The following is a 130,565-nucleotide window of genomic DNA, read 5'->3' as shown; positions in this document are numbered from 1 at the left end:
ACTGTCCCGTCCTCAGCTCACTTTCCTTCAGGTCAGTCTCCAAAAGTGTATGTTCCTCTCAACACCAACCACTGTGGAAGGGGCTACGGTGGAGGGGATGTCAGCATGGAAGCAGACAGCCCTCGCGCTCAGCGTGCGCTTGGTCACGCTTCCCTGCAGCGTGGCACAGGAGGGTAGTTTATGAGTGGCCTGCACAGTGAGGGCCCTGGGGCCTAGCTTCATCAGCATCGCAGTAAACCTGCCTCTGTTTTCTTCGTTTATATTAAAAAAGCCCCCATGACAACTCGTGACATGAATTTCATAATCTGGTGACAAGTCACAACCTACCGTTAGACCCTATACTGTGCCCAGGACTTGGGATGACTGGGTAGCGAGGGTGTCCTCTGTAGGAGGAGGCTGGGGGCGGGGGGCAACTTGTGACTTGCTGGCCGAAGGAGGAACCATGCCTTTTGACCCTCAGTGTTCCTGGTGGCTGGCTGACATGTAGTAAAAATGGCAGGTGCACCAGACCTATTTTTCTCTCTTGTGGTAAAGACATCAGGACGGAGCCTTGATTTTACAGCTCGAAACAGACATCTGGTGTGTAAGGAAGCAGAGATTTGGTCTAATGGTCTCAGTGATGGAAGGTAGGTTTTCACAGACTTTAAACTTGGGTCTCCAAGTTGAGTTCACGGAGCTTATCAAGAACCAGTTTCCATTCACAAAATCAAAGACCAAAGATGGATTATTGAATGGTAGGTAATGTTTAATGTTATTTTTGTCTGATTTTTTTTAGTAACGTAAAAGAACCAGCCAAGGGCAGGAGGCACATTCCAAGTTGGGTGACAGCTCGGGGTGGGCTGTCGGCGCTGCGCAAATCAGGAAGGAAAACAGGGCCCCTGGAGGCACCCCGTCTCAAGGGAGGCCCCACAGAGCTCCCACGGTGACAGCGCCCAGCCCACCAACCGGGGTCAGAACTGGGGCCTCCTGGCCCGTCTCTGAGCGAGGCCGGCAACCCGGGAGAGCGGCCGCCCCATTCTGTTCAGATTCACTTCTGATTCTCTCACCAGTGACAGCAGCCCCCAAACTAAAGACATCCAGCAGGACGGTGGGGCTTGGCAGCCGGGACACCGGCCTCTGTTTGGGTCAGGCCTTCAGGCCTAGACAGGTCAACAGGCTGTTGACAGGCACCGGAGATGGCAGGTGTGACAGCGGGATCTCCGTCTTTGGAGCCAGGCGAGCAGAGTCAGGTGTGTGGGGGAAGCTCTCCCAACCTGGGCCTCCTTCCCGTGACCCCTGGCCTCCTGCAGCCCTTGCGATGCTGCTGCCCGGGGTGAGAAGAGGACCGACCTGCCGGCAGGAAAGAGGCCTGCCCCGGAGCCCTGCCTGCCGGGCGCCTGGCCTACCTGGCCTGGGGCTCGGCTGAAAGACCCCGGCCGAGGGTCCACGTGGCTCCCAGCGCTAATGATGCCAGTCTGCCTCCTTGTTCACTGGTTACTTCACCCCCAACTTATTCAGAACTGCAGGGGGGAAACGGGGTGCTGCTTCAGGGGCCCCACTTGGAGAGCCTAATGTAAGGTGCACCTGAAAGGGGGCGCATAGGTGTCCTGAGCCTTCACAGGGCGGCTCCCAGAAACCTCAGCCTGGTCGGGTTGGCATCGCTCCCTGACAGCATTCCAGACGGATCATTAAGCAGACGATTTACAAAGATTTAGAAAACAGCAGATGCTGAGATCCAGCCAGTTTGCTATGATCTGCTCCCAGTACACATCTCTGGTTTCCAAGTTCCAGAACCGTGGCTGCAGACGCCTAAGATGTAGCAAGCCCATCAGAGAACCCGTGATCCACCCCCCTCTCCCCTCCAAACTGCTCCCAGCCCAGCGTCTCTGTGAGGGCTTACACCCCCACCCACGGATGAGACCAGCAGTCCCCTAGCCCTGGCCCTTCCTCCACCCCGCCCTTTCCTCCACTCCGCCCTCCCAGATTCCTCAGCAGGTGCCCTTGACCCTCCCATCACTCCTGTCTCTCCCCACAGAGCCCCGACAGGGCTCAGGGCCTCACACTCCCCAACTCCCGCCAAAACCATCCACTTCAGAGTGTCCCAGGATGGGACTTCTCAGCTGTAATGTGCACTGAAGTCCCCAGGGCTCTACTTAAAATGCAGGCTTGGATTCCAAGGGGCCGGGTGGGGTTGAAGGGAGGCCTGAGAGGAGGCCTGAGCGTCTGCATTTCCCACAAGCTCACGGGTGATGCAGCTGCCGCTGGTCCCAGCCGCACTTTGCATCGCAAGGCCCCGGGTGACACACTGTACAAACCTGTCACTGCTTCTTCCTTGCTCAGTCCTTGGAGAGTTAGTCCCCTATCCCCTTGGGGATATAACCCAACTGTGGCCAGGCCCTGCCTTCATCTGCAAACCCATCTAACTCAGGTCGAGCCAAACACATTTAACAACAGCGGCTTGGAGCCAGAACCCCCCACACAGGCTGCTCTCACTTCCTAGCCTTTGAACTCCGGCTCTGCCTCTCCCCTCTCTCCGCTTGGCCTTCCCGCCCCCACTTCCTCTTCGGTCTTGTTTATTTCTACTGACACTCAAGACCCGGTTCAGACCTTCCCAGACCCACGGCTGCCCCTATCAGGGTCCGTCTCTCCCTCATCAGTGCCGCCACGCACTTGCCACGCTGTTCCGTAACTAAGGGTTGGGGTCCCTTTGTCCATCCCTCTGAACAGGGAGCTCCTGCGGAGGCCTTCGCCCTGTCTCCCCAAGGAGCAAGAGCCTGCCCCCTGGTGGGTCACTTTTGGAGGTGATTCTAGGGAACAGGCAGCAGCTGGGAAGAAGGCCCCTACCCCCAGAAGGTCTCACATGAAGCTAGTTATGATGTGGGCACCGGGGCCCCCTCCTGCAGGGGGAAGTCCTGCAGCTCCTGTCGCTGCCGGCAGGGCTTGCCCGGAGCGTACTGATGTCCTGTCATTCCAAGATTCACGTGTGTTCCAGAACAGGTGTGTCATCCATGCAGAGGCAGCAGAGAAATCGGGGCAGAGATCCCTGGTGTCACTGAGGCAAAGAGCCACCAGGCTCCACGGACACAGCTGGGTGCCAGGCAGGGCTGAGGCGGGAGGTCGGCCAGGAGGGTAGCAGGCGGGGCCCAATGCACCTGACACGAGGAGTGGGTCGCAGCTCCCCGCAGGCGTGGCCCGGGTGGGGACTGCCGCGCCGGGCACATTGCCGGCTGCGAGGGTGCTGAGTGGATGGATGGGTGGACGGAAGGAAGGGTTAAAACAAATAACCTCGTTTTCTTTGTTGGTCTGGTTGTCAGGTTGATGACCAGGAACTAATCAATGCCTCTCCTGAAGGGCTTGCAGGGCAGATGGGGAACTGTGTCTGAAGCGTACATCCCACACCCCACAGCCATTTGGAGGACCAGCCTCAGGAAGAGAGGCTGTGGCCCGGGGCCATTCTTGACCGACCCTCCTCAGCCAGTGTAGACATCCATCTCTCCTTTGAAGACTTTGAAGTCATACCGACATCGATCCAATCTGCAGATAAACTAAACGCTGGAAGGATATCGCATAGATCACGGGCAAGGCCAACCTTCAAAAGAACAAAGAGAAGACTTAGCGGGAGCAGGGAAAAGCCAGGACTCTACGGAGCCACTTCACGCATGGAGCCCGTTAGCTGAGGTCCTGGAATCCTCTTGCCCCCTCGAGGTGTCAGGGCGTCAGAAATACCAGGGCGTCAGGAAACAGCATTTTGGCCATGTGTGGAGGCAACAGTCTGGGGGCAGCTGGAACAGAACGAGAAGCTGATAGGAAGGCGGTAGGTCTGCTGGTGCTCAGAGGCTGACATAAAAGTAGAGAGGAGTGCAGACGCTGCTTTTCACCTGAACTATGAAGACATGAAATGAAAAATGCATTGAAATCTAAAGTTACTTCCACGCATGTTTCATTTTGGAGCCCGTGGTCCCAGCATCGTCCTCTCCCCCCACCCCACCCCCAGCAGTCCGCGCGGTCCTTCCTCTCCCGGGCCAGGAACCCCCAGCGCCCTGTGGCCCCCGTGCAGGCTGGGAGGGCCCCCAGCACTGCCTGTGCCAGCAAGCGCCCGCTCCCACCCTAACTCTGTTTTCCACGCTAATCCAAAGGCACTGCTTCACGGGTTCCCTTCTCTCTCTGCCCCTCTTGATGTAGGTCCCTTCTTACAAGGGACCTCGGCAAAGTCAACTGAACAGAAACCAGGACTGATCTGGAACCAGCAGGGAGCAGGCCTGTGAAACAGGACAGTGGTTGAATTTCCCTCGGAGTCAAGCAGCCTCTGGGGAGCTGCCGCAGCGTCTGCCTGGTACAGTCTTAGGTCACCCTGAGGGGTGGGCCGGGCTGCTGGCAGAAGGAGGATTTATGACTGAACGAAAGGGTCCTCAGTGAAACTACAAGGTCTTTTGTGTTTTTAAAAGACTAGAAATGTTCTTCAAACAAATCATCTTTATGTCGGACCTTATTAAGAGCAGAAGATACGTCATTAATCTTAGCTCCGGGACATTATTCCCCTGGGGTCTGAAGCAAGGTACTTTTTTCTCACAATTTGATTTAAAACAAAACCAACTTCCGAATCCTGGAAGAACAGCCGCTCAGGACAGCTGTGAGCACCTGATCCTCTGTGAGCCCAGTGCTGACTATCTAGGTGGCCCCCGTGCCCGTGGGTCTCCCTGCATCCGTGGTGACGTTCACTGACCAGGGCCTAGAGGACCAACTTCTCTGGCATTTGCAACCAGTCTGTTGCTGTCACAGTTCAAGGCCCTGACTTGTGTTCTCACCCCAGGGACCAAAGCCCGTCTGTGTCCCCAGAGGGGGGACCACGGGGCGCGTCTCTAGTCTGGTCTGCAGTTATTCGTAGCTCTGTGACGGGAGCCTAGGCTCCACGATGGGCGACTGACAGCTCAGAGACAGCTGTCTCTGCTCAGTGGGGCTCTCCTTAGGGGACAGACACCCCTACAAATTACAAGTGTGGGAAGGATTTCAGAGGGGACAGGCAGGTGGGGACGCTCTGGAGTAAGCTAGACCAAAGACTGAACCCTAGGGGACCCAGGCAAGCCAGCGAGCCAGGAGGAGGTCTCTTGGGGGAGCCACTTAGAAACCTAAGGCTGCCAGGAGAGGCGGGTGGAAAGGAGCCCGTCAGACCCGAGGGTGCAACCCCGCCTGGGCAGGGAGAGGGCGCAGAGGGCGCAGAGGGCGCAGAGGGCCACCGGCGGCCCAGCCCGGGGGAGAGGGGCGGGCCCTCCTGTGCCGGTGAGCTGTGCTCCCGGCGCTCTCGGGGGAGCCTTGCACAGGTCCTTCGGCTGAGGCCCCCCAAGAGAGTTGGGAGGCCAGGTCTCCAGGCCTCCAGGAAGGCGCCCAGGCCCCTGAAGCATATGAGTGCCTAAAAGCTGAGGACTGCAGCCCCAGGGAAAAGCCAGCAAGCTGGCCCACCCCCACCTGTGGGACCTGCTGGCTCTCTCCCCTCCCTTCTCTCCTTCCAGTAAGAACTCCCTCCCCTGCGGTTGCCAAGAGGCTGCGCAGCCAGCCGCAGTTTCTTGATGGTACCTGAGGGTCTCATACTCCGGCCAGCTTGGCTACCTTTGCGTGTCCCTGAGCCCCGGGCCAGGGTGCACCCCGGGGAGGACGACGGAGGCAGGGCTGCCGCGAGCCCCGCACGACACCTCTGTGTGTGTTAGAAAAAGGCGTCCCCTCCTGCAGGCAGAGGCGCCTGGATGCTCGGCAGCCCCAGTCACCCCTCAGCCCAGTGCCCTTGTGCAGTGAGCAGCCTGAGCAACTGAACAGGAAGTCAGGAGTAGTCGTTCGATTCCACTGAGGGGGCTCAGCCTCCAAGGCCGCTGCCGCTGCCCTCTCTGCGCAGTGAAAAGTGGCACGAAGCGGTGCCCAGTGCTGTGGACCCTAGGGCCACCCGGGGAACTCAGAGAAGAAACAGGAGGGAGGAGGGCAGTTCCCACTGAGTGTGTGTGAATCAGCGACAAAGGAGGGGAGACGGCAGGCGAGCGCCTTCCAACAGGTTTCAGGGTTTATAGATGTAAGTAAGTGCAGCGTGTAGAGCTTCGGGTTTTAATGTGTTTATTATCTGCGCTGTGTCAGGATGAATAGCCTCAGACTTCCTCCGATGAGGAGGTGACCCTGCCTGGAGATAGGGCAGTGACCCTCGGTCGTGCTGCCAAGAGCACACTTATTTTAAGTGGGAACTGTTTGAAGCAGGGAGAGCATTCCGACAGCCCAACTCAGGGCGGCCGAGGGACGTGGGCTGTAGACAGGTCACTTGGGCTGCCTTGCGTCTGAGCCCCTGCTCGGAAAGCCCCTGGAACCCTGAGGAGGCGAGGGTGGGGACGGAGGCGCCTGGGTGACCGGAAGTAACGAGAGACAGCACGTGGCCTGTAATTCACGTCCACGTCGGGAGAGCAAGTCCTGGCCTGTGGGCACCGTGTATATTCAGATGTGCAGGATCTTGGCTCTGGTTCTGGCACTGCCCCTTGGGGGTCTGCCCGAGGCCCTACCTCTTCTGCCTAGCCCCTTGGTGCCCAGCGGAGAAGTCCGTGTCCCGCATCAACAGGGTGACTTTACATTCTGGGCCAACAACCAAAATTTCACCTGAAAGCTTGCTTGTTGAGTTTTGTTGCATTCATTCATTCATTCATTCATTCACTCAGCCAACAAACATCCATTGTGCCCAAGCCCTCTGACCTGTTTCCTCTTCTGTGCTGAGCTAAGGCACTGCAGAGGACAGGAATTCCTGGTAGAGGGAGGGGAGGAGACACAGAACATGGGATGACAGCTTTCTGCATATCACAAAGAGAGGTGCTGAGAGGGCTGGACAGAGCCGACCCCAGCAAGGGCCCTGGGAGCTGGGCGGCTGCCAGCACCATGCTTTCACATGTGAGTGTTAGCTGGTCTGGTCCTCTTGGAGCTAATAATAATAACCCCATTTTACAGATGAGGAAACTGAGGCCCAGAGGATGAAATAGCTTGCATAAAATCACGGGAGCCCAAATTTGAACCCAGGCAGTCTCACCTGGGGCCTGAGATCTTAACCCCCATGGGACACTTCCTGTTATGGGGTGACTTTGCTCTGATCCTGGAAGTGGGAGGGATGTTTGCAGGTGGAGAGGGGAAGGATGGGGCTGCAGGCAGAGAATGGCCTGGGTGACAGTTATCATCGGATGGGTCTAGGGTTGGAGGGGGCCCTGAAGGAGGCTGGACATGGCTGGGGAGGGCCCAGTGGGATCATGGGAAAGGGACAGCTTGGCATTTCTTCCAGCTCTACCCTCCTGTCTGCACCACAGGAAGGCAGCCCTGGCCGCAGTGGAAAGGACCGACCCCGAGGGGGGCAAGGCCTCTGGTGCCCAAGAGCAGACCTGGCCCAGCCCTGGAGGGCTTGGCTGGAGCAGGCCCTGGGCGCACCTGGGTTCAGGTACAAACGGCAGCTCTAAACCCAACGTAATTTTCGAGCGTGAGCTACAAACCTTTAATCCAGATCAAGAGATGTTACCTGGAAACCTGCAGACTCCTGCAGAGAGAACTTGGAAGACTGCAAGACGTGGTCTCAGTCTGAAAGGACTTGGAGTCTAGCAGGGTGTCACACACACACACACACACAGAAACATCCGTGAAGAGCCCCGCCACAGGTCAGCACCGCGGCGGAGGCATGACAGTGGAGGGCGTGCAGGCACGGGTCCTGGGCAGCAGTCAGCCGATGGGAGAGACACTGAGGCGGGGAGGACAGGCCAAGGGCCGTAACCGGGGGAGGACCAGTAGGGGACTGGGCTGCAGAGCGGGGCTGAGCATGTGCCTTGAGGGCATGGGGGGCTCTCAACGCCAAGACTTAATCCTCAGGGCCCTGGGGAGCCACAGACAACACCTGACCCTCTCGCCTGCGCCCGGCATGTCCGGGAGCTCTGCACCTGCTGGGGTCGTCAGGCCTCCCAGCAGCCGGGTGGGCCCGGCATCCATGTGCCCGCTTTGCAGAGGGGAGGTGAGCTTGAGCAAAGACAGGTAATGTGTCAAGGTCACCCAGTCTGGAAGATGAATGGTGGGGGCAGTGAGGGGACAGGTAGCCACACCAGGGGGTCAGAAGCGGGATGGCATGGAGGCGAAAGCAACTCAGCTGTGGGAGGACCCGCTGGAGAGCCCTGCAGACAGGGCCCTGAGGGGAGGAAGGAAGCAAGAAGCTGCATCAGATCAAAAAGGACAGGGTTTGGGTTGTAAACCGTCCGTGGGCCGGGGTCAGGGTTGGAGAAACAAGGCTGGGTAAAGATGAATCTGACGTGCCCGTGAGAGAAGGCGGTGCCGCAGGGGCACAGTGAAGTCGGATGGAAGGAGTATTTCTGTTGTTGGGTAAACATTTAAATGTGTTTGCAGGTCGCCTCTCCAACACAGCACGTGCTCGGCGCTATGAGTTGCACCGATGAGTGAACGACTCCTCTGCACTTGCTTCCATGTGTTTAGCAAAGAGGAGCATCACTGGCCGCGGGTGGGTTACTCTGCTCTCCCTGTGACTCACTGATGCCTCTTTAATAAAGGGGAAATTCACACAATGTAAAAGTCAGCATTTTAAGGTGAACAATTTGGTGGCGTTTAGCACATTCACAAGTCTATGCAGCCGTCGCCCTAACTCATTCCAGAATGTCTTGATCATTCCAAAAGGAGCCAGTAACCGTCAGGAGTCAGCCTCCGTCCCTGCCCCCCTGCAGCCCCCCGCCCCCGCTGATACCTGCTTTCTGCCTCTGCCTTTGTCTGTTCGGGGCATTTCAGGGAAATGCTGTCACACTCCACGCGGCCTTTCGTGTCCGGCTTCTTACTTACATAAGGCATCAAGGTTCGTCCACGTGGTCCCACGTGTGACTACTTCACTCCTTTCCATGGCTGAACACTATTGCATGGTGTGGACAGACCCCTCTGTGTATCCATTCACCTGCTGGTGAATTTGGGTCGTTTCTGCGCTCTGGAGACTGTGAGCCGTGCTGCTGTGAACATTCGTGTACAGGTGCTTGTTTGAACCCCGACTCTCAGTTCTTTGGTGTGTGCACCCAGGAGTGGGATCGCGAGGTGGCACAGGATCTGCCCAGCTGCCTCCCTCTGTGTTGTTTTGGTTTGTTTGCTCTGGTATTTATTCATCTGAAGTTAGAAGTGTTTGGCACGGAGGGTGCATTTAAAGCTGCATGAGTTCTTCCCTCTCATCTCTGGTTATGTACGAAGAGCTGTCATTTCCCACGCTGAGGGCCCACCGTGCCAGGCGCCAGGTCTCCAACCCCCATTTTGGTGCTTCCTAGTAGGAGCGACCCCCATTCCACAGATGGGGAGACAGCACCCGTCCCTGCCCGTCTCTGCCTCCCCTACATCTTCTCAGAGTCGTGAGTGGTGACGTGGGGCCCTTTACTGCTGGTGTGTCCTGGGGGACGATGCCTGGCCCTCCTTCCTCGTCCATAAGATCAAGCAGTGGTCCCCTCCAACTGGTCTGGTGATCTCGCCCCCTGTTATAATTCTGCCCTGAGATTACTAATCATGTCCTTTCTCAGTGTGTTGTGACACTCAGTCTGTCAGGCAGTGAATTCACATCTGGGTATCTGCTTCCAGGACCCACACGTATCTGGGCAGCCACACAAGTCCGTCTTCATCACACAGCTTCCTAGGATGGGCAAGGACCTGACCAGCTGCCCCAGCCACTCCCCAGTGGGGCCCTTTCTCTCCTGAATGCCTCTTGCCTTCAGAGTTTCCCAGCCCCTCGCATGGTCCTCTCCTGCCTTTCTTTCTGGGGTAAAGCTCCTCTCGAGCTTTGCCTCATCACCCTTGATACCCACCCCCACCCACCATCTCGGTGCCTCCTCCTCCGAGTCCCCTGTCCTGCCCTCTGAGTGCAGGTGGGGAACCCTGCCCCCCATCCTTGTGAGCTGTGGTTCCCCCCACCCCTCTCCTGCTGGCTCCTCAGGGGCCCCTCTTGGCCAAGTGCAAACAGGTCCCTCCTCTGCCACTCCCTCCTCTTGCTGACGGAACAAAACCCCCGGCTCCTCAGGGGCCACCCCAGCCAGTGTCCCTCGGCCTCCAGCGCCCGGCTGCCCCCGAGCCTGCCAGCTTCCAGGGGTCTGAGAGAGTGTTCCACGGCTGTCTGTCTTCTCCGCCGAGTTCATGCCCCATGAGACTTGTTTGCTTGTTACTGGGCCCCCAGCGTCGAGCCCAGAACCTGGCACGCACAGGTGCTCCATACCTACCTGTTGCATCAGTGAATCAATGAGCGAATGAAGGGACAGGTGAGCAGACCCCCATGCTTGACCCACGCGGACACCAGGCACAGTGCTGGTTCAGTCATTGGCGAATCTCTTTTTAAATGGTGGTAAAATATACATAGCATAAAGTTGACCATTTCAGCCATTTTCACGTGCACAATTCAGTGACACTTTGTGCCCTCAAAATGTTGCACAATCATCTTCACCATCTAGTTCGAGAACATTTCATGGCTCCCGCCACCAAGAGAACGCTAGATCAGCAGCCGTCACTGTCCACCCACCAGGGCCTCAGCTGCTGGGACCACTCATCTGCTTTCTGCCTCCAGGATTCGCCTATTCTGGGCATTTCCTAGAAGTCAAGTCTTATGACAAGTGCCCTTTTGTGTCTGGCTCATTTCACGTCATGTTTCAAGGTTCACCCACGCTGTACATGGGACAGTGCGTGACTCCTTTCCACGGCTGCATGCCATCCCCCCGCGTGGGTGGGCCATGTTGTGTTTATCCATCACCTGCTGAGGGACCTTTGAGTCTCCTCTGTGGTTTCCGCTGCCTCAAGTCCTTGTCCTTGTGTGGCTGGTCCCAGAGCTACAGGATGAAGGAGAGGTTTCCTCTTGGGCTCATCTGGCATCACCTCTCCCCTGGCTCCTCTTCCCTTGGTCTTCGCAGGACAGAGCTCATTAAGTACAATGGATGGACCAGCTCTGCCACTTGGCCTCGCGCACCAGGACAATTCTTCTAACGGCCTCCTTGGATGCCCCACAGTCTAGGCCATTCATCTGTCACATTCCACAGTGGTCAGTCTAGCCGTCCCCAGCAAAAGAGGATGTTCCTTTTGTCACCACCCCCCCCCATTAGAATTTTAAATCTCATAAACCCACCGACAGGCGGCATCTCCCATCATTCATCCCCTACCTTGCTCTGGAAGGGAGGAGAATCGTTGGTGAGGAGACGGCCTCTGAGTCTCTCTCATTCTGGACCTCAGAGCAGGACACAGAGCAGGACAGCCCCCATCGGTCGGCCCCTCGGCAGGGCACGTTTCCACCCTAAACACGCCTCTGGCGGCAAAAGAATATCATGTAGACCACCCGTGTTTTCCTGTTCCTTCAATTCTGCATAACTATTTTTTTAATTGAAGTATAATCAGTTACAATGTGTCAGTTGCTGGCATACAGCATAATGTCCCAGTCATGCATATATACATACATGTATTCATTTTCATATCCTTTTCATTATCTGCATAAATTCTTAGATCGACTATTTTTAAAAAGACAAAAGGTAATCCCCAGTTGAGGTGAATTACTGCATCAGAAGAGCGATGGACAAGCAATCCCACCACCGGGACCCCGCTTGGGCCTGGGAGGCCTGCGCACTGGTGATTTATCACTGCAGAGCAGCTCTGATGATATTTCTTGAATGAATATGTGGGATTTTATAATTGGAGTAAATGCTGCCAGCCAGCCCTTTACAACAGCTCAGGCTGAAGACCAGGGGATCCTAAGGCCGCATCTGAGGGGGCTGATGAGTGAGGTGTGCTGTGCCCCCTCACTCCTCCTCTCCAAGGCTGTTCTCAGGAGCACGGGGAGGGCGTGGGAGCAGCCAGCACCCTGGACACACCTGTGACCCCTCAGCTGTGTTGCTAGTAAACCCTCTGGACTTCAGGCTCCTACCACAAAACGGGAATAATCTTGTCTGCCTTGCCCACATCACAGCATTGTGAGGGCTAAAATCAAAACTGGAGGAGTCTTGTTCCTTGTTCATGGTTTCAATTCCCTTTAAAGCATCCTTGGTCATTCTTACTCTTGGTTAGTCTCCATTCAGTCGTATTGGCTATGATTCTGGGTGGTTTCAGCTGCCAACTTTCCCCAGAGATTCTGTAACTTGGACTCTGTGTTCCATGAAGCACTTAAGCCAAGGGTCTTTGGGGTAACGATGAACGACATCCCCTGCAGAGGGGCTTCTGTGGGTGCCCTGGGTGTTCCCAGATGGCTCCCCCTTTTATAGAAACATTTGCATGGATTTCTGAGATCACACAGTTAATATAAATGCACACTAGCTTCCTTGACATCATCCTTCCCTCCCAGAGCATTCTTTTTCTGGTTTTCTTTTGAAGAGGTCTGTTCAAGGTTGGTGGGGTGGGGGTCTCATTCCCACCAGCTCTTGTTTATGTGCTCCCCGTGGTCTTAAACCCCCAGCACCTTGGTGACAGAGACCTCAGAGCCTGCCCTGCCCTGTCCTGGCCCAGAGCAACTGGCGCCTGCACAGGAAACTGCCCTGGCTTCTTCCCCTTCCTGCGGGGAAGCCTTGGACCCTGGCCGTTTTCCAGTCAAGCTCAGCCATTCATTTGAAAGGCTGCTGGTGTCACTCCCTGCGGCATTCCTCCGCGTGTGGGGGCAGGACGGCTCCCTGGATGTTTTGCATCCCATCTTGCTGGACACAGAAGCATGGAGTTAAAAATATACATGTAAGAAAATGGCCAACAAGCACATGAAAAGATGCTCAACACCTCTAACTACCAGAGAAATGCAAATCAGAACCACAGTGAGGCATCACACCAGTCAGAATGGCCATCTTCAAAAAGCCCATAAATGACAAATGCTGGAGAGGCTGTGGAGAAAAGCAAACCCTCCTACACTGCTGGTGGGGATGTAAATTGGTGCAGCCACTGTTGAGAACAGTGTGGAGATTCCTCGAACAACTAAAAATAGACTTACCCTATGAGCCAGCAATCCCACTCCGGGGCATCTATCCGGAATAAGCTCTGATTCAAAAAGATACATGCACCCCAATGTTCACAGCAGCACTGTCTATAATAAACAACCTAAATGTCCATCGACAGATGACTGGATAAAGAAGATGTGGTGTATATATATACAGTGGAATACTACTCAGCCATAAAAAGAATAAAATACTGCCATTTGCAACAACATGGATGGACTTGAAGATTATCATACAAAGTGAAGTAAGTCAGACAGAGAAAGACAAATATCATATATCATTTATATGTAGAATCTAAAAAAATGACACAAATGAATTTATTTACAAAATAGAACTAGACTCACAGACATAGAAAAGAAACTTATGGTTACCACAGGGGAAAGTGGGGAGAGGGATAAATTAGGAGTTTGGAACTAACAGATGCACACTATTATATATAAAATAGACAAACAACAAGGACCTACTGTAGAGCACAGGGAACTACATGCAATATCCTGTAATAATGTACAATGAAAAAGAATCTGAAAAAGTATATATGTATATATATATATATATATATATATATATATATATATATATATATATCACTTTACTATACACCTGAAACACTGTAAATCAATTTTTAAAAAATATTAAAACATACATGTATGAATAATCAGGAACTGCAGTGCTTCGAACACCCTCGAGGCAGGACTATCCTGTGTTTGAACAAACAGAAAAGGCGGGGCTGAAGCAGGACCATTTTCTCCCCTGGGGCCCCATCAGCTGCCGCCTTCCCATCACCAGGGAAAGAGCCAGAGTACTTCCCTCCCCAGACTTCCTGCTTCATCTCTGTGACCCCCTCCCTCCAGGAGAGTCAGGCTGTTGGGGAGGGAAGCTGGGGTCGTAGGGAGTGTCCCCCTCCTCTGCCGGCTGGCTCCCCCATCCCTGGGCTCAGCCGGGCTCCCTGAGGGGGAGCCAGCAGAGCCTCCAGAAGGTGACTCTGCCAAAAATGATGCACCAGGAGAACGCCCGTGATGACCGCAGGTGCTCACAGGTGCAGTCACATCCCCTACCCTGAGCCACATGGGGTGACGCCGGCACGGTCAGAACTGGTGAAAAATGAGATACTGCAGTAAGTCGGTGGGAAAATTGGTGGGACATTCCACAGGTGTCACAGGAAGGGTCCCATTCGGGACCACCCGGATTCCAGTCCAGCTCCACCACCCTAGCCCACATCGTCCCTGCCCAGCAAGCCGAAGGCACTTGTGTTTTCCTCCTTCATCACTAGATCCATTGCTTCCAGACTCCAGTATTTTCTGGACCAGCAAAATTGTTTACTTTGTCTCATTGGACTCCTTGGCGAGCCACTGGGATAGATAATATCGTTTGTAATTAGCACATTAATTATTTGCAGGTAAACGGGTGTTCTCGGGTGGTTTTTAAAGCCCTTTAATAGTAGTTTCCTTAAAAAGAAGACCCTCATGAACTCATCTGCAGAACAGAAACAGGCTCACAGACACAGTAAACAGGACTGTGGTCACCGGGGAAAGGGAGTAGGGAGGCGTAAACTGGGAGTTCGAAATCTGTGCACATTAACTATAGTGCACATAAAATAGGCAAACAACAGGTTTCTTCCGTGCAGCGCGGGGAACTACATTCAACATCTTGTAATAACCTATAATGAAAAGGCATATGAAAACGAACACACGCATGTGTGTGTATGACTAAAACATGATGCTGTGCACCAGAAGCCACTGGCTACACTTCAATAAAAAATAAAAGTTAAAAAGTAATAGTAGTTTCCTTCAACTCTCAGAGGCCACGTGTCCCTCCAGATACTTAGCTGATTCTATCCTGGTGACCAGGAAGCCTCTTCCAAAAAAAAAAAAAAAAAAAAAAAAGCACATAATGCAAAGGAAAATTTGGGGCCCAAATGAAGGCAGATGTTGATGACATGGAATGCGCCTTGACGGGGTGGGGGAGGAGCTTCCAGGGCTCCCATCCTGGACGCCAGAGCCACAGCCCCCCTCCAGCTCGGGGGCTTGGGACCAGCCATGAGCGTGCCCGGTGCCACCCCATACATCAAATCCAGCTTATTCTGAAGTCAGCACCGGGAATGGCCAGTCAGTGGGACCCAAGAGGCATATCTGGAGGGTTCTGAGAAGCTCAGAGCAGTGCCCAGGAGTCTGTCCCCAACAAGATGGCCCCAAGGCGACCACCCCCAGCTGGAGCCTCTGATGCAGGTCACAGCAAAGTTGCAACAAGGTGGCAGAGGGATGGTCTGTCTTCAGTGCCTTCTCTCCACCCCTCAGTGCGCCCTCCCGCCAGGCCACCACTCCTCTCTATGAACCTGACCTCTCTATGGTGGACACATCTGATTCTCCAGCTGTGTGACTTCAGCTAGCAGTGGACGTTCAGGTCAGCATTGTTTTGAGTCAGGGACAACACACAGTGTGGGTGACTACCTCTTCAGAAGGACTTTTTCAGCATATAAAAAAATATGGTTAAATAGCTTCACTCATATATAGGCCCAGACCTTGGGTGCCAGCAAACGTGCCCAATCACCCTGCTCTCAGGCAGACACACAGGAGGCTTAACTGAGCCACCTGGCTGGGACCGAGCTGCCATCTGGGTCACATTCCTCTGTCCACCTGGTGTGGGCACGGAGTCACAGGGGCAGCGTCATCAAGGTGGCCAGGGCAGGCTCCTGGCAGGTGGGCCGGCCAGCAGCCGGCTGCCAGGCCCTGCGTCTGACCCTGCGTCACCGCGTGAGGTCACCGGGGAGTGACAGCACATCCTGTTGACTGCTCCCCCTTCGGGTGAGAGGTGAGCGGCCTGAAGGCCCTGCAGGGGTGAGGCGGGAGAGGGCTGGGACTCTCCCCCTCCAGCCACCTCCACAGCGGGCACTGGGGCAGGTTCATGTGTCTTCCCCAGAAAGGGCTTGGGACCCAGCAGAAGCTCCAGACAAGTCCCTCTTGTGTGAATGAACCTTAAATGAACTTCCTTCCCCTCTGGGTCTGAAAGAATCCACATCTCCTAGACTTCAGGACACAAAAGCATCTCCTAGACTTCAGGACACAAAAGGCAATTCTTCTTTCGACAGATCTCTGCCTGAGCATGGGAGAAATGGGACCCTTCATTTCTAGCTATTAACATTTTTCTATTTTTAGCAGAATTTGTTTGCTTTATAAAAGTTGATGGAAAGAACTTGGGCTTTGAGGTCTGCACCACTTGGGGTCAAACTCGGACTCTGCTGTTTTCTCCCTGTGTGGCCTTGGGCAAATGACTCAACCTCTCTGAACGCAGCTTCCTCACTTCTAACATGGGGTGATGCCATCCTTCGCGTATTGCCATGAGCGCCTCAAGTGGTACTGATCCGCCGTGTCACTGGCAACACACTGAGTGCGTGTATGGGGACCCCACCCCAAGGACGCCCAGTGACAGCCTCACAGAGGAGGCTCCCAGGATGGTAACTCCGTTTATGCAGAGATGCTGCCTTTCTCCCAGGGAAGCCATCACAAAATCAAGAGCATGACCAGCAGGAGGATCAGAGGCCTCCACTGAGGGGAGGCCCAGTCTGGCTCAGCCCCCCAGCATCCCGCCCCCCCAACCCCCCTACCTCCCACAGGCACGACAGGAAATGGCCCCCAGCTCCATCCCCTCAGCCTCCTACTGTGGAAACAACTAGCCCTCCCAGTGCAGCCAAGGAGACCGGTCAGATATCCCTGCAGGCCCCTCTGCTGAGGGCGGGGAGCCAAACGTTTGCTAGGAAGGAATTCTCGGAATGTCTTCTGTCAAGTGCGGCCAAAGGAAGCCGCACGTTTGTGTCCACAGGTCGCTCACTGCAGCCCCGCTGGGGCCCAGGCTCCGTCCCCGTCCCCGGGGCAGTGGGGACACAGGCTGATAGTTCCAGCAGTAGCCATCGTCATCACCATCATCATGCAAACTGCGGGGTGAGGGGTGATGGAGAAGTGTCCTCGCCGAGTTAGTGACAAACTAGAAACTTCCTGGGCCTCCCCCTTCCCGCTTCTAGAAATTTAAGGTAATTAAGTGGAAATTTAATGAAATTTTTTGTGAGTATTTAAGTATATATCCCACTTTTTTATTAAGTCTTTTAAAAAACCTGTCAATAGATAATTCAATGGTAATGAATGAGTTTCTAGTACTAAGAAGTTAACTTTGTGTATAGTCATGAAACAGAGATGACATTGGGCATATTTAATTAATTTTTGAAAACGTAACTCATCATGGAAACTGCTGGGCGTGGGAGAGGGAGACGTTAATATACTTCCCTGGTGGATGCGGGGATGAGGCACCACATGGAGCAACAGAGCCTTGACTCCCGCTTCCCGCGCGCAGGCTCACAGCCAGCCACTGCAGAGCGCTCCGAAGAGGAACCCGGAGACACAGTTTCTGCTGTTTCTTCTCTGCCGCCACGGGTCCCAGTGGATCCAAGGTTCAGAGCCATGCCTTCCAGAGAATTCCAGGCAGGTGGCTGCCTCTGATGGGTCCCTGATCTGATGATGGTTTCCATTGAACCACAGAATGAAAGCCTGGCTCGGGAACAAAAGCCGGCCCCTGTGTTCCTCTCCCCTGCAACCAGGACCTGAGACCCACCCCCACCCCCCAGCCTGCTCGCAGAAGCAAATCGCTGCTGTACAGTGCGATGGTCCCCGACCTATCACGGCCTGGTGGGTGATGAGTCTTTCCTGTGCAGAGCTGCCGTTGGGCTCCTTGGGTTGAAGGGTTATGGGGTGGAGGAGAGGGCAGCGGGCTGGGAGCAGGAATGCCACCAGGTTGGGGGGAACTGCTGCTCTTCCCGGAGAGCTGAGCCGTCCAGTGTCCTCCACGTGCTGGATGAACGGGGCAGGGGGCCTGCTCTTTCCTGGCTTTACCAGGTGTTTGAGTTCCTCCTGAGGGTTTTGGCCAAGGGCATTTCCCCATAAGCCCTCAATTTTCCCTCAATTTGCTTCTATGCAGAGTAATTCAATACTTAGATGTTTACCGTCCCTTTGAAAAACCTCACAACAGGGTGACAAATTCCAGACGTGGGTGGTTGTTAGTTTACAGTCTGTTACAAGCCTCTAAATGAGCCGGTGGGGTGAGCATGCCAGGGAGACACGGCTGCAGAGGAATGAGACTGGTTCCACCAGTCACACGGGATCAGGAAGGGCTGTCTCCTTCCTGCCAAGGTGGCCACAGCCAGTGCACATGCGCATGTCCCTCGTACTACAACAGGGAGACTGGAGCCCTGGGTATCTAGTTGTCCTGGTTATTCAGGCAGGAGGGCCAGCATGATTCAAATTATTCAGCTGCATAGATCTGGCTACAGATCAGAAAATAATTAATGTTACCTCCAAAGAAGAAGGGACTTCCAAGAAAAGGAGAGCAGTTCCTCCCAACCCTCAGCAGCCTGTGGCCTGGAGGAGAGCTAGCTGTAAGGGACAGATAACAGGCAGGAGGGTGATAAGATCATTCTGTTTCCACGGTCCAACATCAGACCTGTCCAGGAAGGGCTGGGCCTCCACCCCAGCTCACCTGGGAAACCCGAAGAATTCACCTCCCTGCCTCCTTCCCTTTCTGTTTCCCGCTCGGGCTCTTGGTCCCTCTGCCTCCCAACTCCTTCCCTCTCAAAGAAAATCAGGCCCTTGGAGGTCAACTCCTTCTCACTCCCGCTGCTCCCGCAACACCAGACTCACCCACCCTCTTCCTCACCTCCCGTCTCTAAGCCGGGAATAGCCTCTCCTGTCAGGGCCCGTTCTCTCCACGCACTCGGTCTCCTTTAAGTCCTTCTCATGGGCCCTTGGGTCTCCTTCTAGCTGGTCTCTCTGACCCCCTGCCACTTCCTTCCAGCTCAGCCTCCACTTGCTGCTTGGAGTGATGTTTGTAAAACTCAATGTTCTCACTCTGTGTTTAAGACAGGTTGTTGGTTCCCCTTTGCACACTCTACTACCCAGAATTTAGGACCAGCAGCAGCCTCCAGACCACCCACTGACGGCCTCCAACCCTCACAGCACCCCCTCACACTCTATGTCTTGGGGCACTGAGCTGTACGGAGGTCTCAGGGCCTTTGCGCGCGCATGCACGCGCACACACACACTTCTTCATATGCCATTAAACCAACCTCCCCCTTTCTAGCCTGGCACCTCACCCTCATCTTTGATACTTGGTACAGCAGATCCATTACAACATCTGTGGTTCTCCTTGCTCTGCTATTCTCAGGGTATTTGCATAATAGGTGTCAATAAATGCCACCAGCCTCTGAACCAGATCTAGAGCCTAATCTCCATCTGCAAAACTAGCCCGTCTTCTTAGCAATATCCCCTCTGAGCCAGGTCGGAAGGCTTCTCCTTACCCAGTGCAGTGGCAGGGCCAGAATTCCCACTGATGTTACCAACCAGACAGGCAGACCCTAGCTAGGAAAGAGAAGGCTCAGGGCCCCGTCTAGTCAACCCAGTTCAAGGTCGGATCCCCTTCACACAGTGCAGAAGTAAAAGCAAATCACTGTTTTGTGATTCAGGCTTTTCATTAGGTTTTGGAGAATCTCAGGGCCATGTTTTGAGGCATTTTCAAACGATGGGGACTGATTCTGCAAGGGGAGGAGCGCAGGGGCCGTGTCACACAGCGTGCACACATACAAACTTCTTAATGAGCATTTTTCTGAGACCCTTCTTGGACTGGTCGTGGTAGCTCTTAAAGCGTGGCTCCGGGGCCTCCTGACTTCAGGGTGTGAGTTCTGGATTTCTAGGGACTTTCCAAATATGTTAAAGCCAGACACCGTCTTGCCGGTGGGCAGACGGTAATCCTAGAAATCACCCTTCCATACGCACACGCGCGCACACACGCGCGTACACACGCGCACACACGCTACAGAAGCCCAGCCAGCCAGCCCCACTGTAGCCCCTGGGGTCGGGCTGACTAATTGCAAAGTCCTGCGCTTTCGCGTCGCCACGCCCGGGACATGTCAGCTCAGGAGAATGCCGAGCGGGGATCACACCCCGCCGCCCCACCGCCACCGCCCGGGGCAAGACGCTGCGGGGAGCCGGCGGCGGCAGCACGTGGCGGGCGGGGGCCGAGGCCGCGGCGGGGGCGTGGACGACAGAGGAGCCCAGCGCTGGGCCTTTAAGGGGGCGGGAGGGGCGGGCCGCGCTGAGGGAAGCGGCGGGGACGACCCAGGCGCAAGGAAGGTCCAGGCCCCGCCCCGGCCCCGCCCCGCAGGCCGCGCCCCCCTCCCCCGCCCCGCGGCCCGAGCCTCCTCCGGCCACTGCGGGGCCGCGGGCGGGACGTCCCGGGCGGCGCGCGCAGGAGGAAGCGCGCGGGGCCGCGGTCCGAGGAGCTGCCCAGACGCCCGGGTCGGGAACGCAGGCCGCCGCGTCCGCACTAGCCAGGTGTGCTGGGTGGGAGGCGCAGTCCCGGGCCGTGGCCCTCGTGCGCCGGCCGGGCTTTCCTCACCCCGCCCGGCCTCCCGGCGCCCCGGGCCCGCGCCGCCGCGCCTCCCGGTTCCAGCCCGCCGCGCCCCCTCCCTGCCCCCCGCGAGCCCCGGCCGGCCGGGAGCTGATGTCCTGAGCTCGCTGCCCGCGGGCTCTGCGCCCGGTGGGGGGCTGTCTGGGAAGTTGGGGCGAGGCGCGCCGGGTATGCGCCATCACCATGTCCCGCCTGGACTCGTGGCTGGGTGAGGTCCAGTGGCTGGTCTTGGTGGCGCTGTTCGTCGTGGCCCTGGGCACGGTGGGCCTGTACCTGGCGCAGTGGGCGCTGGCCAGGGCGCGACCCCGGTCCCCGCGGCGGGCGGCGGAGCCTGGCGAGGGCCGGCGCCCGGAGTCTGACACGCTGCTCGCCTGGATCCTGACGCTGAACAGCTGGAGGAGCCAGTGGCAGGCCGCCTGGGTGACCGCCCTGAACGATGAGGCCAAACGGAAAGGGGTGAGTTGCTTTGAAGGCGGGGATGGTGCTGCGGGGTCGGGGTGCGGCTGATCCCGGGGTGCCGGTTCAGGGCAGAGCTCTTCTTCCCTGGAGCCTCGCCACAGCCCTTGGCAGATTCAAGCGTCAGAGCATCCTTGAAAGTTAGGAGAAAGACCCTGGAGACCCGGGACCCCTGATGGGGAATCAGACAAAATGATTATAGATTTTATTCACCAAATGCAAGGTGTGCCCGGCCATAGGCTCCACCAGAGGGACAGACTGGCTGTTGGAAAGACTTGTCCAGGGACCCATTCCCCCTTCTAGCTCACCCTGCCCTTCCTGGAGTCCTGGGTGGATTCCCATACTCAGTTTGACACAAGTGCTTTTTGCACCTGATACCTGAGTAACTGTGAGCCAAATATGCTTTCATCTGTAGAGCTGAATTTCACCCAGAATCTATTTCCAAAATTTTGTGTTCCTTGGTGTTTAAAATTAGTGACCGTTGAGGGCCAGCCACTCACCAGGCGTTGTATTGGGGGTTTTCCGTACATATGTCGTCTCTGAATCCTCTCAATGCCTGGGACAGAGGCATTGTCAAATTTTACAGGTGGGGAAACAGAGATTAAGTAACCTGCCCAAGGTCACACAGCTTGTGGGTCGCACAGCTGGGATTTGAACCCAGCTACGCACTCCCTCCAAACTCAGGGGCTTATGACTGAACTCTGCTGCCTGCTGCTCCTGTGATTATGTTCCTTCTCTGGTTAATGACTTGGAGACTTATTTTTAATAAGACATCTTGGTTTAATGACAGGCTCCTGACGTCCTCTATTTCCAGGAATTCTATAGGAGGAATTCGGGCCTGGTGGGCCTGGGGCAGTACCTTGCAGCCTTTGCTGGCCCTCCCTGCTCCCAACTATGCATGTTCCCACACCTGCTTGGGAACTCGGTGGAGAAGCCTGTGACCTTTTGCTTTGGAAATAGCGAATGCTGTGTGTCTGGACCATCAACCTTCAAAATATTCCACGGTGGGCCCTCTGCCTGGTCTTTGTGCCCTGGCCTTGACTCACGTAGCCATGGGTTTTTAAAAGCTCAAAAAGCTTTGAGTGTGAATGAGATAAATCCAACCAAAGACCATGTTCTGCACTCTGAGAAAAATGACCATAACTTTTGGGTGAAAAAAGCCTTCAAGGTCATTTGATGGTGGTCTGTCTTGGCATCTAGAATCGGTGTTCCAGCTGCCAGAAGCGGACCACTCTCCAGAGGACCCACCCCATCTCTCATGGGAGCCCTAAAGCCATGTGACCTCATCCATGTGAGAAAACACAGATTCGTTTCCCCGCGAAGCTCTGTCACTGACCCCGGGTTGATCAGGGGCCTGGGTTCTGGGGCTGAGTGCTGCAGACTGGAGCTGTGAGTGGATGAAAGTCTTGTCCCAGCTGGATGAGACAGGGGACATGATGTGGGCCACCAGTTCTGATTCTCAGGCTTCCATGAGTTGTAAAAGGTGTGTGTGTAGGATGACTGGTCTGGAGGGTGGTGGCTGTCACCCTGGGAATCCTCACAGAGTCAGGCAGACACATGACCCTCTCCCCTATAAGTTTGGGAGAGTCCTGCTTAAACCAGTCTGCCTCATTCCCTGGCCTTTTCTGATTGGCTGAGAACCTGTGATTGCTGTAGACAGAATGCTTGCCGGTTACCCGCGTGCCAGAGGCTGAGAGAGAAAGGAGGAAATCCCTGCTCGGGAATTTGCAGCTGGTCTTAACGATAAGAACAGAAGAAAACACCTGAAGGTTTCTGACGAAAACCTTTCACCCCACGCACTTGAATCTTTGTGTGGGAGAGGGGAGGGGCTCCGCTCAGGGGATGGGGCGAGACTTGGCTTGGTTGCATATTCTCTGTTCTCTGATGTTCACCGTGCACTGCAGAGCCTTACACACCAGTTTTTCCAGAACTCTTGCCCGGAAGGGGCAATAATGTACCGGTTTAAGCACAAAGCAGCCCTGAGTCTTCTCTGACAGTTTTGCAGAGAGTAGATTGGGTCTGATTGTGGTGTCAGGTGGTTTGTGTGTGCGTGTGTGCGTGTGTGTGCGTGCGTGTGCGCGTGTGCGTGTGTGCGTGTGTGTGTGTGTGTGTGTGCGTGTGTGTGTGTGTGTGTGTGTGTGTTGAGGGGGAGGGATGTCACTCCACTCTCCATGGTGCCCGGAAACGTTGCTTGATTTGAATTCAGATGGAAGGTTTTGCAGACTGATAGGATCTGGGTAAATCCTGCTACTGACTTGGGACACACCCTCCCCTGTCCTGGGCGGTCACCACGGTGGCGCTAATGACAGTGTGGGTGGGCAGGCCCCCGTGCTTCATGAGTGGGTGTCCTGACCCGGCAGCCAGCCCTGTGGGAGTCTCCCTCTGCCCTCTCTCCGGCTCAGTTCCCACTAATCCCCGATTAGGGTGGACACTCCAAGCCCGCACTCGGCCCAGACAGCCACAGCTTATGGGCCCCTCCTGCCTCCTCCCGCCCCCTGTCCTGTTAGCCTTCTGCCCTGGCCTGGAAGGAGACCACTGCTCTGCCTGTCACTGGGGGGCTGGGGACCCAATGGCAGTAACCCGGTTGCCTCCCATCTTCTGTGCAAGGTGCAATTCTCTACTGAATGGAGACAGTGACTCCTCCCCCTTCTGTTTTACCCCAGCTCACATTTTAAGGCTGAAAGGAACCCTAAACTCTTCTCAAGGAGACTCTTCCTTCTCCAGAATGGAAGACAGAGGCCATCAGCGGGAGAGACTTGTCGGGGCTGACCTGGACCCTGGGCTGAGGGCCTTCATGCTCCATCCACACCTGTAGCCATGTTCCCTTGTGGGCAACAGATGTGACTTTGAGACCCAGATGTTCCCTTTAGCTGAGGTCCAGCACAACAGGATAAAAGGGTGCAGTTGCTGCACCTAGCATCCCTAACGTTGGGGCTCCTATCTCCCGGGATCTGAGGAATGGTCACCAGCGTGCAGAGTCTCCTTTGACCCCAGGGACCCCAGGTTCTCTGTGTCAGTGGGCCCCCAGGGATTTTGACTCTCACTCGGAATAACTAGGTAGGATGGGGAGTTGGAGAGGAGAGGAGACCATGGCTGCTCTGCCAGCTGGTCAGGCAGGTGCCTGGTGTTTGGGAAACGCTGGCAAATTGCCTAGAGGGCTTTGAAAACATACACATGCAGCCCCCGCCGCCCCCCACTTCAGACTTAGTAAGGTGGGGGTGGGGTGCAGGGAGCTGGCTGGATTTTTCACAGGCTCTCCAAGCTAGCTCCTCACTCCTGAGAAGCTCCTGGATACACAGTGTCCGCAAGCCGACCAGCAGTCAGGCAGCCAGAGCCCCCCGCCCAGCAGCGCCCTCCAGCCTGGCGCTGCGGACACCGCCTTCCCGCTGACCTGAGTGCAGGCCCGTCCCGGAGAGCAGCAAGATCCCAGAACTGGTTCAGTCACTAGACTAGGAACTCGTGTCCGCCACCAGACTGGGAGCTAACACCCTAATACCCAGAGGCAACAGCTCTGTAGTTCTCCTATTTGCAGAGTGGTTTGGGGTGGCAGGCAGTCACCCAGCAAGGCCCATGCCCTCAACACCCACCTGGAAGCCCCGGGGTTGCAGTTTCCACAACAGGGCACCAGCTCTTGAAGCCCGTGTGACCGCAGCCCTGTGACTCCTGCCATGGGGCTGGACAACCCCTCCTTCCCCGGGCCAATGCTGTTGGGGGCATGGGTCCCCCCATGAGGGCCATGTTCTGGGCTGGGCTGGAAATGGGCCATTCGAGCAGGCCCAGGCCCGGCTAGGAGGGTCACTGAAGCTGTTTATTTCTTTAGTCCTTTGCCCCATGATTTTTTCAAAGGAATGTTCTAAATGTGAATGACCAAGACTGTAGGACAATTTGTGGTCTTCATTAAAAAAAAAAGGTGGCTGTGTGAACTTAGAACATGTTATTAATAGCTCTGACTTGTATGTGAGCTTCGGCAATTTAAAAAGTAAACAAAGTGACAAGACTTGAGAGTTTTCTTGTTCTATAATGAGCTTTGTTTGAATGCTGCTCACAAAAACCCAAACTCCTTGACCACCAGTGGCCACTATATAAGAAATCGTCTGGTAAGAACGGGAAGGCAAACTTGGGTCAGGGTCGAGGACCTGCCCCTCCCTGTGCCCTCCACCCTGATCCCCTAGACCAATCTCCTTTCTGTTGCTCAAACATTCAGGGTCCTTTCCTGTGAGAGACCTTCCCATAGGACATTCCGTGTGTCTCCAACACTTACTTCGCTTTTCTTCTGATTTAACTTCTGTCAGTATTTCAGATTTCAGTGCAAAGTTCCCTGATCGCCCCATTCTGTGAAGGATGCTGCCCCAGCCCCACCACAGCGGCACCAAGTGTGCACTGGTGCCCGCATCAGCTCCTGGGATTGTAAGGGAAGCAGAGGCCAGAGTCCTGTCTGTCCAGGCACAGCCCACCCGGGGCCCAGTGCATGGCTGGCTCGGGCCAGGCGGCGGTCGGGGCCTGAATATGGCAGGTTCTGTTAGAAAATCGTCGCTGGAGGGGGAGAAGCACTGGCAATGCGCGTCACCGCGTCTGGACACAGGCCTTCCCTACCTGGGAGCCGGCCAAGCCCGGGCCAAACAAGCTGTTTAATGTGCTTTGTTTTTCGCTTCTAAAGAGTCAACATTAAGGGAGGCTCACTGATGACTTTGCAGATTGTCAATAGAAACCAGGAATGGATGCCAGTTCAGGTTGTTCTTTGCGCTCACCCATTCCCTCAGCGAGACGGGACTTCAGGGGAAGGAAGAGTGGGTGTAGTGTTAACGGCAACTAAAATGCAGCCAAAGCTAGCTTCCACTCCCATTGGCCCTTCGCGGGGTGCTGAGGAGGGAGGGCACCTCTTGAGCCTCTTAGAAGAGCTGTGTGTTCACTGCTTAGGCTGGAAGGCAGCTCTGGGGCTGTGTGACCTTGGGCAGGCTGTGACCTCTCTGTGCTTCATCTGTGGAAAAGAATAACTTTACGTTCCGTCAGGAAGACAGCATCCACTCCAAATAAGATGAGATGAGATCTGTGCAAGGCCTGTAGCCAATGGAGTCAATAAAGGTGGGCTGCTTTCTTGCAAGTCTCCCTTTAAAAAAACAAAAAACTTCTCATGTTTTTACTGCTTTTAGATTTAGAGAAAAGTTGCAAAAACAATTCAGTTTCCATGCTTTCCTCACCCAGCCTTACATAACCATAGCATAATGATCAGAACCAAGAAATTAACATTGGCACAATGTGACTGTAATTCATAGCGCAACGATACTAACATTGTAACAGGATGAGAAATTAACATCGGTACAATGTTACTGTATTTCATAGTACAATGATACTAACATTATAACAGTGTAAGAAATTAGCATCCTGTTACCATATGTCACAGTGCAATGACAGTAACGCTTTAACAGTACAAGAAATTAAGAAAAGTTTTAACTAAACTGAAGACCTTACTTGAATTTCATGGGTTTTCCACCAGTCTCCTTTTATCGTTCCCATTCAGGTTCTACGTGGTATTGTGTTGTTGCTCTGTGTTTGTCTCCTGCGGTCTGTGAAAGTTCCCCAGTCTTTCGTTATTTTTCATGACCTTGAAACCTCTAAAGAGTATTGATTGTTATCTTGCCAAATATCCCTCAATTTGGTGTTTCCACACAGTTGGACTGCAGTTGTATAAACCACAGAAGTGACGTGCCCCCTCCCGTGGCCTGCATCACGGGGTTCGTGATGTCACTGTGGCCGACGGTGGGGGACGGTGGCCTTGACCCCTTGGTGAAGGTGATTTCCGCCAGTTTCTCTTATATCTTACGTCTGCTTTTATACTTTTCCCCAGTAGTTAACACATGTGTGGAGGAGATACTTGAGACTGTTCAAATCCTGTTACTCCTTACACTTTTGCCCACTGATTTTGGCATCCACCTGCATATCTAGTCTGTAACAGTAGACTCCGAGGAGTTTGCCTAATGATGGTTTTTACTTCTCTCTCTCCTTCTACATTTATTCATTGGAATTCTACTGCAAGAAAGAGCTACCACGTCTTCTCCACCTACATTTTTAATTGGGCATATACATCGGTATGGACTCATGGATACTTTATTCCATGGGTTATAATCCAGTACTATCGCTATTTATTTTGTTGCTTCAACTGTTTTTGTTTTGGCCATTAGAAGCTCTTTTGATCGTGGCCTCTTGTGCTCATGTATGTATATTCTCTTTTTTTAGCCCCCCTTGCTTTATGGTTCTACAAGATGTTTGCTCTTGACTCATCTTGTACTTTTCTTCTCCTCTGGCTTTGGATTCGTCCACTTCTGCAAGCCGCCCCGATTCCTTTTCCTGGGAAGTGTTTAGAAACCAAGATCTGGGCATCCAGTGTGCTTATTACTGCTGGAGTCTCATTGCTTCTGGGCCCTGTTAGTGGAGAGACTGAGGAAATATATGTGTGGATGCTAACACATTCATGTGCACACATCTGTCTGTCTGTCTCTTCAAAACCATGACTTTTTACTGATACCCTGGATTCCAGGTCAGCAGCACAGAGTCCATTTTCATCTTCCTCCTTCCTTATCTTTAACTTCCTTCTCCCAGAGTGAGGCCTCTGGGACTTACCCTCTGTAACAGGCTTACGTATTTGATCCGTTCTAGTGTGTGCACAGAGTACTTTCTGAATTGCTAACCTGTGCGCCTGTGAGAAACAGGTTTACTGACTAGATTCTGGCACTTACGTGCAGCCAGGATACTGTTTTCTGTAGTTTCTCAGGTCAGATCTGTTTCCTGGCCCCTGCAGGGTGGTGGTTTCTTGATGTGTTCTTGCTGCTTATGGTGCAGTCATGCTTGTATTCCACCTGGGGTTCCTCTCACATCCACATTAAAAAAAAAAAAATCCCATCTTCACCCAGTGCTTTGGGACGCCACCTTTGTCACGCACTGTTTCTGCCAGTATCGGGGTCTCTTCTGGACGTCCTGGTTTAGTTCACCAGTTGTCTGTGCCGGGACCACACAGTTTAAATTATGGAAGTTCTGTGTGTTTTAATGCCAGGAGAGCTAGTCTCTTATTTTTCTCTCTCAACGTTTTCCTGGTGGTTCCTGCATGTTGCTTTTCCCTGTGCACATCACATCTTACTTCAGTCCACGCGGGGTTGAGTCTGGAATGGGGCCACCTGCCATGGACGGAGTGTGGAGAAGTAGGCGATGGTGGCTGTGCTGAGCCCACACTAGGCTTCCCAAAACTCCAGGATTCGGCAATTGGAAAGGGAAGGGGAGGCTCTGGGTCCTTATTTTGACTTAGTCGTTTATCCCCTTTGTGAGACTGCCCCTTAATGTTGACATTCCCAGCAGAATAGGTTCAGGGCTTTCATTCAGAAGGAGCCGCAGGTAAGAGGGCGTAGACTGCACCTCCTGCTGGGACAGGAGGCGGCATCCACCTGCTTAGGGCCGCGTTGTGTTTTCAGCTGGTGCAGAAGCTACCTTGTTTCACACGCAGTCCCAGCGGCTGTAGCATCTCCTGCCCAGGGGTGATGGGGGGGTTCCCTGCCTGGCAGTGGGCTCTGTGCTGGGCACTGTTACCTCAGCCAGGGGGCCCGGCACAGAGTGGTGTCATCACCAAGCCCCTGGCCAGCAGGTCACACCAACCCAAGTTCCCAGCCGTGAAGAATGTCAGCAGAACAGCCCCTAAACATGACTCCATCACTTGAAAAGTAGGTTTAATTTTCCCCCGGTGATTTTTAGGGGATGAGATAGATGTTGCTAAGACAGGGTGAGGTTTGAAGCATGTCGGTGACAATGCTCTTTGCTGTGGATTTACTGTTCATCACTGGGAATTCTTAAGAAGCAGCCTGTGATGACTTCATTCTTGCTCATCTGCTCTGCACTTGCCAGAAGAGAGCGTCAGTGCTGGTTTGCACCATTTTCGTTCCCTACCCTTGGCGATGCCTGTGGCCGGAACCAGCTCATCACAGCTGAGAGCCTCAGAAATAGATGAGATGTGGTGGGAAGTTGTGGGGCTGAATTCCTTTTTGAAACACCCAATCAGAACTCACCTTCTGACGTGCTTTCCAGAGTGTGTCAGGAAGAGAGTTGAAGGAGAGTTTCATTCCAGGCTTGTCATGCTGGCGTAAGTGTTTGGCCTCGCAAAAGAACTTGTTTTTTTAAAAGGCCAAGACTTGGTTGGCTACCCACGCCCCGATTTGTTCTTTTATAAAGCATCAATCTTGTTCTCTTGTGGTCATATTAATTTAATTGCACACCTCTCACTTGGAGATTTTAATCGCAAAAACCAGAAGGGATGTAGGCTGACAAGCCACGGAGGACTTTTTGGCAGGGCGCGGGAGGATGCTTGGAGCAGAAGGCAGACTTGAAGGAGGAGACCCCGGGGGGCTGGGCAGGAGCCCGGCAGCGCTGGTGTCTGCAAAGCGGGGGCTTGGGCATCCAGTCTGTGAACACAGCCACTGGCTGGCTCATTTCCAGCCAAGGTATCCCAAATTCCAGGGAGAACATCTGACCCCCCAGGGGTTCCCACCCCGGGCAATAGGAGAGGAGAAGGGGGAGCAGCACCCTGAGCAGAGCACCAGCACCCACGTGGAGAAGGGAAAGGCGACTCTCTGAAGCCAGAGAGAGCGCTTTCCCAGCAGAAGGGGCGGACACAGCCCTCAGACCTGCTGTGCTTGGCTGGACACCGGGCTTGACCTGCAGACCCACCGCCCAGCACGAAGCAGCCTGTCTGCACCCCAGGAGCCTGGGCCCCTCCCCTTACACCGTGAACAGGAGCGTTCAGAACACCTTTGCTGCCTTTATTGCAACATCGGTTTTGCTCTAGCGTTTCCTACCGTTATTTGTCCATCGCTGCTGTTTAGAAGCACGGATTTAACTAGAAGTCATATCACAGTTTCTTAGATCTGCAGAGCTTTGTCACAAGTATGTAATTTCCCTTAGAAAGCAGCCCCGCCCCCACCCCAGAGCCCCCGCCTCCTCACTGTGCTTTTCTGTTCCAGGGCCCACTGCTCCTGCGCTTCCAGGAGGACCCACTGCAGCAGCCCCTGGAGCTGGCGGTGCAGCAAGTCTCCAGCGCGGCCAGGTCGGCCCAGGAGAAGGTGAGCAGGCTGGGCGCCGCCGCTGGCCTTTCCTCACGGAGGAAGTGAATCTGAAGCCGGGCTCAGGGGATTGATTCTGTCTGAGAATGACTAAAAATGCCGACATCTTACATCCCCCCACATTTCAAAAAAAAAAAAAAAAAATCTGGCCCATCAACTGATGGGTGGATAAGTAAAATGTGACACCTCCTCATAATGGAGGATGATCTGGCCTCATAAAGGGATGCAGTTCTGACACGTGCTCCCACGAGGATGAGCCTGGAAGACTCGCTACTGAGTGAAAGCAGCCAGACATGAAAGGACATGCTGCACAACTCCTTTTCTGTGAAAGGTCCCGAGCAGAGACACCAGCAGAGGCAGAAGGTGGATTAGTGATGTCTGGGGGGCAGGGACGGGTAATACGGGAGGGGACGTGAGCAGTGACTGCTGGTGGGGACGGGATTTTGTGGGGGAGATGAAAACGCTCTAAGAGTGATGGGGGTGATGTTTGTACAATTCTGTGAAATATATTTGAAAACCATTTAATCTTACAGTTTAAATGGATGGATTATATCTTAATTTATATATATATATGTATAAAATTATGTAAATAGTAGTATGTGAAGAATTCCATGGCATGATATGTAGATTGAAGCCATTTCGATATTACATGAGTTTGTTTTACAGTTGCTAACAGTTCAGGCCGAAATTACTTACTAGACCAGCCCAATGCCACATGTAATTGTAAAGTTTTTTTTTAAATAAGAGGTATCTGTAGAAAGTGAGAAGAAACTCTCAGGTCCGAGGTCTTTTGCCCATGTGTCTCTCCAGAATTTAGCATCAAGTTAAATGCATGCCATTCAGCAGGCAGCGAGGAAGGGGCGTCTGTGTGGCCCCAGACAGAGAAGGAGGTGCCCCAGCCCTGGGGCCCCGCCCACTGTGTGTCCTCCCGGGCTCAGCTGGAGTGTTTGCTGCTTGTGCATTTGTCAGGGTCGCCGTCTTGCGTGCACAGTCTGACAGCAAGCTTTCTCTTTATACATCGTGACGGTTTGGAGGTTCACACAGGTTGATTTGTGCCCTGCTCGCTCATTACCTTGAGATAACATTCAGGACTCTGGGGGATCGGGGCTGCTTCCACAGATGAATAATCGGGTAGCTTTCTTTTTCGCAAGTACAGTAGAGTTGCTGTGAACTGTCTCCTGAGTCCTCAGGCACAAGCACAGGAGTATCTCCAGGCAGGTGTGCGTGGGATTGTGGGGTTGTAGGTATACACGCTTCAGCTCTACCCCAGATTCCAGAATTGGTCCCCAAGGCGCTGGTCCGCCTTCCTCTGTCCTGGCAGTGCAGGACAGCTCTCTTTCTCCATCTCCTGGCCAACGTTAGAGTCACATAGCCCCCTAATCCCTGCAGCAAGCATGGGGAAGTCTCTGGAAGGTATTGGATTGGGGTTGCAGGAGGAAACTGGTGGCAACCATGCAAGATGCTGACGCCGGCACAGCCCAGAAGAGCTGGAAAGGGCCATGAGTGCAGATGGCCCAGTGTCAGAGACTGGGGGGGGCTATGAGCCAGCTTGCTGCAGGCCTGACCTGCCCAGGCCCCTGCCTGGGAAGTGCCTCCCTGCAGTGATGTCCTCCCCGTTATTGACGAACAGCCCCCAAGTCCCTTTGGGGCGGTCAGTTTCTGTTTGCTGTTTTCTGACGCTGTCTGCATTAAGAGAGGAGCAGAGCATTCAGGGGCTGGCCTGGAGGGGACAGGGAGGGAGCAGAGACTGAAATAGCAATAGACCATTTTTAAAGGTCTTAACATATTGTACCAGTAAAGCGACCTTTGGAAGGTGGGCGGTTAAACCATTTTAATACCATTGCAGAAATAGTGCTTGCCCATTAAAAAGTTAAAAATGATGTGAAAGTGCATAAGCTTTTTCTTTTTTTTAAGTCTGCCCCTACCTCCCTCCGCTCTCCTGGGATGGGACCTCAGATCGCCGTCCTCAGTGAATTCTCGGAAGCTCTCTACCCAGCAGACAGCTGGGAAAGTGTACACGGTCTTGTTTTCTTTTACAAGTTTCTCCATAGTTCCTGACTTCTGTGTTTCCTTGGCTAGGGAGGACCTGAGAGCGTGCCAGTGTCTTGTCGTGCTGGGGCCCGGCTGTCCTCTGTCCTCTGTCCTCTCTCAGTGCTTATGGGCTGCTGGCCAGCCCCCTGACCGTGCAGGAACGTAGGCTGAGTGCCATGGTACCCTGGACCAGTCCGGGTCCTGTCCACGCCCTCCAGCGGGGGTGCTGTGGGGATCCACCTGGCTCCTGGGAAGTGGAGAGCAGGACACCCCAGGGTGCTTGGATCCTACACAACCTTTTCCTCTCTTGGCTGAGAACCTTGGCTGATCACAGCCCATTTCAGGGCACCCATTTGCAAAGCAATCAAGCCAGGCTAATCAGTTTCTCTTGTAATTTGTCCCCGTGGGAGGTTCCCTAACATCCTTGCGCTAAATGAAGAAGAAATGTTGTCCCAGGAACTCATGCTCCCAGACTGCCTGCTGGGCAGGACACTGACAAGGGTGCCTAACTCCTTTCAGGAGCTAAACCACCCACCTTGTGTTCGTAACTGAGATTGAGTTCCCAGTTGGCGGCGTCATGTGTTCTTCATGCTCTGCGTAATTCTTGAGAAAGGAAGAGCCGTAGCAGAGCCCGAGGATGTGAATAGGTGGACAAGAGACACAAACAGGGTACTTCAGGGACATCCTGCTCCCCTTCCTAAGCTCCTGCCAGAATGTCAGGTTCTGTTTCTCAGCTTTCTCACTCAGCCCTGACAAGGGTCGTGTGGATGGCATTTGAGGTAGCAATAGGGATGACTCCTTCTGGACCAACGGGTCTGGTAATAGTCACGTCTTTGATCAAGCAGATGAGAGCGGGGCCTGGTCCCCCTCCGTGAGCATCTCCCTGGTTTAGGGCTGGTCTTGCATCTCCCTGTGGGACCCTCGCAGAACAGAAGCAGGCCTTCCCCGCCCTCCGGGTGCCCTGTACTCTGACTTTCTCCTGCAGCCCCTGAAGACCCCCCCAAAGTAACCACCTTTGCAAACATCTGGCTCCTCAGAAAGCTCCTCGCCCCAATGTCCTGCGTAGAGAGCGGGGTCCTGCATACCTTAGAGCATTTGAGTCATCTTTTGGGACCCAAGGTAGGTGCATAGTCCCCTCACCACTCTTCTGGCATCAGAAATGTGCGTGTTTTCCTTCCGCCCGAAGTGATCCTCCAGCTCTCTGGGTGTCCACCGGGCGTCCTACAGTTCCGTTTGATTCTGGCACTGACTACGCGAAGTCAGCGCAGACCCCTGCCCCCCCACTCCCGACGCCGACCCCAAGTCTGGGCTGCCTGGTGGCCATACAGTGGGGGTCACAGCCCCCTCCTCACGCCTCATCATTTGCTAGAACAGCTCACAAAACTCAGGAAAACAGTTTACTTAGTTACTGTGATTATAGTAATACACTCTAGTGTGTCATTACTACTTACCATTACTGTTGCTATTTCTTACCAGCATTAGTTTCTCATAAAGAACGCAGCTCAGAAACAGCCAAAGGGAAGAGATGCCTGGGGCAGGGGAGGGAGAAGGGGTGGAGCTTCTACCCCCACCCACCCCCGCCCCAGGACCTCCTGGGGTCAACAGACCAGAAGCTCTCTGCGCCCCATTGTTTAATAGTTTTTATGGCAATTCCATTACACAGGCACTGGCTGATTAAATCACAGGTCATTGGTGAGTGATTCAGTCTCCAGTCCCTGTCCCTCCCCTGAGGTCCAGGTGGCGACTGAAAGCCTCTAATGGAGCCCCTGTGTCTGTGGCCCCCAGGCCCCCGTACTGATGTTATTCTGCTGTCCCAACCACCAGTCACCCCTCAGCATACAAGAGACATTCTTATCACTGCGGAGAGTCCAAGGGTTTTAGGAGCTGTGTGCTAAGCACCAAGAGCAAAGACCAAATATTTATCCCTAAGACACAGTCCTGGTGCAGGGAGCCTGAGTGCCTCTGGTAGGACACTTTTTCAGGTGGCAGCTGGAAGCACCCTGTCTCCAGGGCTCCGTGTCCGCAGACACACGCTCGGCCTGGCCAGGTGGCAGGACCAGCGAGGGCTGGTGATGCTGAGAGGTGCTTTTCGTGGGGCATTCCCCGCGGAGGAAGGCATCACCCTCAGACTCCTCTCCAGGGGCTGCCACTGCCCTCTCTTCCCACCCCGACACGCCCTGAGTACATCGATTTCTCCCACTCTGTAATTACGCTCTTACACAAGAGCACCTAGTTTGTACCCGTGTTCTCTTTCCTCACATCTGGGAGAGTTTTGCTCCAGAATGTCTGACCCAGAAGATGGACACTTAATTTCTGTGTCACCAGTGGCCCGAGAGTAGCTCCTCCTCCTCGGGCAGCAGCGACAGCCCCTCTGCAGCACATCGTGGGCAGAAGATCTGTGGGGGCGTGAGGGCTGCGCAGGCAGTGGGGAGCTCCTGGAAGTGGAGCAGGGTCTGGAGGGCGGCGCTCACTCAGAAGGCCACGCATTGCCTTAGGAAGCGCGGGGAGCGTCCCTGCGGACAGGATGGATATGTAGCAGGCTTGCCAGGGAAAGCAAGGGTCACACTTGGTGCTGGGGGACCGCAGTGACATTGGCCTTCTTGGTGTGTGTCCTGTCCCATGGAAAGCATTACTTATCTCTGTTTTCAATGTCCTCTGTCAATAACAGAGGCTTCAGATGGTACAGTGATGGCTATAGATTCAAGTTTTAAATAAACATAGCAATCTACCCCGCGGGGAGAAAGTCCGGGAAGCCAGGGAGACTCAGGCCGGAGCTGAGCGCATCTTAGGCACCTCCTCCTCCCTCTGAGCCACAGGCTTTGTCTGTAGAGGAGGGCTCCCCCGGCAGGGCTGTGGGGGAGCGAGGGCCCCAGCCTGCGCAGTCCCTGCAGCGCCCCTGCCGTATCCCATCTCCTGATGCCACAGGCCGGTGGGGGCCGCGTCTGTTCCCATCGGTGCGCAGCTGTCCTCTGCCCAAGGAAGCGTCCTGCCCATTGTACAGAGGAGGAGACCGAGGCAAAGAGGCCGGGGCACTTGGGCAGGGGGACGGAGAGCCTCTAAATAGTAGAGGCTGGAATTGAACCCGAGTCGGCCTCCAGAAAGCAGCTCCCACCGCTGCACGCCGTGATCAATGGCATTACTATTATTCCTTACATTTTTATTATTATCAATTAACTTAAGCTCCCACCCCACCCACCCCAACCACGGAAGAGATACTGAAGATGGGGAAAAAGGAACGAAAGGACACTGGCCAAGCTTTGCTTCTGTAAAACCATGGCAACCAACAGGCCTTGGGCAACTGCATGGAATTTCCCCCAGGATCTTACTCCGCGTTGTCTGTCGGGGAGCCCACAGCCCTCGCCCGGTGTGACCTGTGCACTGTGAGCGCATGGCTTTTGGTTTTGTTTGTTTGTTTCTACTTAAGGCCCTCTGTTACACATTTATACACTAAAATAAATTCTGAGAGGTGCCAGGGTCTCCTGGGCTCTTTCCAGACCTCGGTGGGTGCGTTGGTTTGCAAGGGTGAGTGATGCAAAGCTGTCCACATTTCTCCCTGTGGTGGCAAATAGGAAACTTGGTTGACTTTTTTTTTTTTTTTTTTTTTTCTGGCTTTTCACAACTTGAAATTCCAAGTACCACATTCTCTGGGTATTGACGGCTAAAATACTAACAGGTTGTGCAATTGTTTTGAAGCAGTCTTTCCAAGGGCAGGGGTGAGACGGGAGGCCCGCCCTTTGAGACCTGAGTGGGAGCAGGGCCTCCTGACGGGCCACCTGTTTGTTTGGATGACAGCCTATGGAACTCTGCGCTGTCAGCCCTCAGGTGCTTGGCCTGGAGAAGAGGTGGGGAGAGGCCCCTCGGGCAAGTGAGGCTTTGTGTGTGTGTTGGAACACAGGGCAGCAGCACCAGGTGCGGGTGTGGCAGAGTGACCTGGCCCCGACCTGGGGCGCTAACAGCCAGCCCGGAAGAGCCCTGGTTCCCTCCTGCCCTTCATTTTAAAGGAAGCGTCTCGTATACATTTTTCAGCGCATAGAGTCCATGCAAGAGAGCAGGTGTTTAAGCTGAGGACTGCCTCCACTAAACCACACTGTGCAGTAACAGTACCTCCTATTACTGCAGTGTCCTGTTACTAGAAAGCCTCGTTCATTTTTAAAATATTTTGTTTTATTTATTTATTGGTCTTGTTTGTTTTGAGGGGGGAGGTAATTAGGTTTATTTATTTACTTATTTATTTCCACGAAGGGAGTGGGGATTGAGCTCAGGACCTCGTGCGTGCTGAACATACACTCTACCACGGAACTCTGCCCGCCTCCCCCATTGTGCATTTTAAGGGGTCCCAACAAGAGAAGGGATGGAGAGCATTGCTGGGGGTGGGGTGTCGGAGTCTGTGCGGTCCCAGGCACACCCCTCGAGGGTGATGCTTAGAGTGTCTCCCCAGCATTCCTAGGGGCTGGTTGGCCACCACCTTGTTCCCAGCATTTTTCACCCCAGTCCACTGGGAGAATTTCATATAAAATTGCATCTTCAGCCATGTATTGGAAGTGAGCAGGCAAGCAGGGTGAGCTTTACAGACGCTCTGAGAACATCTAGCTCTGCCCGGGTTCTCTGGAGTAGAAGTGATGTTTTAGATCAGACTCGCGCCGTCTTGATACCTGCGGGGTGGAGACGAGGCTGCAGAGTTGGGGAAGAAATGTGATCAGACACTCGTAGAGGGTCTTTGCGTCCATTTTATTTGGGAGTTCTCTCCTCATGATGTAAAACAGTGCGATTAAAGTGCAAAATATGCAGCGACGTAAACCTTCTAGATACATTTTCTCAGCTGTGTTCCTCGTTCTTAGAGACAAACGTAATTAAATAATTTCTAGTTCTCTAGAGTGTTCTCAGAGAGGGAGAAGCCGAGGCCACTGCACAAGAAATGTAACTGAAAAGGCAAGTGGAAAAGCACAGGGAGACTTGAAGATCAGAGGACTTTCTTGTTGGCAACAAAACTGGGGAGCCCCTAGGCCTAGGGTTCTTTGGGCAAACAAAGGAAGACAGAGTCAAGAAAAGACCTATTTGCATAGGTGTGTGACTACTTGAGTTTAAGGTCTTGAAACTGGAGAGTTGTTGACTGAGGGGGAGGGTGGAGCTCAGTGGCAGGGCGCATGCTCAGCATGCATGAGGTCCTGAGTTCAATCCCCAGTCCCTCCTTAAAATAAATAAGTAAATAAACCTAGTTACTTCACCCCCCAAAAGATTTCTAAAATCAAAAATTGATGACAAATCATACATATGAAACAGATAAAATTGAAAAAAAAAAAAAAAAACCACCTTGACTGAAGGCCTCAGCTCTCCCTCCATGCAGGTTAGAACCAAAATGTGCCCTCTACACCCGGATGATGCTGCCTCCTGTCTTGATCGCTGGGGGTGGACCAGCGACCCTGACCCCTCACCTGTGACCCCTCACCTGTCAGCCCAGGCCCACCTCTGGGACCCTCGCCACGTGGAGCCCACCCCCGACAGGCGCTCCTGCGCAGAGAGGAAGGGGGTCTATCTGAGTGCACTGTTGCGTGATTTTGAGGTGGTTTGTGTCATCGACCGTTTCTTTGCTTGCTCTGGGGGAAAAAAAGTCTCAAGAATAAAGCAGGTGGATTTGATACAGGAAAATGGGGTGTGAGAGGACGGCCGTGTCCCAGGCCCCAGGTGAGCCCCTGCAATGAGCCCCACCAAGTGAGGCTCCTGGGGCTTCATGCAGGAAAGAATTCAAGAGCAGGTCGTAGTTGAGTAAAAGTAGATTTATTCAGAGGGGTGCACACTCCGCAGAGGAGTGCGGCGTCTCAAAGGCAAGTGAAAGGCCACGAGGGGCGGGGCCGCTGGTTTTTACGGCCTCGGCCTCGGTAACTTCACATGCTAACAAGTGGGAGGATTGTTCCAGCTGCTTTGGGGAAGGAGCCTCGATTCCCAGGAGCTGGTCCGCCACACCCCTTGAGCTTGTATGGTCGGCCTGAAGGCCGCCCTGGCGCCTGTGGGAGTGTCATTTACCAGGAGCCTATGAGGAAGCTCAGGGTCCACTGGGAGCCAAGTCTCCCGCCGCCCTGGTGCTCACTGCTGTGTCAGACGCCTGATGGCTGCACCTGCCCCCTCCCCTCCTGTCTCCGGTTCGAGGGAGCTCACTTCTTTGCTCCCAGAGCTTGACTTGGTGGAGTCCTGCTCTGGGGCCCACGGCACTTCTGTTCTCAGAGAAGCCCTTGGTCCCACTGCAGAAGCCAGATATCATTTCAATTTAACTTTAAAAATCCAGTACCCGCATCAGACGGTGTCTGTGGGAAGCTCCGCACCAAAGGGTTAGCAGCCGCGTCAAACAGCTCCATGTCACCGGGCGGCTCTGCGGAGGTAACTCGTGGACTTCAGGAGGGGTCCTTGTAAGCACGGCTGTGTTTGGGGTGGGAACCCTCTAGGGTCCAGGTCAGGGTCTCTACCTATTGGTCCGTATTTGGATACAAGTCAACCCTGGATGTTGTGGCCGTAGCTGGAAGGGTGGCCCTGCCTTCTGCAGTTCCGAGAGGGGACCCCTGGGGATGGCGAGGTCCTTGCCACTGTTTGCATGGGCTGAGGGGATTTGACCCCCACTGTGGGTAACACCTTAATGCGCTCAAAGAGATTATTTTTTAAACCTCCTTTCCATTTTGTTCCCGTCCATGTGACAAATGGGACATTACTACTCTCGGGGTGGCAGGGCCGAGGCTGGCCCTGGGGAGGTTCGGGCCCTGATCACTGTCTCTCCGGCTGGACTCGCAGGAGGAGTGGCAGCAGCGCGGCTGTGCTGAACGCTGAGGTGGGATCAGATCGCTGTTTCAGTTGGCGGCTCCAGCTGAACACTGGAGGAGCGGATGGTCTGGATGACAGATGTGACTTAGAGGGCCGGGAAGCCGTGGGGCCGGGGGAGACCCTCGGGGTCTCCATGAAAGGACATTTGGACCTTTAGGTGTCCCATTTCCAGTGAGTGCACTTCCTTTCCCAACGTGATGTGAATGGTAATTGTGACTTTTGGAGGCTTGCACTCTAGAAATTTTATTGCTTTTTGTTTGTTTTTGTTGTTGTTTTGCGGGGGAGGGGTGGGTAGGATTATGTTTTATCTTAATGGAGGTACTGGGGATTGAACCCAGGACCAAGGTAAACATGCGCTCTACCACCGAGCTACACCCTCCCCTCCACATTCCGGTAGTTTTAAAGTCTTTTAAAATCTGCTTGTTTTTGTATTTATTGGCTTTTAACCAGTCACTGCCTGGTTTTTGACTTTAAGCAGTAAAATGGCCCGGCCTGTTGAGACAAAGGACAGAGAATTTTCTCTGTGTCATGTCATTGGTGTGTGTAACTCATCTGGCATTAAAGTACATTCCTCCAAAAAGGACTGTTTATAGAGCATTTATTTTTAAAATGAATAGATGACATTTCTTAGAAAAACATTTTTCTGTTCCAACCTCTGATGCCCTCTGGAGATGCAGCACCACCATGAAGATTTGTAGCTAATCCACATAAACCAGTCCTCCGAGAGCGACCTTAAAGAAAGTATGGGTTGTGCAATTTTTTGCTGGTATCAAGAGAAGGCAAGATTTTCTCTCTAACTCTGCTGTCGAGGTCTTTTATGGTGGACGTTGGAGATGGACCCCTCGCTGGGGGCCTAGTGTGGTGCAGTCAGGTTTCTGTTGGAGGGGCAGGTGGGCCCGAGTGGAGAGATGCGGGCCTCGGTGCAGGTGGGGCTGGGAGGGGTTAGGCAGGGACCACAAGGGGGCGGGGGGGCGAACGCGTTCCAGCCAGACGTGGTGAAGTAGCTGTTACCCTGACAAAGTGACTATTTTGATCATCTTTCTCCCTGCCAGTTTAGATTCTGATAAATCCACTAAGGAATTAAAGAATTTTTTCCTTCCTTCCTTCCTTCTCAAGTGACACCGTCCAGTGCTCGGGAATGCGGGGTCTGTCCTGCCTTACTCTCAGCCTCCTGATTACTCAGCTTTGGCCAGACACCCTGGCCACCTGCCGGGCCCCCTCCCCCGTCCCCCCCCCCGACCCTTCCTCCCAGCCTGGCACCTGGCCTGGAAGTCATCCCACACTGGGCTTGCTTGGCGTCCTGCCAGGAGGGTGGCCGACCCCTCATTCTGTAAGGTCCGCTCCTGTAGAGGGACTCGCCGTGCGGTTACAGCTGTCACAATCGTCCCTCTAAAATGCTTTGCTGCGGGGAGGGTGTAGCTCAGTGGTAGAGCGCGTGCTTAAGATGCATGAGGTCCTGGGTTCAATCCCCAGTGCCTCCTCTGTAAGTAAATACATACATACCTAGTTACCTATCCCTGCCCCGTCTCCTGGGCCGTTAAATGAGCTCCTTTTACACTCTGCTTTTGTGGAGGCTGCATTATTTTGTAAGTGTTTAGTATTTCATATGTCCTTTGAATTATCCCCATCTTTGAAAAACCGAGACAGGTTAAAAATTATTTAGATAGAAACAATTTCTTGTGTTCTAGGTACATTTTTTATTTTCCATTTGTGACAGCCGTAACTTATTTTCTTTTGAAGTCCCATTTTTTTTTTTAGGGAGAGAGGATGGCCAATGGCTTTCACTCCATATGAATATGAAATGTCTGGGGAATTTAAAATCAACTGTGTGGAGAAATAAAGCAAAGAAATATTTAAAGAAAAAAATCTTTATGTGTGGGAAAGACTTTAAGTAGATTTGGGCAAGAAATCCATCTGGAAGAAAAGATTTGAAGTATTGTTTCCAGCTTTCAGACTCCTGCATAATAGGAAAGATGGGAACCCGGATGTTGATCCAAGTTTGAAACTCTAAATTCCTGTCCTGGCTGATGTATGAAGTGCAGGTTATTTTGTTCAGTGAGATGAAGACGTGTGTGGTACCAGCTCTCCTCTCGCTCACGTGAAGTTCCCTCTGTAATCTCCTCCAGGTGGTGTTCTGTCACGTGGTGGGCGAGACCATTCAGTTCCTGGTCAGCGTGGTGCCGGCCTCGTCTGAAGATGCAGGGTGTCAGGTGTACGGCGTGCGGGTGTCCCCGTTTCATCTGCAGGTAATGCTCGGGCGCTTGGGAGAGCCCTAGGAAAACTGTTCCCAGAAAGCTGTAGGGTGAGCGTGGTGCAATCACGGGACTGGGAACACCCGTTTTGTTACCGTTCATTTCATAATTTTCAAGCTGTCACCTTCTGTATTGTATCTGTAGGAAATAAAACAGTGTGCACGTAATAGGTATATGTATATGTACGTGTGTATGGACACATATATGCACACATACACACATACATATACGCACACACATATACACACACATACTCACACATATGCACACATGTACGCACACACATACACGCACACATATGTACAGACATATATGCACACATACACATGCACACATATACGCACACATATATACACACATATATGCACACACATGTACGCATATACACACGTATGTATGTGCATATATAATGAATTCAGGGGTTTCCTACCTATCAAATACGGGGGTGTGGTATTTTTCAAGGCATTGAAATGTATCAAATGTTGGTGACTGTTCAGTTAATGTAAATGGCATTTGAGGTGAGGAAAGCGGTTCTGTTTCAGAGTCAGGTGCTGGACCTCAGAAGTCTGCTGCAGCTTGGAAAACCAGCTTAGGGGCTGGACTTGACGTTCCTCCTTTTAGTTTTTGAAAAAGTCAACTTTAAAAGACCCCTTAAAATGTTTATAAGTTAACAGATGAGTATTACTATTATTTAGTGAATAATAGACATTATTATAATAATTATAATAAACACATGTGACTTATAATTGACGTATATTTTATATATAATATTAATAATTACATATGAGTCGTATATAAAATATATATTAAATAGAGACGTATATAGTAATTATAGTAGACTTACTAGTGAAACTTCTGAATGCTCGAACCATCAGGTAACTGTGTGTCTCACACGTGAAGCTCTCGCTTTTCGGGTGTGTAAAATTTGTGAATTTCTGGGTGTGTTTTAGGGGTCACTGCCAATTCAGGCTGGTGTCTGCTCTCCTCTGTCCTTGTGCTTGGCTGCTGGTTTGGGGGATGAGCCCAAGGCATACAGGATTGTCAGCCACAAGGGAGAATGATATTCTGTAGGCTTTCCTTAAAAAGACACGGGTTTAAATAACCAGTGCAAACGAGAATTTCTGGCTCCCTAAATGGCTTTCTTCTGAAGCCTAGCCTCCCACCCCCACTCCAGTAACACTCCCTTTCTGAGAGTCTAGAATCCAAGAGGTCCAGCTGACCTCGTGGGCTTGTCAGCTGCCAAAGCCGTCCTGCTCCCCCCAGCCTGGGGGGCAGTGTGATTAAAAGCTAATTTTGAAGTGTGGGACACACGTTCCCAACATGACACAGCTTGGGGGGTGGGGTGAGTCCATTCACTGAGGAACTGTCGTTTCTGAGATGCTGTTTGTGTGCCATTTCACGCAGCCCAGATGCAGGTAACACAACTGTATCTTTGGTTTCTTAACACGGTTAAACGCATCCTGGGGATTACCTCTCCAAGCAGAAGCGGCTGCTAGAGGCTGGTAAATTATTGATGCTTCAGGCAGGAGGCAGTCCCCTCTTCTGTTGTTTCTCAGACAAAAGGTGCAAAAAGAAACCAGCAGCTGCCCCTTGTCCCCCACGTGGTGGGCGGGACTTCGGGATGGTGGCAGCGAAATCAAAGAGCCCCGCTGCTGGAGTCGCCCGGAACCACAGGGCAAGGTGCAGCGTCGTTTCCTTTACCCGGTTGTGGGCCTGAGTCGGGCGTCCCGAGGACCCAGAAATCACGCCTGGAGCAGTCTTCCCCTTCTCTTCTCCTGGGCGGTGGTGGAGGGATGGGGGGGTGAAGAGTCGAGATTTGGGCTTTAGAAAGAGTCTCCAGCCAAAGAAAGAAGGGAGGTGTGTTAGTCTGCTCTGGCCGCTGGAGAAAACTTCCGCAAACTTAGCTGAAAAGAGCACACGTTTCTGGAGGTCTGATGTCCAGCACAGGCTGAAACCAAGGGCCGGTGGGCCGCCTTCCTTTCCAGGAGCTCTGGGGGAGAATCTGTTTCTTGCTCCCCCACTGTTGGCAGAACTCAGCTCCTTAGGGTTGTAGGACTGAGGCCCGACTCCTTACAGGCTGTCAGCTGAGGGCGGTTTCCAGCTAGTAGGGGCAACATCACTCCTGGGGTCCTGGTGACCCCCTCCGCCTGCAAGTCACATCTCCCTGGCGGGCTCTTCCTTCTAAAGGCTCATATCCTTCCATGGGGCCCACGGGGATAACCCAGGACTGTCTCCCCACCTCCAGGTCCTCACCCCAATCACATCTTCAAAGTCCCTTTTTCCAGGCAAGGTGACAGGTTCACAGGTTCCAAGGACAGAGGTGCGGACATCACTGGGGGCATGTTACTCTGTCATTGTCATGACAGGTGTGTAGGGCTGGATGGGGCGTTAGGAGGGATCAGAGTCCAGTTGGAAGTTGTCCAGCAGCCCAGGGAAGAGAGTATAGGAGCTGGGGTGCTGTGTCCCCAGCCCTCGGGGACCACAGGAGTCTGAGGCTGAACAGGGCATGCCGGCTCCCCTATGTTTGTCCCTCTGTCTCTGCTCCACCTTGGTGATGCTCTCAGAAGACAGCTGCAAAGCAGAGGGTTCGTCATGTAAGAGGCTGTGGGATTTTGTGGCATCTGGCCCTCAGCCCCGACCCTGAGGTTCCTGCCTGAGTGGTAGGTGGAGGCAGAGGAAGGCGCCGGCAGGGACGGGGTGGGGTCCATGGTGCGGGGCAGGCCAGGGGATTCGGGGCTCTCCTGTCCATTTTGAAAGCACACAGTCTGCCAGGGGGCGGGGAGAAACAGGTGTCTAAGAAACACACACAGACACGGAGAGGTTCCGGTGGAGAGAGCAGGCCTCTGATAATCTCTCTCTCTCTCTCTGAAATAGCTGGAGCTCCACATGCAAGAGAAGAGAGAGGACATTCAGATCAAGTGGTCCTTCGTCAGTGCACCAGAGATGGTGGTGATGGTCCAGCCCAAAGCCCCGAGGGAGGTCAGTCTGAGTGTCTGTGCAGCTGTGTGCCCGTGATGACCGCCTGCTCTGGGACATGGGACCTCTGACGGGTGCATCTGTGATGTGTGATCCCTGGGAGCAGGCAGGGCAGTGGTGGGACAGAGTGTGTGTGTGTGGGGGGGGGGACAGGGACTTCCATGGGTTTAAGGCCAGGCTCTCACCTGGACTGCACCTGCACTCAGTCACCTGGCAGCTTTTGGAAGCTGCCCCGCCCCCCGGGCAGGTCTCATTGGACTGGGAATTTTCTAAGCATCCGCATGCAGCGGAGGTTGAGAACTATCATGGTGATGGGACCTGGGCTTTCCTTGACCTCCTGTCACACCTGGCCATCCTTTACTGTGGGGACGCTTCAGTTTCAGCTCAGGCTGAGCCCAAGCCCTGGCTCCCAAGGGCGCCGCCTGCTCTCTCTCCATGGCTTTTGCAGAGCTGCTTCTGTAATCCGAAGGGGGTCTCCCTGCTCCCCGTGGTCTTGGGTGTTTGAGGAAGGGACACTGGGAGCAGGAGTGAGCCTGCCAAGTCACATGGGTGCCGCTGCCGGCAAGGCCACGTGACATCGTTTACCCCAAAGGCTGAGGTTTTTAGGTTCTTCCTTTGCAGTGGCTTCTATGATATTTCCTTGAAATTCTATTCTATTTCAGACTCTTATTTGGCCCCAGAACTATCACACAGCTGAAATATGCGAATTTAATAATTTGTCCATAAATATTTTAACCGTTCATGCCTTCATACAGATATGGGCAGATGCAGTTTTTTTTTGAGACTAAGAAATTTGAATGGTGATTCTTTTCACTTGCATATATCGAATTGAAATTATTGCCTGACCGTTTAGTTATACAAAGCACACATGTTGTTTCTCTAGTCTCTGGTTTATTTTATTATCTTTTTTTTTAAATTGATGTGTAGTCGATTTACAATGTTGTGTTATTTCTGGTGTACAGCAGAGCGATTTATTTATACATGTATATATATTCCTTTTCATACTCTTTTTCATTATAGGCCATTACAAGGTACTGAATGTAGTTCCCTGAGCTGTACAGTAGGACCTTGTTGTTTATCTATTTTATATACAGTAGTATCTGCAAATCCTGAACTCCCAGTTTATCCTTTCCCACCCCCCTTCCTTCCTTGTAACCATAGGTTTGTTTTGTGTCTGTGAGTCTGTCTCTGTTCTGTAAATAAGTTCATTTGTGTCCCTTTTCTTTAAAAAGATTCCACATATAAATGATATCATATGGTATTTTTCTTTCTCTTTCTGGCTTACTTCACTTAGAATGATGATCTCCAGGTCCATCCATGTTGCTGCAAGTGGCATTATTTCGTTCTTTTTTATGGCTGAGTAGTATTCCATTGTATAAATATGTATATATATATATTTCACAGCTTCTTTATCCAGTCATCTGTCAGTGGACATTTAGGTTGCTTTCATGTCTTGGCTGTTGTAAATAGTGCTGCAATGAACATTTAGGTGCATGCATCTTTCTGAGTTAGAATTCCTTCCAAATATATGCCAAGGAGTGGGATTGCTGGATCATATGGTAAGTCTATTTTTAGTTTTTTGAGGAATCTCCATACTGTTTTCCACAGTGGCTGCACCAAACTACATTCCTATCAACAGAGTAGGAGGGTCCCCCTTTCTCCACAGCCTCTCCAGCGTTTATTGTTTGTGGGCTTTTGAATGATAGCCATTCTGACTGGTGTGAGGTGATACCTCATCGTAGCTTTGATTTGCATGTCTCTGGTCATTAGCGACACTGAGCATTGTTTCACGCGCCTGCTGGCCGTCTGTGTGTCTTCTTTGGAGAAGTGCGTGGTTAGGCCCTCTGCCCGTCGTGGACTGAGGTGGTGATGTTGATTGTACTGTTTGTTTTCTTTTCTTCTTCCCCCCACGTGTGCATCCCCTTTCTCCCACATCCCGTTGGTTTTTCGAGCTGGCGGTATACACGGACCGGCTTTGTAAACTGCTCCCCCACTGCTACTGACATCAAAGCCACCGAAGTTCAGGGCTGCTCCACTGGTCTTCCTGTTGGAATGTGTCCCACCGAGGGGGGACTGGGCTCTGTGCTCAAAAACTACTCCAATTAAGTGCTTTCCTCTGTGTGGCTATGTTACCAGCCTGACGTGGTCCATGTGAGCAGGTGCAGGCATTTGCTTCCATTCGTGCAGTTTCAGGTTTGTCCCCATCTTTGCTGAATGTGCAGAATATTAACATGGTTCAAAAGTCAAAATTACAGAGGTCATACTCAGAATTCCAGTCTCCATCCCTCTGCCTTCCACCCCACGCATCCCTGCACTCTGCTCGCTTATTTCTTTAGTTTTTGTTCATCTGTCCTGGGTTTCTTTTGGCAGAACCGCCCTGATCCCCCTGTTCGTACCCACCCAGTGGCTACGTCCGCTCCTCGCACCTTGCTCCCCACCACGCCCCGTATGTGTCTCTAACCACATGCCCCTCACGTTAATGAGGAGCACGACTTTCTCAATGAGGCAATTCCGTAGGATTAAGTCAGCCCCTAGCAGCAGGGTCCTGTGGGGTCAGCAGCTGGCCCTCCAGGACCCCTGGAGGGTGAGACGGCGTCAGGGAGGAGGACAGCTGCCAAGGGAGGCTCCCACGTCAGCTGCTCTGCAGATCTAAGTTGTGATGAACTCTGCCGTCTGAGTGCCCCCCAAACTCATCGTTCACCCTTGGTTCCCTCCTCTGTGAAGTGAGGAGAAATTGTGGGGGGTAAAAAGAATAAAAGTAGATAAACAAAATGTAGTACATGTCACCCACACAATGGAATATTATTCAGCCATGAAAAGGAGTGGAGTACTGACACACACTAGAACATGAATGAGCCTCGAACACATGCTCAGTGAAAGAAGCCACATGTCATATGATCCTATTTCTATGAAATATGAAGAATAGGAAAACCCACGCAGGTGGAAAACAGAATTGTGGTTGACAGGGGCTGTTGGCGGGGAAATGGGGGAGTGACTGTGATGAGTAAGGGTGATGGAAATACGACACTAGATTGAGGTGGTGGTTGTACAACGCTGTGTATATGCTAAATACCACTGCAACGCGTACCTCAGAAGGCTTAAATGTGTGTTGTGTGAATTCACCTCAGTTTAAAAACAAGATATCAAGAACCTGTTGCACACTGGAAGTTAGCACAACCTTGTAAACCGACTGTGCATCAATGGAAAAGAAAAGAACCTACTACAGTAGGAGAAAGATGACGGCAGAGCGGGTCTGATGCAGACCCTGGAACCCTAACGCCCAGATTTGACTCTTGGCTCTGCCGCTTATCAGCTGTGTGACCCTACACATGCTAATTCATTTCTCTGTGCCTCAGTTTCCTCGTCTGTAAAATGGGGATGAAGATGTTCAAGGTGGTTGCGAGGATTAAACTAGTTAATATGGTAAGTGCACAGAATCGAGCCTGATGCATCCTGACAGTAATGAAGGATTAACTGGTTTGATTATTATCAGAGTTCCTGGCAGAGAGCAGATTTACAGTAAGTGGCAGATTTGGCCTCAGTTTGCAACCATCCAGTCACCCTTGGGGTGCCACAGACCAATATCTGAAGTCACGTCCACCCCCACAAGTTGGGAGATTTCCAGTAGGTCTGTGGTCCTGGTAGAGGTCAAGTCCTGTCAGTGTCCTGTCCCTCTGAGCAGGGGGGGGATGGGCTCGATCCCCATAGTGGGGACATTTACACCAGAGGTGACAAGGGACTGGGAGGGCCCTGGAGCCGTCAGGGGCAGAGCCAGAGTCATGGCCAGGGTCAGCACTCAGCTCCACAGCCACTCTGGACCCCACGGGATGATGGCGTGGACACCAGCACAGCCAGCAGTTTGACACATTTCATCAGCAAGTATCCAGCCAGATTCAGTTTCTAAGAGTTCAAAACAAAAGCTATAATATTTAAACAAGGCTTTTATTGAGATTTTTAAAAATAGATCTTGTTTGTTTAAAAAATGTAATTGAGGTAAAATGTGCAGAAAGGTGCACATGTTGGAAGCATCCAGCTCACTGAAGCTCTCACACACTGACCATTTCTGGGCACTCAGCACCCAGCTCACCAACAGAACAGGGTCAGTTCCCCAGAGGCCCTCCTGGCCCCTTCCACTAACTCCCTGCAGCCCCCGCTAAGGGTAACCACGCCCCTGACTACTACCGTGTGTGAGCTAAGCTTGCAAGTAATGCCCACAAACCTAGCAGTGTAAACCAGTGCACAGTGACCTCATGGTGTCTGTCAGTCCATCCAGGCTTCACTGGGTCCCCTGCTTGGGGTCTCCCAAGCTATCATCAAGGTCTGGGCCTGACAGTGTCCTTCTTGGAGCTCCAGATCCTCTTCCAGTTTCCTGCAGTTGTTGGCAAAACTCGGTCCCTTATGGCTGTGCGACTGAGATCCTCCGTCCCTTGCTGGCTGTGGGCCAGGGCTGCTCTCAGCTCCTAGGAGCCCTGTGGTTCTGTGCCATGTGGCCCCTCACACGTGGAAGCTGGCTTCTTCGAGGCCAGGAGGAGACCCTCTCGCTCCAGCGTGCTAAGAGGGGGTCCTATATAATCTACCCTTTGACATCGCATCACCTTTGCCGTATTCCGCTGGCTGGAAGCAAGTCACAGGTGCCGCCTGCGCTCAGGATGAGGGGATTATGCAGGGCATGACTCGCTGGGGGTCATCTGAGAATTGTGCCCACAAACGGCGTAGCTGAGTTCTGCCTGTTTTGCTACTTTAAAAGGAGGACTCACGCAGTGAAGTGCATGTGTTTTTCTGTGTTTCTCTCACTCAGCGTCGTGTCGGTGAGATCCCTCCGTGGTCGCACGTGCGCGTGTATCGTTTGCGCTCGTCGCCCTGCAGTACCGCATGTGTGACTGCACCTCCATCGGGGGCGCTGTTAGACGCTGCCGGATACTGGGGTAGTTTCCAGTCTGGGGCCGTCACGAACAGCAGCGTGGTAGGCGTTCTGGAGCGAGGGGATGCGTTTCTGCGGGGTCTCTGTTACTGCAGCTTTTGGAGCTTGACGTCTGCGAGTGCAAGTCGTCCTTCTCTGTTATTCCATAGCTTTCCTTCATTCTTCTCAGACATTTCTATCTACTTGAAGACTTTTTAATTAAAAGAAAAATCAAATGTTACACAAGAAAGAAAAAAACATCTGTCTGTATGTTTAGGGAAAAAGATGGATAGGGTGAGTGCAGAAATGTTAACGTGCTTCTATGTTGCACGTGTTTCACTTATAACCGTTTTTTAAAATAAGGAGCATGACTGACCCCTGAGATCAGCAAAGAGAACAACGAGTGTCCTCCCGGACCTCCCGGAGCCCCAGCGACGCCGGCTTTGCTTCATCTCGGGGACACGGAGGAGCCCTTTCGCTCGGGCGCCTGGTCGTGAGATGACTGGGTGACCGCCTGCTCTTTCCGCAGGACCCGGCGGTTGGGACAGAGGCCGTAGCTGAAAGTCTCAAGGATATTTTGAAGCACCTGGTTAGTGCCGCCTCCCCATCGGTGGTTCTGAGCACCAAGCCTGCGGATGTGAGGGAAGTGCAGGTAAACCGGTTCCTGGGGTGTGGGGGCTTTGCACACAAGGGACGTGGGGTGTGGGGGGTCCGCGTCCCTTGGGGAATCTGTGCGCATTTCCCACGCCCTCCACCCACCGCAGCAGAGCGATATTGCCCGACCGCTTGCTGGTGGGTCATGAGCGTGGTCTGGGGCGAAGCTCCGAGTTCAGGGCACAGGTTCCGAGGCCCCGTGGGAGGGAAGAAAGAGGTAGTCCGACCCTAATGAGCCCAGATCCTCTCCTTTCCAGGAACCAAAACCTGACTTTTCACTGTCCACTCAGAGCCTGCTGTCTGGGACCTTATCCGTCCAGGACTGAGGTGACAGGTTGCCCCAAGGCAGGCAGATGAGCACGCTGGATGCACAGAATGTTAGCCCTGGCCAGGGGACCGCCTCGTGATCTGGTCCTGCTGCCAGAGGCGCCACCTCTCGGAGCTTGTCTCCCTGGGTGTGTGGACATGAGGCTGTCTCCTCCGTGTGGCCCCTTCCCGTGCCGCCGGCCTCCCTCCCCACCTGAGCCCCCCCCCCCCCCCCGCCGCCTGATGGGGGTGCTGCTTCTGGGGCTAAATTTGTGTCCAGGACATTTGGCCCGTGCAGCCTCCCGGAGCTTGGTCTCTCACATCTTTACTGCAATCCTTCTAAAAACCTTTGTTTCTGGTGAGTCAGTTCTCCCAATTATGAGCAGATCTTTTTAGGATGATTATACAAAACATGCTTTTACAGTCCCTAAAGTTATTTTTTGTGCATATTTCCAGTATTTTTTTTTGGCATGGTGGAATATCATCTTTATCAATAGTCTTTAGTAAAGTCATTTTGAAATTATAACTTTTAATATGGATTTTTGATGCAGACTCAGTCTCTGGTTCTTACTACAGCATCACCAGCTGTGAGTGTGTAGAGTCTGGAGACAAAAATCTCCTTGATCCTTTGAAAAAGTATGAGTGGATCATGGTGCTCCATGATGTGTTCTGGGCATTGGGGATTGAAAGAATGTAAAAAACTGGCTTCACCCTCCTGACGCAGGGGCAGGAGCAGCTGAGTAAGCCAACAGGCAGAGTGAGGTACAGGATTCCCAGGCCAGGCGGCTGGGCAGGGCTCGGCCCCAGAGGTGGAGGTGGGGGGTGGTCAGGCCAGGCTGCCCAGAGGTGAGAGCAGGCTCTCAGCTGCTCGCTCTCTCTCAGTAATTCCTTCGTGGTTTTTTAGTTCAAGTCAGAGGTGCCTGGTTGTTGTGAATATGGTGGTCAATTTTTAATGTCAAAATTGGAGAAACTTCAGAAAATAATGGCTTATTTTTAGAATATGTGGATTCAGAAAATTAAAGGACCAAGACTATCATAAATTCAATGATGCTTTTAAATAAATCTGTAGTTTATGTATCAAAATAGCACACACATTATATCAGTCAGGGTTTTCTAGGGAAACAGAGCCAGTAGGGGGTGGGTGTGTGTGTGTGTGTGTGTATGTGTGTGTGGTATAATAATAGCCTCTATAATTGCATGAGCCAATTATATGTAAAATACATATTTTGTCATATGTATATGAAGAAATTTATTATAAAGCATTGGCTTACATGATTATAGAGGCTGACAAGTCCCAGGAGCTGCAGGGGGAGTCAGCAGGGAGACCCAGAAGAGCTGATGTATCCATTCAAGTCCAAAGGCAGGAAAAAATGGATATGCCAGCTGGAAGGCAGCCAGGCATGAGGGACTCCCTCTTATTCCAGGGAATGTCAGCCCTTCAACTGATTGGACGAGGCCCACCCACATTAGGGAAGGCAGCCTGCTTTACTCGGTCTGTGGATCTAAATGTTAATCTCATGCAGAAACATCCTGGCAGACATGCCCAGAACAATGTTTGACCACATGCCTTGGCACCCCGTGGTCCCATCAGGTTGCCTGTGAAATTAACCATCACATGGACGCAATTGAAAAGACACGGTATCTCCATCCCAGACATTTGGTTCGCCCTGTCCCCAGTGCCTGTGGGCCTGGATCGTAAGGAGTTCTGTGATTACTTCTTGGCCTCCCAGCACCTGCAGCTCACAATTGGCAAGGCCCTGGTTCAGAACAGTATTTTCTAGACGGTGACCAAAAACACATTACAGTTGCTTGAGGCTGTAAACATTCCCTGCTGAAAGAATTCTGAGGTCAGATCATTTAGGATCCCTCCCTGGAAGGCTCTTACTGTGCGGAAGCCCATGATGTCTCTGAGAAGCCTCTCCAGGCTTCCCAAATGTTTGTCCCTAAGGAGCCCCTTTAAAAGAACACTCGTGGCCACAAGTGGGAGCTGGAAGCTAGTCTGGGAAAGGCTGGTCTGGGGTGGGGTCCCCTGGGCTCGGGAGGCTCTCTGTTGGAAATGCCTCGATGCCGATTTGAGGACTGATGAGGACTCTGGCTTCCTCCCTAGCACAGGCACCCAGGCGGCACTTAGATATTCCCCACATGGACAGCGGGTCTGCCTGCAGGTGGGAAGTCACCTGTTGTGTCCTGTAGCCATTTGAGCTGGTGTCCCACCTAGTGCTGCTGGCAGTGGATACCTGCAGCCTGGAGAGGGTGTCCCGCTCTCCCTAAGCATGTGGCCTGGGTCAGGCGTGGACCCCGGCGAGCTTTGCTCCTAGTCTCCACCCACAGCGAGATTCTGGGGAGCCCTCGCTGGCTGAAGGTGTCGCTCCTTCAGTTGCTTTCCTTGGGAGGTAAAAGGCTTCCAGGCAGGGAAGTGCCCATGGCTGACTACTGCCCTCCAGTCCTGTAAGAAGGGAAGGTTGTTACAGAGCAGACCTGGGGCCAGGCTCTCAGGGCAGGTTTTCCTGAAGATGCCCTCCCTGGAGCAGGAGTCTGGCAGGCTCCTCTCCAGTCCTCTGTCTTCCCCAGGGGTCACCGCTCTTTGTTTCTGCAGCAGCTACAGCGCACTTCATCTACTCAGGAATCCTGCCCTCCCAAACCTCCAAGGGCTCACGAGCTCAAACTGCTGGTGAAGAACATCCGAGCCTCACTGCTGAGCCGTCCTGGTGCCTCAGGTGGGTGGCGGGGCTGCCCCGGTGAGGGCAGGGTGCCCGGCTGGCTGTGGAAGTGATGTCTGCAGTGGAGGCAGAGCGGAGGGCGTGCCTTGTGGGTTCTCCATGGCCCTTACTTCCTCCTGTGGCTCCCAGCAACTGGGTCTGTGGTGTGATCCCTGCCTTTCAGTGGAGAGAGTGGCTTATCCCCAAATTTAGCAATCACACCAGATTCCCTTTCTTTTGCAAGCAGTTAGTCTTGTTCAGAGTGGGGCCCACACCTCTGCTGTAGTAGGGTCCCCTGCCACTGGCCCGCAGCCAGAACTAAGTGGGGGAGCAGGGGTACTTGGGGTCAGCCCAGGGCTGTGGACATCCACAGTGAGTACAGAGTCTGTAACCCCAGATGAAGTGCTTTGAGAATTTGCAAATGGCAAGTGAAAGGAACACTAGACCCTCAGAAGTGGGTGAGTCAAGGCCGTAGACATTTAGTTTAGCCTTTCTGGTATACACAAAAATGTCTTAATGCAATTAGAATATAAAAATGAAAGCCAACATGGTGCCCCTCTGTTTGGTTGCAGGCAGCGTTAACCCCGTGTGTGTAGTTCAGCTGAACGAGCCTGTTCAGAAGTTCTCCAGCACCCTCGCGAAAAATACCACCACCCTCACTTGGGAAGAAGAATTCACCTTGTGCGTATGGCCCGTTACCGGGGCTTGGGTTTTCACAGTCATACCCGCTTAAGACTGCCAAATTCTAAAACTATATTCTGTAGCACTGTTCATAACAAAAGAGAGAAAGGAAGGAAGGAAGAAAATTTAACATTCTTTAAAGAATTACATTAAACATCTGAGGTAGCTCTAAGTCAGACATGATTTCTTTTTGAAAGCAGCTCTTAGTATTGATTCCCTCCTCATTTAGGTCCACATGCCCTGTTGTGACAAGAGAGATTTGTTGTTAGGCCTCCCACTTGCTTTAGAAACACATCATCCAGAGCAGAATAGAAGAAAACTTCTAATTGATACCAAAATCTGACAAAGAGCATGGAAAAAGAGAAGTGTAGGCCACTTATTAATTATGATGTAGGAATTCTAATGTATTATCAAATAGAATCCAGGAACACCTTGAAAAATAATACAGCAAAACTGAGTGAGTTCATACCAGGAATGCAAGCATGGTTCAATGTGAGATCTATTAATGAAATCCACCATGTCACTAGATCAAAGGAGAAGACAAACTTATTATCTCTATATATGTCAAAAAGATACTCAGTAACATTTAATACCCATTTCTAATTTTTAAAACTTAATTGGAACAAGATTTATGGTCACTTCTTTAATAAGATTTTAAAAATAACTATACTTGATACATACTAGAAGCAGTCCCACTAAAGTCAAGAGAAGGATACTCACTGTTTCATTCTGGAAGTACTGGCTAATGCAATTAGAGAAGAAAAAGAAATAATATACAAGTACTAGAAAGGTAGAGGCAAAATGAATCATTACTTGGAGATGATATTATTGCATATCTAGACTACTCAAGAAAATCAATTAAAACTATTAGAAATAATGGATATAGGATAGAAATAATCATAATAAAAATAATTATAAATAATAATAGTATAAAAACTAATACAAATAATATTTCAGTAAAGTAGCTGACTGTAAAAATATAGAAATCAATCACTTTCTGGTACTTAATAAATAACTAGAAGAAATAATGGAAGAAGATGTCACATGTATACCATAAAGAGCTTTTATAAAGTATTAATGAACATATGAGAACTCTTTTACAAAACTGGACAACATTTCTGAACTAGAAATACAAAATCAAGAACTGTAGGTAGCTAGAGACTTCTAAGAAGTTCAATCTCAGAAATAGTTAAAGAAATGCAAACTTAAACAAAAGAGATTGTCTTTCTCCTTACAGGTTGGTAAAGAACAAGATAAGTGAGAATGGCCAGTGGGACTATAAACTGAAATAATTACTCTAGAAGTCATCAATGGGTATAAAAAAAGAAAATCTCTTAAATCCATGTGCCTTTTGGCTGGCAATTGCTCTTTTCCTAAGGAAATAACCACATAGTGTGTACAAAGATACACATCTGAGGGTGTTTATTTCAGCTTGTTTATAATTATGAAATACTGGAAACAACCAGCCTGTTATTGAGGAGTTGGCTGAATAAAATTCCATAAGGCCAGATCATGGAATACTAGGCGCCTGTTAAAAAGGATGTTGCTCTGTCGTTATTGACATGGGAAGATCCCAGTGATATCTTAAGTGAAAAAAAAAGCTTACAAAGGAGGAGGGAGGTGTATTATGTCCTGTTTGTTTTCATACAATTATATATGGCTACACTTTGCAGTAACTACTAGCCTATGTAGCTCTTTAAATCTCAATTAATTAAAATTAAAATTAAAGCCGTTTTCTTCAGTTTGCACTAGCCACGTTTCATGTTCTCAAGAGCCATGTGTGTCTAGTGGCCACCATACTTGACAGGAGCTCTACGAACATTTCCATCGTCATCCAGAAAGATCTGTTGGATAATCTTGGGAGACTAGTCACTGAACATTAACAGTAACTACTTCTGGATAGTGAAGTTACAGATAGTCTTTGTGTTTTGGTTTTATGTCTCTGTGGTTTCTTAAATATTGATGTGGTTTGCATTGATGATGATTTGCATTCCTTTCTTTAATCAGAAAGAAAAACACTATTTCAAAAAAATACTAAAGCATTTTAATAGTGAAGCCTCTTTTCCCTTCCACAGTGAGTTGAATGCCAAGTCCAGGGAGTTGCACCTGCAGATTTCAGAGGATGGGCGATCCTCAGAAGGTGAGTGTCAGCAGGCGGACGGAGGCGCTGCTCTCTGGGGGCACGTCCTGCCTTCCCCACGACCAGGGAGGGGAGGAGACCCCCCCAGAGGAGGCCAGCCCCTCCACCTATACCACTCCAGGTCTTCCCAAGGGGATGTTTGGTTGAAAGTCCATTCCAGATATTAGCAAGGTCAGATGTTTTGGGAAGAGTATATTCAACTGGTTCTCTTTTTTTCCTTTTTTTAAAACAAATATCAAAAATCTTTTTTTTTTTAACAATTCTTGGCTTAGAGAAGCAGTTCTCGTCCCTCTTAGCCTTAATAGATCTTTGTTCCCCCCATTTTTATTGTGGTAAAATGCATACAACACAAAATTTACCACCTTAATCATTCTTGAGTGTAAAATTCAGTGGCATTAAGTGCATTCACATGGTTACATAACCATCACAACCACCCTCTGTCTCCAGAATTCCTTCCCTCTTACAAAACTGGACCTCTGTCCCCATTAAACGCTCTCTCCCCCCTCCCCTCCCCTGCCCTTCCGCTTTTTGTCCCTGTGAATTGCAACTGGCTTTTCCTTTAAAAATAAGTCACAGTGGCTTAAATTGGACACATGCTTTAGATACAAGAAAGCAGCAATGAGAGGTAAAATCACTAAAGGGAACATGGACCTGTGTGTCTATGTGTATAAATCAGTAGTTTCAATATTATGTTTTTAAAGCATACGAAAACTGATAGGGGTGACGCTTGCCTGGTTTATCCAGCTGTGAAACCAGGCATCTGATTATCTCAAGTTACAAAGACTTCAGAAAAAGCAACTCAAGCTCCTAAACAAAACAAAACATTAGTAAAACATTTTGAGGCAGTTTCCTTGATTCTGTGGTCCCCAGAGGACTGAGATGCTCGGGAGATAAGAACTGACATTCCTAGAGAGGGTGTGGGTCTGACCACGGGGTGGGACCTCTGTCTGCCTAATCCATTCCTGGGGCGCCACCCTGTTGGCTCCATCTGAATTTCCTTCCAGTCCAGCCTGATGGGATCCATGAAACCTCTTCAGAAAAACAGAGCAAAGAACAACCATATAAACCGTTACTCAGACTCAACGTATTTTCAATGTTTTGCCCCATTCCCTTTTAACTTGCGCGAGCACTCAGTGGTCGCTCTCACTTGCTGTCCCGCTGTCTACACGTGCACGCATGCACACACACACACACACGAGGGGAAATGTGCGAACCCCCCGAGTGTAAGTTTCAGGCGTCCTGGCCCTTTACCCCTGAATTCTTTGGTGTGTATTTCCCAGGACTGGGGATAGTCTCTTAATTGTCCACAGCACAGTCACCAGCTTCCTGAACTGCGGTGATTCGCTTCTTTAACCCGCCGCCCAGAGCCCATGATTTCCATCCGTGAGCCTTTAACGCCCTTCACAGCAGTGCTCTCCACTCCAGTGCAGGGCCAGACGCTGCTTCTGATGATCACACTCTGCAGCCTCCCTTGGTCTGGAGCATTTCCACAGCCTCCTTCGTCCTCTGTGACGTGGACGTTTCTGAAGTGTTCTGAAACGGGAGCCTTTCCCCGCGGGCAGGCCGGGCATCAGGAGTTCGTTCCCACGGCAGCAGCCCCCTGGCCGTCCTGCTCCCGGGGAGCCCCAGGGACACACTGCAGTGCTCCACGCTTGTCCCCTGTCTCTTTAGCTCTGTTGGCGACGACGACTGTCCCCTTGGATTTGTTTAAGAAGCAGCCTTCCGGGCCGCAGAGCTTCACGCTGACCGGTGGGTCCTCCGCAGGCTGCTCGGCGCTGGGCTCGGTCACCGCGGAGGTACGTATGCACGACATCACTCTCCACGGGCCAGGTTCCAGCTCGGTCCACTTGAGATAAGGAGCGTCTTCATTTATGTCTGTCAGGGTCTTGATCTGGCTTCAACGTGAAACACGAAGCTCGTCTGAGAAGAGCTGGAGTTTCCTACCAGGCATTTCTGGACCGGGACGCTCCCCGCCCACGGTCACGTTGAGTTGTCTGCCTGATGTAGCTTCCCCGGTGCCCCTTTCACGTGGGCCTAACCCAGAAAGGGCTGTTTCAGCTCAGTGGTTCTCCAGCTTCTGTTCCCATCTTTATGTGCCGCATGGATGGGCGTGAGTGTGGGTCTCACCACCCCACGTCCACACTGGGGACACCCAGTTAATCAGGACGCTAAGTGACAGCTGAAGAAGCCAGCGGTGACGGCCTGGGAAGGGAGCGCCCCTCGGCGGGCTGTCCGTCCTCGCGGACCACAAAGCACGTAACCTGCCTTCTCTGCAGTTTTCTTACGTAGAACCCAGCGAAGCAAAATCCTGGCAACTCCCTTCACCTGCTCCTGCTGCAAAGATAGAGAAAGACCGCACGGTGATGCCCTGCGGGACCGTGGTCACTACTGTCACTGCCGTGAAAACCAAGCCTCGCCTCGAAGCGGGGAGAGCCTCCCCGCTGAGCTCCGGTGAGAGCGGAGGGCGTCCTGCCCGTGCACGCCCTGGAGCCGCGCTTCCCCGCAAGCGCCCGCGCTCTGTAGGCTGCGCCGCGGAAACTCCATGTGCGGGGAGAGCACGAATTGTCAGGGCGTTCGTGTAGCCTTTAGTTTTTGGACAATTATCTTTCTACCTGGTCAAATACATGACAAGCCAAAGCAAGGCTCACCCCTGTAGTATATTCTGAAGCTAAAAATCTGGGTGATAGCTGAGCCATCGAGTGCACTCCATGACATTTCCGTGGGGACAGCACACTGCCCTTAACCTCTGGCTGTGAGTGGTCAGTGCAGAGCTTCTTCTGTTAAAAGTCATTCATTTGAAGGCTTGTTGCTCAGCCACTTCAGATCCAGCCGGATTCTGTGCTTGTCCCCACAGCCACCACCTTGGGGACAACTTCTGTAGAGGTGTATGGTTTATTTATTTATTTTTTTGGAACTTATACTGTGTTCCTGCCTGAACAAAAGCGTTATCTTCCTGGAATAGATCACTTGACACGGTTTTGGAATCCAAAACCGTGAAATTTGGAATGTGAAATTCTGGCTTAATTAAAAGGTTTTTGAAATTTTATTTAAACCTGGGCTTCCAATGCCCCTCTAGGGCACCCCTTCTCCACTCCCCACCAAAAAAAAAAAAAAAAAAAAAAAAAAAAGAATAAGAGAGATTGTTAAAATATCTTGCCGTTTGGCTCCTACCTTTTCCAGCCACTTGAAGCAGGGTTGACGTGAGGTGCGGTTTCACGTTCTCCTGACTGTAGAGTCGGGCACTTCGGGAGGGTCGTTATAATCAGGATTTCTCCCGGGCAGAGTCTCCCCTGAGGACACCTGTCAAGGTGAAGGTCATTGAGAAGGACATCTCCGTCCAAGCCATTCCCTGCCACGGTGCCCCCGTCAGCAAGACGTTCTCCTCCTCAGACACAGGTAACCCCAGCCACGCCCCTCAGCACCTGCGGGCCTGCCTGTCGGCCTCCCTCTCCTTGGGAAAAGGACACAGCTCCTTTTTGGGGTTTGGGGGGGTGTTTTTCATAATATGTGAAGAACTAGACGGACACAAAGGAGATCGAAGCTGATGGGAGGCTGGGAGGGGTGTTGGCTCCCTGCTCTGAGTTTCAGAGCACACTCTGCTCAGATCTCACTTATTAACTTTATGAAGGTTATCTTGTTCTCTTGTTCAATGTGCCAGTTACATGGTTTCCATAAAATAAGTAGGACTCGGGTCACGTAATCATAAAGGCCACTTTATTTTTGTCTCTCCCGGCCCATGAAACCTACTTAAAAGGAGTTTCCCCCAGAACTCTGGGTGCAGATTGCCCACATTTCTGGTTGCTTGTGTTACTGTCTCTTGAAATCAAACCACAGTCTAAACCGGGGGGTCAAGCATTCTCCCTTCCCTGGCCCTCTGCATCCCTGTCCCAAGGCCCAGCTCCCACCCGAGGAGCCCTCCCCACGCCCCCCCTACTGGGGGTCGGCTGTCACTTTGCCCCCCTCCACTGCCTTTGGAAGTGTTGTGTCTGTTGTCCGCAGGCCAGGACTGAAAAGTTCTTGTTCACATCCCACTTTTAATTCCAGTGTTGCTTTAATCTCACTGCATTAGAAGTAAGCTTAGCGTGAGTTTCGGTATCAGCTCTGAGTCCAGGGGACCAGGCAGGGCATCTCAGCTCTGCCGCCTACCTGGCTGCCTCACCTCTTCCCTGTTACTCAAACGAGTATTAAAACAGCACCTCCCTCAGAAGGTCTGGGGGTGATCCACGCAATAGCGTGCGTGGAGCTCTTTGCAGGGCTTCGAGCCTCCCCGGATGGTGGCCCCGGTGTGGTTCCCCCAAGGGAAGGAACAGCTTCTGTGAACTGGCCGCCCATCACTCTGTACACTGGGGTGTGAGGTCCACCAGCCACTCCTGGGTGGGAAGAGGAGCGGTGCATTGCCTTTCAAAGTTCACGGTCTCCCCAGAGCTTAGAGGCTTTTGTTTACCTGCCTCAGTTGTTCTTCCCCTCCACGGAGGCATCACTTACGTCCAGTAAAGTGCACGATCTGAAGTGTACACCTCAGTGAGTGTTGTATCATCACAGAGCATCAGCTGTGGACCCAGGGTCAATGGACTGCAGCCTGTGGCCAACGCTGGCCCCAGCCCATCACCTGTCCTGCTCAAGCTTTCCTCTGAACCCAGCCCTGTGCACTTTTCCATATGGTAGTGGCTGCTTCCCCAATTCCGAGGCAGCATGGACTAATTGTGACAGACCAGCCGCCCAGAAAACTCCAACTATCCAGCTCTCCGGTCCTTTACAGAAAGTATTTGCCAACCTCTCCTCAAGGACCATATCTGTCACCCCAGACGTCCCTGTCAAAGTTTCAGGCTTTGCTAACGTGCCCTCCCTCTCGCAGAGCTCCTGGTGCTGACCGGCACGGACCCCGTGGCCGAAGTCGCCATCCGACAGCTCAGCGAGTCTTCAAAGCTAAAGCTCAAATCTCCACGGAAAAAGAGCACGCTCATCATCTCCGGGGTCTCCAAGGTGAGCCCCCCGTGTCGAGGCCCCGGCTCTCCACCAGCTCCAGAAATGTCAGGTCGCCTTCCTCACCAAGGAGGGGTTCTTTGTGGTGTTTACACAGCTTATCCTGTCAGTGAAGGAAACGGGAAAGTCTCTGACCGGGGATGCTTTGGTGGTTGAGAGGTTACTGAATCATTTGAAGAAAAATGATTGAAACAGAAAGGCCGACATGATGTCAACTCCCCTTTGGGGACAGCACCTCAGCCCCCATCAGCACTCCATCACAGGGAGACTTCACTTTACACACTACACATTTCCAAACCATTTCCTTTTTTTTCTTTCTTTCTTTTTTTTTTTTTTGCAATGAGTGTTTATGCCTTTTTGCCATCAGAGAAATGAAGCTTGTTTTAAAACACATCCCAACCCCCCATTCCTCCATTCTCCTGCTCTGTGACGTTTGTCCAGAGCAGATGACGGCTGGTAGGCCACCCCTGGGGGACGCCAGGCAGGCCAGGCTGCTGGAGCAGCCAGCCCCTCAGGGAAGGGCCCCATGTGAGTCCCGTACTGCTCTTTAACATTGCAGAACGAACGAGGAGAGTGTGAACGGTGGGGGACAGCTGGGAGATGTGGTCGTCGAGAGGGGATGAGGAAGAAGGTGGATTTTTGGACACAGAGGGTGGGTTGATACCATGAAGGCATGAGAGGGTGGGATGGGAGGGCACCGTGAAAATGGACCCCTCAGCTGCTGGGAGAGGGCCTAGAACAGGTCCTGGGAGGTGCGAAAGGTCAGTCACCAGTGTTGGCATGGTACCTGGAGAGGTCCAGGTACTTTGACCAACATCACCAGGCGATGCCACTGGGTTTCCAGCATGCACTTCCAAAGGCAGCCAGCAGGGGGCGATGGTGTCTCTGGAAGCCCCTGGCCCAAATATTGGGTTTTCTTTAGGATGAATAAATGAGTGAAATGAGAATAAGGCTCCTCGAGGCTTTCTCTAAGGTTTTATTTTAGAATCACTGGGATTTCAACATCTAATGTATCCGACTGATTGTATTTATCTTTTTTACTGATGCTCAAATAGTCCCAAACTGAGTCTGGGCACTTCTGACTCGAGTCAGAAAAGGGTGGTTGTCAGCTGTCACTGAGCAGACTCTCGTGTGCACCTGCCACACAGGTCCAGACAAGCAGCCCAGCCCCCCAGCGAGTCCCCTGTGTCCCCGCAGCCCCTCTCCCACCCCCAGCCCCGTAGGTTTAGCACCTGCATGTGCTTTGCACGTGAATGTAGGGCTTAGGACGAAAGTGCGTCCTGATCCATTCTGCCTGCAAGAAACACAGAAACGCTGTAGGGACAAAGGTTAAAGGGCAAATTGAGTCTGGGGCTCCGGAGCTCCCTTCTCTGCCCCGTGTGCTCTCCTGTGCTTAGAAGGATGCCCTGCCCACACACGCGTCCAGCCGCCTGGCTGCCGGGGGACGGGCCTTAACTGCTTCCTCAGCACCTTCCAGCCTGCGAACTCGGGCGGCCCTCTGCCGTGGGAGACCTGCTCACTGGCTGTCATCCCGCGTCTCCTTAGCTGCCCCTTGGCCACTTGGGCGTCTGGCTGACACTGCAGTGGCCAGTCGGGTGTTTGGACGGGATGTTAATGCTTTCCCCCGCCCGCCGCTCCTTCCGAGTATCTGTGTGATCTTCCCTCACCCTCACTTCTCCTCTCGCCCCCGGACAGACCTCGCTATCTCAGGACAGCGACGCCTCCCTGATGCTGGACTACGCGGCCTCCATGCACAGCGCCCACCAGAAGGACGGCCCGGACAGTCTGGGGGCGGAGGTGTCCCCTGCCCCGCCTGAGGAGGAGGAGGGGGCCTCGGCCGGGGCCCTGCCGGCCCTGGAGCCTCGGGAGAGTGAGCTGGACTCCTGGGACTTGGAGAAGGAGCCCCAGGCCGGGGCGTGGGGTGGGCAGGCCCCGCCTGACCCCGAGGGGGATGAGCTGTCGGAGAGCTCCCTAAGTGTGTCGGAGCTGGAGCCTGGCACCACCAAGAAGCATAAAGGTACAGCCCTCCCCTCCCCCACCTGCCCCCACGGCCCTCCACCCCACGGCTCTGCCCTTCTGCTGGTGTCCAAGCTAAACCAGTTCCTGCCCTCTGCTTCCTTCCCCGTATCCTCCACAAAGGCATCCCACCCTCAGCCCCACGCCCATGAAAACACCTGCACTGAACATTTGAGCCCATTTAGAGCGTGGAGGCGGGGGTGGGGGCCCTATTCAGAATCCTCCCGAGGATGAGTGGCTGAGTCACCTCTCTGCCTTTGGAGGGGCAGTTTGTATTCATGGCTGGAGGCGCTCCTTACCCTGTCTGGGCACCCCCCCCAAGCAGAACTATCCAGAGCATTGAGAGGGGTCACCAAGAGCCAGGCAGAGACTGGGGTTCCCTCAGCTGCGGAGACGGGCACCCCTACTCCTGTGTGCCTCTCTGAGTCTTTCCTCCAACTGAAACCAAGCCAGACCTCCCGACTCGAGCCTCACAGGGGCCACAGGGAGAGGGGCCCCCTAGAAAACTACCTGGTTCCCTGCTCCGTGTGCGGAGAAGAGGTGATCGTCGCGGGAGGACGGGGGTGTTTCCCACGAGCACCAAGTCAGTGCTCGGCATCCGTAAACGTCGTCCGTGCGGGCAGTTTTACCCAGACGGCGCTTTGGCACAACGGTGACCTGAAGGTGTTTGCCAGGGGAACGTGGCCCGGAGGCTGGGGGCCAGTCTGGCCGTGAGCCCTCAGGACTCGCCGAGCCTTGGCTTTCTCCTCCAGAAACAGGGACGTGCCCACCCACCGTGTGTGCCCACCTCCCAGAAAACCCCATCAGCCAGGCAGTACCAGGAGGTCCCAGTGCAGAGGACAGGGCAGGGGGGCTGGGGCAGGCGTCAGAGCTGAGCCTGGGGGCGCGGCTCCTCGCTGGGTCCCCACTCCCCGAGAGCGTAGGTGTTAGGAACCTCAGCCACTCGGGGTCTGGATCCTGGGGGGGCTGTCCTGCCTTCTGCTCCTTTGCTCTTGGTGCCGCAGACCAGGGATTCCTTCTTGGGTGACTATGCCCCCTCCCCGGGGGACACTGGCAGCATCTGGAGAGGGTTTGGGCTGTCTCAGCTGGGAGTTGGGGGCACTGCTGGCATCAGGCGGGTAGAGGCCAGGGTGCTGCTCCCCAACCCGCAGGGCACAGGGCGGCCCCGTGCACAGCACCACGTGGCTGACGGGTCCATGGCGCCATGCTGGAGAGCCTGACTGCAGGGGCCTACCTCCCACCGGGCCTACCTCCCACCTCGCCTGCCTCCCACCTGTTGGCTTCCCGCCTCTCCCCCGTGAACCCCGCTTCGTGGAAGCAGAAGGGGCAGATGGGGGAGGAGTTGGATTTAGAAGAGGAGGAGAGAGGGAGGAGGGAGCGGATTCTCAGACGTGATTTCTGGACCCTGGGATGAAGATGGAGTCTGTCTCCTGCTACCTGGGCTGGGGCCTGGCCCCGAGGGCACGTCAGGGTGATGGAGGGCAGTTTGTGAAGCTGTGACCAGATCCTTGGTGCACATGATGGGAAAGGCGGTCTGGCTGCTGCTTCTCACCCCTGGCCTGGCCTTTGTCTTGGGGCCAGAACAGCCCATGGGGGCTTCCTGCATCTGAGGAAGGCAGGTGGGCACTGTGAGAAGTAGAAACGGGGGTCGTGTGGGGCGCCCTTTCCTCTCCATTCTGTCACCTCCTCCCGCTGGACCAGCCGTCCGTCCCTTCTGCTCACAGAACCCGCCGCTCCCTCCTGCCACCTCTGTTCATTCTGAAAGGCGGAGCCTCGCTGACCCAGGCCCATCCCGAGACCACTGTTCCTCCATCCCCTCCCTCCCTCCTGCTTCTCCTTCCAGGGTTTTCCCTTGGGTCTCCATCCTTGCTGTGTGCTGGCCACCCTGCTCCTTCCCTGCGATGACACCCTCAAACAGGTGGGGACCTCGGTGCCGGCAGGTGTGCCTCGTGCCCCACCCGGAGGCCCGGCTGTGGGACCGGGCGGGGGTGCTGAGCGCTGCACAGATCTGGGATTTTTTAAACAGACACACTTGGCAGCATTTAAAAAACTGCTTTTCTTCCAGTGTTTTCTGAGAGGTATGTGCTCAGCATCTCTATGAGCTGTTGTCAGAACCTCAGATGACTTTGCAGTTGGGGTGCCAAAGAGTTTTCATTTTCCACCCAAAAATTTCCAAAACCGGTGATTCAGGGGGCAGCTCTATGGAGTTTCTTCTCACTTTTAAAGTCAAGCCAGTTTTCTGGCTTAAGAACCACCTGTATCTCCTGATGTAGGAAGGAGCTGGCAATAGGTTTCCGAGTCTGCTTCCCTGCTTACAATTCTGGATTTTCTCTGGTCGGAAATGTACGTGTTGTGAGGATGCAGGAAATGCAGCCCCAAGTCTGGGTCTATTTTCAGCTTCACGGAGTGTCGACTTGGTTGCACAGCAACACGCGTGCACTTAACCCGCCCCAGCTTGACACTCACAGGTGCCGAAGACGGTCCATTTCATGTTCTGTGTGTTTTTACTACCAGTAGGAACAAAAATATTGGTGGAGCCATTGGAAAATATTAAAAAGTAAAAAGAAAAAAAAACTACGCCAAGCGCTCTGCACAGGAACATCATATGTGGTGTAATGTGAATGCTTCAGACTCTGACCGTCTTGCATTCTGATTTTGCTCTTGCAAACTTTTCTTTTCACCTCTCCCTTCTCTCCGCCTCCTGCGCATCCCCTTTAACCTAAGAGGATCGCTATGCCAGCCAGAATTAATTGCCTACACAGTAAGTTATTTTTGTTTTATATATGTTTTTAAATTAAGTATAGCCTTGCTATGAGAAAAGCTCGTCTCCTAACCGAGCCAGAAGTTAACTCCCCCTCCCCTCCCCGCCTTTTTCCTCGTGTCCCTCCGGCTTCCAGCCTGACCCTCCCAGGATGCTGGTTTGCCCGTTTTCCTCCTTCAAAGCACCCTGGTCAGGTGGCACGTCACCTTCATCGCGGCCGGGCCAGGGAAGGTGTCCCTCTGCTCCCCGATGCGACGAAACAGCCTCACAGTCAAGTACATACAGACCAGCTCCTTTCAGTGTCCTCAGTTCTAAAAAAGCCATTACTTCTGTGAACAGGCCATCTGTGGTTCCACTTGAAATCTGAAGCTGCTTTGGGGCAGCAAACTGCAATTTATAAGGTTGCCTTTGGCCACTGTTTCCCTCTGTATCAGATTTTAAGGCGCAGTCTTCGATGTGCGAGTTATGTCTGTTAGACCCTGTGGAGACCAGTGGGCATGCATTTGGGGCTATTTGCAACATGAAGGCTGTACTTTAGAATAGTTATTTTTAATCCCTTCACATACTGTTTATACTTCATCCTTGTAACTTTTTTTTTTCAATCTTGCTAGAACCAAGGAAAGATTTTTTTCTCTTCCCCGTCCTGTCTAAGATTTTGGGGGTTTTTTTGCCTCAGATGGCACATAACCTGTTGCCAGATTTGACCTTCAGGAGTCCTTAAGGAGGTGAGTGAGATCTGAGTCTTGCTTCTTGCCTGTCGGTGTGGGTGATGTGGCCTGGAAAAAAGGAGGTGAGCTTATGGAATCCAAGCGGCCCCAGCTCCCCTCACCCCACTGAGGTGAATTTCCCCACTAGCAAAGGGTGACAGATTCCGTGCGCCCAGAGGCAAGGGTGACATACCAAACTATTAGTTATTGTCTCGGTCGGGGTTCTCCAGAGGAACAGAACCAACAGGTTTTCGAGTTCGAGGAACTGGACCACGCAGTCGTCGGTGCCGCAAGGCTGAGATCTGTGGGCCAGGCCAGCAGGCCAGGGGCGAACCAATCAGGAGCTGATGGTGTGGTCTTGAGGCAGAATTTCTGCTCTGGGAACCTTCGTTTTGGTCCTTTAGGCATTCAGTTGATTGGATGAAACCCACCACGTTATCCTGGGTCATCTCCTTTCGCCCAGGCCACCTGATGGTTGATGTTAACCTCGTCGACCACGTGCCTTCCAGCAGCACTCAGATTAGTGTTGGCTGGAATCGCCAGGTGCACTGGGCAGACTGGTACCGTCTCCGTTAGCCCAGGTCGCCCCCTGTGATATCACCTCCCAGCAGACGAGAGGTGTGCTCGCCCATCTGAGCTGCGACCCCGCACCCACTGTGGCCTGGCTGCACCGGCGTCCACTGAGCACACCTGTGCTGTGTCCTCCCAGCATCATTTACCCCAAAGGTCATGGTGATTTAGTGGCCAAATTACAACGGACATTAACATTTTCATTTAGAAATGAAGACAGCATAACCTCTGTTAATGCTGGTCATTCCTCATGTTTGATGAGTGAAACTGTGGGCCCTGGAGATGGGCTCACATCGCTAGAATGTCCTATCCTGCCCGCACTGCCCACGGGCCTCCTGAGAAAGTTGCATCATTCTGGAAAGCCTGTCTGAGGCCCTGCCTGAGTGCCGGGCTCTGCTCTGCCATCCCTCTGAAAGCAGTGTCCACCCTGCCTTCCGGAGGCCTCTCCAGTGGCTGCCCACGGACGGGACCTCCAGACCCCCACCCCTTCCAGCTCAGACACCATCCTTAGCAGCACTGAAGACCAGGAGTGACAGCCCAGCTTTGCAACTTGGGCTCCCGTCGGTAGGACAAAGCACATCGCATCTCCGAGTCTCTGCTTCCTCACTTGTCAGCGAGGGATGAGGTCACCCTCAGAGGTTGTCCAGACGTAAGCAGGGCTCGGGGCCTCTAATTTGCAAACCTCCATCCCTCCCCTCACATGACTCTTCTCTGTCCAAGAACCGATGTCCCCCAGAAGCCTTGACAAGTCGTGTCAAGTTAGGGGAGCGCAGGCCTGCTGAGCCATGCAGATGACTTCGGGACGATTTGCACCTGGGTACATGTGGCGTCATCCTGTCCCAGCATCAACACTGAACAGGCAGAGCTGACCCCGCCGCACGCCCGTTCCAGAGGGCGTGAGTGAGGACGAAGAACAGAGAGACCCCGTTGCGGGCCTGTAGGGGCAGTGCACATCTGCAGGCATGCAGCTGGCTGGAGCAGGGATGCTCCGGGAGCAGGCAGGCCTTGGACGTGGGTGAAGCCACCAGCAGTCATTTAAACGACGTGGCAGATGGTCTCCCTGCTCTGCCAGCTCTGTTCCCAGGGGGGAAGTCCTTGATGTTTTAACTTCCTGGGGCAAGAATTTGAAGTTTAGGCATTTAAAGCACAACGTCATTTAAACAACCTAAAGCGATGGCTCGGATGCGTGCAGAGTCCCTTTGGGAAGAGGTCTGAGCGCAGCCACCCCCGGCCTGGCCCCACGTTCTGGCTTCTCTCTCAGTCCGGTGCAGAGCTGGACTTCCCGGCAGCAGGTGCTGTGCCCGCAGGGCGGGCTGCCCTCGTCCCCTGCCCCCCATCCCACGCAGCACCCCTGAGACATCTAAACATGGAGGGCATCACAAAACCAAGTGAAGGGAAGTGAACGTGCTGCCAACTTTCTGCTCTCCGGTCTGGTCCCGGGGCTGACGTCTGCGTCCTTAGCAATGAGGTCCCGCACTCCAGGCGCTGATGGCATCTGACCTGACCCCGGCAGTGGTTTCCAGCTGCACTAGAGGGACCTGGGATCCCCTAGAAGGTGCTGATGTCAGAGTGTGTCCCCAGAGCCCATCACATCAGATTCTGCACAGCTGGGCCCGGCCATCTGCAGTTTTAAAAGGCTGCCGCCCGCCTCCAGCATGTCTTGGGGCTGAGAACACCACTCTGCTGTGAGCCCCCTGCCTCGATCTTCCTCGTGGCATCCAGGGTCCAAGGATAAACAGGAGGACGTGGCCGGCGCTTCAGGACCCTCATCTGAAGTCATACCTCCCCTCCCCCTTCTGGATTCCTGGGGTGGCCGTAACCACAGACGGGGTGGTTTAAACGACAGATTTCTTCTCTCTCAATTCCGGAGGCCGGGCATCTAAGACCAAGGTCTGGGCAGGGCTGGCTCCTCCGGAGGCTGAGTGGGAGAATCTCTCCCCCAGCTTCTGGGGGTTAACCATCTTTGGGGTTCCCTGGCTTCTAGAAGCATCACCCCGATCTCTGCCGTCATCTTCTCAGGGTGTCTCCCTGTGTGCCTGTCTGTTCAGATGTCCCCTTTTTATAAGGACACCAGTCATATTGGACTGGGCTTGTTCTGATGACCTCACTGTAACTTCATCGCCTCTGTAATAACCACATCTCTAAATAAAGTCACGTACTGAGGCCCCCAACATAGGAATTTGGGAGGGACATGACCCAACCTGTAACACCGCCCCTGCTCACGCTGCAGACCCTGGCTCCAGTCCCCGCCTGAAGTTCAGCGCAGGGACGTGAAGTGGGCTGTACAGGTGGCGGCTTCCCCAAGAGATCTTCACTGCCCGGCCTCCACATCCCTAGCTGTGCAGCTGACCCGAGGCTGGAATGGTCTGTTCCCCTGCCCACGCTCCCTCCCCCTGGGGAGATCGGGGTGGGGCGTGGGGTTGGAGAGTCCATGTTAACCGAGTGGATCCCCCAGACCTTCCTTCCTCCCCTCTGCTCCGATGTGACAGCCCCACACTTAGGTGCTGGTTGGGAGCTCCAAGCTCAACCTAAAGCACATACCTGTAGGTCAGAAATGCCTCCCAGGTTCCCCCAACCTGAGGTTCTGGTCGGGCTGGGAGGCCCCGGGGCATTTGATAAGCTGAGTGCTTCACCAGTGGGCATCACTGCATCCGCCCCACCAGCCAGACTCTGCAGTCCTGCCCTGTCGGTGATGGTTCCTGCCGTAACACACCCCTAACTGGTGATTCCTTTGGGATACGCTGCACCTTACAGGGATGGGAACAGCCCCGGGAATGCAGCCTGTCAGGCCTGTGACAGGAGCAAAGCCAGTGACACTTCTGTACTCACCCTCCTGTTCCGTTCCCTTCCTTGCCGCCCTGAAACCCCCTGCACGCTGCCTTCCGACTGTAGATAGTCGTAAAAAATGTCCAGAGTTTTCGTGATAGGTTGATTGTGTCCAGAGAGAAAAGGAGAAAAAAGTCTTTTTGGCAGCTTTGACCAAATTAAATTGGGCCCATTCCTCGGAGCTGTTGAGTCTCTGAGTTCTGCTGCTTCACCGGGCAGGCAGGTCAGGGGAGCTCCTCCCCGAGGCAAGGTCTAGGAAGTGGCCTCTTAAAGTCCCTGGCGATGAGTGGCAATCACGCAAAGGTCCGGGGAGGGGCGGGGTCAGATTCCACATTGTCCGAGCATTTCACGGAGAACAAGGCGATGTCCTGCAGCCTCCCGTCTGAATAAGCCTGGATGGCTATCTGTGTGTGTCGTGCTATCGCAGTATCTGTTGGATCTGTGTTATGAAAAGAATAAATTGCTGAATTCGCCCTAAAGCTCCTTGTTCTGACGGTCAGGTATGTCTTCTTTCAAAGTCATCAACACCTTCAGGCAAATGATAATGGATCTCACAGCCCGGCTGGAAAGGCCTCCGGACCTTGCCGGGCCTTGTCAATAGCACGTTGAGCTAATGTGTGAGGTGTCAGCGGGTGAGTGGGTTCCGGCCGCTGCTGCGCGGGCTTGCGTTTGACCTTCTTGGAACCGTTGCTGTTGAAATTACTGCCTCTGCTGAGTTGCCTCTATTCCACGTCCCACTGCTGGACATCATACACAGACAGGTCAAAGCAGCAGACGGAGCAGAGGCTCTGTAGGTCAACCGTGATCGAGTGAAAGACATTTCCTGTGACTCAGCCTGATGTACGTTGGATCTGGAGTCAGAGAGCTCTTACCCCCCAGAAGAATAAGTGTAATTTAACTTCCCCAAGAAAGTGGACACCACTGTTCTCAGAGCCCTTCATCTGGCTTTAGTGGCGTGAGCACCCTTTCTGGGGCGCATGGCACTCCTTTATGCCCGTCTAAATGAAGGGGAGTGGGTAGGCTGCGGGACACCAGGAAGTCCGGATCTGAGTGCCTGCCCTGGGAATGGACCCCAAGGACAGCGCACCTCACTGCTCCCGCGTTCGCGTTTTAAGCTTCTCTCTGTGCCTTGGAAGCCTGAGTGCTGTGCACACACCAGACTCCAGCTGTCTTTGTGGTGCCAGCAGCGAGGGCTCACCTTCCTCATTAGAGTCGTCTGCGCTGCCCTCTTTCTTCCCCCGGGCTCGTCGCCCGGCGTCCCTCGCCCAGCACCCTGACCCTGTGCCTTGCTCTTGCAGGAGGGATTTTTAGGAAAGGCGCCAAGCTGTTCTTCCGCCGGCGGCACCAGCAGAAGGACCCCGGCCTGAGCCAGTCACACAACGACCTCGTGTTCCTGCAGCAGCCGGAGGGGGCGCGGAGGAAGGGGGCGACCCTTGCCCGGATCCTGAACAAGAAGCTGCTGTCCAGGCATAGGGGCCAGGGCACCGTGAACAGCGTCCCCATGGACCCCTGCCCGTAGCCCCCTGCACCGCCAATGCTGCAGACGCGCACCCACCGGAACCACCCGCCGGGACCCCGCAGGAGGGCCAGCCAGCTGTCAGACGGCCGCCAGCTCTAGCTGGGTTTTTTCCAACAATTTCATCTTTTAAAGGGGGAAAAAAAATCTGAGTCTCCAGCCAGGAGATCTCCCCAAGAAAGAACTGACAAAGCCGTTTGCCACCAGAAGCCACGAGACCCAGCAGCTCCACCGCGCGGGCTGTGCTCACGTGTGAGGGTGGAAGTTAAACGCGAGAGGCGTATTTACAGGGGGACCCACAAAACTCCCTCTGGTGGACTGTGGACGGGCAGGTCGAGGGCCCTGACGTCCGCCCTCTGTGCTCTAACAGGTGTCATTTTAGGTCCGTGCCTGGATCGCGTCACAATGAGGAGGCTCCCTCTGTGCTGTCACTGTGAACAGAATGGATGGTCAGCTCTCCGAACGGGCTGCTCAGAATAAAAAGTGCAGCCCGCCTGCGAGTACTGAGTACTGAGAGGTGGGACAGAGGCAGGACTTTTGGGAAACAGAAGTTGCTGTAGGAACGGAAACACTCAGACAAATGTAGGAAGACATTTGCCTTTGATATTAGCCATATAACTTGAAAAATTATGCAAATACTAAATATATTCTATGCATATTATGCTGAACACTTTTCTAAGTTTACTGTTTACTTTGAGCCTATTTGCAAGTGGGAGATGTATTAATTCTTATGTGGTTTTTACATTTTTCTCTACAGCATCAAAAGCTCTAATAATAGCAACAGAGCCGTCAACACATGGACGTTCTCATGCCGTCGGCATCCTCGCGAACGAGAGCCGCGAGCCTGTTGGAGGACGTTAGGGGCAGTGAGCGACAGCTCGTAGGACCTGCTACCCACATGTGCATGGTTTTTCTTTTGTCCGAGGTAGGTTTGCCAAACGTTGCCAATAGCTGAAACCAAGTACTTTCAGGGCAAGAGAGGAAATTACTTCATGTCTCAGGTGTGAGTCTTAGGAATGGAAGTTCAGTAACAAATGAGCCAAATGTGCATCAGGTCCTTTTTATGAGCGGGTCGGAATCGGCTGTGGACGGTGTGCTTATCACAGCTTGGGATGCTCTTGCTTTGACTGCCAGTGGACAAAAACGGTAAGCTTGACACAGGACTTCACTACCCCCGTGTGTCTTCCAAACCACTTTCCTCATCAGCGCGCCTTTCTGCCAGGTTTCATTCACAATTCTCACATCGTCCATTCCTTCTGGAAGAGCCACTTTTAGGGGACGTGCTTATTAAAGAACACTTGTCATCAGGGTGAAAGGTGTTAAGTAAGATTCATTTTCCTCCAATAAGATTTAAAGTCTACTAGGAAAATGTGGCTTCCGTCACGGGTGTGAAATTGAGAGCGTCCCTTCTTCCGGGTGCTTTTGTTAATCCTTAAGCAGATATTTCGGGGTAATCGAGCTGTGGGGGAACGAAAACCTTTGTAAAAACCAAAATTGCAGAATTTCGTCTTTTCTTCTTTTTTTTTTTTTTTTTTTGAGGACGAGATTAGAAAACTACATTAAGAATTTTATTTTTAAATACATTCTTAAAAATTCTTAGGTGTCCCAAGAATTATCAAGTGACTGTAAAATGACTTTTTCACCATATTTTGCTTTTAAAGGTTATATTTCAATTGTAATCATTGTAAACTAGCACCCGGCTGTCCAAACTGTCGTGTGTTACCACCAAGTTAGTCCCCACAGGTCAGCAGTCCCTGCTAGGCTTGTGGAACCAACGGTTTTTTTCATGTTCTGTTTGACTTGACGAATCATTGTTCTCTCTCCTGGTCAGCAGAGCCGTGACATTCCAGGATTGATTCTAGTTTAATTCGAATTTCAGGTACTGATTAGAGGTTTTTAGTACAGGTTTTTGTTCATTTGATTTTGAAATTCAGCTGGATTCCATTTATTCGAGCGTGAAGATGTTGGGGTTTTAGATTCAACTTTCTCGCTCTAAAAAATGTCTTAGCCATTCCCACTCCTGTTTGACTCCGTGAGCGTCCAGTTCACCGTTTAACACCTTCCTCAAGAGCTCTGCTCTCAGGCCCCTCGTGACTGGAAACCTCTCTGGGGTCCTGGGACGGTGTCGGGGGACCTGCGTCCGCCCGGTGTGTGAGGAGCACGGGGAGTAACACGAGGGAGAGTGTCGCCGGGGAGACGTTCGTGCCCGCAGGGTGTACTTGGGGAAGCTGGTACATCTGAGTGGATCCAGAAGCTCACCCCCAGGACGCACAGACATAGCCACAGTCAGATGGCTTTTCCGGAAGTTACGGAGGTCACTAACGGAGCAGGAGATACGACAAGCAAACAGAAAAGCGGGGTCAGGAGAGCACCGTGACAACATGGGCTGCACCGCTGCTGCGAACGGTTCCTTCCCGAGCTGTGGACCCAGGTTTGTTTTTTTAAGTGGTGTAGGGTATTTATGTTAAAGTCAGTGTCGCCAAGGCCGAACGTCAACTAGGATGGCACACCGAATACAAAACGTGCTAATTTGTGAGTCACCTTATTCCCTTACCTTTTTCACATGCCGGAGTGGTTTGAGGGCTTTTGGTTTTGGTCTTCATGAAATTTTTGCAGAGTGGTGTTTTAAAAGCTATTTCTCCTGAACACTGATATTAACGTGTGTCTGGATGTCTGGAACCAGCTGCTCACGCTGGGGTTAACAAGCTGGCAGCACTCTGGTTCGTATAAGGACGCGCCTGTGTTCTCTGTGGAGGAATGAAATGGACCTTTAAGTGTGTGTGTTTTCACGGCATTTACAGAAGTACCCATCTCACCATCATGCCAGGTGAAACCTGCTGTGAGGAAGAAGGTTTAGACCCAGCACTATTTAAATCCAGGTCTCAAGTTGAAGGTCAAAAGCAGCACTGGATTCCCAGAGATGGCTCCCCAGCCCATCACCACCAGCCAATCACAAGTTGGGCGCCTGCCTAGGTTTCTGATTGGTTTTACTGGCCACATCTCTAGAAGCTGCAAATTTTTCTTCTTGAGCAGAAAGGAAAAGATGAATTTACGCAGCTGCCACAAAATTCCAATGTTTTCTGATTTATAATCTCACCATTCTTGGTCTTGAAACCTCACAGCATGAGTTGGTGGACGCTGGAAGTCAGAACATTTAACTCTACCAGATGGAGGACGGGTCTCAGCACTGGCCTGGACCCTGACAGCAGACCCTGCCTCCACCCCCTCAAACCCACCAAGGTGTGATGACCAAAGCCAGCGGCACGGGGACACCAACACTGCTAAGTCCTGCGCAGCAAACTCAGGTTACAGCTATCCGGTTCCTTTTTTTTGGCACTCCTACTTTGCGTGTGAGGAGGCAGTCGAGGTAACATGACCTCGCCCCGTTCACCGTTCACTCACCTCCCAGCTAGCCAGCGATGTGCCATTTATAATTTAGGCTTGTGGGTTTTTTCCCCCAATATCATATCAAAGCTACATATTTTTAAAGAAAATAAAAGGCGGTCCAGGTATGTGGAGAGGTTTGACCTGATGACCCGTGTCGTGATGCATGTACAAAACGACAACTGTATCCCGGGCAGCGCGGTCCGCAGCCCGCGTCGACCCTGTGCGGCTGGGTTCGTTCGGAGATGTGGCTGGAACACGAATGGTCTTTGAAGGAAATAAAGGGGCACACAGAACACTAGACACCGAGTTGTTTGTGCTGAGTCCTGTGCTGTCCCCGCAGCCCAGCAGCCTCTCTGAGGGTCCCAGAACCGGCGTCTTTCATCAGGCGCCTCGGCGGTCACTGCATGTGGCCGCCACGGTCAGCGGGCATCACGGAAGAGCCCTCCTGCTAACGGTCTTACAGGATCTTTCAGTTACTCAGCGCCTGTTTGAGGCCTGGGGGTAAAATCACGTGCTAGAAAGCCAAGGTGTCCAGTGAGCTTCCGGGTCCTGGTGAGTTGTAGCCGCTACCAGTCATGGGCTGCTTGCCCTGGGTGCCCTAGCGGCCGTGTGACCCCGTGTGACCCCCAGGAACCTTCTGAGGAGTGCTATCCCCTCGCGAGTGAAGCCTTCATCCCTCCATCACCTCGTTGTTATCGCCCCGCCCCAGCGGTCACCCAAGGGTGGGTGCAGCGTGAGGTTGGAGGGGCAGGTGCTAGGCAGGGTCCCAGGAGGGCTGGGGTGTCTTGTGCCAGCCCCGCAGGCCTCCTGTCTCTTTTTTGGTGATCAGTTTCCTTCAGTTTCATCCCCCCTGCTCTGCCCAGGGGCCCAGCACTTAGAGATCAGGGTCCTGGCCCCCGGCCCTTCTCTCAGAGGTCCCAACCATGCCCATCCTTTAGGAGGTGGAGTGGTCACTTGGGAGCCACGTCTGATGCACACTGTGCATTTCCAAGGAAGAGTCTCCCCGTGGAGAGCCCCAGCATTAGCAGGGCTTGGATTCCAGAGTCTGCTCTGGACGTGGACGGTGGCCATGGCACGGCATCTTGGTTGGGATTAAGGTGTCCCGGGGCCTGGGCTGGAACTGCTGCTTCCTGTGTGGCCGGCGGTCCACTCTGTGCTGACCCTCCAGGAGGAGTGTGGATGGACTTGCTGGATGGCCGGCTTCCCTAACCCGACCTCCTGCCGGCCACTTGTAGGTGCGCGCCGTGTTCGTGCCAGTCCCATTTACACAGCCCAAGCCACCTTGGTCATTCTGGAATGCGACCCCCTTGTCTCCAGCGCACACCCCTCCCCATTCTCATGATCTAACCGAACACAAGCCCTGCCTTCTCCGTGAGGTGCCTGGCCACCAAGGATGCCCAGGGCGCTTCCATCAGCACCCTGCAGTCCCTATCACTTGGCCCCTCTCACTCTCTCGTAGACTTGTACCCTGGTAAGAATGTAAGTGCCCGTATCCCCTGGGTTCCGGGTGATGCCCGCTTAGAGCAGTAATGGGCATCAGCTGGAAGCTTTATATAAATAAGCTTGTCCGGGAAGTCTGCTTATACCCATCCTGCCCCACTCATCGGGCCCAGGGTCAGAGCTGGACCTGGAGGGCGTGCACAGGACAAAAAACATGCTGTTCTTGACCTCAGTCTCCCCCTGCAAATACAAGGCACTGTGCGTGTATGTTAATAAGTAGTTCATAAAAAAGAAAGGCAGCTGGCTCACCACGGAGGACTGGACACCAGGATGGATGGGCTAGCGCAGCGCCTGCCCTCAGGGAAAGCTGCAGGCCAGACCCTCTTCCCATGGAGACTCTCTCACCTCGCCCACAGCTCACCTCCGCCCTGTGTCAGGGCCTGCAAACTGCCAAGCTGTGCCCTGCCTGTGCCGGGCATTCAGAACTGCTGACTACACTGATGTCACCAGCATTTGCAGTCAAGGCGGTGCTTGCTCAGGCTTTGGGCTACTTGGTGTTTTAGAGAAATACTGGGAGAGAAAGACTAGCGATCACAGTGATAATAATTAACCCTAACTGAGCACTTACAGCGTGCCAGGGATTTTTCAAAGTGTTTGACACGTGTTGACTCCTACACTCTTTGAGTGATGATCCGGTTCAGTTTTACGGGTTAGGAAACTGAGGCACAAGGGGGTTAAGGAAACTTGCCCAAGTTCACAAAGCTGCTAAGGGCAGAACCAGAATCTGAGCGCAGGCGGTCTGGCTGGAGAATCCCTGCTCGTGACCACGAGTCTCTACCTTGTGTCAAATGGAGAGACAGAGGACTGTGGCCTCATATAGACTTTCCTGAACTTTAACGCGCTGTTACAGGTGAGAATGATGGAACGCGCTACTTTGCTCATAGCAGGAATTAGATTATTTGCTGATTATGTCCCTCTTTCTCTGGATGGGCAAGAATTAAGCCAGACTGAAAACAAAAGCTAGACGTGATGTAGAGGAGCATCTTAGGATGTGTGCATCTGTGACATCCCCTGACAAAGGAGGTTTGTATTTAAATTAACGACAAACCAGAGCTGATGAGACACATTAGTTGGAAAGCCCACGTGTAAGGCAGGCCAGTGACAGGCTGAGAGCATCACCCCCAGCGTGGCGCCACAGGGCAGAGTGATTACATCTTAGTGCCACAGCTAGTCTGTTTGGGAAGGAAAATCCACTAACTGAAGCTCTTCTGTTTAAAATCCTCTCAGTAAATTTTTTAAAATTTCAAGCCTACAGAATAACCTACATACCTTCACCTAGATTCACTAGTTTTGCTACATTTGCTCTATCCAATCATCTTTCGATCAATCAATTGTAGTTTGAAGGCTTCATTTTTCACCCTAAATTCTTCAGAAGGCATTTTTCTAAGAACCCAGGCATCCTCATTATTATAATTCAATGCAGTTATCATGCTTAGGAAATTTGACATTAATGCAACACTATTATCTAGCTTCACAGTCCGTATTCACATTTCTCCAACTGCCTCAGTAACATCCTTTATGGATGGTTTTTCTGCCTGGGATTCAGGGAATTCCTGCTGCATTTGCTATCAATGAGAATTTGGCACCTTCAGCAACTCTGAGCGACACAACTTTTTTAACTTTAGATTTTGGATATAAATCTGCCTTAAAAGGAATTATTTCCAGCCCTCATAGCTGAAAAATTCTGAACACTCTCAGAACTCTTTTGAAGATGCAATGGCATTTGGGAACGTGGACCCCAGCCCTGTGCTGCGCGCATTGCCATGAGAAATGGCTTTAGGTGGGTTGAGGTCTTGCCTGCTTTGTTCTTCACTCTTGCTCTGACCTATCACTTTTTCCTGTAAATGACCTGCTTTCGTGCACAAATGCCAGTACCTATTTGGTGTGCAGAGACCAGAGAACCAGCCATCTGGGCATGAGAATTGTAAGTGAAGTCACTAGAGGGCTGTGTAGGTGGAGAGGCGGTGCAAGTTGGCCATTGTGGTCAGTTTGGGGCTCCTGGGAGTTGGTGTGCATTTGGGCAAAGACCTGAATGATGGGGAAATGGTGGTGGGGAACCTGGGACTGTGTTCCAAGATCTTGAGAACAGAAGGCCGGAGGGAGGCTGGGATTTCACAGCTGGGTGGGGCACGAGCAGGGTGCAGGTGAGGGACCACAGGTGAGGTGATCAACAAGGTGTGGGAGGCCACAGTTCAGACCTACCTGTGAGTGCCCTGGGAAGCCACTGCAGGATGTCCTGGGACAGGGTGGGGTGGGGAGATGAGCCCAGCAGCGCATCGCGCTAGGCGGGCGGGCTCTCTCCCGCTCCCTGTGGACCTGCCCTTCCAGTGGGTACTTACGACCAACCTCATACGCAAACCAGTTCACACAAGTGAGTCTGGCTGTGGGACAGATTCCTACAGGTGGGGCTCCTGCACCAAAGGCTATGTGCACCTTGAATTTCTATGGATATTAATAAATGGCCAGGGCAGAGGCTGTTCATCAATTCTCCCACTTGGAAAGGATGAGACTGCGTGTTTCTCTACAGTCTCTTCACAGTCATGCTATTAAACTTTAAAAGTCTTTACTAATGTAATAGGTAACAATTATCTCACCATAATTTTGCTTTCTCTTATTACAGTAATAGTTGACTAGCATCTCACATGCTTAAGAGCCACTGTATTTTCTCTTCTGTGAATGGTCTGTAGACTGTTCATTTTTCAGTTATTTATCTTTTTCTTATCGATTCTTCAGAGCTTTACATGTATGAGGGGGACGAATCCTTTCTAATATCAGTTTCAAATCATTTCCCCCATTTCATCCCCTGACTTTATTAATGAAGGCTTTTGCCAGGCAAAAATGAACAAGACAGCTTACATCTTTGAATGTGACAGCGCAGGACTAGATAAATGATCCTTCTAGCCCCCATATTTCTAATACCCCGTGGTCTCTTGTCCACTGAATGGTGGGAGTCAAGTGCCCACCCAAGCCCCCGAATTTGGGAGGCAAGAGGAGGTAGAAACACTCAATGCCAGGGAGCGGTCTGGCCTCAATTTCGCACCCCGGGTTCACGTCCCAACTTTTCACATGGCAGTGTCGGGTAGCGGTTAAGGCGGGGATTACGGAACTCACTCCCTCTGGACTGAAATGCCTGGTCTCCACTCCCCAGCGAGCTGCCGGCCCTCCTCTACTTCGGGGGCTTGGGGGTGGGGGCGGGAGGGGGAGGGAGGCAAAGCAAGCGCTTGTAAGCGTTTATTAAGTGGACAGAAAGATGACCGCAGCAGCCCGTGGGCTAAATTCACAAATCATTACGATTAGGCAGCAAATCTTAGACCTATTTTAAAGAAAAACTCGACTCCCTCTCCCACCCAACTCTCTAAAAGGAAATTAAGGCTTGACGTGGCCATCAGACGAAAGGTACGGGGTGGGGGGAGGATACCCGTGCTAGCTGCCAGCGCGTTGCTGTCGTGGGTCGCGGGATGCGGCTGCGCTACCGAGGAAGGGGCTGCACGTGGGCACCAGACGCCCCTTACAGCCCCGGGGAAAGGGCAGCCGCAAGCCGGCCCGCTTCTCCCGGCCGATCCGGATCCACGCGACCCGCTCACCCCGTCCACGCCTCGCTACTGCCCTGTGCATCCCCTCGCGCCCTGCCACTGCCCTGTCTATGCCACTCCGGCTCCCCCCGTGCACGGGCTCCGCAGTCCCCCTCCCCTATCCTCCGCATCCGCTCCTGCTCCAGCCGTCTGTGCGCCTTCTCCGTCCATACGACCCGCGCCCTGCTGCTCTCCGGTCCATGCCTTCCGCTTCCCTGTCCACGCCGCCCTCCCGCCCGCTCCCGGTCCGTGCTGCCCGCTTCCCCGTTCCCCCTCCACATCGCCCATTTCCCCGTCCACTCCCACCGCTCCTCCGCTCTCTCGTCCACACCGCCTGCTTCCCCGTCCAGGCTGCCGCTCCGGGTCCAGCCGCCCTCTCACCCGCTCCCCGTCCACACCGCCCGCTTCCGCGTCCACGCCGCCCTCTCGCCCGCTCCCGGTCCGTGCGGTCCGCTCCACTGTTCCCCCTCCTCATCGCCCGTTTCCCCGTCCAGGCCGTCCGCTTCCCGGCCCAAGCCGCCGGCTCCGCGTCCACGCCGCCCTCTAGCCGGCTCCCGCGTCCACGCCGCCCGCGCCGCCCGTAGAGAACTACAACTCCCACAATGCCCCGCCGCCGCCCCGCGGCTTCCGGTGCTGCGCAGTTTCCGGAGCGGATCGCAACCCGGAGTCCGGATCCGATCCCGCTCTGCACATTCCAAAGGCAGGTAAAGCCCGGGCCCCGCGCCCGCCGCCCGCCCCCGCGCGCGCCGCCCCGGCCTGGCCCGGCCCGCCGCCCCCGCGCGCGCCCGCCCGGCCCGCCGCCCCCGGCCCCGCCCGGCCCGCCGCCCGCCCCGGTCCAGCCGCCATGCCGCCTGTTCTTTGTTACATTTGCCGGCTGCGGGCACCGTGGGCGATCGGAGTCAAAACCCGGCTGGATTTCCCGGAGCCGCTCCGGGATCGCCCTGCGCGCCGCCCGCCCGCCCGCCCGCCGCGGGCCTCGCCGCCGGCCCCGCCGCGGGCCCCTCCGCCCACCCGGCCGGCCAGCTCTGGGCGCGGGGCCTCGGGCCGCGCTTGCCCGTGGGCGCGGCGCGGGGGGCTCCTCCGCCCCCGGCCCCCGGCCCGCGGTCCCGCCCCCGGGCGCCCTCGTCGCCGACGGTCCCTCGTGATGTCACGCTCCCCGTCCTGGGCCCAGCCCCCAGGGGCGCGCGGGGAGGCTCCCCGGACCCCGGACTCCTGCGGTTAGAAAAACAGATCCCTGGATTCAGGCGATGGGGCTGCCCAGGCCCCCCAAGAGCACCCTCGGCCCCGTTTGTGTAAACCCTTGGGTGGCAGAGGCGAGGTAGTGAAATCCAGGGACAGGTGACATGTGCCCGCTGTCGGGGTGGGTGGCTGTGCTGGGAAGGGGCGCCCCCCCCCCCCCCCGGCGCGGACAGGTGGACAAGCTGGCCATGTGGCCTCTGGCGAGAGGGGCAGGTATTCGCGGTAAGGGTCAGTTTGAGAAGACAAAAGTGGAAGTGCATTCTGGAGATACCCACCTCTTAATAGTCCTATAGTTATTGTGTGTTTATTCATCTCTTAATGTAGTGGATGAGATTTTTTTCCCACAAAAGCTCAGAAATTGCCGCCTCCCCATCAAGGGTAGATTAAAATGGTAGAAACAAGTGTGGATCAGAGACACAATGACCCATGTACGTATTTAAAGCTGCCAACCCACAAAAACCACTTTTGCTTAAGACATTCTCATAAAATCTGGACTCACCAGATATGTTTGGAGAACCCAACTTGATTCCTGGAGGTATTTTTAAGGATGGAAAGTAAATGAGCAACTGGTTTTGTAACAGATCTTAGAAGGCAACAGTGATAACTGCCTGCAGAGTGTGGCGATGTAGACACTTTGTATTTATAAGTGAGCCTCTCCCCACCCCCACCTGGCATGCACACACCAACACAGTATTTTGTTTCAGACCTGGACGTTTTCACACTCTCCACATTTTCACTGCTCCACTCTGCTTCTCTGGATTTCCTTAGCATCACTGCTCTATGGTGAATGGTTAGGAAATAGAACTATAGTTTGAATTTTGAAAGGAAAAACAGTAAAATGTATCCTTTATAGAGTTTTTTTCTCCTGATAACCTTGATTCATATTTTTGCAGAAGAGTTGCCAACAAAGACTACAATAATAGATCCCATTTTGTAAGCAGGAGGAGGAGTTATTTTTTCCAGGAGACCAATACGTAAATTCAAAAATCACCCCCAATTGCAAGGCTAATAGCTTTTCTGGGAATAATTATGTCTGAGAAAGACCTCCGTTAGCTTAGGCTGTATCTCTCAACCATCATTCTTTTGATATTGTCGTCTGTGTGGAAGGCCAGGAGAAAAACACTCCTCCCATTTAGCAGATTTAAGGGAGACTGAAGGCAACTGTTTCTTGCACGTGTGACTTCAGAGGCCGAGCTCCTGAGCAACGACTCACGCACTTTCTCAGCCTGCCTTTCACAGCTGTGATGTGTGATGAGCGCTGTCCAGCCCCTCTCCCAGGGCTCATTAGTGTGCGTGTGTTCATTGGCCGTCCGTTCAACAGATACATAATCAGTGTGCAGCTACCAGTTGCTGGGTGTTGCAGAGAAGAGAGAAGGCCCTGCCTGGTGGACCGAATGTTCCAGAGGGAGGGAGGGAGGTGGGCAGTGTTAGAGCCTGGAGAAGAAGGCAGGAAGGATGGCAGATGGAGGAGGGCAGGGGAGGGCACACTTGGGCAGCTGGGACTAGAAAGGTCTGTCTGAGCAGGGGGCATTTGAATGGAGACCAGTGCTGTGAGGCCCTCAGTGGAGATCTGGGGTGAGGGTGTCACGGGGAGACAGATGGCAAGTGCAAAGGACCTGGGGTGGCAACACGCTTTGGGCGGCTGAGTTGGCGAAGTGCAGGAGGGCAGCGCGGGCTGTACTCTATTCAGAGTTTATCCTTGGGCTCTTTGGGCAGGGGTGGAGCAGGGTCTGTGTCCTTTTAGAGAGAACTCTGTGGCTGCCATGTGGAGAGTCCAGGCCCAACAAGATTCCCCTCAAAACTAGGTGGAGGCAGAAAGGGAAATGAGGCAGGCCTTGCTGCTGGTTTGGTTGGAGAGCGGGCAGGGGGCACCGGGAGGTATGGATAACAGGTGTGCAGGTTGGGGAGTGGTCGGGGGAATCAAGGCTGCGTGTGCCTGTGTCATCTTCGAACTGCCCCTTGGGGTGGGAGAAACCCTTGCCCAGGGCCCAGGGTCCTGGTCCTCACCTTCCTTAAGTTCTCCGGTCCTGAGGAAGGGTTCCTCTCACTATTCAGAAGGCAACCCCCATTCCCAGTCTCAGTGTGGGCTGTGGGATGCTCTGGGTCCCCACAAATGTGTGGGCATCGGGAGTGACTCCACAGGGCATGAGAGACCCTAGGCATGTGGTCGTGGGTAAGTGGTTGCTGTGACGAAGCTCTTCTGTTCCAGTTCCTTGTCATTGGAGCAAGGTTTCCTGCACTTGCATAAAAACAAAGAACAGGAACAGAGTTGAAAGGGATTCCATGAGATGTGGATGGATTGGGGGAAAAGTCCTGTTTACCTGCTCAGACACAGCTTCCCGGTCAGGTGACCCTTACGAGTGCGTGCGGTGTTTCCGTGTTGACCAGTGGCGGCCCACTTATTGGATGGATAACTAACTCAGTCCAGAAGAAATGAGCACAAACTTACGGTCGCAGGAAACCAAGACTGATTTCATCCATGTGCATAATTATAGTGTGGTCAGTAGTCACTTCAGGCACAAGTACGTCACGTTGAGTTTAGCATCTGTAGTGGTGGGGGCCGGGGAGGCGGCGCTGGGGACAGCAGTGCTGTGAGCCTCCTGACTGTTGAGGAAGAGCTTGTCCGTGTGCCTTGTGACTGGGTGGCAGGGACATCACACTGCAGGGCTTTGATTCCCATAGGCATATTTAGAAGAGCCACGTAATAGTTTTATTTTAAGCAGTTAATATTTGTAATATGCTTGCAGCTGTTTAAAGTAAAGGTGAGCAGTTGAAAACTTTTTTGTCTGTTTTCATGAGCGAGCTCTGTTGGAGGCCGGTGGGAATAATCCGGGGGTGTAGCTCTGCAGCAGAGGGAGGGGTGTACTAAGGAGGGTGCAGGGGTGGGGCCCCCTGTGGGGTCGGGAAGTGGGTGCAGCGTGCCTGTGTACCGTGTGACAGGCGTGGCCGAGAGGACTTCAGAGATGAGGGGCCGTTTGGCTTAGACTTTAAAGGAGTTTGACAGATGGAAGTAGGAAGCTTCTGCAAGAAGAAGCAAGAGGAAGGGTCCATGGAAGCTGGGAAGCTGGTCGTGGGTAAGTTGGGGTGGAGAGGAACCCTGGGCTGTAATGGGGTGGGGGCCGCTCAGGGTCATGGCAGCGGCCCAGTTGAGGCCTCTCATCCTAAGAAAATCTGAAGAAGCCCAACTCTGCGTCCTCCCCTGGAGTCTCGCAGAGCCTGTGGGGTCATATTTCTGCAAACGTACAGGAAATTGAAGCTCAGGCTTCTCAGAGGCGACACCTTTCTTTACCTGGGAGATGCTGTTGGCTGGGCTTGACTTGTTTTCGGTGGTAAGCACCATCTGCTTCTCCAGCTGAAGCACCAGTGTCCTGAGGGGGCCATCAGAAAGCCCTCAGTAAGCTGGCCTTCCTCCGTGGTGTGGCTGGAGGCAAACTCGTTGTAAGTGTTTCAAGTCGAGTGTCCTTAAGTCACGATCCTGCGAGGGGCCTGCACGGGGTAATGCGGAGAACCGCTCCTCCCCACTGGCTCCCAGGGAGGAGGGACCCTACCTGCTGGATAAGGAGTCTGACTTTGGGAAGGAGTGCTGCCAGTGTTTTTGAACTCAAGGCCTTTGGTCTTTTGTAAGTTTAAAAAGTATATATGCTAATTGGTTATAGTAAGTTTGCCTTTTATTGTGACCAAAACTGTAAATGCAATCTTGCTCCCATTTTAGTGAGGAGGTTTACAAAATCCCTGCTCTGACCAGGCCGCTTCAGTTCTGTCCATTGATCCTGCCCCCGCCACCCCCTCAGTCCCCCGGGGTCCCTTTCTCCCGCACATCTGACCCCTCTGGACTTTCTTCTCTGCAGCTTCTGCTGCCACCCACTGTGCTCCCACTCTTAGGCTGCGAATGTGTGGAGATCTTCTCACCACCAAAGCTCCCAGGGTGCCTAGTTTTAAAATATCCTGTCTGTCTTACAAGGGCCCAGGAGTCAGGCCTTACCACCTCCCCTCTTCTTTTGTGTTAAGCAAAAAGGTAACTGCCCGTCAGAGTTCTTATCAGCCCGAGCAGGTCAATGCCAGCTCAGTTTCCATTTTTAAGACAGCAGAGTGCAGACCTCTCTCTCACCCTCCTTGCTCAGAAATCCTCTTAAAGAATCAGATGCGAAAAATCAGAAAAATCGATGTTGTCTGGTGAAACTAAGAGGTTTAGAAAGAGGAAATGAGAAATTATGAAAGAAATAGCACAAGAAGATCTGAGGTCCAGAGGGCAGGAGTGCCAGGCTGAAGAGGCCAGTCCGTGCTGAGCATCAAGGCTGGCTGAGCCTTCAGGTCACTGGAGCTGCAACCGTGGGTCTAAGAGATCCGGGGGCTGGGGCATCTCAAACAAAAGGTTTGCCTGCTAGAAAGTCACCAGACTCCTCAGCGGGGACACTGGAACCTGAAGGACGATGGAGTCCCACTTTCTACAGGAAGCTGACCGTGTCCCAGGCAAGACTGCTGTCATGTGAGATTGAAATAATGACATTTGCAGACACCGCAAGTCCTCTCCGAGGACTTACCTCCCAGGCACCTTTCCAGGAAGCTCCTAATGATGAACTAGAACGTCAGAATTGTGCCTGTGCAGGATGGAAGGGAGCTCAGAGTAGATAGTCCAGCCCTCATTTTGTACGGACAAGGAAACCAAGGCCCACGGAGGGGAAGTCACTAACTGGAGGTCATCCCTGCCAGTCACCGGCGGCTGGGCCCTGGCGTCCGTCCTCTCCCAGCAGGGCTCGGCCCTTCCCTCCCTCTGACGCACCCAGAGTCTGCTCGGGACCGCGAGTCTCTAGCACGCTGATCAGTGTGTGCAGATAAATTCAGGAACTGCTGGGCTAAACACATTTCAGTAGATTCTTATTGTGGGACTTCTCCGGGCCTTTAAAGTGCATTGTGTATCAAGACTCCAGAATGAGAATCTGAGATGTTTCACAAATTTATTGGCCATGATGTCCCTCCTCCTCCTCCACAGAGCATCTTTCAGGACTGTTTGCGGCTCATGTCTGAAAATTGCTCTCACTTGTTTGCTTTTAACCTTTCGTGATTTTTCCCCTTAATGTTTTCAATATCGTCATGAGGGTACGTGCCCAGTGGGAAAATGTCCCTCTTGCTTAAAAAAAATTTCCTGAGCCCCTGGACTGGGACTGGCTCCTGAGCCCTTGAGATGTGGCAGAGCCAAATGAAAATCAGCTGCAAGTATAAAATACACACAGATATGTAAGACTTAGTGTGAAAAAAATCATTAATGGTTTTTTTTATTTTATGTGTGAAATGATAATATTTTGAATATGTTCTATTGAATAAAATGTCACCAAAATTACATATGTGGATCCCAGTAAGATTTTTTTTTTTTTTTGTGGATATAGGCAAGATTGTTCTGAAAGCAAAGGAATGGGAACAGCTAAAACAGATTTGAAAAAGAAGACAGTGGGAGGAACCACTCTACCCAATTTTAAGACTTATTACCAAGCAAAGGTAATCAAGACTGTATTGACTGATCCCCACCAGCGTAGTGCTGGAGGAGGGTGGGCACAGAGATGAGTGGAACAGGAGGGAGGACCCAGAAACAGACCCACACACACAGGGCCAGCTGGTTTTTGACAATGGAGTGAACACAACTCAATGGTGCTGATGCAGCCGGATGTCTGGAGCGAAAAAATGAACCTGGACCCCAGCCTCATGTCTTAAACAAAAATTAACTCAAATTGGATAGTAGACTGAAATGTAAAAGGTAAAACCCTGAAGACTTTTCTAAGAAACACAAGAGGAAGTCCTCAGGGGCAGGGCTGGTGCAGAGACCTTAGATCTGACCCCAAAGGCACAGTCCATCAAAAGAAAGATCAGTACGTTGGACTTTGTCAAAATTAAAAACCTGTGTTCTATAAAGCACCGCATGAAGACGATGAAGACAAGCTAGAGGCAGGGGCGACGTGTGTCCCGCCATCCTGCGCGTGCGTAGTGGCGTCTCCTTGTGGCTTTGCCTGGTGTTTCCCTGGCGGCAAATGATGTTGGACATCTTTTCATGTGCTTATCTGCCATTCTGCTGTTTTCTTTGGTGACATGTCTATTCATGTCTTTTGCCCACTTTCTAATTGGATTGATTGCATTTTTACTGTTGAAGTTTTGCAAAAAAATTTTTTTATTGAAGTGTAGTTGATTTTCAGTGTTAGTTTCAGGTGTACAGCGAAGTGATTCAGTTATACGCACATAAGTATTTTCTTTTCAGATTCCCTTTCATTATGTTGTTACAAGAAATTGATTACAGTTCCCTGTGCTATATAGTAGGTCCTTGTTGTTTATCTATTTTATACACAGTAATGTGTGTCTGTTAATCCCCAACCCCTAATGTATCCCTCCCCACCCTTTCCCCTTTGGTAACCATAGTTTGTTTTCTATACCTATGAGTTGGTTTTTGGTTTATAAATAGAATTTGTATCTTTTTTTAGATTCCACATATAAGTGATATCATATGATATTCGTCTTTCTCTGTGTGACTCCGCTCAGTATGATCATCTCTACGTCCATCTATGTTGCTGCAAGTGGCGTTGTTTCATTCTTTTTTTAATAGCTGTTTGCTGTTGAGTTTTGAGAGCTCTTTGCATATTCTAGATAGGGATTCGTGGTTTGCAAAAAATGTCTCCTGGTCTTTACTTTATTCATCCTCTTCACAACGTCTTTTGCAGAGCAAAACTTTTCAATTTTGGTCAAGTCCCATTGATCAATTTGCCTCTAATAAACTATGCTTTTGGTGACAAGTCTAAAAACTGGCTAGCCCTAGATCTCAAAGATTTTCTATTTTTTAAAACACTTTTTTACTGTTTTATGTTTTAAGTCTGTAATCCGTTATGAGTTAATCTTGTATAAGATGTGAGGTCGTAGGTCACAGTTCTTTTATTTTTTTTGCCTCAGGATGTCCAGTTTTTCCAGCACCGTTTGTTGAAAAGACCGTCCTTCCTGCACTGAACTGCCTTTACCCTTTGTCAGGAATCAGTTGAGCGTGTTTGTGTGGGGCTGTTCTCCACTTCCACTGATCTGTGTGTCTCCTTCCACCGGTGACAAGTACCACCAATACCTCATTACTGCAGCTTTATAATTAAGCTTGAGTCAGGTGGACTGATTCCTCTCACTTTAGGGTTGTTTCTAACAGCTGTCACCTCCGGGGCTGCGTGTGACCGCCAGGTGTCGTGGGGAACATCTGGCCTGAGCCTCCCTTGCTTCCCATGTCCACCGAGTGCCACGCAGGTGGTCCTGAGCCCGGCTAACTTCACAGTAGTCCTGGCTTCCTGGTCCTGTTACTGCTCTGGTCCTCCAGCGATCACAGTTGTAGTCAGCTTGTTTGCTTTTTGTTGTGCTGATCACACAAGTTTTACAGAGATTTAAGGTTATGCAGTGGTTCTCAGACTCCAGCTGCATCAGAATAACCTGGAGGTTTGTGAAAACACGCAGTGCGGGGCCCCCGCCCAGAGAGGCCTGGGGAGGTGCCCGAGAATTGGCATTTCCGAGAAATGAGGAATTCCCAGGTGCCACTGGTGCTCCTGTTTGCTGGTCCAGGGACCACACTTTGAGAACCATTGGGGTAAGGTAAGTTTCCCCAGTGTCAGTGGTTAAAATTGGCCGGATCTCAGACTTAGAATTTTCCTACCACTTCTGCAATAACAGTACTGTCTGCGATTTCTTGTTGAAATTTCCTTCATGCCCCAGAAGTCTGGAGACTGGACTTCCTTCTCCGAAGGAGCAACCTGAGTGCCATGGGGAGTTTTGTCACGACAGCAGACTTCACGATGCTCCTTTCCTGCCTTGCCCTGCCGCCCAGGGTGGCTGTGAGCTACATTCTTGGGCTGAAAGGACCACTTTAGAGCCCACATTTCAGGGGCCAGATGCTTCTAATAAAGATGTTATTCCCAGGACACAAACATGTAAATATGAGAGTGCAGTTGAATAAAAGCCTGAAACTTGGAGCTGTGTCCCTCCCTCCCTCTCTCATTTTCTTCCTGCAGCCACTTCAAAACCTGGCTGGGTGTCCTCTCCCGGCAGGTGTGCCCTGGGGACTCTTGCGGGGTGGGGGACCCTCCTCGAGAGGCCAGACTGGAGGCAGGTGCTGCCGGGGGGAGGTGGCCACACAGGGCCTCTCGGACTTGGCCAGAGTCCACGAGGAGGGCCGGGGCAGCCCCCTGTGTCCACATTCCTCGATCCCGTGGGCCTTGTGGGGACCCCAGATTCTGCTGTGATCTGGCTACAGTTTGGGGGCTGCCTTTGAAGACCCCACTGTTCACCTTTCAGAACTTCCTCGACCAGGAGCTGGTGTTGGCAGGTGGGCTGGGTTCCCATCGGTGGGCAGCCGGCTCTCAGGCCCCTGGGGCACTCAGCAGCTCACAAAAATGGGTTTCCACTTGTTTCTTCTGCCGCGTCCCTCCTCACTTTTTGCTCCATGACCAGCGGCGTCCCCTGTTCCAGACTGGCCCCCAGCCATGCCTGCAGATCCCACCAGCCAGGAGACCCCAAGTTAGACTTGCCAACAAGGCCGTGTGAGACACCTTGTCACTTACATGGGTGTTCCCAGGGAAAGAAGGCACCACGCTGTGTGGGGGGAAATCAGCCTGGTAATTTGTCCTCGGCATTTTAAGGGCAAATTGGAACCCACCTCTGTCTCGTTTCCTTAGAACGAATTCACTTCCGTGGTGAAATTTTCAGCTGTTCTCTTCCTGCTCAGTAAAACCTGTGTTCAGCAAGTCTGAATCTTCATGTGGACTTTGCATCGTCTGCTTTCCGTTCTTTAAGCTCCGGGGTTGGGAGCGGGCAGAGGGCATGTGGAATCAGCATTCAGGAAGTGCCGGCCTGCGTGCCTCCCCAGAAAGGCTCCTAGGAATTCAGAGGGGCTTGGACAAGGAGTGGGATGCAGGGAGGCTGCACTGGGCTGGCTTAAGTGAGGATGGGGGAGTGTGAGGGGAGAGGATCGGCTGTTGAGTGGCACGTACTGGGGGTCTCTCACTTTATGCTCCCCTGGAACTACATGAGGTGGGCGTTTGAATTTCCATTTTATAGGTCAGGAATCTGGGGTTCCAGGATTAACACGTCCATATCACCCACGAATGCGTAGGTGCTTAAGAGCAGCTGCCTGCTGTGGAGGTGGTGTTTGAGGTGAACCTTCAGGGAGGCAGACGTGACCGGATGTGATAAAGGCTTCCTGGAGAGCAGGAGGGCTCTCCTCCCTGAAGACACTCATGGCTTTAGTCCCCACGAGGAGTGAGTGCTGGCTGGGTGTCACGCACAGGTCAGCAGCTGGAGAAAAACAGAGATCGTGTGAGACGGGGTCGCCCTTGAGGAAGTCACCGTCCAGGGAGGGAGTAAAAGCAAATAGAAGTGGCAACGTGAAAGCTAGGGTTTTAAAATTGGTGGTATGAGTGGGGAGAGGGTGTAGCTCAGTGGTAGAGCACGTGCTTAGCATGCACGAGGTCCTGGGCTCAATCCCCAGTGCCTCTGTTAAAATAAATAAATAAACTAGTTACCCACCCCCCAAATGGTGGTATGTTTCTTTTACAAATGGAAATAGATGGCTGATACAGAAAGGGGAAGTTCGCGAAGACTTCCTAATCTAGAGCCACTGGCCAGTGGCTTTTACTAAAAGCAGCATCATTTTAGGCGAGAGACCACTGCAAGGCCGGCAGCCCCGCTCCACGGCATGGGGGCCCTGCTGCGTGCTGTGTTTAAAGCACAGAGTCAGCGCCTACACAGGCTCCAGGCGGCCGTCGGCAGGAACTGTCTTTGAACCTGGCTTGGGGAAGCGCTGGTCCCTGACGTGGCTCTCTGTCCCGGCAGGTGTCGGCGATGGCGGAAGACGGCGAGGAGATCATGTTCATCTGTGAGTGGCCCGAGGCCCGCCCTCCGCGCCCATGCACCTGGTGTTCACGATGGAGAAAAGCTGTCTCTTTTTAAATTGAAGTGACTTTACCTGCTTTGCAAACCACAATTTATTTGTTCCATGAGAAAGGTGCTGCTGGCTGTGGTTTTAAAAGACTCACCTTCTCAGCACTCCCAGCGGAGGGCACTTTGCAGGGTTAGCTGTTGACTCAAAAAAGTGACTCCTGGGTTCAGAAAGAGGTTTACAACACATTAGATTTATGATAAACAGGTTAAGTTGATGAATGTTCATTGATTCTCATTCCCGGGGAAAGACGTCCTTTATCACCAGAGAGGTGACTCTGCCTGCTTTGAAACAGGCCTTGGTGCTGGGTTTTCTCCTTGGGGTGCACGTCCTGTGTGCAGGCTTTTTATATTTGTGGGGAGCACTGTCGGTCAGGCCCCTCAGCAGGGAGTCTGCCTCCGGGCTCAGATGCTCAGCCGCCCCATCTGTTTGCAGGGTGTGAAGACTGCAGCCAGTACCACGACTCTGAATGTCCCGAGCTGGGCCCGGTGGTCATGGTCAAAGACTCCTTTGTGTTAAGCCGGGCACGGTGAGTGATAGCCGCGAGCTGTCTGTACGGTCCTGCCTGTCAAACAGGGTTGTCTGCATGTCCGACTGCGGCCGGAGCTTGGCGGCCTTGACGTCTGTACAAAGGGAGAAAACAACAAGGAAGGAAAGATTCCGTGAGAAGGACTGGCCCTGGTTCCGGAGGCCAGCCGGGACCTCCATCCCACCGCGAGCTGAGTCGGCCGCCTGCCCGCGGGATGAGCCCGGGGGTGCTGCAGAGGCTTCAGGGTCAAGGTCTTTTATCCCGTTCCTGGTTCTCAGGAGGCGAGCTATATCAGATGCCGCGGGCAGCCGTGGAAGAGCTGATGGGCTGCGTTAACTTATGCTTTGAGCGGCCATGGCCAAGGTCGTAGGTCTGTTCATTCAGTGTCCCCCATGGTCCAAACCCAGTCCTGCCATCAGACATGCCCGCTCTGGGCAAGGGGGGTGGGGCATACAGGGAGCCAGGCAGAGCCGTTGCAGCTTTGGAAAAGCACCTGCAGATCTGGTGAGGCGGCTCCATGGCTCTGCCACTGAGCGTTTCCCCGAGGGGTGGCTACCGTGTCCCCCGAGGGCCGTCTGGGTCACAGCCCCATCTGCTGTGTAGTAGGTGTTTGGACGCAGACGAGGCGTGCTCCTCTCTGCGCCCTAGTTGCCTCCTCTGGAAAGTGAAGAGATAAAAGTACCACCTGGAAAGTGGTCATTGTCCCTGACTCAGGGCCTGGCACGTGGTGGCGCTTAAGTTATCTCATCCGTGCTATTTCTAGAAGCCTCCCCACTGGTTTTCCTAGCTTCTTTATTTACTTTCTCTCACTGTGACTTTACAAAGCAGAGAGATCACTATTTTTGGCTGAAGTGGAGAGCTCATTAGCTCTCTTCCAGAACCTTCAGTGGTTGCATGTTGCCCACAGAAATCCAGTGGGAAGCATCAGTCCCTCAGTGGGGCCTTTGGGATGCGCTCCTCCATCAGCCTGGCCTCCTGCCCGCCCCATGAGGGGTCTGCGCTGCAGGCGCCCTCGGGGTCCACCCTGCTCCCGGACGTGGGTCAGGCTTGCCCTTGCCTTAGCTCCTGCTGGGTCTCAGCCCCCATGACATTCAAGTTTACTTAAAAAGGTCACATCCTCACTGAAACTGGCCCCAGGCATCCTAGCTGGAAACCCTTTTCTAGTCTTTGGAATGCCCTGGCACTTTTGGTTTTCCACGTGGCACTTTCCACGTGGCACCCCTTCGTGGTCTCTCTGTGGTCCTCCCTCCCTCTCTGTTGGCGTGCCGCAGTCCACACTCAGGCTGGCAGCTGTCTTTTGGGCAGAGATTTTAAATGCATCCTCTGGGAAACGCCCCTCCACTGCCTGCTCTAGGGGGTCGGTTAGAGCGACCTTTTCTGTCATCCTACCGTCTGTCCCCTAGTGTGAGTGGCACCTTGGACAGTGGGTGCTCGGGGCCGACAGTCTCTTGCTTTGTTCCATTTTTAGGTCGTCCCTTCCTTCCAACCTGGAGATCAGACGACTGGAAGATGGGGCCGAGGGGGTGTTTGCTGTAACGCAGCTTGTCAAGCGCACGCAGTTTGGTCCATTCGAGTCCAGGAGAGTCGCCAAATGGGAGAAGGAGTCTGCTTTTCCACTGAAGGTGAAAGCTGGTACCAGCAGGGCTGCGGGACCTGTTTTGTGACTTTCCTTCTGTGCAGATTCCGCGGGGGGGGGGGGGTGGGGTGGCAGGCAATGCCCACTGAGTTCCAGTGATTCACAAATGTCTCGGAAACACCTCTGTATTGTGTGCCGGGGGCAGCTTTATGCCTGCAGAGGGAGGGTGAGGCCCGCTGGGAGCAGCCCCAACACCAGCTGGGGGTCCTTAGGCACCTGGCGGCCCCCTCTGCCCCCTCCTCTGGCTTCTGAGGGCTCCATCCTCTGAGGGGGGCCTCTACCTCTTAGCAGTGGGGGCCCCTACAGGAAGAGCCCAGTGAGGAAGCAAAGATTGAGTCAGAGAATAGAGGACAAGGGCCCCCTATTCCATGTGGTTACTTTGAACTTCAAAATATTCCAGCTTCTCCCCCTGCTCCCTGCCTGCATTTAACCTGTAAGGCAACGGTGCTGCTCTGCAGATGAGGGGACAGCTTATAAAGATGGAGGACTCTGCTAAAGCCACTGAGCATACTTGCAACAGGGCCAGGAGAAGAACTCAGGCGTCCTGATACACCTGGCCCAGGTTTAGCGCTCAGGTGTCCCAGTGACACCTGGACCACACGAGTAGACCTCAGATGTCCCAGCTCCCACCTGGGCCATGCACAGAACTCAGGTCTCCTTATGACTCCTGGGAGTAGAACTCAGGTTTCCTCGAAAAACCGGGAACAGGAGTAGAGCTCACGCGTCCAGGTGCCCACCTGGCCCACAGGTTGAAATAAGGCGTCCCATTCTCACCTGGGCCATGCGTGGAACTCAGGTCTCAGCACCGAGCCTTTTTCTGTGTCTCCTGTCCCCTTTTGCCTGTGACCGGCCTGACCTATTCAAGCCCCGTGGATTCCTTGTGCCTCCTACCAGTGTAAATGCCGGAACAGATCCCATATGGCCTGGTGTGGCCTCTGATGCGGCTCTTTCTAGACTGTTTGCCCAGCATGCCCCACCATGGGCTGGCACACGGGCTGGCGCACGGACCCGTGGGTAACTGCTCCCGGCCGCGCTCACCCGCAGGTGTTCCAGAAGGACGGGCACCCCGTGTGCTTCGACACCTCCAACGAGGATGACTGCAACTGGATGATGCTGGTGCGGCCGGCGGCAGAGCCTGGCCACCAGAACCTGACCGCCTTCCAGCACGGCAGTGACGTCTACTTCACCACCTCGCGCGACATCCCCCCTGGCACCGAGCTGCGCGTGTGGTATGCGGCCTTCTACGCCAAGAGGATGGACAAGCCGATGCTGCGGCAGGCCTGCCCCGGGCTCCCTGGTATGTGGTGCCCCTTGGCCCCGCCGCCGCCCGCCCTCTATCTACTGACGGCCCCTGGGTCCCGGGCAGCAGTCCGACCTCAGGGGATCGGCCAGGCGAGCTGGCTGGTACAGGGAGTGCTGCGGGGTCAGCCCTGACCCCACGTGGTGGCTCTGTTATTCTGCTTGTTGACTGTCCGGGCCGAGACCCTCAGCCAGAAGCTTGCTGGCAGAAAGCTCTGCCTCCAGCCCTGCGACGGTGAGCTGGGCTCAGCTCTGCCCTTGGGACCTTCCACGCGTGACTCACCTGCCTGGTCCTCCAAGGTCAGGTTATTGTCCCTGGTTTTGGGCAGAAACAGAGCACAGCGAGGTTAAGGAGCTGGCCCTGAGTCACAGTGTGGAGAGGGAAGGAGTCAGGATTTAAACCCCGACACTGGCTCTGGTGCTGGCCACCTTCCAGCAGCCTCCTCCCGGAGGTTGGGGGGTGTGTGTGTGTGTGCATGTGCGTGTGTGTCTGTGCATGTGTGTGTCTATGCATGTGTGCATGCATGCGTTTGTGCGTGCATGTGTATGAGTGTGCATGCCCGTGGTCAAAGGAAGACCCAGTGAAGTCACCCACATCCTATTGGAAAAGCAAATCAAAATGCATTCCTGCTAACCCAGGATTGGGCATCACCTTGTGAATGGACCCAGTGAATTTAAATCTTTCCCGCCCATCTTGTGGGTCTTGTGGGTCCTTTGGGTGTCTGTCCTCTCCACCCAGCCTTGGGCTGCCAGGTGACCTGGCTCACGCTTAGCCGTGACCTGGGAGAGCAGTGATTTCCTGCGGCTCCACCTGAGACGGCCCAGAGGCTGTACTCCCTCGGGGGCACAAGTCGGCACTGACTTTCCTTCTGACCCTCAAAACAACAGAATCCGGACAAGAAAATGACTCCTTTTGTTATGAGCACCATGGGATATAGACGGCTCTGTAGAGTGAGAGGCCCGATATGTTTGGAAGGTTCTGGCCTGCCTCACGTGTACATGGTGGCTGAGGGTCTGTGAGCCCTCTGGGTGGGCACACACTGCAGCCTGGGGGGAGGCATCGTGAGGTGGCCCAAACAAAGCACCACAAACCGCGGCTTCAGTGGTAGAAGTCTGTCATCTCACAGGCTGGAAGCCTGAAGTCCAAGATCGCGGTGTCGGCAGGGCCGGTTCCTCTGCCAGCCGTGAGGGAGGACCCTTTCCTGGCCTCCGTCCAGCTGCAGTACTGCTGGCAGCACTGCCATGCCTTGGCTTGCGGCTGCCTGGGTCTCTCCCTGTGTCTCTGGGTTCTCTCCTTACAAGGACACCAGTCATTGGATTTAGGACCGCCCTGATCCAGTCTGACCCACCTTCCTTGATTCCATCTGCACAGACCCTACCTGAAGATTCCAGGTGGATGTGAATTTTGGGGGCCAGGCTGGGTGGAGGCTGGTGGCACAGGGAGCCTCTGGGGCTCCCTGGGGAATGTCACAAGGCCAGCACTCAGGGTCTGGTGGCAGCAGAGGGTCTGTCCCCTCACAGGGGTATTTGCAGAGGAAGACTGGGCTTCATGGGGCTTGCTTTATTTTGATAGTGAAGGTGGCAGAGAGAATTTATTAGTGAGACCTTTGGTTTTTCACCAGACTGCTCCCAGTCTGGATTCTCTCTAGGATCTGCTAAAACCAGGTACCTGGCCTGGCCCCCTGGGAGGCCCCTGCAGCGGCACCCCACTGGGTCAGGGGTCATTTCCAAGCACCACGACCGAGGCCAGTTGCCCGGGTGCTGTCCAGGGTCCTGGGGATCTTCCTGACCTGGTTTTCTCATGTGCCCCGGGACCAGCCCAGACTGCACATCTAGGTTTGGGTTGTTAGGAGCTGACCTTTTCAGCTGTCGAGGTCACACCCTGGAGGACGGCACACCCTGGTCTCTCAGAGTCAAAGTCGGCGTTAAGGTCGCCTCCCCTTCTTGGAGGTGCTGCTGCGCTGTTGCCTTCTCACCTGTGGGAGAGCTCCTCACCCTGGGGCAGAGATCTTAATGAAGTGAGCCCGGGACCACGGTGTCCAGCACAGCTGCTGCCTTTTCTTGTCCTAGTCGCTCTCGTCGGGGACACCGGGGAGAACGCGTGTCACTGCGGGAAGCTCTGCTGGACACGCCAGGCAGGCGCTGCGGCCAGACCGGGCTGAGGGCCCACTGCCCAGCTGCTTCAGGTTCTGCCCTTTCTCGTTGCCTGAGCCGCTGAGAGACTAGGGGACTCGACTTGGGCTGTAGGATGTGCTTTTTCTCAATGTTGTATGAGGGGGTGCGTCTGGTCCCCCTGGACCGGCTCGTGGGAGGAGGCCACATTTCTGTGACTGTGACAGCGCTGTGTGGCCCGTTTCCTCATCTGTGAAACGGGGATGCTCACGAGCACAAACATGTCTGTGTGTGTAAAACTCCACAATCCCACCCTGCAGCCTTGAAGCTGCTCAGGAGTGGCGGCCGCTGCTGCTGCTGTCACTGTCACCTCCCATGGGAGCAGGTGCAGGCTCTGCTGGGCTGGGCTTCACGGAGGCAGGAGCTGCCAGGGACCGTCTTCTCCCACCTCCACCGTCTCGTCTTATCTTCTGAAGCTGCAGGCACCCCGGAAAACAGCGCCCCGGCCGAGTCGGAGCCCAGCCAGTGGGTGTGTAAGGTGTGTTCCGCCACCTTCCTCGAGCTGCAGCTGTTGAATGGTAAGGGACACGGTGGGCCGGGGCAGCCCTATGGCAGCAAGTCCTGTGCTGAGCTCACCCCGACGGTGCTGGCACGCCCTCACCATCCCTTTGGACAGTGGTAGGACACACGGCCCTCGGGAGTTCCCTGGCTTTACCCAAGCGGTTCTGCTCCCCAGCCTGTGTCTCCTCCCCGGGCCTCTGTCAGCTCGCACTTCTGGGCTTTGACCTGAAGCTTCTCTGCACGTCTGGCTCCCACCGAGGGACCTCGTTTGCTTTCTCTGAAGCTCAGCCGTGTCTTACAGTTTGTAGGGGAGGGGGAGTGTCTCTGGTTTTGTGGCCTGTAGTTGAGGTTGGTGATGGGAAGAACTAGTCCTTGGCCGAGTCATACAGGCACCTGCGGTCACTTGAGGGCATTAGTCCCCACCTGTCTTGTGGGTCCCGCTTCCTCTTGCAGATGTGCGGCCACCCCGCTGGCCTGAGCCCTGCCCACCTTCACTTGGGGGGCGTGGCCACCCCCACCCGTCTGCTTCCTGTGTTTTGCTTAGTTACCTTTTCTTGGGAGGTCTCTGAGGTTTTCTTCCCTTGAAAATAAAGCAAAGTTTTCTTGCTTTCATGCAGTGTTTTTTTTTTTAATCTCCTTTTTTCTTCTTATTTTTCCTTGTGCAATGTTTTTAAGAACAACTATGTTCATCATGAATTAAACATTTATTAATACTCTTGAGAGGCTACAGTTTTAAGTAATTATGTTATGTATTCATTCTAGAAAAATGAGAAAATTTAAATAAGCTTTAAGAAGAACATAAAAATTGCCCGCAAGGTCACCATCTAGAGAGAACCATGTTACTGTTTTGATACGTTCTTTCACAGTTTCTCTGCACACGTGTGTACTTTCAGTTTTTACAGACTGTGTGTGCAGTTTTACACACCTGCCCTCCTCCCATCACCCGACTGACTTTCTAAAGTGATGGTTGTGTTTGGTGCATTGGAAATGCTTTTGTTTTCAAAAGCGGAAATAAAGTTCATTTGCCTCTGCAGGAGGCACACTATTAGCAAATAAAATTAAGAACAAAGTGGGGGTCAGCAGTGGACACCCCGCCTTATGCTTTTGCGCCCCTGTCGTGCAGAGCACCTGTTGGGCCACTTGGAACAAGCCAAAAGTGCCCCCCCAGCTGGCCAGCAGGAGCCGGCTCCCGAGAAGGAAGCCGACGCGCCCCGGGGGGAGCCTCCCTCCCTTCCCAAGAGTGTCGGTACCACCAAAGAGCAGAAGAAAAAGCCTCGAAGGGGAAGAAAACCCAAAGCATCCAAACCGGAGCAGCCTCTAGTCATTGTGGAAGGCAAGGAACCAGCAGGTGAGGCTGGGCCAGGGGGAGGAGTCAGCAGATGGGGATGGACCTGGGGGAGGAGCCATCGGGTGAGGGTGGTCCCAGGGGAGGAGCTCGCAGGTAGGCGGGGCCCTGGGGGAGGAGCCATCGGGTGAGGGTGGTCCCGGGGGAGGAGCTCGCAGGTAGGCGGGGTCCTGGGGGAGGAGCCATCGGGTGAGGGTGGTCCTGGGGGAGGAGTAACAGGAGTGGGGAAGGACCCGAGGCCGGGTTGCCTTCCTGCCAGGCAGAAAAACAGCACAGAGAGCCCTTGTGGAGAAAGAATCGAAGCCCGTCTCTCCTCTGAATCAGCTCTTTCGAGAACAACCTACATGCAGTGCAGTTGGCACTGCGGAGCGTGCAGGCTGTGAGCTTTGACAAGTGGGTCCACCGCTGTGACCAGTTTTCAGGACAGAGAGCACTTCCATCTCCCTGGCCACTTTCTTGCCTGTCTCGGCGTGGACTGGCATTCCCCATCCGGACACTCTCTGTGCCCAGCGTCCTGCTCACAGCACGTGGGGGAGACTCATCCACGTCAGGTTCCCCGCTGCTGCTCCTCCTTCGCTGCCGAGCATCGTTGTCCACTGTGGGTGTCCCACCGTCCGCTCCCCCATCGCTTGTGGACGGGCATGCAGGTTTCCAGGCCATGGCTAAAGATTCTCTGACTGTACAGTAGCCTCAGTTGAGTTTCGAAGGACCTTAGACCCACTTTCTCGGGTGCACAGTCCCCACGAGGCCACGTCCTGCCGGTCCTAGCACGGCCTCTGCCGGAAGCACCCAGCAGCAGCGGATTCCTGGGGGGTCTCCCGTGTGAGGACCGGATGTGGTGCTCAGATACTAGCCAGTCCCCTCGCTACCCCCTTTACTGACCCCTGGGCAGTTTTTCTTTCTGCCGTCTGCTCTCTCCCAGTCTTCCTTCTGTGAGAGTGAGAAGAAATCCTTGTTCTTTCCCAGAATTAAAGAGGAGAATTCAAGGGAGCAGCCTTCACATAATAGTCTCAGGAAAAGTGGTTTAAACTTCCCTGGACAGTCTCCCTGCGTCTCTGTGCAAGTAGAGAAGACAAGAAAGAGGTGAAAAGTTTATTAAGTGATTGTTTCACAAAGTACTCGCTGTGTTAGGAAGACGCATCACAGCGGGGGAAGTGGCTTGGTCCTTTTGTGTCATATTCCTGTGTTTCATGTGTCTGGAGCTTCAGGCCAGGCCCTCCCACTGTGGTTTTTGGTATTTGACTCTTGTACAAAATGGTCATCTGCGTGTGAGCGCACTCAGGATGGCTTGTATAATTATTAAAACTGGTATTTCCAAATCTCTTAATAAGTTATAAGATCCCAGTCTGTATTAAAATGTTTTGGTTTTAGGTGGTGTGAAAAGGGATTGAAATAATGTTATCACTACTGTGATTTTAAAAAAGAATCACAGATTGTAACTCCAGTTTTAAGAGTGACATTTTGCTTTTCTAAACCTCCAGGTTAAGTGTGTGGATTCTAAAACACTGCCAGTCTCTTTTTCCCGTGAAAACCGTGCAGTCCGCGCCTACATCTTCAGCCTGGCTCTGGCCCCTTGGCCGTGTCCCCTGGGTTGGGTTGTTCCAGCCCCGGTGGTGACACAGCTTGTCCCCTCCCCTTCACACAGAGCAAGTGGCAGAGATCATGACCGAGGTGGAGCCTGTGACCGCCACGCCGGACGAGCGGATCATGGAGCTGGTGCTGGGGAAGCTGGCCACCACCGCCAGCGACGCTGGCTCCGTGCCCAAGTAAGTCTTGGCAGCAAGCCGCCCGTCTTTGGGGCAGAAGCACCGGTGGCAGCTGATGGAGCAGATGGCCTGATGAGAGGGGACTGGTTTCTTTCTTGCGGTGGGAAGTGGACATGCTTGGACAGCAGCAGGAACGTTCTGGAGCCCAGGAGTTTAATAGTGCATCCATTGTTTAAACTTTTTTTATTGTCATAAATTACACATGGGTTAAAATTTATCATCAACCATTTTTAAGCATACAGTTCGGTGGTTTTAAATGCATTCACAGGAGAAGTGGCTCAGTCTTTTTCTGTCATATTCCTGTATTTCATGTGTCTAGAGCTGCAGGCCTGGGTCCTTCTTACTGTGGTTATCTGATATGTGACTCTTGTACAAAATGGTCATCTGCTTGTGAACATACTCAAGATGGCTTGTGTAATGTTAAAAACTGATAATTCCAAATCTCTCAATAAGTTACAATTCCCAGTCTACATCAAAACCTTTTGGTTTTACGTGGCACAAAAAGGGGGTGAAATAGTGTCATCACTGCTGTGGTTTTTGTTGTGCCTCCAACCGTCCAGCTCCAGAACTTTCTCACCTTCCCCAAACTCCACACATACACAGCCGTAACTCCCCCACCCCCTTCCCCGCCCCGGGTACCCACGGGCTGCTTTCCGTCTCTGTGAAGACCCTGCATGAGGCCCCTCTGCCTCCAGGCACCTGACGTAGGGGGATCGGACAGCGTCGGTCCCTCTGTGCCTGGCCCGTCTCGCTCCGCACAGTGTCCTCAGGGCACGTCCCTGCTGCAGCAGGTGCCAAAATTCCCTTCCACCTCAGGCGGCATAATACGCCGTCCTGTGGACGGGCCACATTTTGTGTATCCGCTCTTCCATCAAGGACACTTGTGTTTTCTGCCTTGGCTGTTGTGAGTAGTGCTGCTGTGATAAAACAGTTTGAATTTCTGTAAGTTTAACACTTGGTGTTCTTCTTCTTTTTATGAATAGAGAAAATATTTATATTTTAGTTATTATTCTTATATAATTTTTTTTGCCCTGAAGTGGAATAAACTAGGGCCCTTTCTGGAGTGTCAAAGCCTGCCTGGTCAAAACCTGCCTGGCCCTGGGTAGTCCGGGAACCTGCGGAAATCCTAAAAACAGAGCGATGTCAGAAATGGTGAATATAGCCCATTTTCACTCTGCCTTACGCCAGAGGATATTGGTGACTTTCCATCAGAAACACATTTAATAGGGAGAAGAAATTTGAAAAATCAGGTTCAGGGGAAATAGGAACCAGGGTAGAGGTAAGACCCAGTGAAAAAGAACAGATCTGGTTACTTTAGCCGAGGCCCAGACTGAATTCCAGCTTCCTGGCAGGCAGAGCTAAAGCCCAGTAACATGTGTGGCTGGTACGTGAAAAGTTAACTGATGCCACTGCACGTTCAGGGTGTCTGTCCCCTCCAGACAGCCCAAAGCTGGAGGGACACCAGGCATGGTCCCTGCCCTGCCCCCGTCAGGCTGGGAAGATTTGAAAGGAGCTCTTTCCAAGATGATGTAACTCTGGACTTTTTCTCCAGCGACCTTGTGTCCCAGCTGTCTTACCAGTGTGTGTGTCTAACCTGGCAGGTTCCCCCATCATCAGAGCGGCACCATCACCCTCAAGAGGAGCCTCATTCTCTCCAGCCGACACGGCATCCGGCGAAAGCTGGTCCGGCAGCTCGGGGAGCACAGGCGGGTCTACCAGTGCAGCATCTGCAGCAAGGTCTTCCAGAACAGCAGCAACCTGAGCAGGCACGTGCGCTCACATGGTGAGTCCCTGCGGCCACGCCCCTGGGTGGGCGTTTGGGGTGGGGAGATGGGGATGGGGGGCCCCTGTGGGGATGGGGGTGCTTGGGGGTTGGGGACACTTCAGGGGCGGGGATGGGGGTGTCTGGGGGATGGGGGTACCTGGGGGGACAGTGATGGGGTCACCTTGAGGGGTAGGAAAAAGGGGAGGCCGCCCGTCTCCAGGTCCTCTTCTGCCTCAGTGTCGGTGCAGGGCTGCCTGTCTGAGCAGGGGGCTGGGCAGCATGTCCGAGGTGGGCCCCGTGGTTTCCGAGCTCACCTGTAGAAGTGAAGCAGCTCTTTTCTGGTTATTCCTTAGGTGACAAGCTGTTTAAATGTGAGGAATGTGCAAAGCTGTTCAGCCGCAAGGAGAGTCTGAAGCAGCACGTCTCCTACAAGCACAGCAGGAACGAGGTGGGTGAGCGGACTGGGGCTCTTCCTGGAAACAGAGGAGAACAGATCACATTGAAGCAAGAGTCACGAGAGAGGGGAGGGGGCCCGGGGCCTGGGCAGGCGCGGACAGGGCTCGGGGACGAGCCAGGGGGGCGCGGGTGGCGGACGTGCGCAGTGAGGGCACCTGAACGTGGGATTCTTTTCCTAGGCCGCGGGGTGGCCAGACTGAAAATTGTTCATGTCCCTAAGCTGGGCAGGAGGGCTGGAGAGGAAAGGGTCGTGAGCCACACACACCGGGCGGTGGGTGAAGAGGCTCCCCGTGGAGGAGGGCGGCCTCGCCGCACCTGCCGCCGGCCCTCCTCTCACCACGGCCCCTCCCACCAGGTGGACAGCGAGTACAGGTACCGCTGCGGCACCTGCGAGAAGACCTTCCGCATCGAGAGCGCCCTGGAGTTTCACAACTGCAGGACAGGTGAGCGGCCGCCCGGCCCGCGCCACCCGAGCGGATGCTGCTGCCCGACCGGGTGGGAACCGTGCGCCTCCGCGGGGAGTCAAGGTGGATCTCACAGCCTCTCCTTCGACGTCCTCCTCCGTTCCGTCTGCTTTCAGGCGGCTGTTACTCACAGGTGGAAATGTCCCGTGTAAAAAGAAGTTTATGCTCTGACTTCCTGTTATTCCACATGTTCCACTGGCCCACGTGTGAGAAGCAGGGGGTTTCATCCTCCCTGCAGCCGTGAGCGGCCGTGTAGGATTTGTTCTCCGGGCGAGAGAAGTACGCGGAGAGGTGGGGTGATGGCTGGGGGCGGGGACTTCTGCATCTTTGTCAGCTGGACCTTTCTTAACTGTCTGCTCTCCTCTGTCCCTGGATCCTGGACCCAGGCAGGGCCTGGCTGCTCCCAGGAGACCGTTTTCACTTTAAGCCTGCCTGTCTGGGGATCCACACAGGAGAGAGAGCCTCATGTGCAGTTAAAGCTGGTGTGCTTGGACCAGCCTGTGGCTGGGAGGGGGGGTCTCTCTGGGCCTGCACAAGGGTCTCAGGTCCTGTCTCTGGCCAAGCTGGTGGCTGGCATGTGCCTGATGTATAAATCCCCGTGTGCGGCCAGGGGAACCAGTGGAGGATGCCCCATCCTGTCCCTGAGGCTGTCTCCCTGTGGGTCGTGGGTGGAGGTGCATGGCCTTGCTTCCTACCCAGGGAGGACGGAGGTGGGGGTGGTCACTCCCTCCTCTGGGAGCCATCATACACCGGGTGGGAGGCAGGGGCCTGGGGACCAGTGGCAGTCAGCTTCGAGACCTATCAGATTTGCCTTTGACTCTGAACCCCCTTCCCATGGAGCCTCTATGTGCAGCCCTCGCACCTCTATGCTGCTTCTCGTTAAGGTGCCGGCCACCCCACATCTCTTGGGGAGCCCTTAACCCCGTCACCTAACGCATTACCTGAATCTCCACTGGTGGCGTCCAGCGTCTGTTCCTGCAGCCTCCACCGTATTTTTGTTTGGTTCAGTTTATCGTTTGTTCCACTTTGAGGGCTCCTGTTTGAAACCACGCCTGTCCCCTTCATCTGCGGGGCCCTGCTCCCACAGTGGGGCTTCTCTGAGCGGCCGGTGAGCCTGTTTCACCTGAGCTCCAGCTGCTCTGCGGGGTCCATCAGGGCATGGAGTGGCCTCGGAAGCTTCCAGATGAACTTCCAGCATGTGACCCCATCTGCTTTCTGAGCCCTGCATCCCAGGTGTTCCCAACCGTTTCCCCACTGTTTCCTCTGATGCCCTGTCTGTCGGATGGGCCTCTGCTGTATTTGTTGACGGAAGCAGGATGGCGCCCTGTGTGGCCACGCTCGGTTCTACAGGAGTGCAGGGGGCGCCATCAGACTGCAGAGAGATGCCACATCCTGTCAGGGTCTTGGGTGAGGCAGACCCTCAAAATCCAGGAAGAGAGGATGTCCTCTTTTTACCTTTATTTCTCTGGCCACAAATGAAACAAAGTTATTAAAGAAGTCAGAGCAGCGGTTGCTACACGTCAGCAAAAGATTCTGTTAAACCAGGCGTTTGTCTGTCTTCATTGTATAGGAAGAACCAAGCAGCCCGGAATCGAAATGCAGTTTCTAATTTCAAAGGTTAGACGTTTTGTCTGGAAAACAACGGATGAAGCTGGCAACTGAGCTCATCTGCACACCGTGCTATCTGCACACTCTGGCACTTTCTTATGCTATTCACGTGCAGAGGTGTCATCCGTAGACCGTTAAGTCAAGGGTTTGTGCAGTGTTGGGGAGACGCTCTGAAATGAGCAGTCTGATAGGTTTTCTCAAGCTGTCACTGAGTGGGGCCTGTCCCGGTGTGGCCAGACGCTGGTGTAACTCAGCTAAATGGCCCTCAGGCAAGACAGGGTCCCTCAGCCTCCCGTGCAGCGGCTCCCCCCGAAACCCACCATCCCATCTCCGATGACCCTGCGCCCCTGCTCTGCACCCGAGCCCACGTGTGGGGCTGCACCTCGCAGGCCCTGTAGTTTACCAGCCTTGAGACCAAAGAAAGAGGCTGGGGCCAGCGACAGAGTCTTCAGTGGTTTATTGGACAGAGGACCTTACACAGAGGATCCTGCAGCAACACCACACTGTGGGTGGCACACGAAGGCAGGACACGCAACAGCCTCTGCTCCTCGGGGGAGAGGGCGGCTGTGGCTGTTTACGGGGGATTGACGTCAGGTGGGCTCATCAGGTACCGGGGAAGCCGGCAGCGGGCGCCCGCGCCTCCCAGCCCTGCAGGCTAACGACCAGCACTGGGCAGATGCTCCCCTCTGATAAACTGGCAGGTGGCTCTGTGCTGGCCTAAGGACTAGAACAAGCACTAGGTGGGGCGAGGGGCAAGCAGTTCACATGGGCAGGTATGGGTGAAGCAGGGGCTGGTCGAGCAGGAGTGGACACAGAGCAGGAGGACAGCCATCTTGGCAGGCCTGATCGTACACCACATAATAGGCGTCCGTCCTCAGTTGCTGCGTTTTGTTAAAACGTGAGCGTGGACCTGGGTCGAGGGCAGCAGGAGCGTGGGTGGGAGAGGCTGTCCTTGAGGCTGTCTGCATTCCTGAGCTGGTGACCTGTGGATACCACGGCAGGGCAAGCCACCCGTGGTGACAGCCTGGGCACTGGACAGCTGCTTCCAGCCCGCTCTCACCAGGCGGAAGCCACATCTGCGCCAAGGGGAACAGTTGGCGGTGGGCTCCCTCCGTGTACTGAGAGGGACTTCTCTTGGAAAGAAAGCTGAGTCCAAGGGCAACACGTGCACCTTCCACGCTGCTGGGGTCCAGGGCCAGTGGGGCCACCTGCCCGGGCTGGGGGCTCACCTTTGTGGGTGGGAAGGGTCTTTGGTGACCTGATGGAACAGCACAGTAAGGTGTGGCCCTTGCCTCTGGTGGTCCCAGTCCTAAGAATCCGTGCTGAGGAAGTCGAGCAGGAAAGGAAAAAAAAAAAAAAAAACTTGCATTACTGAGGATCACTAAGTCACCCACACTGTCAAAAATAATAAAGTCAACAGTGATACATGAGATGGGTGGGATGTTACGTAGCCACTAAAACACGCACGGGCATGTTTGTCTGAGAAGCACACGTCCTGCACACGCACACACGTGGGTCACACGTGGGTGCGGGGGGCCGTGCAGACCCCCTCCCCGAGGGACCTACCTGCGCCGCATGTCGGGGTCACCTGGGAGAAGTTAAAACAGCTGCTGAGGCCTGAGCCCCCGGGGCATCGGGCAGGGGCTGGAGGCGTTTTGGTTCTAACTGCTGCCTGGGGAGGGCGCCGGGTGGGGGCTTCCGGTGGATGGAGGCCGGGGATGCTGTGACGTGTGGTGCGCAGGATGGCCCCACCCTGGAGAACGATCCGGCCCAGTGGTCACCCGTGCCCAGGCTGAGATTCCTGGACGTGGAGGTCCACTGTGCAGCCATGAGTGAGACCCCCAGTCAGAACCACTATAGAAAATGAACCTCTGCCTTCAGTCTCTGGGATTTGTGCACTTTGCAAACATTTATGGACTCTGGGGACTGATCAGTGGGCCAGAGCCAAGGACCCAGAAATTAGGGTGACAGAGTGTGTCCTTAGGCCCTTGCCCTGGAGGACACACACCTGTGTCATGCCCACCTGCACAGGTGACAAGGGCCAGGGCTCCTGGGGCTGTGGGAAGGCCAGTGGGCAGTGAGGGCTCCCTTCTGGGGCTGGTTTAGGCCACATGTCCTGGAAGGAGCAAGGTGGGCATGGTAGGGGAGGGGGAGCAGAGAACAAGTCAGAGCGGAGAGTGCGGGCTGATGGCCTGTGCTGGGTGAAGCCCTGAGACCCCCAGACTTGGGCAGAGGCAGACAACCAGTGAGGTGCCCGATGGCTCTGCTGGTCGTGCCCCCAGGGAGCAGGCCTTCCACGCTGCGCCCGCTGGCTGTGGTTGGGGGCGGGATGATGGGGAGCCGAGGGGATGCTCTGGGCGCCTGGAGGGAGAGAGCAGAGTGGGGACTGTCAGAGGCCCTGGGGGGAGGCAGTTTGGCTCCTTTAAAGAGGGACTGGAGGTGAGGCCAGGACACTGGGATGTGGGTATTTCTGGAGGCTTTGTTGTGGGGGAGGGGTGTATTTGGCAGGGGGTGGGGATGCATGTCTACTAAAGGGGGCCTCGGAACAAGACAGTTTTGCTTACAGGTAGGAGAAATAGGGGGTGTTTATGTGCCGTGGGGAAGGAGCCTGGGGAGGGCAAGATGGGAGGGAAGGGGCACGGGATGGTGGGCTTCGGAGGAGCAGGTGCAGCGGCGGGGAAGAAGGTGGCTCCTCTGAGGCTGGGGGGAGCAGGGACGGGGGCTGCAGTCAGGTCGGCAGAGGTGGGGAGGGCCCAGGACAGCTGTGGTTCGGGCCTCTTTCCTTGCCAGGAATCCCAAGATTCTGTGGGTGATGCGTGATGCGCGGGGAGGAGGGCGGGTGCGGCTTCGTGGACAAAGATGATCTGAATGTCCGCTCTGCCCATCAGGACTCGGCTGGCTCAGGCCTGGCTTGGCCCGGGGCTCCGTCAGCTCAGGTGGTACTGTTTCTGGGCCTCCTCCAGCTCGGCCATTCTTCACCTGAGCCTCAACGCCAGTCCCAAGGCCCTCGGCTGAGCCTGCCCTCGGCGTCATTTACCGAAATGTTGCCTCTTGTTTGCTTCTTTGACAGACGACAAGACGTTCCAGTGTGAGATGTGTTTCAGATTCTTCTCCACCAACAGCAACCTTTCCAAGCACAAGAAGAAGCATGGGGACAAGAAGTTTGCTTGTGAAGTCTGCAGCAAGATGTTCTACCGCAAGGACGTCATGCTGGACCACCAGAGGAGGCACCTGGAAGGTGAGCGCGCCTGCGTGGTCGGGGATGCGGGCCCCGCCCCCGTGTGCGCACCCGGCCCCGTGTGCGCATCCCGCCCCCGTGTGCGCATCCCGCCGCCGTGTGCGCACCCGGCCCTGTGTGCGCATCCGCGAGGCACCACCCAATGGGAGTCCGCTTACAGCGTCCCGCGTTGGTCGGTGCTGCTGGAAGCGTCCTAAATGCTCCACCGCGGGGAAGTTGAGAAAACTAGACTGTACGACTGAACGGTACGCAGTCATTAAAAGTGTGTTCTCAAAGAGTTTTTAAATTTAGAATGGTGAGGAAATGCTTTCAATATGACAGAAAGTAGGAGAAAAGCAGCGTATGGAATGTCACGTGGGGTCTGTTTTCAGCAGTGTGCGAGGAACAGAAATGTTCCAGGCGATGCTGTGGGTGGGGCCACCAGTGATTTCCCCCTTATTCCTCCTGCTCTGGACGACGACCCTCGCCCTTGTAGTGGGCTTGGGGCGCCTGGGGGCTGCCTGTCCAAGTGGTGGGTTTATGAGCGGCCAGGCCAGGAGAAAGATGGATTCCGTTGGGATCAGTAATGGGGTGCGACAAAGGAATGAGGCAGAACTGGAAATGAGGCGTGGGATGCACATGACCCCGCAGGGCAGACTCTGAGCTGTGCCAGCAGCAGCCCGGAGGAGAGGGCAGGGGCATTGGGCAGGGAACGTGACCTGGGCCGCCGGTGTGTTCTGAGCACTGTCCCCAACCGGGGGGTTTTCTCAGAGCCTGCTCAGACCCTCTGTGAAAACAGCATTTTAGTTTAGTAATCCTGATTTTGACCCTAAAAGCCACCACCCTCTTGCCGACCAGCCCTCTGTAAGCGACGCTCACTGAGCAGAGCACCTTCCTATGAAGTCTGAAAAAACTCAGTTTACATAGAATTGCAAAAGAAGTATATGAAGGTTGGGGGGGAAAGTAAGAAAATGAGGTCGTGTGTGAAGTCTGATCGGTCCACGCAGATGTGTGTACACACCTGTCACCACAGCCTTTAAAATAAACCTGGAGTGGCATCCTGCATCACCTCAGCACCCTGCCTTTTTACCTGGCCGTCCTTAACGTGGTTTCATGAGCCCTGCCCCCTTCCCTCTGTGAGCCGGTGGGGCACTGAGGGCCTCTCCAGCCAAACCTGGTGTCCACTTACAGCTGGGTGGTCTCGGTCACCTCCTGGGCCTCCATTTCCTCCCCGGTGCAGTGGGGATGGTCACTGTGCCTGGCCCGCTGGGCTGGTTGGACTGGACCCTGATTGGAGAGCCCCAGGCAGGCCCATAGGTGCCACCATTGCGGCTGAAAGTCAGGTGTTTCTTGACTGACATAAACCTGGGCTGCAGAAAGATGGGTCAGGGTGTCCAGGCCACTAGAGAGGAAGTTCTCTCTTTTATTCAAAGATTCCCTGTTCCATGTGAACTTCTAAGTCTGTTTTGATCCCAATTATGAAGTTATGCCTTAAAACCATAGAGATTTTGTTACTGTCTGACTTTTTACCTTGATCCTGATTCAGCTGATTTAATTTGAAGGATGAATATTAGTATTTTTTAAATAAAAAGGCCTGCCTGCTCACAGCCACCTACAAGAACCCCACCTTTGCCTGAGCAGATTGATTGAGTTAGATTGAGTACAGATACCTTCCTTAACAGTAGCTCATTACAACTTCTCTACATGTAATACTCAAGATGCTCGCTGCCCTGGTATTTCCAAGTTTCAGGCGCAAGGCCTGGGAGCCCATGGGCAGCCTGCCTCCTCTCCCTGGGGCCCCGGGTAGGAGAAGTGGGTAGACTGATTTGTCATGTACAAGTGACGCCGATCGCTTCTTGGTCCCACTCGTGGGCATCCCTGTCCTGCGTCCAGCTGGAGGTGACCCAGCTGATGTGGAAGTGGCCGGGCGTGCCCCGTCCCATGTGCACTGACTCTCTGTCGGGCGGGTGGGGTTTCAGGAGTGCGGCGGGTGAAGAGAGAAGACGTGGAGGCCGGCGGCGAGAACCTGGTCCGCTACAAGAAGGAGCCGTCAGGATGCCCGGTGTGCGGCAAGGTAACGCGCCAGCCGGGTTTTCTTTAGGGAAACTCAGAGCTCTCCCAACTGCACATTGGTGGGAGGGAATGTTTAGGGTCACTGCGGATACTCGGGTGTCCAGAGCCACAGCACCCCTCACTCAGTCCTCTTGTCATCTGCTTTCTTACCTTTGGGGTGGGCCTCCAGTGAAGGAGCTGGGGAGTGGGTGTTTCTCCTGACAGCCTCCTCTCCCCTTGGCCATGATTTTTCACTGATGCTGCCCTGGCACTCATGCTCTGTCTCTAGTGCCCTGTGCCATGTCCTTGTGGTAAAGGAGGCAGGACAGCCCGGGTTTATTTTCCTGGTCAATGCCGATCCCCCCGTAGCATTTTCGAGTGAGGGACTGACCCAGCCACGGCCACATGCTCTGTGTACTTTCCATCGATGCCAGCACCCCAGTGAGCATATCTGTTCAGGGCATCCGAGCTGGCTGTCAGAGGGGCCCGAGTCCTTGGCAGACCCTGAATGTCCAGAGTGCATGGCCCATCAGAGCAGCCGGGCCACATCCAACAGTGAGCACTGGTCAGAACTGCGTGGGGAACCCTGCCCGGAAGCTCCCGTCCAGGCCATGTCAGCTGGCCTTGTGAAATGGTGGTGGTCTTTGCCAACAAGCTCCTGGTCTCAGCTGGAAGTGCGGTTACTTGTTCCTCCCATGACTCAGGTTGCCGAGTCTTTCAGCCACGTGCAGTCCACATGAGCCCAGTGGCCCTGGAGGGACAGGGCACCCTCAGCAGCCTCCAGGTCCTGAGGGTGGAGAAGCAAAGGCCTTGGGTGGACGGGCAGCTGTGACTTGGCCCGGCCTGCCGGCACATGGCAACACTGCCAGATGTTTTGACCTTTTCAAGAGAAAACGGAAATCTGTGTTTTTATGAGAAATTTCCTGTTATTTTTCAAACCACAAAGCAGACAGGTCAGCAGAGTGGCATGGCCTGTGGGCCCCAGGTTGGGGCTTTGACTTAGTGTGGGTTTGGGGGCCAGCGAGGCTAGAGGGGAATGGGGAGCTGGTGCAGCAGAACACATATCAGAGCCCAGTGGCCGGGCGCCACCAAGCCTGGGTAGGGGTGGTGGAGGCTAGGTTGGCCCTGTGTGTAAGCTAGGCACCTGCTGACCGCTGGGACGGAGCCTGCACCCTGTGTCCAGCCCATCCTCCCACACAGCCTCCCTGAGCTTCATCTAGGGGCTGTTGGCCCCAAGTCACCTGCAGAACAGCTTCTCTTTCATTCATCTGTTGCATTCTCTTCCTGAGCACCTGCGAGGCTTGATGAGCTATAGATCTGCTTTCTGGGTTGTTTGGCCATTGGGAAGGCTGTCCGGGTGGAGACTGTCAGATCAGTGGGGACCTGGGGGTGTTCTCTGCTGCCCGTCTTGTCCACTGAGCTCTGCTGGTGGACACGGGGCCACATCTGACCTGTGGGCCACTGTGTCCCCAGCCTGGCCCCAGTGGGTGAGTACTGAGTAAATGAGTCCCCACACCCATCATTTCTGGAAATACCGAGAAGTTGGGGGAAGTGATAGGAATTATGCATAAAATAACGGAGCACAACTGAGGACGTAACTCTTTGATACCCACTTTCAGAAAACCGCAGCAGTTTCTGTGACTTACTGTCTTGGTAGGCCCTGTCCTAGTGAAATATTTAAGTGAGTTGAATAAAACTGAGCTGAATACTGTTTGTAGTGAAGGCTGGATAATGGTCAATTGTGTATATAATGTAAGCACCAATTTAAATTATTAAACTATCCTGATTGTAACACTAAGTGATTATTTGTGTATCTCACTGAGTTGCTGCAACTCAAACTTTGTAGGTAAACATACTGTGTTTTTGTGTTCAGTTACGGTTCTCAGTGAGGCTCGATGTGCACGTAGCAGGCTTCCCCACCCCCAGCTCTCCTGCCCGCAGGTGTTCTCCTGCAGGAGCAACATGAACAAGCACCTGCTGACCCACGGCGACAAGAAGTACACCTGTGAGATCTGCGGGCGCAAGTTCTTCCGTGTGGACGTGCTCAGGGACCACATCCACGTCCACTTCAAGGTTTGCAGGCATTGTGCGCGGAGGCGGGGCGCGTGCGGAGGCGGGGGGCGGGGCGCGGGCGGAGGCGGGGGGCGGGGCGCGGGCGGGGCCCGCCCCCTGGATAGGCTCGGCTGTGATGCTACTCTTCAGATAAGCCCTCAGGAGTGTTTGTTGTTCCTCCTGCAGCCCACCTGTAGGGCTCGAGCTAAAATCCCTCCGTGCTAGGTACCTCCCAAGAGAAGAACAAGAGTCGGGATGGGGGCGTTTGCTTCCCTCCCTGCCTTTGAGGCCCTAACTCAGGGGAGTGGGGCGTCCCAAGTGACCCGAGGGAGCGGTTTGCTTCTGATGTTCCAATAACTGGTTAAAGCTTCCGCCAGGCGTGTTAGAAATCGGCCATGGTGACTGTTTTCCAGGACATCGCGCTAATGGATGACCACCAGAGGGAAGAGTTTATTGGCAAGATTGGGATCTCCTCGGAGGAAAATGATGACAATTCTGACGAGAGCGCAGACTCGGAGCCTCACAAGTACAGCTGCAAAAGATGTCAGGTAACCGGACTACGGCCTTCACGGGCCTGGGGCTGCCCGGAAAGGAGGCTTGTGCTACAGGGCTGCTGGCCTGCAGGGGCTCGGGTGTGGGGGCCTGCCTCCCAGACGTTCTGGAAGGCGCCCCAAGTCTCGTTGCTTCTCAGGATGGTGGGTGTGGGTCTTACCCCAACAGGCAGACCACCGTCTCAGAACAGTCTGGTCCACCATGCCTGTGTGGCTGACCCAGGGAGATCCGTGTCCGCTGGGGCTCCTCTCTCCTCCCCCTTCACCTCTGCCTGCCCCACGGACGGCAGGGTGCCTCGCTTAGAGGAGCGTTTTGTTTCTAAGGACCCGGTGCTCCCCGTCTTCACGGCATGTATGAGCCTTGTCTCTGCGGCTTCACTGCTTCAGGAGCCGCAGTCTTTTTTTCTGCCCAGCGCAGGTTCCTGTGTTCTACACGGGCCTTGGCACCTGTGCACCTGTCAGGGGCATGGGCGAGAGACAGAGGTCGGGTGGGTGGGTGAGTGGAGAGGAGGAGGGTTCTGGAAGCCGGCCAGGGAGGGCGCACCTGCTGGGAGGTCCAGGAGGACCTGGGGTCCGTTTGTTACACTCCCCCGGCCTCACGGTTTTGCCTGGCGCGGGCCCTGCCCTAGGGAGTCTCTTCCTTTTCTGCTGGGGAGTGGGCTCTCACCGGTGTCTCGGGCGCCTGGGTGCGCGGCGGGGCAGCATCAGCTGCGGAGGTCCCGGGCTGAGTGCACACGTGTGAACCGAGTGCGTGTCTGCAGCTCACCTTTGGCCGCGGGAAGGAGTACCTGAAGCACATCATGGAGGTGCACAAGGAGAAGGGCTATGGCTGCAGCATCTGCAACCGCCGCTTTGCCCTGAAGGCCACTTACCACGCCCACATGGTCATCCACCGTGAGAACCTGCCGGACCCCAACGTACAGAAGTGAGGCCTCCTGGGCGGGACTCCGGCGTCCGGGGGAGTGCGGAGGGAGGGCTGCTTCCTTGCAGAGAGGCAGGCGCTCTAATAAGCCGTCTGGAGCACAGAGCAGCTTCCGTCTCCTGAGGGAGCCCTGGGCCGGGCCAGGTCAGGGGAAGTGCTAGCCTTGCTTGTCCCCTAGGCCATCAGTACCCTCCCAGCTCGCACCCTCTCCTGGACTCACCACATGGGAGGCCGCGTTGCAGGCCTGCCTATATACGACCAGAGACCCTTTCCCCCACAGTAATTAGGTTTCAAGAATGCCGGTCCCACATCTGGCTACAGCCTGTAATCAATGCTGTGTGTCCCAGCATGTCAGCCGACAGTCTTGTTTAAAGCTTATTAGTCTGCTGGGGCTGCCGGGTGGGCAGTGTGAATGCAGAATAGTGTTATCCCAGTGCTGGAGGCCGGAGGTTCTAGATGGAGCAGGGCTGGTTCCTGCTGTGGCGGTGAGCGAGGGTCTGGTCCAGGCCTGTCTCCTTGGCTTTTGGATGCTGCCTTCTCCTTGTGTCCTCGTGGCCTCCCACCTGTGCATTCCTCTGTGTCCATTTATAAGGACACCAGCCATACTGGATTAGGGCCCACCCTAGCGACCTCATTTTTGACTTGACCCCTGTAAGCACCCCATCTCCAAGCACAGTCACGTTCTGAGGTGCTGGGGGCCAGGACTCCATAGTGTGAATTTTGAAGGGGCACAGTTCAGCTCAGACGGAGGCTAACATCTGTGGGTCCCTCGTCACCCACGTATCCGTGGCACCATTTTAGCCCACCTGCTGTTAGAGGCGCTTAGGAAAGTGCATCCTGCTGCTGCGGACCCCGCAGGGCCGTGTGGCCCGTCCTGAGGCTGCATCTGGTTTCAGGTACATTCACCCCTGCGAGATATGCGGGCGGATCTTCAACAGCATCGGGAACTTGGAGCGGCATAAGCTCATCCACACAGGTAGCCTTTCGCAGGAGGATGCGGTGCCCGCGCTGCGGGAGCCCCTCCCGCCCCTCCAGCACCGCCCTGGTCCCCGTGCTGCTCCTGGTGGAGGGCTCCGCGCGGGCCCTGCTCCCAGCTGCGGGCGGGGCCATGCCTCTCCTTCATGTGGTGCCCACGGGTAAGGAGTTCCAGGTTTGCAAGTTGGACGTGTTTGCTTCCCAGGGGTGAAAAGCCACGCCTGTGAGCAGTGTGGGAAGTCCTTTGCCAGGAAGGACATGCTGAAGGAGCACATGCGCGTGCACGACAACATCCGCGAGTACCTGTGCGCCGAGTGCGGGAAAGGTGAGTGCGGGCGCCCTCCGGCGGCGGCGGCGGCGGCGGCGGCGGGGAGAGGCGCGCGGGCTGCGGCGGGGGTCGCTCAGACCTGAGTCGTTTTAAGGAAGACAAAACGTGAAGTCTTTAAGTGAGGATCCAGATGAAAAATAAAGCAGCCAAAGGTAGAAAGACGGCATAAAATCAAGGCACAAGTAAACCGTTTTAAAAGTAGGGAAATGGTGCAGCGTATGATTGTTTAAAGTCACCATATGGCCTGAGTGTAGATACAGAATCGTCCCTGGTAGTGACTACTGACTAGAACCAGCTGTTTATTAAGACGCGGATTACTGTGGCCTTTATTCTGAGCGGGTGAAATTAGTTAAATCTATTAATAAAATATCTGACATCAGTAAGTGTAATGAGGGGAAAAAAGATAATCCCAGTACCTGGTAAAATTTTAACCCATTTCTGTTTAAAAACAAACCCAAACTGTCAGGAAGCCCCGGAGCAGTGGGTTTTTCTCTGGCGGCTTCTAGCGGCGCCTGGCGCTGTGTGCAGGGGGCAGTGGCAGGGCCACCCCCACTCGGTGACAGGATAAGCCAGAGTCAACTGCTTTGCCTTCAAGATCTTTTTAAAATTTAACGTTCAGTTTTATTTGTTCCTTTATTTTTTTTTTTAAATTAAACAGAAAAGTTTGAAGGAAACACCAACACCCTGGAATTCCATTCACTGGATAACCCCCATGAGACAGATAAGATTACGTGTAAAAGGCTAAAAGAATTAAATGCAGAGAAAAGCAGAAAGTGGAAAGTTCTCTCTCCCCCGACCCTGGGCCCCAGTTCTAGAAGTGACAGTTTCTCCTCCGTTCTCCAAAATAGCTCTGTGCGGCATGTAGATTATCTGATTGAAAAAGCACCTAGCTGAAAAAAATTTTTTTGAATGACATAAATGGGTATGCCAAATAAAGTTATCCCCACCTCGGATCTCAGTAACAACCTTCAAAAGAACCCTTTAATCCTTGGCATGAACATTTCTAGAGGTTTCTCCACGTGTCTTAGTGACGGCCATGCTAGCTGGGGCTCCAGTGCCGTCTTTGCCCCAGCTCTTCCAGCCTTTCCCCCTAGGGCGAGAATGGGGTAGACCTGGGGTGGGGGTGGGCCCCCAGGTGGGCAGGGGGCAGCCACACCTGAGCCCTGGGTGCAGCTCGTCAGGCCAGGCAGGGCGGAGGGCACAGAGGTCAGGGTCACGTCTTGTATTAGATACACTTTTATATTTGAAATGTATTGAATGTTCAGTTTCAGGATTTCTGTCATGAATTCTGAACACTTCCAATAAAATGCTGGTGTCAGTACTTGGGTTACCATATTCATTGTACATAATCCTCAAATAAAATGTCGGTGGTTGTTTTGCTTTCACATTCTGGTCACTGGCACGTGCAAGCAGCTGCTTGCGCTTCCCTGTTCTTTCCGTACCTTGCTTTTTATTTACTTAAGTATCCAGCGTGGTGATCTTTTCGTATCAGAACAGGCAAATACTGCCCTAATTTTTCTCTCAAAACCTTGGCAAGTTTCCTTCCTGTGGATCCTGCCACCAGACCGTTTTATTTAGGTACTCGGGGTTTTTTAGTGCGCAGTCTTTCATCACTGCAGGCGGTGTTGCAGGAAGTGCTCTCGCATATTGTTACTTTAGATTATTTCCCTAAAAATTCTAGACCCAGCTAGGCCTTGTTCCAGCGAGGGGCTGTAGAAGTGATGTGAGCCGCGCCACCTGCACCACGCCCCGTGGGTTCCGTGTGGAGCATTCGTAGCCGGGGATACACGGGAAAACACCTTGTTCAGAACACGGTGTGCCGTGAGGCACTCAGGACAGACCCCCCTGGTGGCTGGGCGACCTGTGTGGGGAAACCGCCAGGCCCTGAGCGGTGGAAGGGGTGCCCGTTCCAGGTGCGGGAATTCTCGGTGCTTAAAAAATACCTGTTTTCCCCGGAGTGAGATGTGAGCGTGGCGCAGACTGAGTCACATCCCCGCAGAGAGCGCCTGACGACTTCCACCACGTGGCAGCCACATTTACTTTAAAACTGCTCAAGGTATTTTTTTAAATAGAGAAAGATGAGCATGATTGATGCTGGCTGTGATGGGGAGGTCAGAACGGGGGTGAAATTTATTGTGTCTTTCCTCCTGTGCATTTTCTGTGTTTTTTAGAACCATGTGTACTTTTGTAGTTTAGGGTAAGTTCATTTTAGACATACGGGGAGAAAGCGACTGGTTTAGGGCGGGACAGCAAAGACCTTTCTGTTCATTTACTCCCTGGGTGCTGACCCAGCGTAAAATGTGTGCGAGTATCTGCCACTGCACTGCTTGTGACAGAGGACAGCCTGAAACACCAAGGGATTAATGACATCGGCCTCTGGGCCTTTGCACTGGCTTTTCCCCCACTAGGAATGCTGTTCCCCCAAGTAGCTCTCAGCCCCCTCCCACACTTCTTCCAGGCCACTTTTTTAGATGCCCTGAGGCCCCACGTTATGAGCCAGTGCCAGGCTGCCTCCACGCGCTCCATCCCCACCCCTGCTTTATCCTGCTCGTCTTTCCCTCATGTGATGCTCTGCCTTCGCTTGTTTGCCCCCCTCCACATGAAGCTGGGGACTCAGTGTGGCTCACTGCTCAGCCTCCAGCACTTGGAGCAGTGCCGGCCTGTGGCAGGAGCTCAGGGGTCTGTTAATGAGCAAATGCAAGCCATGAAAGCAATGCGAGGGTCAGGTTCATCTTGGCTGAACGAGTACCAAATGATGAGGCCAACAGAGGTGGACAGAGGGTGGGGATTGGGAGATGTGAAGCTGCCCAGGGTGCTCCCAGGAGTGTGTCCGGCGCCAGTGTGACCTGGGAGGGTGGTCCGGGCTGCCCGAGCTCACGCTCTGGGCCGACCTCTTGTTGCCTGTAGTTTTTTTCACTATGAGTGTGTAATTTTTTTTAACCCCAAAGATAAATAATTTTTTAAGGGTCCCCCTCGCCTCTAGCCCCTGCAGCCCCACACCCTCCCTTCCTGTGCAGCATCGCTCACCTAGTGGGTCTCCCTGGCTCAGACCCTCCATCCCTAATTCAGACCCTGAGCCAGGGTCACCCCTTCTTCAGCACCTGACTTAGTGAGGTTGTAGCTCATTTCATCGCCTTCAGCAAAGGTTGACTTTGTGACATTAAACTAAAGGTAGGTTAAAGTCCGTGTTTAGCCTTAGAGCTTCTAATCTTCATTAACGTTTACGTCATCAAGATCAACAGCAAACCTCAGGAGACCTGGACGTGGCTTGCCAGAAGATTTGGTTGGGTCCCAGTGGTTAGTTTGGCACATTTCCCCACCGCTCCCGTTGTTGGCGAGCACTGACCATCAGGGCTGGGCGGGCACTGACCAGATGGGCTGGCCAGACGTCGACAGTAAATCCCTAAGGGCCTCTGAGGGCACCGCTGCTCGCCTCGCCACTGATGGAGGGGTCGTCTTGAAGGCGTGTCCCCTGCACCCTGTCCTTCCTCTTTTCGGGTTCCACACTCACCCAGACCTGTGCCTGCCCTGGGGGCTGGGGGGCGGGGCTGGGGCGCATGCTCTGTCGGAGGTGGGCGGACACTGGAGGGGGTGCAGGGGGCAGGAACTGTCAGTGGGCGGGGCGTGGGCACCGTCGGGGTGTCTGCGGGCGCCAGCTCCGGGCGGCCCTGGAAGCCGCAGCGCGCTGACCTGCTTCGCCCCGCAGGCATGAAGACCAAGCACGCGCTGCGCCACCACATGAAGCTGCACAAGGGCATCAAGGAGTACGAGTGCAGGGAGTGCCACCGCAAGTTCGCGCAGAAGGTCAACATGCTCAAGCACTACAAGCGGCACACGGGTGAGTCGCGCTTCCCAGCCTGGCGAGGAAACGGCACCGGGAGAACCGCCGCTGCTCCTCACTGTCTTAAGCTCCCGACAGGCTGCAGTCTTTCTGGCCGAGCCCCCAAGAGTCGGTTAAGTAGCCGATTTCTCAGAAGCTACTCCTCCCCGCCGGCGCCCTGCATCCCTGCACACGCCAGGGGAGCCCAGGTCACCCCGCAACTTGTGGTCCTCAGTGTCCTAACCTTCCGCTCGGCCGTTTCCCTGCAGGAGCATGTGCCCAAGCACAGACCGGGGCCCAAGCCCTGTGTGCACACTGATCATCATGTCGTCGTCCAGACAGGAGACACTGGGCCATCTTCAGTGTCCATCAGTAGGGCAGTGGCTAAATTGTGGTGTGTCTGCCAGAAAGGACAATGCGTTTCTTACAAGTGATGAGATGTATATGTTAATTTACATAGAAATTTATGATACAGTGGGAGAAAAGCTGGCCTATACAGCAAATGAGTTCATTTTTTATGAAACGTTTGTATGTGGGTAAATGTGTGTGTGTAACAGAGAATTCAGATAGATGTCGTATGAGAGAAGGTTGTCCCTGGGTGATGGAGTGGGTCTGAAGTTCCTGGCAGGAGCCTCTAGTTGCTTCCGTGTCCTCTCTAAAATGGACTTGAGGGGGAGGGTACAGCTCAAGTGGTAGAGTGCATGCTTAGCATACACAAGGTCCTGGGCTCAATCCCCAGCCCCTCCTCTAAAAACAAATAAATAGACCTAATTACTTCCCCCCCAAAAAAATAAAAATTTTTTTAAATAAATAAAAAAATAAAATGGACTTGAGTCCTGCCACCGCCTGGCCCGGCCCTGGAGTGCCAGCCCCCACATCACTGGACTTCCACAAAAGTGTGCAGCCCTCTTCCTGGAGAAGCTCTCACTCCCCTGGGACTGGGTCCTGCGCCTCCTCCAGGGTCTCATGACCCTCCACCCACTGCCACGCCACTGGGGTGTAGTGGCCTCTGTCCTTCTGGCCTCCAAGAGCCACAGTGAGCGCAGGGTCTGGAGAACGAGGGGCTCAATCAAATACAGGACCGAGACGAGTAGACCTTGAGAACCACTTGCCTGGTTTCCATTTGGCAGGGTGGGTGGGGGGGGTCTTTGTTTAAAAGGTGCTCTGAGGGTCCACCTTCTCCTCAGTTTGGAGAGCGAAGCAGTCTGACGGCTCAGAGCTTCCTTGCCAGTTTGCAGGCAAGCAGGTGACTGATCTGAGCACCCGGGACTGAATGAATAAGAGCGTCACGAGTGGGGCTTCTGCCTTCCTTGATCGCGAGCTGTGTGGGGCAAGCTCATCAAATCAGATTCTGTCCAGCGAGACCCCATGGCAGCCCTCGGGTCCCGGGCTGGAACTGTCCTTGCCACCCTTCCTGCAGAAGGAGCTCGCCGGGGCACCGGCAGTCAGGTAGCTTCCAAGCCACAGGTCTGCTGGTTGAGGTCTGGAATGGACATTCATTCACTGTCTCTTTTCTCCTGGTCATTTACCCTCCTTCCCCCACCAAGGCCTCTCCAGATACGGAAACGTGTCCACAAGGATAAGACAGCTTCTGTGCGCAGTGAAATAAGAATCATGAAACACGAGAAATTAAGCGTGCCTTTTTCTGCAGGGATTAAGGATTTCATGTGCGAACTGTGCGGAAAGACGTTCAGTGAGCGGAACACGATGGAGACCCACAAGCTCATCCACACGGGTAGGCGCGGTGGGGCGGGTGCAGAGTGTCTGGGGAAGCTGGCTGTGCGAGCAGGGGAGGGACCTCGTGGCTACGATTCTGTTCGTAGACTTTTCCAGAATATTTGGTACTGTTCTGTCTTAATGGGGGCCCCTTACCCCTAAAATTCAGCCCATCAAAACTTTCCAGTACCCATGTGCGAACTGTCAAACACCTGAGCAGCGATGCCGCTCCGGGTTCCACGAGGGTGGAGGCCACACGGCTCTGATGCTTGCTCGTGGCCTGACCGCGGCGGGGGGAGGTGACCTGGCTGGCGACCTGAGCCGCACGTGCAGAGGGTGAGGGGTACTGCGGGCTGAGGGGGAGACCCTGTTCCTGACCCTTCTCTCTTTTCCTCCCATGCATGTGGGAAGTGGGCAAGCAGTGGACGTGCTCCGTGTGTGACAAGAAGTATGTCACCGAGTACATGCTGCAGAAGCACGTGCAGCTCACCCACGACAAGGTGGAGGCACAGAGCTGCCAGCTGTGTGGGACCAAGGTGTCCACCAGGGCCTCCATGAGCCGACACATGAGGCGCAAGCACCCCGAGGTGAGCCGGGGCGGGCGAGCCTCCCTCCCTGGGCCCCACGGCCTGGCCTCCCCTGCCCTGTGAGTCCTCTGCCTCCAGGGCCCCCACCCGCTGGCCCACAGGCCCCTCTCCCTTGCAGGGCTGGGGTCTGACACTCCCCCCTGATGGCAGTGCCTGCGCATGGGAGGCACTGAATGAACAAATGGAAACGTTGCTGAAGTTATATTATAAGTTATATACTCTCTGGAATCACAGCAGGACAGGAATACAGCCCTGGCCCTCACCCCTACTCTTCCCTTTGGAGTAACTAAAAAATGAGCAGAGCAGGGGGAGCCCCCCTGTGATGTCAGGGGCCGATTAGAAGGTGGCGTTGAGGACCAAGAGGAAGAAATGGTCCTGGGGCAGGTGGATCTGGGCTCACCTGGAAGCTGGTTCTCAAGGAAGGTCTGGGGCATTAAATAATTCAACATACTTTAAAAAGAAGCACTCTGAAAAACAAAACCAGAAGAAAATGCAGGAAGATAGCTGTCATATCACTGAGAGGGGGAGACTTTCTATGTGCAAAAGGAATGAAAGAAGTTTCAAACATAAGATTTGACCACACAAGCAACATAACACTTAGAACTTCTGCAAGTCAAAAGAATAAGGAAAAGGAAAGCTGAGAAATATGTTAAGATGTTATTACAGTTAACAAAAACTGTTAAAGGCAAAAACCATTCCATGAAAAGAGCCCAAAGAACCCAGTGTGTCCAAGGAGAGGTGATTCATGAAAGAGAAGACACAGGTGGTTAAAACGCAGAAAAAGCCTTTAACACAGGAGGTGCCATTGAATTAGGGGAGATGCTTAAGACTCAAAATGACCATGCTGCTGTCAGGAGCTGCTCTGGCCACCGGATGTCCTCCTGGAGGGCAGCGTGACCGTATCTCTCCAGAATTTTACAGATGATTATTTGGACCTCACAGTGTCTGGCCAGAGGAATGTGATTAAGTTAGTGGCAGCTCAGTGATGCGCTTGGCTGTAGACACATTTGCAGAGAATTCTGAATAGAATTGTGAACATTTGTTGTAAGAAAGCAGCACCGCTGTGCGCGCGCTGCTTCCGTGCACACACTCCGGCTTCCACGGTCTGTGTGTTTCCGCGATGCGCACCCAGATCATACAAATGAGGTAGGTGGGCGAAGAAGGGACAAAAGTATCACACGGTGGTCTTCTGGTGTTGAAGTTTTGATAATTCCTTATCTTCACGTTGTTCTCCATTTTATATACTTTTCCCCAAAGAACATGGATTGCTTTTACAATTATAAAAGCACCCGCTGCCTCCTTTGGGTGATAAGTGTGTCTTGTTCTCCTGGAACCCAGCTGTGCCGGCCGCAGCCCGCGCGGCTCCCCCGCCGCATACTCCCAGCCCTTCCCACTCAGCCCGAGGAGCTGGGATTCCAGCAGCTTTGCTCTCCTCACTCCCATCCGTTTCCACCTAGAAGCAGAGCCCGGAGCAGGAGCCCGCAGGGCCAGCCAACAGCGCCCTTCTCTCGGGGCCCTGGGCAGGCGCCGCAGACTCACCCGGGGCCCGAGATGCGGCCGAGAGTGAGCGATTTCCGTTATACGGGGGTTTCTCTAGTTTCACGCCCTCATGGAGCGCGCATGTTGGTTTTTGCAGACAGGATGCGTGATGCGCGTTGTGGGGTGCGGAAGCCTTGCTGCTGCAGAGAAGTGGATACTTGGTCTGGTTGACCCTCTGCAGGGCGGCCTCTCTGGGCCCCTCTCCGCCCACCGCGGGGGGAAATGCAGCAGATGGAGGGCTCCTCTGCCGAGGCTCTGTCTGTTCTCAGCCCCTTTTGTCCCTGAAGCCGTCAGCCTCTTTCCCCGGCCGTTCCTCGGATCGTTTGTCTGACCTTTCATTCTCTGTTGCTCAGACAAACACACTGCGGTGCCTGCGGGGATGAGCGCCGGTGCGTCCGGTCCTCCTGGGCCCGCGGTCTAGGGCGCGGGGCGGGGAGCCTCGCAGCCCTGCTGCGGTGCTGGGCATGGACCAGGGTAGGGGCCATCGGAGGCCGGCTCATGTGGTAAGAAGTGTAAACTACTTTCACGTGTTCAGGAACTTTTAGAATTGATGCTATTTTATGACTTAAAGGTGTGGTTGTTCCCTCTGCTTCGAATAACTGTTATGTTAAAAAAAAATTAAAACACAAAGTACTGTCATGTGTGGTCTTATCGCTCAAGAGTAAAGCCAGCAAATGCCTCCGTGGTGGTTGTTCTGTGACATCAGCTTCTGGACTGTGTGACTAGGACACGGATGGTGTTATTGATGATGGAGGTGGTGGTGATGGTGACAGTGGTGAGGTAGTGACAGTGGTGACGGTGATGTGAGGTGGTGACAGTGACGGTGGTGGCAGTAACAGTGGTGACTGGTGGAGGTAGTGACAGTGATACACTGATGGTGACAGTGGCGACAGTGATGGGTGTATTGACAGTGGCGGAGATGGTGGTGACAGTGACTGATGACAATGGTGGCAGTGGTGGAGATAGTGACAGGGGTGATGGGGGTGACAGTGGTGGAGGTGGTGGTGGTAGAGACAGTGGGAGAGGACACGTCAGTGACATCTGGCTGCTTTTACTCAGCTTTGCAGCAGCACAGTCACTCTTGGGTCCTCAGTGTCACGTCAGTATTTGAACTTTAAACAGACACAGCCCTTTTTGTTTGCCGTCCTTTCAGAGAAGGGCCAGCCCTGGGCTTTGAACCTAAGTCCAAAGATGCAGTTCCCAATCGATCGTCCTTCTTAAATACTCCACACCCACAATGTATAGTCTATAATTTCCTGTTCTTAATTTTTTTTTTTTGACCAAAAATGTAAAGATGCTTGCAAAGCCATTTGGATGAAGAACCCTACAGAGAGTCTGTCATGGTTTTCCCTGAGCTTGTCCAGTTTTTCCGCAGCCAGGTTCCTCCCTTAGCATCTCACCGTCTTCCTGTCCCCCGGGTATTCGGTCCTCTCTGACTTGTGTTCCTTTGTCCACCTGTGATTTAACTCACTTGAGTAATCATGTCACAGGTGCCACTGGCAGGTTCGTGGATGAGGTGCAGGAGGACGGAGAGGGACCGGGGGCCACACGGGGAGTGGGTCACAGTGTGAGGGGCTGCATGCTGAGGACCCGTCAGTCGGTCAGTGTGGGGGAAGGCGGGGGCAGCCACTTCATCACGAAATTGACTAGTGAAAGTACTTGGGCATGTGTCAGGTTAAAAAGTGAGGTGTTTAAGGTGTAAATGTCTTGTTTTCCATGATTCCTTGGAGGACAGGTTTACTGTAATGGACCTTATCCCCTCTGCGCTTGGTTTGAAATAATAAGATTCAGTGGAAACGCACGTTAGTGTGGGACAAAAAAGGGAGGGACTGGACTCCTCCCCCGGCAGAGGACAGGGAGTGACACGTGGACAGGTACGAGGTGACACCCCCGGTGTGGAGCACTGCAGACACTTGGGGGGGGGGACCTGGCAGGAGGGAAGGAGAGGCCCGGACAGGACTCTGGAATCTAGGTTTTCGGGTCCTGAGCAGAGCCGGTGGGGACACGGGTGCCGCTGAGAGTGACAGCCTATCAGCCACGGGTCTGAATCTGGCCTGCCTAGCATCCTGGGCTCACTGCCCTGTGCTCAATCGTAGGTCCTGGCTGTGAGGATCGACGACCTGGACCACCTGCCAGAGACCACAACCATCGACGCCTCCTCTATTGGCATCGTCCAGGTGAGTGCACAGTGGGTGGGCCCTGCGGGGGGCGGGGCGCTGGCCCGGGAACCTCTGACCCGAGCAGCTCCAGCAGGTGTCACGAGCAGCCTGTGGGCGGAACCCCTCCCGTTTCACATTTGCTTCCCTCTCTGTTTTATTGGTTTTATTCGTTACTTATTTATTTATTGTTTTATTACAGAAACTGAAAGTCCCAGGTGCCTTTTAGTTTCTGTAAAAGTTTCTAGAATATCACTTTTCTGAATACTGAATACTGATGCCTCATTTTGGAGAATAGATGGCTTATTAGTCAGAGATCCCAAAGATAACAGTCAATAAAGAGAGTGAGTGTGTGTGTGTGTGTGAGTGTGTGTGTGTGTGTGAGTGTGTGTGTGTGTGTGTGTGTGTGTGTGTAGGGAGAGAGAGGAAATTAGGCTGATATTAAGGAATTGGCTCCTGTGATTGTGGTTGGTGGGTCCAGAATCTGCCGGGAGGCTGGAGGCCAGAGACCCAGGGAAGAGTTGATGTTGTAGCTCAAGTCCAGTCAGGGAGCAGAATTCCCTCTTCCCCTGGGAACCTCAGTCTTTTTCTCTTAAGGCCGTCACTTGATTGGGCAAGGCCCACCCACATTACAGAGGGTACCCTCTGCTGTACTCAGCAGCCACCGATTTAAAGGTTAATCATGTCTGAAAAATATCTTCACAGCAGCTGGTGTTTGACCCCCCAGCCGGGCACCCAGGCCCAGCCACGCTGACGCTTAACATTAACCATCACAGATGGTTTCTAGAAATGCTGAATAGTTAGATTGTTATAAGCAAAATAACTTTTTGTATGTTTGTTTTTGTTTTTTATACCATTTAACCACTTAAAAAAAAAAATAGAGACACTGGGGATTGAACCCAGGACCTCATGCATGCTAATATTAAGCACATGCTCTATCTCTGAGCTCTGCCCTCCCCACCAGCAAAGTAACTTTAATGGTGTTAAGTGAACTTGCTTTTTAAAGGAATTTTTAGTCAATATGTTCACTTAAAAGTTTTGTTTTGATGAGAACACGTCACACTCTCAGTTTTTTTAAAATCGTGTTTATAACTCTGTGCTTTGAGCCGGTGCCTGTAGCGCGGTGCTCGGCTGCAGGGTCCTCTGAGCAGCCGGGCCCCACCCCCCGCAGCGCCCCAGGCCACGCACACCCACTCCTGACGAGGGAAGCCCCTCCGTGGCCTGGCCCGGCTGGCTTCTTCGGGGTCTGCCTGCCCCTGGGTGGGACCAAGTCTCATGGGATGGAACCAGAGGACAAGAGAGGTGGTGGGCAACCAGGTGGAGACCCTTGCCGGCCACCACTACCCAGTGGCCCCTGTGATGCTGTGGGTCAGAAGACCAGCCATACTCAGCAGCTCCCAGAGAAGTGTGCGGGGCACCTGTCTGGGGTGGCCGTTACCCTGGGCCCTGTTTGCTGTCCCCGAAGATGACAACCATCCAGCTCTTTGTTCAAACTCATTCTGATGCAAGACTGTGTCTTTAGTGAGTTTGTTTCAGGCTTGGGGATGAGAGCCTCGATGTGAAAGCATTTTTAGCCTCAGGCTGAGCTCAACAGGGCTGAGAGAGTAGCTTAAAAAATGTGTTTTCAGAGGTGTTTCTAGTTCAGCACAAAACATGGCCTTTAAAGATGTGACTCGTGTCTAATTCCCTTCACTTAAAAACCCAACTGAAACCAACAGAAAGTTGCCCCGATCCTTAGATGTGCAGGTGAACAGACAAGCTGTGGTCACCTGGTGTCCAGGGAGGGTGCCGGGACACGCTGGACCCACGGGGCACAACCCCTTGCCCCCTCCACTTTGTCGAACCTTCTCTTCCTGCAGCCCGAACTGAGTCTAGAGCAGGAAGATCTGGCCGAAGGCAAGCATGTGAAAGCCGCCAGGAGGACTCACAAGAGGAAACAGAAGCCGGAGGAGGCAGCGGCGGCGGCAGGGGCCACAGGGCCTGAGGATGCCACCTTCAGCGAGTACCCGGAGAAGGAGGCCACGTTCTCGGGCGGCGTGGGCGACGAGACGGACTCCGCTGTGCAGAGCATCCAGCAGGTCGCTGCTTCCGGTGCTGAGTCCGGGGCCCCGGGCGGGCGCGGGAGGCCGGCCTGTGCCGCACAGCGCGCTGACCTGCCCGCCGCGCCGCGGCCCCCAGCTGCGACCGGCACGCGCCCAGCTCCCCCGTAAGGGTTTCCCAGCTTAGGCCCCGAAGAGCAGCCTGACGTCTGTTCCAGTGTGTCGAGGACAGCCCGCCTGCCAGGCTGGGGATCGGGGTGTCTCTAGTTTGGGGAGGGAGGGCCTGACCCCGCCCACCAAGGCCTGGCTGGGAGGGTGGTGGGCGGCCAGTCTGCTGCTTTTTTTTTTTAATTGAAGTGTAGTTGATTGACAAGGCTAGTTTCAGGTGCACAACAAAGTGATTCAGTTACCCATACACAGTCATAGATAAGTTTTCTTTTCAGATTCTTTTCCATTATATGTTATTTTCAGTCTGCTGCTTTTAGTGGAAGATGCCGCTTTACTGAACCTCCCTGCGTTGGTCCCGAGGCCCCGGCTCCTCGCTGGCGTGTCTGACGCCGCCTCGTGACTGGCACGGGCCTCCTAGATGCAGTCGTTCTGCGATTCCGGGTCCCTTCGTCCCCCCCAGGAAGGAGCAGTGCTTCCTTTTTCATTTCTTACCTCTGGGCACCGCACGTTTGTTTCCTGCCCTTCTCAGCTTTACTGTTGGGATTTCCACCGACCAACAGCACTTCCCAGAAGTGGAAAGAAAGTGAAGACTCTGCTCTGGTTTTCTCATCACTTTTCTCTATTTTTTCTCTAGCCACTGAAATTCTTTGTTTCTCGGTTCCAGCTGATGACCGCTCTGAGTGTATCTGACCGTTGTCTCTCTTGTTTACTGGAATTCTTTTTTCAGGAAAAATGAACTTGGTCTGATCTTTCACCCGAAGGTGCTCCCTGACCTCCTCCCTCCGGGCCAGGCGTGCAGTGAGTCCAGCACCGTCAGACAGGCCCCTGTTGCAAAGTGCAGCGCGGGCAGCTTCTTGTGGTCTCCATTCTGCAGAGACTGTTAACTGTCCTGTGTCATGTGTGACTCTTGCAGGTGGTGGTGACACTGGGCGACCCCAACGTGACCACCCCGTCCAGCTCCGTCGGCCTGACCAACATCACCGTAACCCCCATCACCACTGCGGCCGGCACTCAGTTCACCAACCTGCAGCCAGTGGCAGTCGGGCACCTCACCACCCCGGAGCGCCAGCTGCAGCTGGACAACTCCATTCTGACCGTGACCTTTGACACAGTCAGCGGCTCTGCCATGTTGCACAACCGCCAGAACGACCTCCAGATCCACCCCCCACCCGAAGCCTCGAACCCACAGTCTGTGGCGCACTTCATCAACCTGACCACCCTGGTCAACTCCATCACGCCCCTGGGGGGCCAGCTCGGGGAGCAGCACCCGCTCACCTGGCGTGCGGTGCCCCAGACTGACGTCCTGCCCGCCCCGCAGCCGCCAGCCCCGCAGCCGCCGCCGGCCCAGCCCCCAGTGCCCGCCGAGCAGCAGCCACAGATGTACAGCTACTGAGATGCCTGGCGGGGACCTCAGGACCAGAACTGCAGATGAGGGGGGTTGTTGGGGTATTTTTTTGAGATTTGTTTGCTGGATACCAAACAAAGGAACACCATGTTGCAATGTAAGGAAGGTTGACTTAGCTTTTGCAGAACGATCTCCAAATCCCCCAGCAGCCGTCAGTCTGTCAGCCTAACTCAAGAAGTGACCCCGGGTGGCCAGTGGTCCACTGGAGCTGCTCGGGCTCTTCCCGGTGAAGCGACGCCCTCGGGCTTCCCTGCCCCGACAGTGATGGACACAGGGCTTGGGAAAGCGAAACAGAAAGAGAAGCAGCATCTCAAGAGGCGAGAGACAGGTTATTAGGAAGCTCAGGGGTTGGGTGCATTGCATTTTTTTCCTCTAGAGCTCAGTTACCATGTTTAAACGGAGACGGGGTTCACACGTGGCAGCACAGTCTTCTCCTGGCTTCGGGACTTTTTTGCCAATGAGCAGATAGAAGTTCCAGTTATACTGATTCTCTTCGCAATTTGAGTTGAGTCCAGTTTGTTCCACAACTTCAGGCCGAAACCGTGTGAGGAGATGGGTCACAGGAGGTCACTGGCCAAGGCTTTTTAGTAACAGAATTCGGGAATTGATTTTCAGTCTGTCTATTTTTTAACTTTATCTCAAGCATATATTGCCTATTTGAGACTCTGCTGTGCCCTACTGGTTTATACTTTGCTGTGCAGGAGTCGTTTGCACTGTAGGACCGTGGTCCACATCCAGTTCTACACGGCTGCCCCAGCGAGGAGGACACAGCTCCGAGCATCGCCTGAGCCTCGCGCTGTCCCTGCTGGAGGCTCCTTGGGGCCGTCTCAGGATCTCTGCCATCCAAATATATTTATTATGGCTGAGGCTCAGCCAGAATCCCCTAAGCTGAAGAACAGGGAGGAAATTCCTCTTTTCTTTCTGTTTCAACTTTAATTCCAAAGGTTGATGTGTTTCAAGACCAATTTTCTATAAAAATGTTGAGCGAGCTTGGTTTTTCTGAAATACAAAGGTGGTGCTGTCTCCTGCCAAGCAGTAGGAAAGTGGGAGGGGTTATTAGCTGACCAGCAGATGCCTCAGCCCCCCTAGAGTGAATGACTGTGCTGAGTGGTGGCAGCTCCGCTCCCCCGGGGACACGGGCTTTCGCACGTGTGTGGCCATCTCAGAGGCAGTGGCTGAGGCTCGGGGCCATCGAGGTGGCGGTCAGTAGCCAGCCCTCCTACTGCCCGGCCAGGGAGACAGGAAGGACGCTTGATTTTCATTCTCCTGACGCTCTAACGCTGCCCAGAGTGCAGTGTTACATTTGCCTTGTTTTGTCCTGACCACTTTGTCCCAGAGCCTGTGCTTGGGGGACCATCCTGAGGAGATGCTGACAGTGAGTCAGGAGTGGATAAGCAAGGCAGAGTAACCTTGTGCTGCCGGTGAGGCTACGGACAGACGTCCCCCGCACTTCGCTTTGTTCCAGAGAGCAGGGTTGTGAGGCGAGGGCCAGGCCTGGACTTGCTGCAGTGCCCTCGTGAACTAAGTCCATCCCCCGCGCAGCACGAGAAAGGGGGCTTCGGAATTCACCCTCCACACGCACAGCTCATCCGTCACTCCCGACTCTCACCTCTCCGTTGAATTAATCGTGGGGGATTGTTTGACTTTTAATTTATGATAATTATTTTTATGTTATTTATGTATATAATTAACTGCTTTATCCATAATGGTTTCATCAAATGAACTTGGGCTAGGGATGATAAAATACTGTCTCCCTTCTCCAGAGGTAAGTGGTCCAGGTGTCTGTGGAAGCGTCAGGAGCGCCAAGGTTCCTAAGGTATTTTTTTTTTAAATCACTGATGGTTTCTTTTAGCATCTGCAGAACATAAAGGGAGAATGACCAACTAAAACAACCGAACGTGGTTAGACACCTGCTAGCATTTATCTTTTATTCCTCCTCCCTATGAAATAAAGGCCTTTTAAATCACAGTTTTATTTTTTTAAAAGAAGTTGTTTTCGTGCCTAGAGTAGGAATGCAGCAAACATGTTTAAAGAACCTAATTTCGGTTGTGTGGGCCCAGGGACCTCCCACTGTTTATTTAAATACACAGATGTGTAATAATACTTCTTGTTATAGTAAGTGAGAACTCTTAAGTAAAGATCAAATTTACTCCTGAGTTTTCTGTAGAAATATTTGGTCCTAATAGGGTCACTGTGTGAGGCAGAGTAGGTTCCTGTTGTCCTAAAACTGGCTGTGAATTTGCATATTAGAAACTGGGGCGGGGAACAAAAGTACTTCTGGGCCAAAAGAGCTATCACTGTAGAGTGTTTCGCACACTTACCACTGTTTACTCATGGAAAGTATTTAATTTTTTTTAACTGAGCCCAGGGGCACAGCTGTAGCCATGGGTGGACATTGGATCGAGCCATTGTGGCCCGTGAGCTCTGTGACTCCCCCCGGGTTACTCTAAATTAATAAACAGAAGAACTCGCTGTTGGCCTGTGAATTTGTAAAGTTGGGTTGCTCTGTGCCACACAGAGGTCCACGGGCACCAGGGCTTGGGAGGGAAGGGCCCAGAGGGTGTGTGTCTTAGAGCTGGACCCCAGGGTACCGCCACCTAACGTGGATTGCGTGTCCCTGGGCCAGGAGGGCACGGAGCCCTCGAGTAGGATGTGTCCTCGGGGCCCGGGAGGCAGACGCACAGACCTTACACGTTCTTCCCGGTCTCGGCGCCCAAAGCTCATGGCTTCCAGCTCAGGGCGGTGGTGGTGACTTTCCTGGTTGGATTCTGAAAGGCGTCAAGGCTGAGAAGTCATGTTGTCTTGTGTCCTGTCAGTTTGAATGATGGCCAGTCTGAGGTGCCAGGACCTGTGTTTCCTACCTGCTGGCCCTCTGCTCAGGCTGCCCATTCCGGGTAGTGGACACGTTGGTCTATTTTGAGAAGGGGCGTTAATTCCTGCTACAATTCAGACCCAGTGAAATGTCTGGATTATTTTAAATGACCCAAACACTTAAAATAATTGGGATATTGAGATATCAGAAGCTTTCACAAGGTTTTTTTTTTTTTTTTTTTAATCAGGTGGATGTAGTGTTTTTTGCAAAGTTTA

General features: G+C 53.5%; 2 protein-coding genes and 1 non-coding gene across 7 annotated transcripts; all 3 read left to right on the top strand.

The window, feature by feature from the left end:
* Positions 1–20,425: 20,425 nt before the first annotated feature.
* On the top strand, positions 20,426–74,457 carry C2CD2 (C2 calcium dependent domain containing 2). Of its 4 annotated transcripts, XR_010376790.1 has the most exons (15): positions 20,426–20,849; positions 29,849–29,947; positions 40,912–41,031; positions 43,912–44,016; positions 49,443–49,565; positions 52,470–52,590; positions 53,145–53,253; positions 55,329–55,393; positions 57,065–57,189; positions 57,670–57,844; positions 58,676–58,789; positions 60,249–60,376; positions 62,072–62,393; positions 70,555–71,354; positions 71,530–71,637. XR_010376790.1 is itself a non-coding variant. In XM_031459945.2 (14 exons), exons 1-14 carry the CDS (start codon positions 20,577–20,579, stop codon positions 70,773–70,775), a joined length of 2,100 nt encoding a protein of 699 aa, XP_031315805.2. In that variant the 5' UTR covers positions 20,426–20,576; the 3' UTR covers positions 70,776–71,440. The 4 variants fall into 4 exon arrangements, 3 of the variants coding, with proteins under 3 accessions (XP_031315805.2, XP_064332227.1, XP_064332230.1); XM_031459945.2 differs by lacking the exon at positions 71,530–71,637 and having other exon boundaries at positions 70,555–71,440; XM_064476157.1 differs by lacking the exon at positions 70,555–71,354 and having other exon boundaries at positions 20,467–20,849; positions 71,530–74,457.
* Positions 40,194–40,266, top strand: TRNAL-AAG (transfer RNA leucine (anticodon AAG)). The gene has a single exon. It is a non-coding gene; the product is annotated as a tRNA-Leu (tRNA).
* Positions 74,458–79,864: 5,407 nt separating the features above from the next.
* On the top strand, positions 79,865–129,950 carry PRDM15 (PR/SET domain 15). 2 transcript variants are annotated; one of them, XM_064476142.1, is made up of 24 exons: positions 79,865–79,935; positions 90,305–90,347; positions 90,846–90,939; positions 92,408–92,561; positions 93,620–93,872; positions 96,463–96,564; positions 97,671–97,895; positions 99,538–99,658; positions 101,260–101,441; positions 101,777–101,871; positions 102,235–102,322; positions 107,022–107,189; positions 109,148–109,242; positions 111,162–111,293; positions 111,686–111,820; positions 112,585–112,748; positions 113,642–113,721; positions 113,926–114,045; positions 117,755–117,886; positions 119,520–119,603; positions 119,996–120,171; positions 123,807–123,887; positions 125,726–125,944; positions 126,987–129,950. In XM_064476142.1, exons 2-24 carry the CDS (start codon positions 90,314–90,316, stop codon positions 127,464–127,466), a joined length of 3,414 nt encoding a protein of 1,137 aa, XP_064332212.1. In that variant the 5' UTR covers positions 79,865–79,935; positions 90,305–90,313; the 3' UTR covers positions 127,467–129,950. The 2 variants fall into 2 exon arrangements, with proteins under 2 accessions (XP_064332212.1, XP_031315791.1); XM_031459931.2 differs by having other exon boundaries at positions 79,873–79,931.
* Positions 129,951–130,565: the final 615 nt, after the last annotated feature.

This window comes from Camelus dromedarius, chromosome 2, assembly GCF_036321535.1.
Source record: "Camelus dromedarius isolate mCamDro1 chromosome 2, mCamDro1.pat, whole genome shotgun sequence".
In the NCBI taxonomy this organism is placed as follows: domain Eukaryota; kingdom Metazoa; phylum Chordata; class Mammalia; order Artiodactyla; family Camelidae; genus Camelus; species Camelus dromedarius.
The sequence above is the reverse complement of the archived record's forward strand: the minus strand, read 5'-3'. Positions and strand labels throughout refer to the sequence as shown.

What these genes read in the sequence shown, in the direction of transcription:
- PRDM15 (XM_064476142.1), top strand. Translation starts at nt 90,314, where the DNA reads ATGGCGGAAGACGGCGAGGAGATCATGTTCATCT. An exon ending in CAGGCACGTGCGCTCACATG is followed by an intron (nt 101,442 to 101,776) that starts GTGAGTCCCTGC and finishes GTTATTCCTTAG; the next exon opens with GTGACAAGCTGTTTAAATGT. An exon ending in GATGCCCGGTGTGCGGCAAG is followed by an intron (nt 109,243 to 111,161) that starts GTAACGCGCCAG and finishes TCCTGCCCGCAG; the next exon opens with GTGTTCTCCTGCAGGAGCAA.
- C2CD2 (XM_031459945.2), top strand. Translation starts at nt 20,577, where the DNA reads ATGTCCCGCCTGGACTCGTGGCTGGGTGAGGTCCAGTGGCTGGTCTTG. An exon ending in TGGGAAGAAGAATTCACCTT is followed by an intron (nt 53,254 to 55,328) that starts GTGCGTATGGCC and finishes TCCCTTCCACAG; the next exon opens with TGAGTTGAATGCCAAGTCCA. An exon ending in AGCCTCCCCGCTGAGCTCCG is followed by an intron (nt 57,845 to 58,675) that starts GTGAGAGCGGAG and finishes TCTCCCGGGCAG; the next exon opens with AGTCTCCCCTGAGGACACCT.